At 46.8% G+C, this 122,570-nt stretch overlaps 1 protein-coding gene across 2 annotated transcripts; it reads left to right on the top strand.

The window, feature by feature from the left end:
- Positions 1 to 986: 986 nt before the first annotated feature.
- Positions 987 to 100,922, top strand: LOC144680071 (mitochondrial potassium channel ATP-binding subunit-like). Of its 2 annotated transcripts, XM_078541220.1 has the most exons (16): positions 989 to 1,340; positions 7,738 to 8,080; positions 28,961 to 29,116; positions 30,399 to 30,493; positions 35,567 to 35,672; positions 43,676 to 43,837; positions 59,118 to 59,203; positions 68,470 to 68,567; positions 69,908 to 70,013; positions 73,457 to 73,490; positions 74,190 to 74,326; positions 83,560 to 83,654; positions 84,276 to 84,409; positions 84,811 to 84,958; positions 92,865 to 93,115; positions 99,232 to 100,922. In XM_078541220.1, exons 1-16 carry the CDS (start codon positions 1,231 to 1,233, stop codon positions 99,316 to 99,318), a joined length of 2,148 nt encoding a protein of 715 aa, XP_078397346.1. In that variant the 5' UTR covers positions 989 to 1,230; the 3' UTR covers positions 99,319 to 100,922. The 2 variants fall into 2 exon arrangements, with proteins under 2 accessions (XP_078397347.1, XP_078397346.1); XM_078541221.1 differs by lacking the exons at positions 28,961 to 29,116; positions 30,399 to 30,493; positions 35,567 to 35,672 and having other exon boundaries at positions 987 to 1,340.
- The last annotated feature ends 21,648 nt before the right edge of the window (positions 100,923 to 122,570 follow it).

Below are 122,570 nucleotides of genomic sequence, written 5' to 3'. Positions count from 1 at the left end.
CTGTATCTGCCTCTCTCTCTCTGACACCTGTATCTGCCTCTCTCTCTCTGACACCTGTATCTGCCTCTCTCTCTCACACCTGTATCCCCCCTCTCTCTCTCACACCTGTATCCGCCTCTCTCTCTCACACCTGTATCCGCCCTCTCTCTCACACCTGTATCCACCTCTCTCTCTCCACACCTGTATCCACCTCTCTCTCTCACACCTGTATCCACCTCTCTCTCTCACACCTGTATCCGCCCTCTCTCTCACACCTGTATCCACCTCTCTCTCTCACACCTGTATCCACCTCTCTCTCTCACACCTGTATCCGCCTCTCTCTCTCACACCTGTATCCCCCCTCTCTCTCTCACACCTGTATCCGCCTCTCTCTCACACCTGTATCCGCCTCTCTCTCTCTCTTACACCTGTATCCCCCCTCTCTCTCACACCTGTATCCCCCCTCTCTCTCTCTCTCTCACACCTGTATCTCTCTCTCTCTATTTCTCTCTCACACCTGTATCTCTCTCTCTTTCTATTTCTCTCTCACATCTGTATCTCTCTCTATTTCTCTCTCACACCTGTATCTCTCTCTCTCTATTTCTCTCTCACACCTGTATCTCTCTCTCTTTCTATTTCTCTCTCACATCTGTATCTCTCTCTATTTCTCTCTCACACCTGTATCCCCGCCTCTCTCTCTCTCTCTCACACCTGTATCCCCGCCTCTCTCTCTCTCTCTCACACCTGTATCCCCGCCTCTCTCTCTCACACCTGTATCTCTCTCTCTCTCTCTATTTCTCTCTCACACCTGTATCTCTCTCTCTCTATTTCTCTCTCACACCTGTATCTCTCTCTCTTTCTATTTCTCTCTCACATCTGTATCTCTCTCTATTTCTCTCTCACACCTGTATCCCTCTCTCTCTATAACAGCCCAACACAAATGAAAATTCTCACTACTGACGTCATACAGATACGACCTCTGACCTCCATTTGACCTCACCGTCACAGAAATAAATTAAAACAAAGCACCGTCATCTAGCCTTCTTCCTGGACTTACACCACGTTCACTGGCGTGAACTGGGCTTAAAAACAAACCCCGGCAATAAAAATAATTAAATTAAAAACAAACCGTCCGCGCTGTGGATTGTGGGTGATATTAAAGATGGCGCTTCCCGCGTTGCTGGGGAAACGGAGCTGAGCAGAGTCCAGCGAGAATTGATCCCGGCTCCCCCTCTGTTAATTTTATCTGCGATGCTTCACCTGTGTTTGAGGAGCGGTGTGAAGGCCCGGGGATTTTTCCCCATCCGTTCCGTGTATGCTCGGTCCCGAACCGGCGGGACGGTCAGCGAAGACAGCGGCAGGTAGGCGAAGCCGGGCCCGCGGGCATCGTGGGACTCGTAGTTTTGCCGCCGCGCCGGAAGTGTTCAATTCAATGGAAGGCGCGGTGGGCGGGAACTACAACTCCCAGCCGCCACTGCGGCCAGCCTTTGCTCCCAGGAAGTGGGCATCGGAATCAAATGAGGGGCAGCACCAGATTACAAATCAGATCGGTGCGGGGGCACCAGATTACAAATCAGATCGGTGCGGGGGCACCAGATCACTGTGGGAGTGCCAGATCCGAAATCAGATTACTGTCAGATCCCAAATTAGGTCAATGTTGCAGCACCAGATTCCAAACCTGATCATCACAATAACACCAAATCCCAAAGTAGATCAAAATAGCAGCACCAGATCCTAAACCTGATGAACATGAGAGAAGATCTCAAAGCAAGTCAATGTAGCAGCATCAGTATCAGATCAGGTCAACATGGCAGAACCAGATCCAAAACTAGAAAAACATAGCAAAGTAGGATCCCAAGCTAGGTCAATGTGGCAGAACCAGATCCTAAATCAGATCAATATGTTAACCCCTGATCCTAAGCGATTCCACATCCAACGCATCAAATCTAACCTCTGCAGTCGTGCTACACCCAGTCGTGAATCGTGGAAGAGGAGGCTCCACAAATATCTCCATCCTCGATGGGGGAGCCCAGCACATCAGTGCAAAAGATAAGGCTGAAGCATTTGCTACAATCTTCAGCCAGAAGTGCCAAGTAGCTGATCCACCTCGGCCTCCTCCAGAGGTCCCCAGCATCACAGATACCAGTCTTCAGCCAATTTGAGTCACTCTACATGATATCAAGAAACGGCTGAAGGCACTGGATACTGCAAAGGCAATGGTCCCTGACAATATTCCGGCAATGGTACTGAAGACTTGTGCTCCAGAACTTGCCGCACCCCTAGCCAAGCTGTTCCAGCACAGCTACAATACTGGCATCAACCTGGCAATGTGGAAAATTGCCCAGGTATGTCCTGTACACAAAAAGAAGGACAAATCCAACATGGCCAATTACCACCCCATCAGTCTACTCTCAATCATCAGTAAAACACTGAAGCAGTCATCAACAGTGCTATCAAGCGGCACTTGCTTAGCAATAACCAGCTCACTGACGCTCAGTTTGGGAATCAGGGAAAACTCTCTGGTTAGAGTCATACCTAGCACAAAGGAAGATGGTTGTGGTTGTTGGAGGTCCATCATCTCAGTTCCAGGACATCACTGCAGGAGTTCCTCAAGGCAGTGTCCTTGGCCCAACCATCTTCAGCTGCTTCATCATTGACCTTTCTTCCATCATAAAGTCAGAAGTGGGGATGTTCACTGATGATTGCACGATGTTCAGCACCATTCCCGACTCCTCAGATACTGAAGCAGTCCATGTCCAAATGCAGCAAGACCTGGACAATATCTAGGCTTGGGCTGACAAGTGGCGAGTAACATTCACGCCACACAAGTGCCAGGCAATGACCATCTCCAACAAGAGAGAATCTAACCATTGCCCCTTGACAGTCACTGGCATTACCATCACTGAAACCCCCACTATCAACATCCTGGGGGTTACCATTGACCAGAAACTGAACTGGACTAGCCTTATAAATACTGTGGCTACAAGAGCAGGTCAGAGGCTAGGAATCCTGCGGTGACTAACTCACCTCCTGACTCCCCGAAGCCTGTCCGCCCTCTACAAGGCACAAGTCAGGAGTGTGATGGAATATTCTCCATTTGCCTGGATGAGATCAGCACCACCAACTCAAGAAGCTTGACACCGTCCAGAGCAAAGCAACCCCGCTTGATTGGCACCACATCCACAAACAATTCATTCCCTCCACCACCGACACACGGTGGCAGCAGTGTGTACCATCTACAAGATGCCCACATCCCTGAATGAATAAATTTAAAAAATCTTCGGGTGAAGGTGTGGATATTTGGACCCGGACATGTGGATTTAATTTACTCCTAATAAAGCCATCCTGAATTTCAAATACCCATTACACATTCATATGTTTATATTTATAATGAAAACTGCATTTTTATAAACTCAGCATGCTGGAACAACTCTCTCTCCCTGGTGGTGAGATTATTGTGCTGCATATGGTGAAAGTGTATATTTACAGCATGATGTTTATATTAGCATTTTTCATGGAAATGTTGATGTCCATACCTGGTCTGGCCTATATGTCAGTCTAGACCCACACCCTCATAGTTACTTTTAAATACTCTTGAAGTGGCCTAGCAAATCCACTCAGTTGAATTAAATGGCTGCAAAGGAACAAAAGAATAAGTCCGGACGGACCGCCCAGTATCGACCAAGGCGCTCGATTCGAACACAACAAAGGCGTATCCAATACAGCTAACCCTGTAAAGTCCTCCTTGCTAATATCTGGAGGCTTGTGCCAAAGACCTCTTCAGCTCTGAAGAAGTCATATGGACCCAACGTTAGCTGTTTCTCTCTCCACAAATGCTGCCAAACCTGCTAAGTTTTTCCAGCATTTCCTGTTTTTATTTCAGATTTCCAGCATCTGCAGCGTTTTGCTTTTATCCCATGAAATATCGTCTCAGGTTAAACATGGATAAGGAATCTGGCTGCTGATCATCATCTACTGCAGCTGATGAATCAGTTCTCCATGTTGAACATCACTTGGAGGAAGCACTGAGGGTGGCAAGGGCATAGAATGTACTCTGGGTGGGTGTCATCAATGTCCATCACCGAGAGTGGTTCGGTAGCAGCACCAATGACTGAGCTGGCTGAGTCCTAAACAAGACGTTTTCCAAACTGGGCCTGTGACAGGTAGTGAGAACCGATGAGAGGGAGAAACATGTTTGATCACATTCTCACCAATCTACCTATCACCAGTGCATCAGCTCATGATGGCATTGGCAGGAGTGATCGCTGCAGAGTTCATGTAGAGATGAAATCCTTTCTACACACTAGGAACACTCTCTAACATGTCTTGTAACATTACTGCTGTGTTAAGCAGGATAAATTAAGGACAGATTAGCAGTGATGCTGTGAGTATCCAGTAGCAGCAGAATTCTATTATTACCTCTCACCTTATGCTCTGGCATTTTTTTTAATTCACTCATGGGATGTGGGCATTGTTGGCTGGGCCAGCATTTATTGTCCATTCCTAATTGCCCTTGAGAAGATGTTGGTGAGCTGCCTTCTTGAACTGCTGCAGTCCATGTGGCATAGGTCCACCCACCATGAAGTTAGGGAGGGAGTTCCAGGATTTTTACTCAGCAACAATAAAGGAATGGTGAGTGACTTGAAGGGGAACTTGCAGTTGGTGATTTTTCCTATGTATCTGCTGCTCTTGTCCTTCTAGATGGTAGCAGTCGTGAGTTTGGATGGTGCTGTCTAAGGAGCTTTGGGGAGTTCCTGCAGTGCATCTTGTAGATGGTACATACTGCTACCACTGGTTGCTGGTGGTGGAGGGAGTGAATGTTTGTGGATCTGGCGCTAATCAAGTGGGCTGCTTTGTCCTGGATGGTGTCAAGCTTCTTGAGTGTTGTGGGACCTGCACTCATCCAGGCAAGTGGGGAGTATTCCATCACACTCCTGACTTGTGCCTTGTGCACAGTGGACAGGCTTTGGGGAGTCAGGAGGTGAATTGCTCATCGCACAATTCCTAGCCTCTGTTCTTGTAGCCACAGTATTTATATGGCTAGTCCAGTTCAGTTTCTGGTCAATGGTAACCCTCAGGATGTCGATAGTGGGGGATTCAGCGAAGGTAATGCTATTGAACATCAAGGGGCAATGGTTAGATTCTCTCTTATTGGAGATGGTCATTGCCTGGCACTTGTGTGGCGTGAATGTTACTTGCTATTTGGCATCCCAAGCCTGGGTAATGTCCAGGTCTTGCTGCATTTGGACATTTTTTTTTAAACTATGTATATCATCATGGCTAATTTATTAATTTTTTTTTTAAAAAGCTGGACAAATGCTTTAAAATGACTAAAGCCATGGCTAGCTATGACTCACACAAATGGAACTTCCTGGCACTCAGAACAGCTGCCATCTTGTTATCTCTGAAGAGACACTAATGATCCCTGTGACTTCAGAGATCAAATCCAACGGAGTTGTACAAAGTCCATTTATATTTCTAAAACCAAGACCTGACCAATGGAGACCACCAGTCTCCAAGGACAAAGGACCCTGAAAGCTTGTCTGAAATCAGTAATGGATGAAACATTACCAATCTCAAGAATCCAGACTAAGGAATGTACATCCTTTGTCCAAGCCAAAGTAGAGAGGTGGGAGTCACATGACCCAAACCCCTCCACCAACCATCTCCCCCCAAGCTGATGGAACCTGTAATATTGCCTAGTGGAGCTACAAACCTCAGACTGCCATCTTTCATCTGGCAAACAGCAGTTCAGAACGAAGGCTTGGTCCAGGTGAATGCCTGGCCCCCATCTACACTGTTTCTGCTGTAACATCTGTAACCAGCTCCTACAAGACAAATTCATCTCTACGTGCCCATCTCATCATGGAAGTCATCTCTACTGGAAAAGTGGATTATCCAGTGTTAGTTTCAGCCTGCTGACCTCTGTGAAAGAATCCACTATTGAACTTTTGATTCATGACTGTGGACTCAAATGAAAAAATAATTCTTATTTTCTTTGTGGTCTTTGCCCTGTGTGTCTTTCTTTTCTTTATCCCTCTCTTACTGTATGAATGCAAAAAGTGGCGGGGGGTGGGTGTGGATGCAAATCCTTTAGTTGTGTTTTCAGTGTGTGTAAAATAAACTCACCCTCTGATTTTACCCTATCTCGAATTCGCTGTGGAGTTGTTAAAGTTGGAGTTGGAGTGTTGGATCACACCAAAACTGGGGGACTGGGGAAAATACCCCACCGTGTATGAAGGGGGAAATCAAAATCAAAACACCTTTCTGTTTATGGATGGGTGGTGAGAGGAGAAATCAGGACTGTTTAAATTAACCTCCCTCTTGTCCATAACACCACTATGAACATCAACCCTAACAGTCAACCCCGGTTCAATGAAGAGTATGCAAGGAACAGCACCATGCATATCTTAAACTGAGGTGCCAACCTGGTTAAGCTACAACACCAGACTACATGGATGCTAAACAGTGGAAGCAGCATGCTCTAAACAGAACTAAGAGATCCCACAGCCAATGGATCAGTTTAAAGCTCTGCAGTCCCACCACAACAAGTTGCGAATGGTGGTGGACAGTTAAACAGCTAATGGAAGGGGGAACATACTCATCTTTAATGATGGCAGAACCCAACATGTGAGTGCAAAAGACAAAGCTGTGGGCAGCCTGTGGTGTACCTACATCACATGGAGAACATTGTTCAAGAAGGCAGCTCACCACCACTTTCTCCAGGGCAATCAGGGATGAACAACAAATGCTGGCCTTGTCAGCGATGCTCACATCCCAATAACAAATTTTAAAAATGGTCTACAACCATCTTCAGCCAGAAGTTCAGAATGGATGACCCATCCCAGCCTCCTGTTAGATCAAGAAAATGGCTGCGTGCACCCGATATTGATGTGAGTGCACTGGACCCAGTAAAGGCTATGGGTCCCAGTTCCGCAACATCCTGGCTGTCGTGTTGAAGGCCTGTTCTCCAGAACCAGCAATGCCTCTAGCCAAGCTGGTCCAGTACAGCTATGCTACCACCTACCTGAGAGTGTGCAAAATCGCCTAGATATGTCCTCTCCACAAAAAGCAGGAAAAATCCAATACTGCCAATTACTGCCCATCAGCCTACTCTCAACTATCAGCAAAGTGATTGAAGGAGTTGTTAACAGTGCTCTCAAGCAACACTTACTAACCAGTAAGCTGCTCACTGATGCTCAGTTTGGGTTCAGCCAGAACCACTCAGATCCAGACCTTATTACAGCCTTGGTCCAACCTTGGACAAAAGAGCTGAACTGCAGAGGTGAGGTGAGAGTGACTGCCCTTGACATCAAGGCAGCATTTTACTGACTGTGGCATCAGGGAGCCCTAGCAAAACTGGAGTCAATGGGAATCAGGGAAAAAACTCTCCTCTGGTTGGAGCCATACCTAGCACAATGGAAGGTGATTGTGGAAGTTAGTCATCACAGGCCGAAGAAATCGCTGCAGGAGTTGAGGAACTGGGGCTGTGGCGAGGGCCCAGGGAAGCTGGGTTTGAGGGACATGGTGAGGAGGTGGGACTGTGGGAGGGGCACGTTAAGGAGAGGTTTGAGCGGAATGGTGCGGAAATGGAGATGTGAGGGGGGGGGCATGATGTGGAGCTGGGTCTGTTGGGGGGCCACGGTGAGGAGGTGAGGCTGAGATTACTCTCCAAATTGGCAGCGTCGTTCAACCTGCATTGTTTTTTCTTTAACTGAACTTGTTGATGTTTCAGTTGTCAATTCTGTCTCTTTGCAGGCTCTGCCTGAGCTGGGGCCAGCGATGCTGGAGACATCCTATAGGTATGAAGGCCTCAGAATGCAGTTTCTTCTTCCAGCTGTTGAACGAATCAGGAAACTGCATCAGACAGCGAGTGTGTGGCTGGCTGCAGGGCCCAGTGAGGACTCGTAGTGCCTTCCTGTTGGTGGCCACGCCTGGGCTAATAACCCTAGGACTGAGACTCCATAGCAACAAAGCTCATTGTGAAGAGAGCCACAGGTGTAAAGTTCAAAAGCCCAAGAAGGCTACACCCAAATTTAACTGGAAGGAGTTTTGGAAGTTCCTTCGTCCTGAACTCACCGCGTTGATTTGGGCGGTAATCGTAAGTAACTGTACTCCAGGATCAGCTGACCAAATGTGTCTGGGTTGTTTTGAGGTCTAGTTCCTGTGCCCTCTCTGTCATAAAAATATAATAATTTTCATAATGTTATTGGGATTTATTGTAAAGTAGGAATAGTGGGGTCTGGATAGTCTGTGTGTGTCTATGTGTGTGTGTGGGACTTAATTGAATTAAAGACAGCTGGCCTGAAGGCTTTGATGTATCAGAAGAGAAGGTAGGTTTGAAATGCTAAATAAGTAAACATGGCTGAAGTTTTAGAATGTGAGATGTAAAGGAAAATTTGTATTTTTAGATAAACCAGAGAGGGTGAAATGTTACACTTAGCCAGACAAAGCCAAACAGTGTGTTTATTTTTCCAAAAGCCTACTGGTAAAATTGGTACTATGAAAGATTTTTATTATCAGAAAGGTAAAGCCCAAAGACATATTGAAACAATGGGATTTACATTAAAAAAGGAGATGCATGTGTAAAGGAGAGATTGAGCAGTTTAGGCCTGTACTCGCTAGAGTTTAGAAGGATGAGAGGAGATCTAATTGAGGTACAGAAGATGCTAAAGGTGTTAGACAAAGTAGACGTGGAGCGGATGTTTCCTCTTGTGGGGCATTCTAGAACGAGAGGCCATAGTTTTAGGCTAAGGGTTGGTAGATTTAAATCAGAGATGAGGAGGAATCACTTTTCTCAAAGGGTCGTGAATCTGTGGAATTCACTACCTCAGAGTGCAGTGGATGCCGGGACATTGAATAAATTTAAGGAGGAGATAGACAGATTTTAACGGGTTGAAAGGTTATGGGGAGAGGGTGGGAAATTGGAGTTGAGGCCGAAATGAGATCAGCCATGATTGTATTGAATGGCGGGGCAGGCTCGAGGGGCTGAATTGCCTACTCCTGCTCCTAGTTCTTATGTTCTTATGAGGTTATGTGTAAGGAAAGAAGGCATTCTAAGATCTAACAAGTGTGAAAAGCCTCCAGCCTCTATGTACTAAGCTGCTGCCTGTAGGAACTGAAGCTAAGAGAATTCACCATGAATATCCCTGTCTGGGGTATCGTGTGCTTTGCCTGGGTCTGTTAAAATCTTTTTTGTTTTTATTGTTGCCTTAATGGGGGTGTAACTGGGATTTAGATTAATTAGGGGAGCTAGGAGTTATCATAGTAGTAATTTGTAGACCTATGTATGTGCTTAAAATTATTTCTTTCATTAATAAACGTTGAATTTAATTTTGTAAAAAAACTAATAATATTTGGTGGACTTACTACTACTGAATTCAAGGCACGCATCTCTAAATAAAAATACAAATTGCAAAATAGTTGTGGCAGTTGTTTCAAGTTTCCCTTTGGGATTTGAGCAGCTTAGCATTTACCATCTGCTGTGCCATAACACTGCCCCCCACCCCCACTCACACCTCAGTACTATTGATACTGCACCGTGTGCAATGCTGAGCCATGGAGGACAGGAAAATGCCAAGTTCAATTCCCTTTCCCAGTTGTCCAGTTTCAGGCAAGACAAACAGCCACTTGGGAGAGTCATCACCACCTGTACAGAAAAAGATGTGGGGTAGAAATTAAAGAATGGAAAAAGAATTTATAGTGGAGCTCAGCAAGGCACCGAGAGGAAATGTTAGGTATTCTCAGGCTAAAGACTACAGGTGTTTTCAACTTCACCTTGTTCTCAGGATGTGGACAAGGCCAAAATATTTTTCCCACCCCTAATTGCCCTTGAGAAGGTGGTGGTGAGCTGCCTTCTTGAACCGCTGCAGCCCATGTTGGGTAGGTACACCCACAGTTCTGTTAGGGAGGGAGTTCCAGTATTTTGACCCAGCGACAGTGAAGGAACAGCGATATATTTCCAACAGGATGGTGTGTGACTTGGAGGGGAACTTCCAGGTAGTGGTGTTCCCATCTATCTGCTGCCCTTGTCCCTCTAGATGGTAGTGGTTGTGGGTTTAAAAGGTGCTGCCTAAGGATCCTTGGTGAATTTCTGCAGTGCATCTTGTAGATGGTACACACTGCTGCCACTGTGCGATGGTGGTGGAGGGAGTGAATGTTTGTGGATGGGGTGCCAATCAAGTGGGCTGCTTTGTCCTGGACAGTGTCAAGCTTCTTGAGTGTTGTTGGAGTTGCACTCATCCAAGAACAGAAAGCCACAGATTCAGAATCAACTGACATGTTTAAAAAGGAGGGAGATACTTAGGAAGCAAAGATATTACAAAGACATGGAATTAGGGTGAGGAGATACAGAGCTGTCATCATTAACAACTTAACACAGGCGCGGAGGGATATATTTGTGTTCGTTTACAGTCTCAGATAAAGCAATATAGAGATTTTTCTGTTTCTTCGGAGAATGAACTTTTCCTCTGCATATATACTGGTTTAGAGCAAATTGCATTGTGTGTTATCTTAATAACATTGTTATAGACTGAGCATACAGGAATTTCAAGCCTTTTTTGTTAAGGGGAACCAAGCAAGCCAAGAGATGTGGGGAAGTGACTGAGCCCAATGCCATTCTCTCTGTTCATTTCTAGTCATTTGTTATTTGTTTAACCTGGACCAGTGTCTATTTATTATTTTAAAAAGTGATTTATTTGGGACTGCATGTCAGGAACAATCAGGAATCAGACCTGTTTGGGACAAGGCTGCTTGTGGGAACAATGAAGGAATCATAATTCTCAGCTTTGTTTGAGTACATACTCACAATGTAAGTACTAGCTATTTATTTCATTTGGCTGGGAACAGCTTCCAGCTCTGGAACAGATGGGTTTAATCTGCAGCATCATCATCAAGTGAAATCAGTCAGCCTCATGCTGAAAAAAAGCTCAATACTTTTTGCAGATATCAGAGAGTTAGGCGTATTACTAAATCAATTCCTCATAAAATGAAACAGAGAAAAGCTTAAAGTCCTACTGAGTGAGAAGCTACTTGTTTCTGATGGCTTGTCCCTCTCTCGCCTCTACCTCCAATCTTTCTCATTCTTTCTTCACAACCTTCCTTATCTTTTTCTCTATTTTAGCAATATCACTGTAATCTTCCCTATCCCTCTCCACTTTCCAAAAGACCATTCTTTCCAAGATACCTTGGTTCGTTCTTTCTTTCCCCACGCACCTTTGTATGCAAGCACAGGAGATGCAAAACCGGCCCCATCACTATCGGGCCAAATGTTCATGCTGGGTGACACAGAACTTTACATGTACTTCCTACAACCAAGTATAATGTATTCACTGCTCACACCGCAGTTTCCTTTTCAACAGGGAAACCAAATGAATGCTAGCTGAGCACCTCTGTCCCTTCAGTAAGTGCAATCACAAGCTCCATGTCAATTCACACTTCAATTCTGTGTCCCACACCCACTCTGACCTCTCTGTCTTTGGTCTTCTCCATTATTCAAAATAATCTCAATCCAAAATCAAGGAATAGCACCCTATCATTACAGTGGACAATTTGCAGAAGTTCCTCAGGGCAGTGACATCGGCCCAACATCTTCAGCTGCTTCGTTAATGATGTTCCCTCTAAGGTCATCACCCCCATTCCCTACTTTAACTACTTCATTCCAGGAATGCAGAATTCCTCATCCCATCAGTGTTCCCTTCCTCCTACAATCTGAAGGTGCTCAGACCTCAAACATTATAACCCTAACTGCCAAACCTTGATTGCCCTTGAGAAGGTGGTGGTGAGCCGCTGCTGTCCACTTGGTGCAGGTGCACCCTCAGTGCTGTTAGGGAGGGTGTTCCAGGATTTTGACTCAATGATAGTGAAGGAACGGCGATATATTTCCAAGTCAGGATAGTGTGTGGCTTGGAGGGGAACTTTCAGATGATGGTATTCCCATGCATCTGCTGCCCTTGTCCTTCTAGGTGGTAGAAATAATTTGATGGCATGGATTAAGGATTGGCTAACAGGCAGAAAACAGAGAGCAGGAATAAATGGGTCATTCTCGTGTTGGCAGGCTGTGACTAGTGGGGTACCGCAAGGATCAGTACTTGGGCTCCAGCTGTTCACAATATATATCAATGATTTGGATGTGGGGACCAAATGTAATATTTCCAAGTTCACAGATGATACAAAGCTAGGTGGGAATGTGTTGTGAGGAAGATGTAAAGCGGCTACAGGAGGATTTGGACAGACTTAGTGAGTGGGCAAGAACATGGCAGATGGAATATAATGTGGAAAAATGTGAGGTTATCCACTTGGTAGAAGGAACAAATGTGCAGAGTATTTCCTAAATGGCAAGAGATTAGAAAGTGTAGATGTACAAAGGGACCTGGGTGTCCTTGTCCATAAGTCACTGAAAGCTAACATGCCGGTGCAGCAGGCAATTAGGAAGCTAATGGAATGTTAGCCTTTATCGCAAGAGGAATTGAGTACAGGAGTAGTGAAGTCTTGCTTCAATTGTATAGAAGCTTAGTTAGACCGCACCTGGAGTACTGTGTGAAATTTTGGTCCCCTTACCACAGAAAGGATATTACTACCTTTAGAGGGAGTGCAATGAAAGTTCACCAGACTTGTTCCGGGGATAGTGGGAATGTCTTATGAAGAGAGATTGGGGAAACTGGGCCTGCATTCCCTAGAGTTTCAAAAATGAGAGGTGATCTCATTGTAATCTATCAAATACTTAAAGGAATAGACAGGGTAGATGCAGGTGGTTCCTCTGGTTAGGGAATCTAGAACCAGGGGACACAATTTCAAAACAAGGGGGAAGCCACTTAGGACCGAGATGAGGAGAAATTTCTTTACTCAGAGATTGTGAATCTTGGGAATTCTATACCCGAGGGGGCCGTGGAAGCTGAGTCATTGAGTATGTTTAAGGTAGAGATCGATAGATTTCTGATTAACATTAAGGTAAAGGGTTATGGGGATAGTGTGGGTAAAAGGCATTGAAGTGTTCAATCAGCCATGATCGCATTGAATGGCAGAGCAGGCTCGATGGGCTGAATGGCCTTCTCCTGTTCCTATGTTCCGAAGTGAATGTTTAAGTTTGATTTGTATTTCTGTATCTGTGTGTTCAGAAATGACCTATTGAGTTTTAGTTTCACTTTAAAAGCTGCCTCCATTTCTAATGAACAACTGTTGCAGCTAAGTTAAACAAACAAGAGTTGAGAAACTGGGCAGTTGCCTAGCCACAGGCTCCCAGAGAGGCAGGCCCCTCCCACAGACACACGTCGAAAATCTAAAGAAACAGCAGTTTTCAGTTCAGTTTAAAGACAGCTGCCAAACAGGAGCCACCTAGAAGGGACAGATAACCAGTCCCAAGTTGAAATTGGTTGGAAGTAGCTGTAGTGAGAGACTGAATCACAGAATCACGCAGTGCAGAAGAGGCCCTTCGGCCCATTGACTCTGCACCGACACGTGAGAAACACCTGACCTACCTACCTAATCCCATTTACCAGCACTTGGCCCATAGCCTTGAATGTTATGACGTGCCAAGTGCTCATCCAGGTACTTTTTAAAGGATGTGAGGCAGCCCACCTCCGCCACCCTCCCAGGCAGCACATTCCAGACCGTCACCACCCTCTGGGTAAAAATGTTTTTCCTTACATCCCCCCCAAAAACTCCTGCCCCTCACCTTGAACTTATGTCCCCTCGTGATGACCCTTCAACTAAGGGAAACAGCTGCGCCCTATCCACCCAGTCCATGCCCCTCAAATCTTGTACATCTCGATCAGGTCGCACCTCAGTCTTCTCTGCTCCAACGAAAACAACCCAAGTCTATCCAACCTCTCTTCATAGCTTAAATGTTTCATCCCAGGCAACATCCTGGTGAATCTCCTCTGCACCCCCTCCAGTGCAATCACATCCTTCCTATAATGTGGCGACCAGAACTGCACACAGTACTCCAGCTGTGGCCTCACCAAGGTTCTATCCAACTCCAACATGACCTCCATACTTTTATAATCTATGCCTTGATTGATAAAGGCAAGTGTCCCATGTGCCTTTTTCACCACCCCACTAACATGCCCCTCTGCCTTCAGAGATCTATGGACACACACGCCAAGGTCCCTTTGTTCCTCAGAACTTCCTAGTGCCATGCCATTCATTGAATATTTCCTTCTCAAATTACTCCTTCCAAAGTGTATCACCTCACACTTTTCAGGTTTAAATTTCACCTGCCACTTATCTGCCCATTTAACCATCCTGTCTATATCTTCCTGTAGCCCAAGTCACTTAACCTCACTGTTAACCAGTCAGCCAATCTTTGTGTCATCCGCAAACTTACTAATCCTACTCCCTACATAGTCATCTATGTCGTTTACATAAATGACAAATAATAGGGGACCCAGCACAGATCCCTTTGGGACGCCACTGGACACTGGCTTCCGGTCACTGAAGCATCCTTCTGTCATCACCCTCTGCCTCCTACAACTAAGCCAATTTTGAATCCACCTTATCAAATTACTCTGTATCCGATATGCATTTGCCTTCTTTATAAGTCTCCCATTTGGGACCTTGTCAAAGGCTTTACTGAAATCCATATAAACTACATGAACTGCACTACCCTCATCTACACACCTGGTCACCTCCTCAAAAAATTCAATCAAATTTGTTAGGCATGACCCAGCACAGATCCCTGTGGGACATCACTGGACACTGGCTTCCGGTCACTAAAGCATCCTTCTGTCATCACCCTCTGCCTCCTACAACTAAGCCAATTTTGAATCCACCTTATCAAATTACTCTGTATCCGATATGCATTTGCCTTCTTTATAAGTCTCCCATGTGGGACCTTGTCAAAGGCTTTACTGAAATCCATATAAACTACATGAACTGCACTACCCTCATCTACACACCTGGTCACCTCCTCAAAAAATTCAATCAAATTTGTTAGGCACGACCTCCCTCTGACAAAGCCATGCTGACTATCCCTGATCAAACCTTGCCTCTCCAAGTGGAGATGGATTCTCTCCAGAATTTTCTCCAATAGTTTCCCTACCACTGACGTGAGACTCACTGGCCTGTAGTTCCCTGGCTTAACTCTACAGCCCTTCTTAAATAGTGGAACCACATTAGCTGTTCTCTAGTCCTCTGGCACCTCCCCCGTGGCTAGAGAGGAATTAAAAATTTGGGTCAGAGCCCCTGCGATCTCCTCCCTTCCCTCCCTCAGCAGTCTGGGACACAAATCATCCAGACCTGGAGATTTGTCCACTTTTAAGCCTGCCAACATCTCCAATACCTTGTCACTCCCTATATTAATTTGCTCAAGAACCTCGCAGTCTTTCTCCCTGAGTTCGATACCTTCATCCTCATTCTCTTGGGTGAAGACAGATGTGAAATATTCGTTCAGCGCTTTAGTGACGTCCTCTGGCTCCACCCATAGATTGCCCCCTTGGTCTCTAATGGGCTCTACTCTTTCCCTGGCTATCCTCTTCCCATTGATATACTTATAGAATATCTTGGCATTTTCCCTACTTTTACCAGCCAGAGCTTTCTCATATCCCCTCTTTGCTCTCCTAATTGCTTTCTTAAGCTCCACCCTGCACTTTCTGTACTCCACTAATGTCTCCGCTGATTTGCTTCCCTTGTACCTACTAAAAGCCTCTCTTTTCCTTCTCATCGTAACCTGAATATCTCTGGTCATCCATGGTTCTCTGGGCTTGTTACTCCTTCCTATCACCCTAGAGGGAACATGTTGAACCTGTACCCTCCCCGTTTCCTTTTTGAACACCCCCCACTGCTCCTCTGTAGATTTCCCCACAAGTAGCTGTTCCCAGTCTACCTTGGCCAGATCCTGCCTTATTTTACTAAAATCCACTCTCCCGCAATCCAACACATTTGTTTGCAACTTGTCTATTTCTTTGTCCATAACAAGCTTAATTGGAGCATAGGACAGCTGCCTGGAGAGACTGGAGCAAAGGGGACAGATAGCCAGTCCCAAGCTAAAGAAAAGACCCCAAAATCCAGGGGAGTTGGACAGGAGAAAGTCCCAAGAAAACCTTCTCATCAAAGGGAGGGATAAGAACCTGGAAAAGGTCCTGTTAAGTGAAGTCAAGAGTGAGGGGCAGAGAGAAAGGCCCCAAGCTTTAAATTTAAAGAGACAATAGCTGTAGAAAGCCAAATTAAAGCGAGAACAGCTGGCTAGAGGCAAGAACTTCCAAAGAGATGGCTGAAGGTCTGCAACTCTTTGCTACGTGAAGCCGTGGTGTATTGTTGGCAGCTGAGTTGCTGAAAGAAAGCACGAATGCATGTGGTGACCTAGGGACGAGAAACATCGGAAGGAGACCTCAAAACCCTGGAGGTGAACCCTTGTGGAAGACGTCTGAGAGAAAACATCAGTTTGGGAGAAGATTCCAAAGCAAGTTCTTGGAGAGTGGAGATTGGAAACCCTCGTGTGAAAGATGGAGTTCAGTGAAATCGTTTGGCTCACGGTGGGACAAGCGTCTGGGGGGAGTTGATGAGAGATCCATAGCATCTGGCTGAGGTAGCATCTGTCAGTTGGTTTTAGAGTGTGGTGTGTCTGACCACAGGTCACTTACTGTGTACGTACAGTGGACATTAGGGTATAAGATAGCTTTTGTAACCTGTGTTATCCTTACAAATCTGTGATATAAAGGTATAGTTGTGGGTGAAGGTGTATTGTAATATAGTTAATCTTTTCTTGTTTAATAACTGTTTTGTGCTTTTGTTAAAAGTTTGTTAGCTGACTCCAGTGACCCTCTCCACATATCTAAACAAACAAATAAAAGTTAGGATCTATCAAGCTGGGTTCCAACCTGGGATCAGGCTTGTCCAGTGGTGACCTCAACTGGGGATCATAATACCAGTCCAAGCCTGAATGTTGTCCTGGTCTTGCTGCATATGGACACAGATTGCTTTAGTATCTCAGGATTTGTGAATAGTGCTGACCATTTTGCAATCAACGAACTGACCTTATGATGGAGGGAAGGTCATTGATGAAGCAGCTGAAGATGGCTGGTCGAAGGACACTAAACAAAGGAACTCCTGCAGTGATGTCCTGGAGCTGAGATGACTGACCTCCAACTACCACAACCATCTTCCTTTGTGCTAGGTGTGATTCCAGCCAGTGGAGTATTTTCCTCCTAATTACCATTGACTTCAGTTTTGCTAGGACTCCTTGACGCCACACTCAGTCAAATCTTGCCTTGACATCAACAGCAGGCCTGCCACATCCAGTTCTCATGGCGGTGGACAATTTAAAAACTAACTGGAGGAGGAGGCTCCACGAACATCTCCATCTTCAGTGTGGGTGAGGTTCAGAAGAGATGTGTTGCGGACAGGGAGGGGAGGCTAATTTCTCCTCTCACCATCTGTCCGTAAAAAAAGGTATTTTGATTTGTTTCCCTATTTATAAGCAGTGGCTTATTTCCCACCCCCTCACAGAAAACTCTAGATAGGATGAACTCAAAGAGCTAGGCCAGAATTTTTCCTTCGGCGGGAGTGGGCGGGGGCGGTTGGGAAGCCGACTGCCACCCACAATCGGTTCTGCTCTGCGATTTCACACGTGAATCACGAGCGGCAGCGCTCAGCGCTACCTGTGTGGGCAGGGGAGAGGAGGGAGAGAGGGCCTGGTGCGCAGTTCGCGCATGCGCAGGAAAGAGCGCTTCAATCTCCCTGAGGCAGCTCCGTGCCTCAGGGCGATTAAAGCACTTTTTTAAAAAAAATTAATAGAGTAAAAAATTTAATAAAACATGTCCCCTCAGGTTGGACGGGCAGCGTTAATTTGATTTTAATGAGTTTGTTAATGGCCTTAGTAGACCTTTCAATTATCGGCAGGCACGCAGTCGACTCCGGCATGCGCCCGCTGAACGAAATATCAAGCGAGTGCGCGATGACATCGGGACGCACGCCTGACGTCATCGTGCGTCATATTAAACTCGGCCGTGTCAGGCACACATCCGCATGCCAAACGTAAAATTCTGCCCTTAGTTTGAGGGTGTACAAATAAACTGCGAAAAGAGGATTTGCAACAATCCCTCCTCCTCAGATAGTAAAGAGAGGGATAGTAAAAAAGAAAGATTTACAGTACAGAGACCACAGAGGCAAGAAATATTGTTTCATATGGGTTCCAGAGCCTGGAATCAAAGCCGAATGAGGTATTTCTTCACAGAGGTCGGTGGGCTGGAAACCAATGCTGTATAATTCACTTTCCCAGTGGTGTTGACTTCACACAATGAGATAGGCATACGCTGAGATGAATCAGCCTTGTAGGCAATGGTACAGAATTTCTAGCAGAAGCAGTGTAGTTGAGGCCAGGTGTTCAACCTGGGAAGAGCTCCTTTTCTGGGAGGCCGTTCGTCAGAGGGTAAACAGCAGACTAAGCTATGCCGTTAGCAAGGTAATATTACTTGTTCCACAAGCCAGAAGCCCATGTCACATGACTCCCACCTCTCCACCATCTTTGACAAAGGATGTCTATCCAGGGTCAGGAATTCGGCTTGGTTTGTCAGGTCTGCCATTATGGGTTGAAGGACTGTTTGAGAGGACATTGCCTTAGTAAACATTCTTTTCATCCAGAGATTGGTAGGGTCTGGAACTCACTGCTCAAAAGGGTGGTAGAGACAGAAACCATCAGCGCATTTAAACAACACTTGGATATGTACTTGAAGTTCCGTAACCCAAAGGCTACAGATTAAGAGCTTGAAAGTGGGATTAGGCATCCAACCTCGAGAAAAGCTTTGCTTCTGTGAATTTGGGATTCAATTCTTCTAATGTTGGAATCTTGTGTGGATACCTCTTTAGAGCAAGATTTAGATGTCTCGGGTCCAAGCTTCTCCGATTTTGCCATCATTTTTAAGCATGCACATAGCTGAACTGCATCAGTTGGTGTGCTGAGCACATGATGAATAATGCTGTTACGCTCCATTTCGTCCCAACTCGCTCTGAAGCTTCTCCTGTTTGTGGCACACTTCGCTTTCTAAAAGGGTAGATCGACAGTACTGCATCTTCTTTGAGATGTAGTACAGAATCACCAATGAATCATAGAATAATAGAATCATTACAACACAGAAGAAGGCCATTCGATCCATTGTGCTGGCTCTCCTAAGGAGCAGTTCACATATTGCCACCCCCCTCACCCTCTCCTCACATCCTTGCACATTCCTCCTTTTCAGAGATTTAAAAATTTTTTTAAATTTATGGCACAGCAGGAGGCCACTCTGCCCATCGTGCCTGTGCTGCCCTGAAATCAAACCACCCAGCCTAATTGCACTTTCCATTACTTGGTCTGTAGCCCTGGAGATTACATGACTTCAGGTGCTTATCACCCTCTAGGAGAAAAAAAATCGTTCCTCATCTCCCCTCTAATCTTTCTACCAACTACTTTAAACTGATGCCCTCGAGGAATTGACCTCTCTGCTGAGGGAAATTGTGTCCTTCCCCTTCACTTTATCCAGGCCCCTCGTAACCTTGTACAGCTAAATAAAATCTCCCCTCAGCCTCCACTGTTCCAAGGAGAACAACGCCATCCTATCCAATCTTCCCTCATAGCTGCAATTTTCCAATCTTGGCAGAGTTCTCGTAAATCTCCTCTGTACCCTCTCTAATGCAATTACATCCTTTCTATAATTTTTTTTATTCATCCATGGATGTGGGCGTTGCTGGCTAGGCCAGCATTTATTTCCTATCCCTAAATGCCCTTGAGAAGGTGATGGTGAGCTGCCTTCTTGAACCGCTACAGTCCATGTGGTGTAGGTACATCCACAGTGCTGTTAGGAAGGGAGTTCCAGGATTTTGACCCAGCGGCAGTGAAGCAACGGCGAGATATTTCCAAGTCAGGATGGTGAGTGACTTGGAGGGGAACTTCCAGGTGGTGTTATTCCCAAGAGTCTGCTGACCTTGTCCTTTTAGATGGTAGCGGTCCTGGGTTCGGAAGGTGCTGAATAAGGAGCTTTGGTGAATTCCTGCAGTGCATCTTGTAGATGGTACACACTGCTGCTACTGTGCGTCGGTGGTGGAGGAAGTGAAGTACTTTGTACTTCTGTTTATAAAGTCAAGGATATTATTATATCACTTAGGGTCAATATATCATAAAGGGTCAAAGGGGGAAAAAATGGTAAAAAGGCAAAATTAATGGCTCTTTACTTAAATGCACATAGTATTCGGAACAAAATAAATGAATTAATGGCACAAATAGAGATTAATGGGTATGATCTTATAGCCATTACAGGGACATGGTTACAAGGAAATCAAAGCTGGGGACTAAATATTCAGGGGTATGTGACTTTTCGAAAGGACAGGCAGGATGGAAAGGTTGATGGGGTAGCTTTGTTAGTACGAGATGGAATAAGTATGATAACAAGAAATGATCTTGGATCGGAAGATGTGGAATCCTTATGGGTAGAGGTAAGAAATAACAAGGGGGAGAAGACACTGGTGGGAGTAGCCTATAGGACCCCTAACAGTAGCTATGCTGTTGGATAGAGAATAAATCAGAAAATAATGAGGGCATGTAAAAAAGGTGGTATATTAATCATGCGTGACTTTAATCTCCATGTAGATTGGGAAAATCAAATTGGCAGAGGTAGCCATGAGAAATTCATAAAGTGTATTTGGGACAGTTTCCTAGAACAATATGTTGTAGATTCAAACAGGAATCAGGCTATTTTGGATCTGGTAATGTGTAATGAGGTAGGTTTAATAAATGATCTCAGAGTAAAAGATCCCCAAGGAAACAGTGACCATAACATGGTGGAATTTAGCATTCAATTTGAGAGTGAGAAACTTAGTTCGGAAACGTCTGTGCTAAACTTAAATAAGGGTAATTACAAAGGAATGAAGGCAGAGTTGGCTGGAGTGGACTGGGAAAGGAGTTTAGCAGAAGAGACTGTTGATGAACAATAGCAGACGCTTAAGAAAATAGTTCATGACTCACGACAAAGATATATCCCAGTGAGGAGGAAGGATTGTAGGAAGGGGATAAAGCAACCTTGGTTAACCAAGGAATTTAAGGATAGTATCAAAGTGAAAGAAAAAACATACAATGTGGCAAAGATTCGTGGTAAGCCAGAGGATTGGGAAATTTTTAAAAACCAACAAAAGATGACCAAAAAATAATGGAGAAAATAAATTCTGAAGGTAAACTAGCAAGTAATGTAAAAACAGACAGTAAGAGCCTCTTTAAATATATAAAAAGGAAGAGAGAGGCCAAAGTCAATATAGGCCCCTTAGAGAATGAGGCTAGGTAAATAATAATGGGGAACCAGGAAATGGCAGAGGGGTTGAATACATACTTTACATCAGTCTTCACGATAAAAGACATTAATTACATACTAAAAATACTAAATAATCATGGGGCAAAAGGGGGTTAGGAAATAAATACAATAACTATCTCTAGAGAAAAAGTACTCGGGAAACTAATGGGGCTGATAAGTCACCTGGACTTGATGGGTTGCATACTAGAATATTGAAGGAAATAACTGCAGAGATAGTGGATGCACTGGTAGTAATCTTCCAAAACTCCTTAGATTCTGGAAAAGTCCCAGAGGATTGGAAAACTGCCAATGTAACACCCTTATTCAAAAAGGAGGGAGACAAAAAACAGGTAACTATAGGCCAGTTTGCTTAACATCTGTCATTGGGAAGATGTTAGAGTCTATTATAAAGGGTATAATAGCAGAGCATTTAGAAATACATAATCTAATCAAGCAGAGTCAGCTGTTTCATTAAGGGGAAATCATGCCTTCTTTGAGGAGGTAACAAGCAGGATAGATAAAGGGGAACCAGTAGATGTAATATATTTAAATTTCCAAAAGGCATTCGATAAGGTACCACACATAAGGCTACTTAATAAGATAAGAGCCCATGGCGTTGAGGGTAGTATATTAGCATGGAGAGAGGATTGGCTAACGAATAGAAGACAGGGAGTTGCGATATGGGGGGCATTTTCAGGATGGTAACCTGTAACTAGTGGCGTGCCACAGGGATCAGTGCTGGGGCCACAATTATTTACAATATATATTAATGACTTGGATGAGGGAAATGAATGTACTATCGCCAAGTTTGCAGATGACACAAAAATTGATGGGAAGGCAAGTGGTGAGGATGACACAGTCTACAGAGGGATGTAGACAGGTTAAGTGAATGGGCAAAAACATGTCAGATGGAATATAATGTGGGAAAGTGTGAGGTTATGCACTTGGGCAGGAAGGAAAGAGGAGCTGAATATTATTTAAATGGAGAAAGACTGTAGAAAGCTGCAGCACAGAGGGATTTAGGGGTCCTCGTGCATGAATCCCACAAAGCTAGCATACAAGTTCAGCAGGTAATAGGTAAGGCAAAAGGGAATGTTGGCCTTTATTTCAAATAGGAATGGAGTATAAAAACAGGCAAGTCTTGCTAAAGCTATACAAGGCGCTAGTTAGACCACACCATAAGACCATAAGACATAGGAGCAGAAATTAGGCCATTCGGCCCATCGAGTCTGCTCCGCCATTCAATCATGGCTGATAAGTTTCTCAACCCCATTCTCCCGCCTTCTCCCCGTAACCTTTGATCCCCTTACCAATCAAGAACCTATCTATCTCGGTCTTAAATACACTCAATGACCTGGCCTCCACAGCCTTCTGTGGCAATGAATTCCATAGATTCACCACTCTCTGGCTAAAGAAGTTTCTCCTCATCTCTGTTCTAAAAGGTCTTCCCTTTACTCTGAGGCTGTGCCCTCGGGTCCTAGTCTCTCCTACTAATGGAAGCATCTTTCCCACGTCCACTCTATCCAGGCCTTTCAGTATTCTGTAAGTTTCAATCAGATCCCCCCTCATCCTTCTAAACTCCATTGAGTATAGACCCAGAGTCCTCAAATGTTCCTCATATGTTAAGCCTTTCATTCCTGGGATTGTTCTCGTGAACCTCCTCTGGACCCTCTCCAGGGCCGGAACATCCTTCCTGAGATACGGGGCCCAAAATTGCTCACAATATTCTAAATGTGGTCTGACCAGAGCCTTATAAAGCCTCAGCAGCACATCCCTGCTTTTATATTCTAGTCCTCTCGAAATAAATGCCAACATTGCATTTGCCTTCCTAACTACCGCGTCAACCTGCAAGTTAACCTTAAGAGAAAAAAACAAAAAACTACTGCGGATGCTGGAAATCCAAAACAAAAACAGAATTACCTGGAAAAACTCAGCAGGTCTGGCAGCATCGGCGGAGAAGAAAAGAGTTGACGTTTCGAGTCCCCATGACCCTTCAGCAGAACTGAGTATAGTTAGGAGAGGGGTGAAATATAAGCTGGTTTAAGGTGACGGGGCGGGGGGGGGGGGAGAGAAGTTGAGGGGGGGGTGGTTGTAGGGACAAGCAAGCAGTGATAGGAGCAGATAATCAAAAGATGTCACAGACAAAAGGATCAAAGAGGTGTTGAAGGTGGTGATATTATCTAAGAAAATGTGCTAATTAAGAATGGATGGCAGGACACTCAAGGTACAGCTCTAGTGGGGGTGGGGTGGAAAGACTGACAAGGTATTAGTTGTAGATTTAAAAATAATGGAAATAGGTGGGAAAAGAAAAATCTATATAAATTATTGAAAAAAACAAAAGGGAGGGGGAAGAAATGGGGTGGGGATGGGAGGAGGGAGTTTAAGATCTAAAGTTGTTGAATTCAATATTCAGCCCGGAAGGCTGTAAAGTGCCTAGTCGGAAGATGAGGTGTTGTTCCTCCAGTTTGCGTTGGGCTTCACTGGAACAATGCAGCAAGCCAAGGACAGACATGTGGGCAAGAGAGCAGGGTGGAGTGTTAAAATGGCAAGCGACAGGGAGGTTTGGGTCTTTCTTGCAAAGCGGTCGCCCAGTTTGCGTTTGGTCTCTCCAATGTAGAGGAGACCGCATTGGGAGCAACGAATGCAGTAGACTAAGTTAGGGGAAATGCAAGTGAAATGCTGCTTCACTTGAAAGGAGTGTTTGGGCCTTTGGACGGTGAGGAGAGAGGAAGTGAAGGGGCAGGTGTTGCATCTTCTGCGTGGGCATGGGGAGGAGCCATAGGTGGGGGTTGAGGAGTAGGGGGTGATGGAGGAGTGGACCAGGGTGTCCCGGAGGGAACGATCCCTACGGAATGCCACCAGGGGGGGTGAAGGGAAGATGTGTTTGGTGGTGGCATCATGCTGGAGTTGGCGGAAATGGCGGAGGATGATCCTTTGAATGCGGAGGTTAGTGGGGTGATAAGTGAGGACAAGGGGGACCCTATCATGTTTCTGGGAGGGAGGAGAAGGCGTGAGGGCGGATGCGCGGGAGATGGGCCGGACACGGTTGAGGGCCCTGTCAACGACCGTGGGTGGAAAACCTCGGTTAAGGAAGAAGGAGGACATGTCAGAGGAACTGTTTTTGAAGGTAGCGTCATCAGAACAGATGCGACGGAGGCGAAGGAACTGAGAGAATGGGATGGAGTCCTTACAGAAAGCGGGGTGTGAGGAGCTGTAGTCGAGGTAGCTGTGGGAGTCGGTAGGCTTGAAATGGATATTGGTGGACAGTCAATCATCAGAAATTGAGACAGAGAGGTCAAGGAAGGGAAGAGAAGTGTCAGAGATGGACCATGTGAAGATGATGGAGGGGTGGAGATTGGAAGCAAAATTAATAAATTTTTCCAGGTCCCGACGAGAGCATGAAGCAGCACCTTGTTCCAGTCCTACTCCGGCCCCCTCCTACAACTCTTTTTCCGGTACATCAATGATTACTTCAGTGCGGCTTCATGCTCTCGTCTGGACCTGGAAAAATTTATTGCGCCGAAGTAATCATCGATGTACCGGAGAAAGAGTTGTGGGTAGCTCGGATGTAGAGCAGCAGGTGACCATCAGCTAGCAGTGTCTGTGTCGGAATGGCAGCTGTGCTGTCCTTGTGAATAATAGTTGCCGAATCCATAAAGTAGACCAGTCTGCTGAGCCATCCTGTAACCAAACCTACGTATAGTTTCTCAGTCCTGGTGTGAGATTGGTAAACTTGTGTATAGCAGACATAGAAAACCAACATGGTGGCAGTGATGTGAGTTTGAAGTCCACAGGCTGAGCCACAGACAAGATTTGGTAAAATTTGGTAAAATGCAGAGGCTGTAGGTGGATTGAAATCCCAGCAAACACAAGCTCAGAGCCAAAGTCGACATGCGAGCAAGAGCGAATATCTTGCCAGTCAGAATCCTGAAGGATATGTATCTGAGTCATTGGAAGTCAATGATACAAATGACAAACAAACTAACTGGGCACAATGGATCACCCATTCATTGCATAGGTACGTTGACATTGAAATGCAGCTATGGCAAGTCTGTGTGGAAACCACAAGTATTTTACCTGGTGAATATAAGTGGACCAGCAATAGCAGGGTTACCGGTGTGCATGGAACTCAACATTGTGAGCACAAGTTCACCAATATACCAGTCACAGCAAAAGAGACCAACAATAATCACATTGAGTCAGTCAAAGACCTAAAACAGATGTACCCAGAGAGAAATAAAAACAGAAAATGATGGGAAGACTCAGCAGATCTGACAGCACCTGTGGAGAGAGAAACAGAGTTAATGTATTGAGTCTGTATTACCCTTCTTCAGAGCTACGTCTCTTTAGCTCTGAAGAAGGGTCATACAGACTCGAAATGTTAACTCTGTTTCTCTCTCCACAGTTGCTGTCAGACCTGCTGAGTTTTTCCAACATTCTCTGTTTTTCTTTCAGATTTCCAGCATCCGCAGTATTTTGCTTGTGCCCAGACAGATTTGGCGCCACAGGAAACTTGAGTGAATGTCCACAGAACCCTGAAGGTAGCAGGACAGATCAATAGAGTGGTTAAGAAGGCACGCCCTTGACATTCAATGGCATTACCATCGCTGAATCCCCCACTATCAACACCCTGGTGGTCACCAATGACCAGAAATTTAACTGCACCAGCCATATCAGTACTGTGGCTACAAGAGCAGGTCAGAGGCTCGGAATTCTTCGGAGAGTTACTCACCTCCTGCCTCCCTAAAGCCTGTCCACCATCTACAAGGCATAAACCACTTGCCTGGATGAGTGCAGCTTCAACAACACTCAAGAAACTTAACACCATCATAGACAAAATAGCTCACTTGATTGGCACTCCATCCACCACCTTAAACATTTACTTTGTCCATAACCGACGCACAGTGGCAGCAGTGTGTACCATCTACAAGATACATTGCAGGAGCTCACCAAGTCTCTTTAGACAGCACCTTCCAAACCCAGGACCGCCACTATCTAAAAGGACAAGGTCAGCAGACTCTTGGGAATAACACCACCTGAAGCTCCCCTCCAAGCCACTCACCATCTTGACTTGGAAATATACCGTTGTTGCTTCACTGTCGCTGGGTCAAAATTCTGGAACTCTTTCCCTAACAGCGCTATGGGTGTATCTACACCACATGGACAGCACGTGGTAGACAGGCAGCTCACCACCACCTTCTCAAGGGCAATTAGGGGTGGGCAATAAGTGGCTTAGCCAACGCTCATATCTCACGGATGAATAAAAAAGCTTAATAGATAATTTAATAGATTTGTTCAAAGCATGAAAGGTTTTGATGGAGTAGTTCAGGAGAAATTGCAGTGGCAGGAGTGTCAATAACCAGAGGACACAGATTTAAGGCAATTGACAAAAGAACAGAGGGAGAGGAGGAGAATTGTTTTCACACAGCAAGTTGTTGTGATCTGGAATGTTATCTGGAAGGGCAGTGGAAGTAAATTCAAAGTAACTGTGAATTGGATAAATAATTGTAGGGGGAAAGTTGGTAGCGCCATTGGAAAAAGCATGGGGAGTGGGACTAATTGGTTAGGTCTTTCAATTAACCTGCGCAAGCACTATGGGCTGAACAGCCTCATTCCATGCTGTATGATTAGATGATACTATGAATCTGTGATGCATTCATTCCTTTCCTCTGTTCATTCGACTTCACTCATTCCTGGGATGAAGGGCTTATCTTATGAAGAAAGGTGAACAGGCTGAGCCTATACCCATTGGAGTTTAGAAGATAGTGTAGGTACTGGGAGGATGTTTTCTCTTATTGGGAGACTAGAGCCAGAGGACATAGTTTAAAAATAAGAGCCCCTTTTAAGTCCGAGGTGAGGAGAATTTTTTTTTTGAGGGTCATTCGCAGAATCACAGAGCAGAAGAGGCCCTTCGGCCCATCGAGTCTGTGCCGACACATCAGCAACACCTGACCTACCTACCTAATCCCATTTACCAGCACTTGGCCCATACCCTTGAATGTTATGACGTGCCAAGTGCTCATCCAGATACTTTTTAAAGGATGTGAGGCAACCCGCCTCCACCACCCTCCCAGGCAGCGCATTCCAGACTGTCACCACCCTCTGGGTAAAAAGGTTTTTCCTCACATCCCCCCTAAAACTCCTGCCCCTCACCTTGAACTTATGCCCCCTTGTGACTGACCCTTCAACTAAGGGGAACAGCTGCTCCCTATCCACCCTGTCCATGCCCCTCATAATCTTGTACACCTCGATCAGGTCACCCCTCAGTCTTCTCTGCTCCAACGAAAACAACCCAAGTCTATCCGACCTCTCTTCATAACTTAAATGTTTCATCCCAGACAACATCCTGGTGAATCTCCTCTGCACCCCCTCCAGTGCAATCACATCCTTCCTATAATGTGGTGACCAGAACTGCACACAGTACTCCAGCTGTGGCCTCACCAAGGTTCTATACAACTCCAACATGACCTCCCTACTTTTGTAATCTATGCCTCAATTAATAAAGGCAAGTGTCCCATATGCCTTTTTCACTACCCCACTAACGTGCCCATCCGCCTTCAGAGATCTATGGACACACAAGCCAAGGTCCCTTTGTTCCTCAGAACTTCCTAGTGCCGTGCTGTTCGTTGAATACTTCCTTGTCAAATTACTCCTTCCAAAGTGTATCACCTCACGCTTTTCAGGGTTGAATTCCATCTGCCACTTATCTGCCCATTTGACCATCCCGTCTATATCTTCCTGTAGCCCAAGACACTCAACGTAACTGTTAACCACCCGGCCAATCTTTGTGTCATCTGCAAACTTACTAATCCTACCCCCCACATAGTGAACTATGTCGTTTATATAAATGACAAATAATAGGGGACCCAGCACAGATCCCTGTGGTACGCCACTGGGCACTGGCTTCCAGTCACTAAAGCATCCTTCTGTCATCACCCTCTGTCTCCTACAACTAAGCCAATTTTGAATCCACCTTATCAAATTACCCTGTATCCCATGTGCATTTGCCTTCTTTATAAGTCTCCCATGTGGGACCTTGTCAAAGGCTTTACTGAAATCCATATAAACTACATCAACTGCACTACCCTCATCTACACACCTGGTCACCTCCTCAAAAAATTCGATCAAATTTGTTAGGCATGATCTCCCTCTGACAAAGCCATGCTGACTATCCCTGATCAAACCTTGCCTCTCCAACTGTAGATAAATACTCTCCTTCAGATTTTTCTCCAATAGTTTCCCTACCACTGACGTGAGACTCACTGGCCTGTAGTTCCCTGGCTTATCTCTACAACCCATCTTGAATAGCAGAACCACATTAGCTGTTCTCCAGTCCTCTGGTACCTCCCCCGTGGCCAGAGAGGAATTAAAAATTTGGGTCAGAGCCCCTGCGATCTCCTCCCTTGCCTCCCTCAGCAGCCCGGGACGTAAATCACCCGGAGCTGGAGATTTGTCCACTTTTAGTATGTGAAAGAAAGTAATGGAGGCTAGGTCTTTAAATTTATTCAAGCTGAGTTAGATAGATTTTTGATAAACAAGCGAGTCAAGGATTATGGGTGCAGTCAGGAAAGTGGAACTGAGGCCACAACCAGATCAGCCACAGTCGTATTGAATGGTGGAGCAGATTTGAAGGGCCAAATGGCTCACCCCTGCTCCTAATACCTATTTCCCTCTTTCTCTCTCTATCTTGAGCCTGTTGCTGATGCTCCCATTCCTTCCCTCTGTTCCAGTTTGCCTGTGGTGCAGCGTTGCTGAATACTCAGATCCCGCTGTTGCTGGGAGACCTGATGAACGCTGTTGTCCAATGCTTGCAGACGAACCCGGACTGCTACTTCAGCGCCATGCAGGTGCCAGGTGTAAAATTACTGGTTACCTACACTCTGCAGGTAAGATCCAGTGAGCCACCATGGAGCTTGTGCATTGGGTTTGCAATCTCTGCTGAATTTTTTGATCAGGGATAGAGGAAAGCTCAATCTGTTTCAAGTACCTGTGCTGGTAGTGTTTGATGGGGACAGTGTAGAGGGAGCTTTACTCTGTACCTAACCCCGTGCTGTACCTGTCCTGGGAGTGTTTAATGGGGACAGTGTAGAGGGAGCTTTACTCTGTATCTAACCCCGTGCTGTACCTGCCCTGGGAGTGTTTGATGGGGACAGTGTAGAGGGAGCTTTACTCTGTATCTAACTCCATGCTGTACCTGTCCTGGGAGTGTTTGATGGGAACAGTGTAGAGGGAGCTTTACTCTGTATCTAACCCCGTGCTGTACCTGTCCTGGGAGTGTTTGATGGAGACAGTGTAGAGGGAGCTTTACTCTGTATCTAACCCTGTGCTGTATCTGCCCTGGGAGTGTTTGATGGGGACAGTGTAGAGGGAGCTTTACTCTGTATCTAACCCCGTGCTGTACCTGTCCTGGGAGTGTTTGATGGGGACAGTGTAGAGGGAGCTTTACTCTGTATCTAACCCCATGCTGTACCTGCCCTGGGAGTGTTTGATGGGGACAGTGTAGAGGGAGCTTTACTCTGTATCTAACCCCGTGCTGTACCTGTCCTGGGAGTGTTTGATGGGGACAGTGTAGAGGGAGCTTTACTCTGTATCTAACCCTGTGTTGTATCTGCCCTGGGAGTGTTTGATGGGAACAGTGTAGAGGGAGCTTTACTCTGTATCTAACCCCGTGCTGTACCTGTCCTGGGAGTGTTTGATGGGGACAGTGTAGAGGGAGCTTTACTCTGTATCTAACCCCGTGCTGTACCTGTCCTGGGAGTGTTTGATGGGGACAGTGTAGAGGTAGCTTTACTCTGTATCTAACCCCGTGCTGTACCTGTCCTGGGAGTGTTTGATGGGAACAGTGTAGAGGGAGCTTTACTCTGTATCTAACCCCGTGCTGTACCTGCCCTGGGAGTGTTTGATGGGGACAGTGTAGAGGGAGCTTTACTCTGTACCTAACCCCGCACTGTACCTGTCCTGGAAGTGTTTGATGGGACAGTGTAGAGGGAGCTTTACTTTGAATTTGGGATTATGTGGCACTGCCCTGGAATTTCAAAATGCAAACTGTGTTGTTCCTCCGCCCAAACATTTCTGTTTTCATCGAGTATGAAATTCTTAAATGTAATAAATGTTTGCGGTTCTGCCTTGAATCTGTCTTTAACACGATTTCTGCCTTCTGCTTATTAGGGTGTCCTGACTTGCTGTTACATCACTCTCCTGTCCAGAATCGGCGAGAGAGTTGCTGCCAACCTGAGGAAAGAATTGTTTGCAACCCTGCTCAGGTTTGTCTTTGCTGAGGTGGTGAAGAGATTCCCTGTGTTGTTTGATATTAAAAATAAAATTGTAACATACCCTCTGTGAATCCAGATCCATGGTCAGCTGCCAGTGGCCGTGCCTGGCGTTGCCAGGTCTCCCTGCTGACTAAGATGTAAACTTAAAGAGATGAGGGCCATAGAAATGTGTCAGAGTTTCACAGGGTGAAATAAATACCAGAGATTAGGAGAAGATTTAATGAGTTAGTGCATTTGTTGATTTTCAGACTTCCCACACCTGAACAAGTGGTTTTCACAATGGTGATACATAGCTTAGTGATTTATTGATGGTGAGTCGAAGAATTAAGAAGACAATGGCATGTGGTCCTTTATTGCAAGAGGATTGGAGTACAAGAATAAAGATGTCTTGCTACAATTTGGTGAGACCACATCTGGAATACTGTCGTGACATCAGTCGTCTCAATTTCTCTGCTCCTCTCACCCAATCTAACCTGTCTCTCTCTGAACTTGCTGCACTCCGTTCTCTCAGGTCCAACCCTGACATTGTCATTAAACCTGCTGACAAGGGTGGTGCTGTTGTTGTCTGGCGCACTGACCTCTACCTCGCAGAGGCTGAGCGTCAACTCGTAGACACTTCCTCCTACCTCCCCCTGGACCATGACCCCACCACTGAACATCAAGCCATTGTTTCCAGGACTGTTACTGACCTCATCTCCTCTGGAGATCTTCCTTCCACAGCTTCCAACCCAATAGTCTCCCAACCTCGCTTCTACCTCCTACCCAAAGTCCACAAACAGGACTGTCCCGGCAGACCGATCGTGTCAGCCTGTTCCTGCCCCACGGAACTCATTTCTTGTTATCTTGATTCCATTCTCTCTCCCCTTGTCCAGTCCCTACCCACCTACATCCGTGATTCCTCTGACACCCTACATCATATCAACAATTTCCAGTTCCCTGGCCCCAACCGCCTCCTCTTCATCATGGACGTCCAATCCCTCTACACCTCCATCCCCCACCAGGATGGTCTGATGGCTCTCCGCTTCCTTGAACAGAGGCCCGAACAATCCCCATCCACCACTACTCTCCTCTGTCTGGCTGAACTTGTTCTCTCACTGAACAATTTCTCCTTTAACTCCTCTCACTTCCCCCAAATAAAAGGTGTGGCTATGGGTACCCGCATGGGTCCCAGTTATGCCTGTCTCTTTATGGGGTATGTGGAACATTCCTTGTTCCAGTCCTACTCCGGCCCCCTCCCACAACTCTTTCTCCGGTACATCGATGATTGCTTCGGTGCTGCTTCATGCCCTCGTCTGGACCTGGAAAGATTTATTAATTTTGCTTCCAATTTCTACCCCTCCATCATTTTCACATGGTCCATCTCTGGCACTTCCCTTCCTTGACCTCTCTGTCTCAATTTCTGGTGATAGACTGTCCACCAATATTCATTACAAGCCTACCGACTCCCACAGATACCTCGACTACAGCTGCTCACACCCCGCTTCCTGTAATAGGACTCCATCCCATTCTCTCAGTTCCTTCACCTCCGTCGCATCTGTTCCGATGATGCCACTTTTTCAAAAACAGTTTCTCTGACATGTCTTCCTTCTTCCTTAGCTGAAGCTTTCCACCCATGGTGGTTGACAGGGCCCTCAACCGTGTCCCGCCCATCTTCCGCGCATCTGCCCTCACGCCTTCTCCTCGCTCCCAGAATCATGATAGGGTCCCCCTTGTCCTCACTTATCACCCCACCAGCCTCCGCATTCAAAGGATCATCCTCCGCCATTTCTGCCAACTCCAGCATGATGCCACCACCAAACACATCGTCCCTTCACCCCCCCCGGTGGCATTCCGCAGGGATCGTTCCCTCCAGGACACCCTGGTCCACTCCTCCATCACCCCCTACTCCTCAACCCCGTCCCACGGCACCTTCCCATGCAACCGCAGAAGGTGCAACACCTGCCCCTTTACTTCCCCTCTCCTCACCGTCCAAGGGCCCAAACACTCCTTTCAAGTGAAGCAGCATTTCACTTGCACTTCCCTCAATTTAGTCTATTGCATTTGCTGCTCGCAATGCGGTTTCCTCTACATTGGAGAGACCAAACGCAGACTGGGTGACCGCTTTGCAGAACAGCTTCGGTCTGTCCGCAAGCATCACCCAGACCCCCCTGTCGGTTGCCATTTCAACACTCCACCCTGCTCTCATGCCCACATGTCCATCCTTGGCTTGCTGCATTGTTCCAGTGAAGCTCAACGCAAACAGGAGGAACAGCACCTCATCTTCCGACTAGGCACTTTACAGCCTTCCGGACTGAATATTGAGTTCAACAATTTTAGATCATGAACTCTCTCCTCCATCCCCACCCACTTTCCGAACCCCTTTTTTCCAATAATTTATATAGATTTTTCTTTTCCCACCTATTTCCATTATTTTAAAATGTATTTCCATCCATTGTTTTATCTCTACCTTTTAGCCTATTTCGATCCCTTCCCCCCCACCTCACCCCCACTAGGGCTATCTGTACCTTGCTGGTCCTGCTTTCTACCCTTTAATCTCACCTATTATCACATTCCTTAGATAATATCACCACCTTCAACACCTCTTTGCTCTTTTGTCTGTGACATCTTTTGGTTATGTCCACCTATCACTGGCCCTCTATCCAGCTCTACTTGTCCCACCCCCCCTTAAACCAGCTTATATTTCACCTCTTTTCTATTTTTCCTTAGTTCTGTTGAAGAGTCATACGGACTCGAAACGTTAACTGTGTTCCTCTCCGCAGATGCTGCCAGACTTGCTGAGTTTTTCCAGGTATTTTTGTTTTTGTCCTAGAATACTGTCTGTGGTTTGAGTCTACTTATTTAAGGAAGGATATACTTGCATTGGAGGCAGTACAGCGAAGGCTTACTATATTGCGTCCTTGGGAGATAGGGTTGTGCTATGAGAGGCTGAATAAATTGGTACTATAGCCTCTGCAGTTTAGAAGAATGAGGGATGACTTTATTGAAACATACAAGATTCTCAGGGACTTGACAGGGACGACACTCGGAGCTTTCCCCTGGCTGGGGAACCTCTAACACCGGGGCACTGTCTCAGGATGAGGGGACAATCATTTAGAATCGAGATGAGATATTTCTTCACTCAAAGTGTTATGAATGTTTGGAATTCTGTCCCCCAGAGGGTTGTGGATGCTCCATCATTGAATATATTTAAGGCTGGATTAGACAGATTTTTGGCCTCTCAGTAATTCAAAGGACATGGGGAGCTGGTGGGAAAGTGGCATTGAGGCAGATCAGCCATGATGGTATTGAATGGCAGAGCAGAGTCAAGGGGCCATGTGGTCAACTCCTGCTCCTATTTCCTATGTTCTTGTGTATTGCATGATGAGCTAGGTTCAAGGGGCTGAATGGCATCCTTCTGTTCTTATGTTTTGGTCTGTAATACTATTTCACTGACTAAACCCAGTTAGTATCCTGTCAGCCCAACTTGTACTGTCCAATCAATAAGGGATATGAGAGATAATCCAACATTGAATTTCTTAAGTGCAAGTCATGTTTGACAGATTTCATAGAACTTTTTCAATTGAGTGATTGATTGAATGGATGGAGGGAATGCATTAGCTGAAAATGCAAAAAGGTGACAGTTGAAGCTTTAAAAACTTTTTCCAGCATTTTCTGTTTTTATGTTGATAGATTTTTGTTGGGTAAGGTTAGCAAGGGACATGGAACAAATGTGGGTAAATCGAGTTGAGGTACAGATCTGTCATGATCTAATTGAATGGTGGAACAGGCTTAAGAGGCTGAATGCCACCTGGTGGCACCTAATGTTCCTGCATATGGATAGAGGTATTCAAAGTCATGAGGGGATTGGACAGAGTTGATCGGGAGAAACTGATCCCACTCGTTAGATGATCGAGAACGTGAGGACACAGATTTAAAGTAATTGGCAATAGAAGCAAAAGCGATATGAGAAAGTACTTTTTCACACAGCGAGTGGTTAAGGTCTGGAATCCATTGTCAGAGTCTGGTCGAGGCAGGTTCACCTGAAGCATTCAAAAGGGAATTAGACTGTTATCTGAAAAGGAAGAATGTACAGGGTTATGAGGAGAAGGCGGGAGAATGGCACTAGGTGAATTGCTCATTCGGAGAGCTGGTGTAGACATGATGGACTGGATGGCTTGCCTCTGTGCTGGAACAATTCTGGGTGATTGTGTTCTTGTTTTGAAAAATCAGACACTTTTGTTTATCCTTTCATGGGAAGTTAGCATCGCTGGCTAGGCTAGCATTTGTTGCCTATCCCTAACTGTCCTTTGAAAGGTGGTGGTGAGCCACATGTTGTAAGTGGAAATGCAGATGCATGGATAGAAACTTGGTTGACAGTTAGGAGGCCAGGGTAAATGGGCGTTGCTTGCACTGGAGAAGGAGTTAGACGTGGAGTTCCCCTGACTGCCAGCGTGAGGACTGCCCCCGACCTCCAGCACGGGGACTCCCCCCGCTGACCCCCCCAGCACAGGGATTCCCCGCTGACCCCCCAGCATGAGGAATCCCCCCCTGGCACCCAGGGTGGGGAATCCCCCCCCCCACCCAGCGCGGGGACTCCCCCCTGACCCCCCCCAGCGTAGGGACTCCCCCTGACCCCCCAGCGTGAGGAATCCCCCCCCCCCGATCCCCAGCATGAGGAACCTCCCAGCCCCCAGCACGGGGATTCCCCGCTGACCCCCCCAGCATGAAGAATCCCCCCCCTGTCCCCCAGCGTGAGGAATCCCCCCTGGTCCCCAGCATTGAGAATCCCTGCTGGCCCCAGCATGGGGAATCCCTCTGGGGGCAAGGGGGGGATTCCCCATGCTGGGGGGGGCTCCTATGCTGGGGGTAGGAAGTACCCTTGACCTGAGGTAGGGAGTGGTGTATTGCTGCCCCTGGTGTCGGGAGTGGAGTACCCGTGCCCCCCTGGAATGGGGAGTGGTGTACCTCTGCCCTTGCAGTCAGTGCTGAGGCTCATTCTGCACTGTGAGTGTCTCTGGCTCTATAAATGAATTTATTTGAAGAATTGCTTCAGTTAAACCCTGTTCCTTCCCTGTTGTGTGACAGGCAGGATGTGGCATTTTTCGATGCCACTCGGACGGGCCACATGGTGAGCCGCTTAACTAACGACATCCAGGAGTTTAAATCCTCTTTCAAGCTGGTGGTGTCTCAGGTGAGCCTGCTGGGATCGCATATAAGGTTAACCAACAAATAGCAAAAGAGGCCGTTTTTGTTCACCCCATATTTTTGCTTCCCCCACACTGACTGTCTCTTATCTTGAGCCCTGATTTGTACCTTGTAGATGGTGGACAGGCTTTGGGCAGTCAGGAGGTGAGTTACTTCTAGTAGGATTCCCAGCCTCTAATTTGCTCTTGTAACCACAGTATTTATATGGCTGGTCCAGCTCAGTTTCTGGTCAATGGTAACCCCCCTCAGGATGTTGATAGTGGAGGTTTCAGCGATGGTAATGCCATTGAATGTCAAGGGGCGATGGTTGGATTCTCTCTTGTTGGAGATGGTCATTGCCTGGCATTTGTGTGGCATGAATGTTACTTGCCACTTGTCAGCCCAAGCCTAGATATTGTCCAGGTCTTGCTGCATTTGGACATGGACTGGGGGTGCACCGCACTGTTGGAGGCTCACTACTGAAGGAGCATTGCACTGTCAAAGGATCAGTATTGAGGGAACACTGCACTGTCGGAGGGTCAGTACTGAGGGAGTACTGCACTGTCAGAGGGTCAGTACTGAGGGAGTGCTGCAATGTCGGAGGGTCAGTATTGAGGGAGTATTGCGCTGTCGGAGGGTCAGTATTGAGGGAGTGCTGTCAGTGAGTCTTTCAATGAGACTTTAAACTGAGGTCCACTTTGCCTTGTATAGATGTAAATAATAACACATCCACTATTTCAAAGAGTAGTGACGCTCTCCTGCTTCCTTGGCGAATATTTATCCCTCAAGCAACATCGCAAAAACAGATTATCTGGTTATTTATCACATTGCTGTTTGTGAGATCTTGCTGTGTGTATGTTGACTTCCATATTTCAATCATTAAAACAGTGCCAGCATCTCAAAATTTTCTGCGTTACCTATGAGATGTGGTGAATGCATGTACCTTCTTTCTTTTTTCCACCCCTCCCATTATGAATCCAAACCCCGCACTCCTCCCACCATCCCCATAAGCTGAGACAGCAAGCAGTGGACACACGTCTTTGCTTTTTCTGCTTCAGCTTGCTCCCCCTACCCTCCCAAAGCCTTTATTCACATTGTGATCAGAATTAGGAGCAGTGAAATATATACCCCTCCCTAGTCCCGTCGCGGTGGAGGGGAGTTGGCAATAGCTACAAATGTTAGGGTCCCCAGTTGAAGCCTGAGATTAATCTGCACAGACCAGGGGTGGAATCTTTGCTATTTGTGAATTACTTTCAAGTTTGTGCATCTTAAATGGTTTCAATTTTGAGAGAATTTTCCCACCAATTTATTCTCAATAATTGGTGTGCTCTCCTCAGCCTGGAGTTAAGAAGCGTTGTGGGACAGTGTAGGGGGAGCTTTACTCTGTATCTAACCCTGTGCTGTACCTGGCCTGGGAGTGTTTGTTGGGGACAGTGTAGAGAGTACTTTTCTCTGTATCTAATGCCGTGTCGTACCTGTCCTGGGAGTGTTTGATGGGGACAGTGTAGAGAGAACTTTTCTCTGTATCTAACACCGTGCTGTACCTGCCTTGGGAGTGTTTGATGGGAACATAGGAGCAGGCGTAGTTCATTCAGCTCATCGAGCCTGCTCTGCCATTCAATACGATGATGGCTGATCATCCACTTGAATGCTTTTTTCCCACACAATCTCCATATCCCTTTTTATGTCATTGGTATTTAGAAATCTGTTGTTCTTTGCTTTAAAATACTCAATGACTGAGCTTCCACAGCCCTTTGGGCTAGATAATTCCAAAGATTCACAACCCTCTGTCCAAAAAACTTTCTCCTCATCTTTGTCCTAAGTGGCTTCCCTCTTATTTTGAAATTGTGGTCCTCTGGTTCTAGACTCCCCAACCAAGGGAAACATCTTACCTGCATCTACCCTGTCTATTCCTTTAAGTATTTTGTAGGTTTCAATGAGATCGCCTCTCATTCTTCAAAACTCTAGAGAATACAGGCCCAGTTTCCCCAATCTCTCGCCATAGGACAGTCCCGCACTCCCTCTACGGCAATAATATCCTTCCTAAGGTAGAGGGACCAAAACTGCACTCGGTATTCCAGGTGCGGTCTAACCAAGGTGCTATACAATTGAGTACAAAAGAGGATTTTGTACTCAAATCCTCTTGTGATAAGGGCTAACATACCATTATGTTATCATCCCAGCTGATGTTATTACTGGACAAGTCCGATCCCATTGTGGAAGCTGGCTTGATAAGAAACATTAACTACATTTCATTAGACAACAAAAAAGTTGGAAAGATTCAGCACAGATACAAAAGAAAAAATGATTCAAACTCACTCTGTCCCTTTTGTCCCAGTAATACCCTTACAGCCCCAACACTCCAGTGAAGAGATACCACTATTTCCACACCAAGACTAGAGGTTGCTCAGTTGCAAAGAGGCTCCTCTTCCAGTAGACTTCTGAACATTGTTCGGAACTAGAGTTGGTTTTAAGTAAGTTATATATGTATTTGTGTGTGTTATGATTAAGCTATAACTTTAAGTTTAAGTTTCGGATTTAAGTTTAATGTATATGTTGTATGGGTGTGGTAAGAAAAGGGAAACCTGCGTTGATTTCACTTTTGAATGTTGCCTGCAAGTATGTGGGTTTGTCTGTATAACGTGCATTTTTAATGAGGTTTTATGACACTTGAAGTGAAGAGATGGGTTATCAAAGGGGTTAGTGGTTTAGGGAAGTTAAAACAAAGTAGGAAAAAACTGTGCTGTTGCCTAGCAACAGGGAGCTCACAGAGAAAAACAGAAAAGCAGTTTGATTTCAGTTGGTAGGGGAATTCCACAGAAACTACCAGATCAGGCAGGACAGGAGCGACAGAGAGCAGGACAGGAGCGACAGAGAGCGGGACAGGAGCGACAGAGAGCGGGACAGGAGCGACAGAGAGCGGGACAGGAGCGACAGAGAGCGGGACAGGAGCGACAGAGAGCGGGACAGGAGCGACAGAGAGCGGGACAGGAGCGACAGAGAGCGGGACAGGAGCGACAGAGAGCGGGACAGGAGCGACAGAGAGCGGGACAGGAGCGACAGAGAGCGGGACAGGAGCGACAGAGAGCGGGACAGGAGCGACAGAGAGCGGGACAGGAGCGACAGAGAGCGGGACAGGAGCGACAGAGAGCGGGACAGGAGCGACAGAGAGCGGGACAGGAGCGACAGAGAGCGGGACAGGAGCGACAGAGAGCGGGACAGGAGCGACAGAGAGCGGGACAGGAGCGACAGAGAGCGGGACAGGAGCGACAGAGAGCGGGACAGGAGCGACAGAGAGCGGGACAGGAGCGACAGAGAGCGGGACAGGAGCGACAGAGAGCAGGTCCCAAAGAAAAAAAAAAGTCCCAAAAAAACCAGGGAGTGGGACAGCTAAGTCAAGGAACGAGGACAGGAATCGGAAACAGGTCCTGTTCAATGGAATTGAAAGGAAGGAGCAGAGGGAAAGTCTCCAAATTAAAGAGACAGAACTGCAGAGAGCAGACTTGGAACAAAGTGGGCTTGCGAGAAGCCTTTGGAGGTGCAGTGTCCTGCTTGGCAAAGCTGAATATCGGAGAGTGTGTGGAGGGTGAAGCCTGAATGCATATAGACATCCAGGGGAGGAGAACATTGGAAGGAGAGGTCAAACCCTTGGAGGTGGATCCCTGTTGGAGACGTTCAAGTTAAAGCTTTGTTGGGGAGAGAATTCCAAAGTGAGTTCTTTGAACGTAAAGATTGGAAGCCCACTGAAGGGAGACAGAAGGCGGAATCATCCCAGATTTTCACTTAAGTGTGGTAGCGGGCGGGAAAAACGATGTTTTCCCACCAGCCATAATGGCGGCTTTTCACACCGTATCATCCCAAACCCACCGCATCAATTACGCATTCCCCGATACGCACTGTTTGAATGGCGGGTGGGCTCTGATTGGCCCCGCCACACTGTCACCTCGCTGCTTCACCACGCCAGGCACCACATTTAAAGTACAGCCGTGCTCAGTGCTTCCAGCCTAGGACTGCAGCAAAGAAGGCATGGCCCCGAAAGGCAAGCAAACAGCAGCTCTTGAGCACCTTTTGGATGCTGTGGAGGCCGGCTGTGATGTCCTCTATCCCCACTCTGGCAGCAGGAGGAGCAGCAACATTACCACTCCAGCCTGGTAGGTGATGGCAGTGGTGATCAGTGCCAATGCTGCACGAAAGAGGTTGGCCATCCAATGCAAAAAGAGGACAAATGATCTCATTCTTACAGCCAGGGTATGGCAACCACCTCATCAATCAAAACTCACACACTCAAGCCCATCATACTTTCACTGGCATCTCACTTAATGCCAGCTCAAGGGACATCACCACCCATTCTCACGCACATATCCTCCCATGTCCATCTGGCCTCAACTCCTCTGGAGACTGCCTCCTCAGCCCTCACCATCTTGAGGTCACTTGCACAGATCAACATCATCACACACACCCTGGGATACCTTCCATCCCCAGTACAGCCCTCACCCTGCAGCCTCTTCCCTTGCTTGAGGCCACTTCTCCCCCTTCTCTAAGCAAGCCCTAGCCCTGCAGCCATTGAAAAGCCACCCACATATGGTTGATCTGGTAGGTAGAGACCTAGTCTTGAGCCTAGTGATGCGGTGCTGTCTGTGAAGCCTGGCACTGATGACTGAGTGCTGACCGAAGCAAGGTAGGCAAACAAACCTCAAAGTCTCCAGCAAAGTGCAGCCCGCCAACTGCGCGCCTTATATATGCTGTTGCCGATCCAGCGGCGAGTGGGGGGTGGTGGGGAAGAGGGGATGAGTCTGGTGGGCTGGCCCTATGATGACATTGTGAAACCGATTTTTGGCTTTCTCGCCATATTATCCGCTCACACGACTGAACATGACCAACGCCTGCAGGTATGGAAAATCCCAGCCAGAGTATCCATGAGACTGGTTGGCCCACGGTATGACAAGCATCTGGAGCAGTTGATGAGAAATCCATAGACACTGCCTTGGGTGGCATCTGCCATTTGGTTCCAGAGCATGTGGTGTCCGACCATAAGTCACCTATTAGTTTACATGAACTGTATACTTACTGTGAACATTAGAGTATAAGACTGATTTTGTAACTTGTGCTTTCCTTATGAATCTGTATATATCTGTAAAGGTATAGTTGGAGTGAAGGAGTAATGTAATATAGTTCATCTTTTCTTGTTTAATAAATGTTTTATTCTTTTGTTAAAAGTTCATTAGCAGTCTCCTGCGACTCTGTTCAGTAGCCACTCTGCACGTTTCTAAACAAAAATTAAAAATTAGGGTCTATCAAGCCAGGTCCCACACTGGGGTCTGACCTGTCTGGTAGTAACGTTAGCTGGGATCATAACAACATTCACCAGAAGTCCTTCCACAATTAGTATTTCCCTTGAAATATCCAGAAAATTCACTCTGAATTCACTATTACTCCAACTTTAGAGCAAAACGTATGAGTCTTAGATATTTTCTGTCTTCACCCTGTGGTAGACACATACCAACTGAATTAAAATCTGCCTTTCTGTCTCTGTGGGTCCCTCTCTGATCCCCGGCTAGGCAACCGCGCAGTTTAATGTTTATTTTAACTTCCCTAAACCACTAATCCCTTGATAACCCATCTCTTCACTTCAAGAGTTGTACAACCTCATTAAAAATGCATCCATACAAACAGGGCCTGGAGACTTCCTGGCTCCATCTCCAAAAAAAATCTCTAAAATGAAACCAAAGCCAGGTTTCACCTTTCTTAACAGACAAATAACAAAAATATAAATTAAACTTAAAGTATATCTTGTTCCTGACACCCACAAGTACCGATATAACTTGCTTAAAACTGTATCTAGCTCCTAACAATTAGCCTTCCTAATTGCTTGCTGGACCTGCATGTTAGCTTTCAGTGACTTATTGACAAGGGTACCCAGGACCCTTTGTACATCTACACTCTTACCATTTAAGAAATACCCTGCATAGGCAATGGCGTAGTGGTATTGTCGCTGGACTAGTAAGCCAGAGACCCAGGGTAATGCCCCGGGGACCCGGATTCAAATTGTGCCACGGCAGATGGTGGAATTTGAATTCATTAAAAGAAAATCTAGAATTCAAAGCCTAATGATGACCATGAAACCATTGCCGATTGTTGTAAAAACCCATCTGGTTCATTAATGTCCTTTAGGGAAGGAAACCTGCCATCTTTACCTGGTCTGGCCTACGTGTGACTCCAGACCCACAGCAATGTGGTTGACTCTTAAATCACAGAATAACAGAGTGCACAAGAGGCCCTTTGGCCCATCGAGTCTGCACCGACATGTGAGAAACACCTGACCTACCTACCTAATCCCATTTACTAGCACTTGGCCCATAGCCTTGAATGTTATGACGTGCCAAGTGCTCACCCAGGTACTTTTTAAAGGATGTGAGGCAACCCGCCTCCACCACCCTCCCAGGCAGCGCATTCCAGACCGTCACCACCCTCTGGGTAAAAAAGGTTTTCCTCACATCCCCCCCTAAACCTCTTGCCCCTCACCTTGAACTTGTGCCCCCTCGTGACTGACCCTTCAACGAAGGGGAACAGCTGCTCCCTATCCACCCTGTCCATGTCCCTCATAATCTTGTAGACCTCGATCAGGTCGCCCCTCAGTCTTCTCTGCTCTAACGAAAACAACCCAAGTCTATCCAACCTCTCTTCATAGCTTAAATGTTTCATCCCAGTTAACATCCTGGTGAATCTCCTCTGCACCCCCTCCAGTGCAATCACATCCTTCCTATAATGTGACGACCAGAACTGCACACAGTACTCTGGCTGTGGCCTCACCAAGGTTCTATACAACTCCAACATGACCTCCCTACTTTTGTAATCTATGCCTCGATTGATAAAGGCAAGTGTCCCATATGCCTTTTTCACCACCCCACTAACATGCCCCTCCGCCTTCAGAGATCTATGGACACACACGCCAGGGTCCCTTTGTTCCTCAGAACTTCCTAGTGTCATGCCGTTCATTGAATGCTTCCTTGTCAAATTACTCCTTCCAATCCTTTTCAGGATTAAATTCCATCTGCCACTTATCTGCCCATTTGAGCATCCCGTCTATATCTTCCTGTAGCCCAAGACACTCAACCTCACTGTTAACCACCCGGCCAATCTTTGTGTCATCTGCAACTTACTAAATGCTCTCTGAACAAGGGCAGTTAGAGATGGGCAATAAATGCTGGCCTAGCCAGCGATGCCCACATCCCATGAATGAATTTTTAAAATCTGTTCCTCCTACCAAAGTGGATAACCTTACGTTTTCCACATTAGATTCCATCTGCCATGCTCCTTACCCTCACTAAGTCTGTCCAACTCCCCTTGAAGCTGCTTTGCATCTTCCTCACAACACACATTCCCACCTAGTTTTGTGTTACCCGCAAACCTATGAAAATTACATTTAGTCCCCACATCCAAATCATGGATATATATTGTGAACAGCTGGAGCCCAAGTTCTGAGCCTTGCGGTATCCCACTAGTCACAGCTGGCCAATGTGAGAATGAGCCGTTTATTCTTGCTCACTTTTTGTGTCTGTTAACCAATCCTTAATCCATGTTTGATGGGGACAGTCTGTAGGGATCTTTACTTTGTATCTAACCCTCTGCTGTTGTTCACAGAATCACAGAATCTTTATAGTATAGAAGGAGGCCATCCAGCCCCTTGAGTCTGCACTGGCTCTCTGAAAGCCTGCCCTGGGAGTGTATGATGGGGACAGTGTAGAGGGAACTTTACTCTGTATTTAACCCTTTGCTGTACCTGTCCTGGGAGTGTTTGATGGGGTCAGTGTTGAAGGAACTTTACTCTGTATCTAACCCCGTGCTGTACCTGCCCTGGGAGTGCTTGATGAGACAGTGGAGCGGGAACTTTCCTCTGCATCTATGCCCTGGTGTAACTGCCATGGAAATATTTGATTGAACATTACAGGGGGAGCTTTAATTTGAACTTAATTTGAACCTAACCTTGCTTGTGTTTGATTTGAACTCTAGGGCCTGAAGAGTGCCGCACAGACAATTGGCTGCCTGGTGTCCCTCTACTTTGTTTCGCCAAAGCTAACGAATCTGATGTGCTTGGTAATGCCAGTCCTGATTGGAACTGGAGCATATTTGGGCTCATACCTTCGGGAATTATCCCAAAAGGCACAGGAACAGGTATGGGGAAGGGAGTGGGCAGTGAATGTTTGTGTTGGTGTTTGCATAGAACTGATGGGGCTGTGGGTGAGGAGAGTCTGAAGAGGCAACCAAGGGCCTAGACAATGAGTCAGATGGAATGTATAGGTGGGTAGCTGTAGCTTACTCAGAACCAGTGTCTGGATATAAAGGAGAATTATAGGAGAGATCCCAGGATTTGTTCAGGGGGCGAATAAAGATTGGTCTAGGTTGGGGAGATAATATTGAAGCCAGGTTCATTGAAGAAGCACCAATATTCTGGAATGGGGAGATGGCAATGTTGAAATTCTGGGAGGTTGAGATTGAAGTTCACTGGAATGAATATGGTTAGCGAGTTAAGTCCAGGGTCAGAGGGACAAAGATTCTTTCAGCTCCTCACATCTGTAAAAGGGAAAACGCTTGGATCTATTATTAAGGAGGTTATAGCAGCGCACATGGAAAATCTTAATGCAGTCTGGGAAGGTCAACATGGTTTTGTGAAAGGGAAATCATATTTGATTAATTTATTAGTCCTTTGAGGAAGTGGGATGCAACGTGGATAAAGGGAAACCTGTAGATGTGGTATGCTTGTATTTCCAAAAGGCATTTGACAAGGTGCCACACAAAATAAGAGCTCGTGGTATAGGGGTAACATATTAGCATGGATAGAGAATTGGTTAGCTAATAGGAAGCAGAGAGTAGTAATAAGTAGATCATTTTCGGGTTGGCAAGTGGAGTATCACAGGGACGAGTTCTGGGGCCTCAACTATTTACAATCCATATCAATGACTTGGATGAAGGGACCGAAGGTATGGTTGCTAAATTTGCCGTTGACGCAAAGACAGGTAGGAAAGTAAGTTGTGAAGTGGGCTTGAGCCTGTACAAGGATATATATATATATATATATATATATATATAGTAGGCATATATATAGTATCAGTGAGTAGGCAAAAATTTGGCAGATGGAATATAATGTGGGAAAATGTGAACTCGTCCACTTTAGCAGGAAGAATAGAAAAGCAGTATATTATTTAAATGGAGAGAGATTACAGAATTCTGTAATACAGAGGGATCTGGGTGTCCTGTTACATGAATTGCAAAAATTTAGTATATAAGCAAGTGATTAAGAAGGCAAATGGATGTTGGTGTTCATCATAAGGGGAATGGAATATAAAAGTAGGGAAGTTTCACTGCTGCTGTACAGGGCCTTGGTGAGACCACATCTGGAATACTGTGTACAGTTTTGGTCCCCTTATTTGGAAAAGGACATAATTGCTTTGGAATTAGAGTCAGAGAAGGTTCACTTGACTCATTCCTTGGATTAAGTTGGTCTCTTCTGAAGAAAGGTTAGACAGGTTGGGCCTATATTCTTTGGAGTTTATAAGATCAAGAGGTGAACTTTTTGAATCATATAAGGATCCTGAGGGGATTTCGCAGGATGGATGCTGAAAGGATGTTTCCCCTTGTGGGAGAGAGTAGAACTAAGGGACGCAGATTAAAAATAGGAGATCTTCCATTTAAGATGAAGATGAGGAGAATATTTTTCTGTCAGTGTGTTATTAGTTTGTGAAATTCTTCTCCTCAGACAGCAGTGGAGACAGGGCCATTGAATATTTTTAGGGTTGAGTTCAATAGATTCTTGACTGACAAGGGAGTCAAAGATATAGGGGGTAGATAGGAAAGTAGAGGCCAAAATTATTACAGCCATGATCTTGGCATCATTTATCTTCATTTATTGAAATAACAAGAATATAAGCAGAGGCAGGACTATAGATTTAATTAGTAAAATTTAATTAGTAAAATAATTAATTAAACACTGTAATGATAGCAGGGGAGGCAATGTGTTGCAGAATGTGGGAGCTCTTAGACACCTGATGCACTGGTAGTAATCTTCCAAGAATCCTTAATTCTGGAAAAGTCCCAGAAGATTGGAAAACTGCCAATGTAATGCCCTTATTCAAATAGGGAGGGAGACAAAAAACAGATAACTATAGGACAGTTAGCTTAACATCCGCCATTGGGAAAATGTTAGAATCTATTATAAAGGATGTAATAGCAAAGCATTTAGAAATGCATAATATAATCAAACAGAGTCAGCATGGCTTCATGAAGGGGAAATAATGCCTGACAAATTTATTAGAATTCTTTGAGGAGGTAACAAGCAGGATGGATAAAGGGGAACCAGTAGATGTAATATATTTGGATTTCCAAAAGGCGTTTAATAAGGTACCGCACATAAGGCTACTTAATAAGATAAGATCCCATGGTGTTGGGGGTAGTATATTAGCATGGAGAGAGGATTAGTTAACTAATAGAAGACAGAGAGTTGGGACAAGAAGGGCATTTTCAGAATGGCAACCTGTAACTAGTGGAGTGCCACAAGGATCAGTGCTGGGGCCTCAATTATTTACAATATATGTTAATGACTTAGATGAGGGAAGTGAATGTATTATTGTCAAGTTTGCGGATGACACAAAACTAGGTGGGAAGGCTAGTTGTGAGGATGACACAAAGAGTCTACAGAGGGATATAAACAGGTTAAGTGAGTGGACAAAAACTTGTTAGATGGAATATAATGTGAGAAAATGTGTGGTTATGCATTTTGGCAGGAAGAATAGAGGAGCTGAATATTATTTAAATGAAGAAAGACTGCAGAAAGTTGCAGCACAGAGGGATTTGGGGGTCCTCGTGCATGAATCCCAAAAAGCTAACATACAAGTTCAACAGGTAATAGGAAAGGCAAATGGAATGTTGGCCTTTATTTCAAAGGGAATGGAGTATAAAAATAGGCAAGTCTTGCTAAAACTCTACAAGGCACGTGTTAGACCACGCCTATAATACTGTGAATAATTTTGGTCCGCTTATCTAAGGAAAGATATGCAGGCATTGGAGGCAGTCCAGAGAAGGTTCATTAGGCTGATCCCAGGTATGAAGGGGTTTTCTTATGGGGAGAGGTTGAGTAGGTTGGGCCTGTACTCATTGGAGTTTAGAAGAATGAGAGGCGACCTTATTGAAAGATATAAGATTCTTAGGGGGCTTGACAGGGTAGATGTTGAGAGGTTGTTTCCCCTTGTGGGAGAGTCTAGGACCAGAGGACATAATCTTAGAGTAAGGGATATCCCATTTAAGACAGAGATGAGGAACAATTTCTTCTCTTAGAGGGTAGTCAATCTGTGGAATTCTTTACCACAGAGGGCTGTAGAGGCTGGGTCGTTAAGTATATTCACGGCTGAGATGGAGAGATTTTTAATCAGTAAGGGAACCAAAGGTTATGGGGAAAAGGCAGGAAAATGGAGTTGAGGATTATCAGATCACCCATAATCTCATTGAATTGCAGAGCAGACTCGATGGGCCTACTGGTCCACTTCTGCTCCAATGTCTTATGGTCAATGTGATTCAAGGCAAACACATCTGCCTGTAAATGCCTGTGGCTGGAGGAACTTTGGTTCAGAGTCATTGAGCTGCAGGCACTACAATACATCAGGGGAGGGGGAAACTTACCTGGATGAGCGAACTGACCATGGCACCGTGGTACAGGAAGCCATTCAAGCAGGTGGAGAGTTAATGGGAATGTAGTGGTAGTAGGGGACAGTCAGGGGGATAGACACAGTTCTCTGTAACTGAGAAGCTGAATTCAGGCGGCTGTGATGCCCGTCCAGTGCCAGGATTCAGGGCATCTGCTCAGGGCTGGAGAGGAACTTGCAGTGGGAGGGAGAGGATCCAGTTTTTGTGATCCATGTAGGCACCAATGACATAGGTAGAGCTGTGGAAGAGGCTTTGCTTAAGGAGAATGAGCAGCTAGGGGATAAACTGCAAAGCAGGTCCTGAAAGTTAATAATTTCTGGATTATTACTTGAGCCACTAGCAAATTGGCGTAGTGTAAATAAGATTAGAGGGTTAAATGCATAACTCAATGACTGGTGTGGGAGATAAAAACAGAAAATGCTGGTAAAACTCAGCAGGTCTGACAACATCTGTGGAGGGAGAAACAGCGTTAATATTTCGAGTCCATATGATTCTTTTGAAGAAGAATCATATGGACTCTGTTTTTATTTTGGGGGAGGCAATGGCGTAGTGGTATTGTCGCTGGACTAGTAATCCAGAGACCCCAGGGTAATGCTCTGGGGACCTGGGTTCAAATACTGCCATAGCAGATGGTGGAATTTGAATTCAATGAAAAAAAATCATGGAATTAAAAAGCCTAATGATGACCATGAAACCATTGTCGATTGTTGTAAAAACCCATCTGGTTCACTAATGTCCTTTAGAGAAGGAAATCGAATCTGCCGTCCTTACCTGGTCTGGCCCACATGTGACTCCAGATCCACAGCAATGTAATTGACTCTTAAATGCCCCCTGAACTAGGGCAATTAGGGATGGGTGATAAATGCTGGCCTGACCAATGACACCCACATCCCATGAATGAATTTAAAAAAATGTCAGATTTCCAGCATCCGCAGTATTTTGCATTTATTGTTGGTGTGGGAGAAACAGGTTTCGATTCATGGGGCACTGGTACACCTATTGGGGAAAATGGGAGCTGTACTCTTGAGATGGTCTTCATCTGAGCCGTACTGGGACCAGTGTTCTAGAGAGTCATATAACTAGGGTGGTAGAGAGGTCTTTAAACTGAATAGTGGGGTGAGAGATCAGGTGAAGGAAGATGTGATAAATTAAAGAGAGAAGACAAGACAAGAGAGCAAGGTAGTGTTAAGACACAACAGATGGTAAATGCTGAGCTGTTCAAATCCCAGAGGGAAACTTGAAACAACTGTCACAACTAATTTTCAATTTGTATAAATTTCAAGATGTGTTCCTTGTAGTAGTAATAAGACCACCAAGTCTTATAGGTTTTTATAAAACTAGATTAAACATTTAGCAATAAGAGAAATGATTTTAAATACATACATTGATCTACAAATTACTACTATGATAACTTCTAAATCCCCGACTCAATCCAACTCCCAGTTACACTTTCGTTAAGGCAACAGTAAGACGCATAGATTTTAAAAGACCCAGGAAAAGAAATACCCTGAACATGTCGAATTCAAAGTGAGTTTTCTTAACTTCGGTCCTTTGGAGATGGCAGCTTAAGGCATAGATGCTGAAGGCTTTTCACACTTGTTAGATCTTAAAAATGCCTACCCTTACACACAGCCCTTGCTCCTTCTTTATACATATCTCCCTCTTTGAATGTAAATACCCATTGTTTCACTGTGTGTGTCTTTGGATTTTATCTCCCTGATAATAAAACCCTCTCATAGCACTAAGTTTTACCAGTAATCTTTGGACAAAATAAACACACTGTTTCACTGCTTCACCTGGCTAGGTGACACATTTCACCCCTCCTTTGAAAACAATCTAATCTGGTTTATTTCAAAATGTAAATGTTCCCTTGACACCAATGTTTCTAAACTTACCCATGTTTATCTAATTAACATTTCAAATCTACCCTCTCTTAGATCAAAGCACCCAGACTAGCTGCCTCTAATTCAATTAAATCTCACACACACACACACACACACATACATACATACATACATACACACACACACACACACACACACACACATACATATCGACACATAGACACATCCCACTATTACTCTATTTTACAATAAATTCCAATAACATTATGAGAGTTATTGTATCTTCTTGACAGTTAGCAATAGTGGAATTAATAATCTGAGTGTGGCAGGAAGGGACAGAACATACAAGCTTAAGAATGTGTAAGCAGATAAGACATGAGATTGTGAAAAATAATAAAAAGACAGAATTAAAGGCATTTTATCTGAATGCACACAGCATTCACATCAAGGTAGGTGAAATTGACAACATAACTGGAAGCAAATGGGTATGATCTAATTGCCAATATAGAGACGTGGCTGCAGGGGGACCAAGGCTGGCAACTGAATATTCAAGGTTATTCGACATTTAGGAAGGATAAGCAAAAAGGAGATATGAAGAAGGGATGAGATCGGTAAATTAGTGAGAGGGATCTTCAGGAAATTAGAAGTTCATGTAACAAGGTTAATACTGTCATCTTGGGGGACCTGAATTGACATATAGACCAGGTAAACCTAATTAGCACTAATGTTGTAGCGGACCAATTCCTAGAATGTATACGAGATGGTTTTCTAGAACAATATATTTAGGAACCAACTAGAGAACAGGCTATTTTAGATTGAGTATCATGCGGTGAAATTTCATTCTAATGAAGCCTTTAGGAAAGAGTGACCATAATATGATAGAATTTAACATGAAGTTTGAAAGTGATGTAGTTCAATCTGAAGCTAGTATCTTAATTCTAAACAAAGGAACCTGCAAATGTATGAGGGGCAAGTTGACTGTCGTAGATTGGGAAACTGCATTCAGAGGTATGATAATAGACAGGCAATGGCTAGCATTTAAAGAATTAATGCATGGTTTACAACAAATTTACATTCCTTTGAGGCACAAAAACCTGGCAGGAAAGATAATCCAACTGTGCATAACAACTGAAGTTAAAGATTGTTTTAGATGTTTAAAACATTTCTTTATTTTCTTATTCATTCACGAGATGAGGGCTTCACTGGCTGGGCCAGCATTTATTGCCCATCCCTCGTTGCCCTTGAGAAGGTGGTGGTGAGCTGCCTTCTTGAACCGCTGCAGTCCATGTGGTGTAGGTCCACCCATGATGCTGTTAGGGAGGGATTTCCAGGATTTTGACCCAGCGACAGTGAAGGAACGGCGATATATTCCTAAATCAGGATGGTGAGCGACTTGAAGGGGAACTTCCAGGTGGTGGTGTTCCCATCTATCTGCTGCCCTTGTCCTTCTAGAAGGTAGTGGTTGTGGGTTTGGAAGTTGCCTGTCGAAGGAGCCTTGGTGAATTCCTGCAGTGCATCTTGTAGATGGTACACACTGCTGCCACTGTGCATCGGTGGTGGAGGGAGTGAATGTTTGTGGATGTGGCACCAATCAAGTGGGCTCCTTTGTCCTGGACGTTGTGGGAGCTGCACTCATCCAGGCAAGTGGGGAGTATTCCATCACAATCCTTATTTGTGCCTTGTAAATGGTGGACAGGCTTTGGGGAGTCAGGAGGTGAGTTAGTCATCGCACGATTCCCAGCCTCTGACCTGCTCTTGTAGCCTCAGTATTTATATGGCTAGTCCAATTCAGTTTCTGGTCAATGGTAACCCCAGGATGTTGATCGTGGGGGATTCAGTGATGGTAATGCCATTGAATATCAAGGGGCGAAGGTTGGATTCTCTCTTGTTGGAGAGAATCTTGGGTGGCGCGAATGTTACTTGCCACCTGTCAGTCCAAGCCTGGATATTGCCCACGTCTTGCTGCATTTGGACATGGACTGCTTCAGTATCTGAGAAGTCGTGAATGGTGCTGAATATTGTGCAATCATCAGTGAACATCCCCACTTCTGACCTTATGATGGAAGGAAGGCCATTGATGAAGCAGCTGAAGATGGTTGGGCCGAGGACACTACCCTGAGGATCTCCTGCAGTGATGTCCTGGAACTGAGATGACTGACCTCCAACAACCACAACCATTTTCCTTTGTACTCGGTATGACTCCAACCAGCGAAGAGTTTTCGCCCTGATTCCCATTGACTCCGGTTTTGCTAGGGCTCCTTGGTGCCACACTCTGTCAAATGCGGCCTTGATGTCAAATGCAGTCACTCTTACCTCACCTCGGGAATTCAGCTCTTTTGTTCATGTTTGAATCAAGCCTGTAATGAGGTCAGGAGCTGAGTGGCCCTGGCGGAACCCAAACTGAGCGTCAGTCAGCAGGTTATTGCTAAGCAAGTGCCGCTTGATAGCACTATTGATGATTTCTTCCATTACTTTACTGATGATCAAGAGCAGACTGATGGGAGGGTAATTCGCCAGGTTGGATTTATCCTGCTTTTTGTGTACAGGACATACCTGGGCAATTTTCCACATAGCCGGGTAGATGTCAGTAGTGTAACTGTATTGGAACAGCTTGGCTAGGGGCACGGCAAGTTCTGGAGCATAAGTCTTCAGTACTATTGCTGGAATATTGTCAGGGCCCATAGCCTTCGCAGTATCCAGTGCCTTCAGCCATTTCCTGATATCATGTGGAGTGAATCGAATTGGCTGAAGACTGGCATCTGTGATGCTGGGGACCTCCGGAGGAGGCCGAGATGGATCATCCACTCGGCACTTCTGGCTGAAGAATGTTGCAAATACTTCAGCCTTATCTTTTGCACTGATGTTCTGGGCTCCTCCATCATTGAGAATGGGGATAATTGAGGAGCCTCCTCCTCCAGTGAGTTGTTTAATTGTCCACCACCATTCACATCTGGGTGTGGCAGGACTGCAGAGCTTAGATATAATCCGTTGGTTGTGCGACCGCTTAGCCCTGACTATCAATCGCTGCTTATGCTGCTTGGCATGCAAGTAGTCCTGTGTTATAGCTTCATCAGGTTGACACCTCATTTTTAGGTATGCCTGGTGCTGCTCCTGGCATGCCCTCCTGCACTCTTCATTGAACCAGGGTTGATCCCCTGGCTTGATGGTAATGGTAGAATGGGGGATATGCTGGGCCATGAGGTTATATATTGTATTCGAGTACAATTCTGCTGCTACTGATGGCCCACAGTGCCTCATGGGAAAGCCAGTCTTGAGTTGTTAGATCTGTTCGAAATCTATCCCATTTAGCATGGTGATAGTGCCATCCAACACGATGGAGGGTATCCTCATTGTGAAGGCGGGATTGTGCACTGGTCACTCCTACCGATGCTGTCTTTGACAGATGCATCTGCGGCAGGCAGGTTGGTGAGGATGAGGTCAAGTATGTTTTTCCCTCTTGTTGACTCCCTCACCACCTGCCGCAGACTCGTTTAGGACTTGGCCAGCTCGGTCAGTAGTGGTGCTACCGAGCAACTCTTGGTGATGGACTTTGATGTCCCCCACCTGGAGTACATTCTGTGCCCTTGCCACCCTCAGCTTCCTCCAAGGGGTGTTCAACATGGAGGTGCACTGATTCATCAGCTGAGGGAGGGCGGTACAGGGTAATCAGCAGGAGGTTTCCTTCCCATGTTTGACCTGATGCCATGAGACTTCATGGGGTCCGGAGTTGATGTTGAGGACTCCCAGGGCAACTCCCTCCCGACTGTATCCCACTGTGCTGCCACCTCTGCTGGATCTGTCCTGCTGGTGGGACAGGACATACCCAGGGATGGTGATGGTGGTGTCTGGGACATTATCTGTAAGATATGATTCCGTGAGGATGACTATGTCAGGCTGTTGCTTGACTAGTCTGTGAGACAGCTCTCCCAATTTTGGCACAAGCCCCCAGATGTTAGTAAGGACGACTTTGCAGAGTCGACAGGGCTGAGATTTTTTGTTACTTTGTAGCGGTTTGTTACAACTGAGTGACCTGCTCGGCCATTTCAGAGGGAACCACATTGCTGTGGGTCTGGAGTCACGTGTAGGCCAGACCTGCTTTTTAATTTCCTTCCTAACTCCCTGAAATTCAATAAAAATCTGGAATTAAAAGTCTAATGATGACCATGAAAGCATTGTCAATTGCCGTAAAAATCCATCTGGGTCACTGTTGTCCTTTAGGGAATGAAATCTGTCGCCCTCATCTGGTCTGGTCTACATGTGACTCCAAATCTGCTGAAATGTGGTTTACTCTTAAGTGCCCTCTGAAATGGCCTAGCAAGCTCCCCAGATATATCAAACCGCTACAAAGTCAAAAAAAGAAAAGAAACTGGACGGACCACCCGGCATCAACCGAGGCACCGGAAATGACAACAGACCTTTGGACCCTGCAAAGCCCTCCTTACTTACATCTGGAGGCTTGTGCCAAAATTGGGAGAGTTGTTTCACAGACTAGTCAAGCAACAGCCTGACACAATCATACTCATGGAGTCAGAAAATACTCGTGGTGGGAAATTTATTTTTCTTCATGCACGGGATGTGGGCTTCGCTGGCTGGGCCAGCATTTATTTCCCATCTCTAGTTGCCCTTGAGAAGGTGGTGGTGAGTTGCCTTCTTGAACTGCTGCAGTCCATGTGGTGTCGGTACACCCACAGTGCTGTTAGGAAGGCATTCCAGGGTTTTCACTCAACGAAGTGAAGGAACAGTGATATATTTCCAAGTCAGGATGGTGAGTTGCAATGCCCATCACCAAGAGTGGCTCGGTAGCACCACTACTGACCGAGCTGGCCGAGTCCTAAAGGACATAGCTGCTAGACTGGGTCTGAGGCAGATGGTGAGGGAACCAACAAGAGAGAACAACATACTTGATCTCATCCTCACCAACCTGCCTGCCGCAGATGCATCTGTCCATGACAGTATCGGTAGGAGTGATCACCGCAGTCATTGTGGAGAAGAAGTCCCATCTTCACATTGAGAATACCCTCCATCATGTTGTGTGGCACAACCACCGTCCTAAATGGGATAGATTTTGAACAGATCTAGCAACTCAAGTCTGGGCAACCATGAGGCGCTGTGGGCCATCAGCAGCAGCAGAATTGTACTCGAACATGATCTGTAACCTCATAGACTGGCATAACTCCCGCTCTACTGTCACCACCAAACCAGGAGATCACCCTGGTTCAATGAAGAGTGCAGGAAGGCATGCCAGGAGCAGCACTAGGCATACCTAAAAATGAGGTGTCAACCTGGTGAAGCTACAACACAGAACTAAATTGTGTGTCAAACAGCATAATCAGCGAGTGATAGACAGAGCCAGGCAATTCCACAACCAATGGATCAATCCTAAGCTCTGCAGTTCTGCCACATCCAGTCGTGAATGGTGGTGAAAAATTAAACAACTCACTGCAGGAGGAGTCTCCACAAATATCCCCATCCCCAATGATGGGGTGTCCATCATCTCAGTGCAAAAGATAAGGCTGAAGCATTTGCTACAATCTTCAGCCAGAAATGCCGAGTGGATGATCCACCTTGGCCTCCTCCAGATGTCCCCAGCATCACAGATGCCAGTCTTCAACCAATTCGATTTACTCCACATGATATCAAGAAATAGCTGAAGGCACTGGATACTGCAAAGGCTATGGGTCCTGTCAATGTTCCGGCAATAGTACTGAAGATTTGTGCTCCAGAACTTGCCACGCCCCTAGCCAAGCTGTTGCAGTCTAACTACAACACTGGCATTTACCCAGCAATGTGGAAAATTGCCCAGGTATTTCCTGTACATGAAAAGTAGGACAAATCCAACCTGGCTAACTACACCCCGTCAGTCTACTCTCGATCATCAGTAAAGCGATGGAAGGGGTCATCAACAGTGCTATCAAGCGGCACTTGCTTAGCTATAACCTGCTCATTGACGCTCATTTTGGGGTCCACCAGGGCCACTCAGCTCCTGACCTCATTACAGCCTTGGACAAAAGAGCTGAACTCCTGAGGTGAGGTGAGAGTGACTGCCCTTGACATCAAGGTAGCATTTGACCGAGTGTGGCATCAAGAAGCCCTAGCAAAACTGGAGTCAAGGGGAATCAGGGGGGAAACTCTCTGTTGGTTGGAGTCATACCTAGCACAGGTGGTTGTTGGAGGTCAGTCATCTCAGCTCCAGGACATCACTGCAGGAGTTCCTCAGGGTAGTGTCCTCAGCCCAACCATCTTCAGCTGCTTTATCAATGACCTTCCTTCCATCATAAGGTCCGAAGTGGGGATGTTCGCTGATGATTGCACAATGTTCAGCGCCGTTCACAACTCCTCAGGTACTGAAGCAGTCCATGTCCAAATGCAATGAAACCTGGACAACATCCAGCCTTGGGCTGACAGGTGGTAAGTAACAATCACGCCACACAAGTGCCAGGCAATGACCATCTCCAACAAGAGAGAATGTAATCATCACCCCTTGACATTCAATGGCATTAGCATCACTGAATCCCCCACCATCAACATCCTGGGGGGTTACCATTGACCAGAAACTGAACTGGACTTGCCATATAAATACTGTGGCTACAAGAGCAGGTCAGAGGCTAGGGATCCTGTAGCAAGTAACTCACCTCCTGACTCCCCAAAGCCATCATCTACAAGGCACAAGTCAGGAGTGTGATGGAATACTGTCTACTTACAGGTGCAGACACGATGAGTCAAACTGCCTCCTTCTGTTAAGATCCTGTGATTCTGTCTTTCTGAGCGTAGCTCTAACACACTCAAGAACCTTGACACCATACAGGACAAAGCATCCCACTTGATTGGCACCCCAGCCACAAACGTCCTTTCCCTCCACCACCAATGCACAGTAGCAGCAGTGTGTGCCATCTACAAGATGCACTGCAAAAATTCACCAAGGCTCCTTAGACAGCACCTTCCAAACCCACGACCACCACCATCTAGAAGGTCAAGGGCAGCAGATACATGGGAACACCACCACCTGGAATTTCCCCTTCAAGCCAGTCAGCGTTCTGACTTGGAAAAATATCACCATTCCTGTCACTGGGTCAAAATCTTGGAACTTCCTCCCTAACAGCACTGTGAGTGTACCTATACCACATGCACTACTGCAGTTCAAGAAGGCAGCTCACCACTACCTTCTCAAGGGCAATTATGGATGGGCAAGAGATGCTGGCCCAGCCAGCGAAGCCCACATTCCTTGAAGGAATATAACAAAAAATCAGCTGCTTCATTAATGACCTTCTATCATTGGTCAGAAGCGGGGATATTCGCAAATGATTGCACAATGTTCACCATTTGCAACTCCTCAGCTACTGAAGCAATCCGTGTCCATAATCAGTGAGATCTGGATAATATTCAGGCTTGTGTTGATAAGTGGCTAGCAACATCCGTGCCACACAAGTGTCAGGCAATGACCATCAAAACGCAGTTGATAAAGTGCCGTACAACTGATTTGTGAGCAAAGCGAGAGCTCATGGAATAAAAGGGTCAACAGCAACCTGGATATGAAATTGGCTGTGGACATGAAACAGAGTGTCATCATGAACTAATGTTTTTTTGGCTGGAGGAAGGTTTGTAGTGGAGTTCCCCAGGGGTCAGTGTTAGCAGCTTTGCTCTTCCTGATATTTATTAATGACCTAGATGTTGGTGTATAGGGCACAATTTCTAAATTTGCAGATGAAACGAAATTTGGAAACATTGTAAACCGTGAGGAGGATAATGTAGAACTTCAAAAGGACATAGACAATTTGGTGGAATGGGCAGATAGGTGGCAGATGAAGTCCAATGCAGGGAAATGAGAGGTGATTCATTTTGATGGGAAGAACATGGAGAGATCATATTAAGGGCTCAATTCTAAAGGGGCTGCAGGAGCAGAGGGACCTGGATGTATATGTACATAAGTCATTGAAGGTGACAGGACAGGTTGAGAGCGCGGTTAATAAAGTATACAGTATCCTGGGTTTTATTAATAGGGGCATAGAGTACAAGAGCAAGGAGGTTAAGTTGAACATGAATAGGACATTAGTTCAGCCTCAGCTGGAGTATTGCGTCCAGTTCTGGGCACCGCACTTTAGGAAGGATGTGAAGGCAGTGGGGAGAATGCAGTATAGATTCATGAGACTGGTTCCAGGGATGAGAAACTTTGGTTATGAAGATTGATTGGAGAAGTTAGGACTGTTTTCCTTGGAGAAGAGAAGGCTGAGAAGAGATGTGATAGGGGAATTCAAAATAATGAGGGGTCTGGACAGAGTAGATAGAGAGAAACTATTCCCACTCATGAAAGGATCGAGAACAAAGGAGGACAGATGTAAAATATTTGGTAAAAGAAACAGAAATGAGACGAGGAGAAACTTTCACCCAGCGAGTGGTTGGGGTTTGAATACACTGCCAGAGAGTGTGGTGGAGGCAGGTTCAATCGAGGCATTCAAAAGGAAATTAGACTGTTATCTGAAAAGGAAGAATGTGCAGGGTTACGGGGAGAAAGCAGGGGAATGACATGAATTGCTCATTTGGAGAGCTGGTGCAGACACGGTGGGTCCAATGGCCTCCTTCTGTGCTGTAACAATTCTGTGATTCTGTGACCTTGGAGTGCATGTCCAAATTTCCCTGAAGGTGGTTGGATGGGTAGATTAGGTGGTCAAGGAGGCATACAGGATACTTGTCTTTATTAGCTGAGGCACAGAACATAGGAGCTGGGTGGGGCGTTATGTTAGAATTGTATAAAATGACAGATTGGCCACAGCTCGAGTGCTTTTGTGCAGCTCTGGTCACCGCGCTGTAGGAAAGGGGTGACTGCACTAGAGAGGGTATGGAGGAGATTTACACGGACGTTGCCTGGACTGGAGAATTTTAGAGATGAGGAAAGATTGACTCGGCTGGAGTTGTTTTGTTTGGAACAGAGGAGGCTGAGGGGAGATTTAATTGAAGTATATAATAATATGAGGGGTCGAAATAAAGCAATGGGAAGGCCCTAAAGCCTTTGGTTGAGGGGTTTATAAGATGGGAAATGTAGATTTAGGGTAAGTGTAGGGGGAGATTTGAGGGGAAAATTTTTTTCATCCAGAGGGTGGTGGGGTCTGGAACTCACTGCTCAAAAGGGTGGTAGAGACAGAAACCATCAGTGCATTTAAACAACACTTGGATATGTACTTGAAGTTCCGTAACCCAAAAGCTACAGATCAAGAGCTTGAAAGTGGGATTAGGCTGAATGGCTGGCTACATGTCGGCCTGCGCAGATAGGATGGGCTGAATGGCCTCCTTCTGTGCTGTAAATTTCTACGATTCAGATGCAGTTCAGGTTCTTCAATAGTCATTCCAAAACTTACAACCTTTACCATTAATGAGGAGGGCAGTGTGTGCACGGGAACACCACCACTTGCAAGGTTCCCTCCTGACTTGAAAATATATTGTAGTTCGTTCATTGTCACTGTGTCAAAATCCTGAAACCCCTGAACTAACTGCACTATCAAAGCATTTTCATCACAAGGACTCCAGTGGTTGAAGCGGATGCCATCTCAAGGGAATAAATGCCGATCTCACTTGAGACATCCACATTCTAGAATGAATGAATAAATAAAATTTGAATGCAGGTTAGATAGGGGATGAAGCTTCCTGTAAATTATTGCTAATGTGTCTCAGCCTCAGAAGGTTTACTCTTATTGCAGCAGAGTTGAACTTTCTCATTTCCCTGTGGTCTCTCTGCCAGCCTGTAGCAGGTTAAGGAGCAGTTTTGTGCTCATTAGGAACTGTATTGAGATGGCAAAAAATCAGAGCTTAATTATTTATTCAATTTCAAAGCACAGGACACTGGCTGGGTCAGGAGTTCCTGAGTAGGGTTTCCGATTTTACTGAATGTCAGTGTGAAATCTGTTTTAACAAACTATTCCCAGATTGCCAAGGCAACATGTGTGGCGGATGAAGCACTGGGAAACATACGGACAGTGAAGGCATTTGCAATGGAAGACCTGGAAATTCAGTAAGTAAGATGGTCCCCAATGGAGTCCTGCCAGGGGCTGACTTATTGACGGTTATTATGCTAACCTAAAGCTGGTCAGAAGTTCAGCTGTTCAGTCATACGCATTGTAAGAGTGAAGGGGAAGGATTAATTCCCATCAGTACATTCCTGCATGCCTCCTTGCTTACTATCCACTCTGCACATCATCCCCTTTCACTGGTGTGTACATTCATAGTACAGGAACTGACACTGAGACATACGAGTCATACGGTGGGAGTATCGTCAGTGAGAGTGTATGCTGTGCATAGTAGAACACCTGATAGAACATAAGAAATAGGAGCAGGAGTAGACCACACGGCCCAATGAGCCTGCTCCGCCATTCAATATGATCATGGCTGATCTTTAGCTTCAACTCCACTTTCCCACCCCCTCCCCATATCCCTTAATTCCCTGAGAGACCAAAAATCTGTCTATCCTAGTCTTAAATATGTTCAATGATGGAGCATCCACATGGGGCAGAGAATTCCAAAAATACACAGTCCTTTGAGTGAAGAAATCTCTCCTCATCTCAGTCAGAAACGATTGGGACCTTATCCTAAGACTGTGTCCCCGTGTGTTAGATTCCCTGACCAGTCTTTCAGCGTCACCCTCTCAAGTCCTTGCAGAAATTTGTAGGTTTCAATGAGAACGTCTTTCACTCTTCTAAACTCCAGAGAATATAAACCCAATTTATGCAGCTTCTCATCATAGGACAAACCCCTCATATGAACGTACGAAATAGGAGCATATGTAGGCCATTCAGCCCCTCGAGCTTGCTGCACCATTCCATAAGACCATGGCTGACCTGTTTGTGTTTGAATTCCACATCCCCATCTACACCGATAACCTTTAATTCCCTTGTCTAACAAGAATCTATCTACCTCCACCTTAAAAATATTTAATGACTCCGCCTCCACCACCTTCTGAGGCAGAGAATTCCAAAGTCACACAACCCTCAGAGAAAAAAATTCTCCTCATCTCTGTTCTAAAATGGCAACCCTTAATTTTAAAAGAGCGCCCCCTAGTTCTAGACTCACCCACTAGACGAAACATCCTTTCCACGTCCACCTTGACCAGACTGATCAGGATCCAATATGCTTCAATCAAGTCACCCCTCACCCTTCTAAACTCCAGTGGAAACAAGCCTATGATCTGATGGAATGGTGGAGCAGGTTCGAGGGGCCGAATGGCCTACTTGTGCTCCTATTTCATATGTTTGTGTGAGGAGGTTGCCCTATGATGACAGGCTGCATAAATTGGGCCTATATTCTCTGGAGTTTAGAAGAATGAGAGGCGATCTCATTGAAACCTACAAAATTCTGAAGGGGCATCATCGGGTGAATGCTGAGAGATGGCTTCCACTGGTCGGGGAATCTAAGACAGGATAAGGGGCCAATCAGTTAAGACTGAGATGAGGAGAAATTTCTGTCTAGCCTTTCCTCTTAAGACAACCCGCTCATTCCTGATATCAATCCAGTAAACCTCCTCTGAACTGCCTCCAACGCATTTATATCCTCCCTTAGATAAGGAGACCAAAACTGCACACAGTGTTCGAGATGTGAACTCACGAATACCCTGTATAACTGAAGCATAACATCCTTACTTTTATGTTCAATTCCTCTCATAATGAAGGCTAGCGTTCCATTAGCCTTCTTGATTACTTGCTGTACCTGGATACTAACTTTTTGTGACTGAGAACATCTAGATCCCTCTGCACCTCGGAATTCTGCAGCCGTTCTCCGTTTAGGTAATACTCTGCTTTTTTATTCTTCCTGCCAAAGTGAACAACTTCACATTTTCCCACATTATACTCCATCTGCCAGACTTTTGCCCACTCACTCAACCTATCTATATCCATCTGTAATCTCCTTATGTCCTCTTCATAACATACTTTCCTACCTATCTTGTGTCATCTGCAAATTTAGCTACCATGCCTTCACTCCCCTCATCTAAATCATTGATATAAATTGTAAAAAGTAGAGGCCCCAGTACAGACCCCTGCAGGACTCCACTTATCACATCCTGCCAATTAGAAAAAGACCCATTTATGAATCTTTTCTGCTTTCTGCCAGCCAGCCAGCCAATCTTCTATCCATGCTAATATGTTACCCACTTCACCATGAGCTATTATGTTCTGCAATGATCATTGATGTACTTTATCAAGTGCCTTCTGGAAATCCAAGTATAGTACGTCTACAGGCTCCCCTTATCGACGGCGCAAGTTACTCCTTCAAAGAATTCCAGAAAATTGGTTAAACATGATTTCACTTTCACAAAACCATGTTTACTCTTCCCGATTACCTTGAGCTTTTCTAAGTGCCCAGCTATAACCCCCTGAATGATCAATTCTAACACCTTCCCCACGACAGACGTCAAGCTAATAGTTCCTTGTTTTCTGTCTTCCTCCCTTCTTGAATAGAGGGGCAATCCAGAGACCCAGGGTAATGCTCTGTGGGCCCGGGTTCGAATCCCGCCACGGCAGATGGTGAAATTTGAATTCAATAAAATTCTGGAATTAAAAATCTAATGATGACCATGAAACTATTGTTGATTGTCGTAAAAACCCACCTGGTTCACTGATGTCCTTTAGGGAAGAAACTCTGCCATCCTTGCCTGGTCTGGCCTACATGGGACTCCAAACCCACAGCAATGTCATTGACTCTTAAATGCCCTCTAAAATGTCCTAGCAAGACACTCAGTTGTATCAAACAGCTACAAAAACACAAAAAAGAGGAATGAAACCAGACGGACAACCCTACATCAACCTAGGCACCAGAAACGACAATGGCAAACTCAGCCCTGTCGACCCTGCAAAGTCCTCCTTACTAATATCTGGGACCTTGTGCCAAATTTGGGAGAGCGTCTCACAGACTAGTCAAGCAACAGTCTGACATAGTCATCCTCATGGAATCATATCTTACAGATAATGTCCCAGACACCACCATCACCATCCCTGGGTATGACCTGTCCCACCGGCAGGACAGACCCAGCAGAGGTGGCGGCACAGTGATATACAGTCGGGAAGGTGTTGCCCTGGGAGTCCTCAGCATTGACTCCATAGCCCGTGAAATCTCATGGCATCAGGTCAAACATGGGCAAGGACACCGCCTGCTGATTACCACATACTACCCTCCCTCAGCTGATGAATCAGTGCTCCTCCATGTTGAACACCACTTGGAGGAAGCACTGAGGGTGGCGAGAGTGCAAAATGTACTCTGGGTGGGGGACTTCAATGCCCATCACCAAGAGTGGCTCGGTAGCACCAGTACTGACCGAGCTGGCTGAGACTGGGTCTGTGGCAGGCGCTGAGGGAATCAACAAGAGGGAAAAACATACTTGACCTCATCCTCACCAACCTGCCTGCCGCAGATGCATCTGTCCATGACAGTATTGGTAGGAGTGACCACTGCACAGTCCTTGTGGTGACGAAGTCCCGTCTTCACAGTGAGGATACCTTCCATCGTGCTAAATGGGACAGACTTCGAACAGATCTAGAAACTTAAGACTGGGCAACCATGAGGTGCTGTGGGCCATCAGCAGCAGCAGAATTGTACTCAACCACAATCTGTAACCTCATGGCCCGGCATATCCCCCACTCTATCATTACCATCAAGCCAGGGGATCAATCCTGGTTCAATGAAGAGTGCAGGAGGGCATGCCAGGAGCAGCACCAGGCATACCTAAAAATGAGGTGTCAACCTGGTGAAGCTATAACACAGGACTACTTGTGTGCCAAACAGTATAAGCAGCAAGTGATAGAGCTAAGTGTTTCCACAACAAACGGATCAGATCTAAGCTGTGCAGTCATGCCACATCCAGTTGCAAGTGGCAGTGGACAATTAAACAACTCGATGGAGGAGGAGGCTCCTCCACAAATATCCCCATCCTCAATGAGCACATCAGTGCAAAAGATAAGGCTGAACCTCTACCTGGAAGTTCCCTTCCACGTCATTCACCATCCTGAATTGGAAATATATCGCCGTTCCTTCACTGTCGCTGGGTCAAAATCCTGGAACTCCCTTCCTAACAGCACGGTGGGTATACCTACACCACATGGACTGCAGTGATTCAAGAAGGCAGCTCACCACCACCTTCTCAAAGGCAACTAGGGATGGGCAATAAATGCTGGCCTAGCCAGCGACACCCACATCCCATGAATGAATAATAAAAAAAGATGAGTTTGTAGAATATGTTCATAACAATATCATGGAGCAGCACGTAGTGGAACCGACTAAGGATAAAGCTGTCTAAGATCTAGTATTATGTAATGAAGCAGGGTTAATTAGTAATGTCCGTGCCAAAAGCTTCACAGGGAAATAATGGCCAGAATACCATTCAATTCCATGTCAAGTTTGAAAGTGGCATATTCCAATGGCAAACAAAAATCTTGAACTGAAATAAAGCCAATTACAAAGTTATGAGAGGAGAACTGGCTAAGGTTAATTGGGTAAATAGACAATAAGGTATGGTGGGAAATGAACAATGGGAAACAATTCAAAATGTTCAACAAAAATGCATTGCATTGAAGAACAAAAACTCAGCAAGAAATACCCACCCGTGGTTCAGTCAGGAAGTTAGTGATAGTATTAGATTGAAAACAGAGGCTGTTTACATTGTAAAAAAAACAGTACAAGGCCTGAGGATTGGGATTGCTTTAGAAACAAGCACTAAAAAGTTGATAAAAATGGAAAAAAATTGAACATGTGAGTAAACTAGCCAGAAATATAAAAACAGATTGCAAATGGGTTTTTTTCACGTTGGCAGGCTGTGCACTATCACAAGGATCAGTGCCGGGGCCTCAGCTATTTACAATCTAGTTGAGTGGGGCATCAAGATGGCAGATGGAGTATAATATATGGATATGAAGTTATTCATTTTTGCCATGAGAATAAAAAAGCAAAATATTTTTTAAAAGGTGAGAAACTTGGAAGTATTGATGCTCGAAGAGACTTAGATGTGCTCGTACAAAGAACGCAGTAAGTTAACATGCAGGTGCAGCAAGCAATGGCATGTAGGCCTTTATTGTGAGGGGGTTGGGGTACAAGAATAAAGAAGTCTTGTTACGGTTGTACAGGGTTTTGCTGAGACCGCATCTGGAGTACTGTGTGCAGTTTTGGCCTCCACATGTAAGAAAGGATATACTTGCATTGGAGATGGTACAGCAAAGGTTCATGGATGATTTTAATCTACATGTAAACTGGAAAAATAAAATTGGCAGTAGTAGCCTGGATGAGGAGCTCATAGACTGCTTTGAGAAAGTTTCTTACAGCAGCTTGTTCTGAAACCAACCAGAGAGTAGGCTATATTAGATTTTAGGTATTGTGTCATGTGACAGGATTAATTAATGACCTCAGAGCAAAGGCACCCCTAGGTAGCAGTGACCATAATATGTTTGAATTTTACATCCAGTTTTAAAGGGGGAAGAGTGGGTCCAAGACTAGTATTTTAAACTTAAATAAGGGTAACTATGTGGGCATGAAAGCTGAGCTAGCTGAAGTGACCTGGGATACCAGGCTAGAGGATAGATCAATGGAGAAGCAATGGCAGACGTTTAAGTGGATACTTCAGAATACTTCGAATAAGTACATTCCTTCTATAAAGAAAATTTCTTAGGGGAAGACCCACCATCCGTGCTTAACTAAAGAGGTTAAGGAAAGCATCAAACTTAAGGAAAAAGCATACAACTGCGCAAAGATAAGTGGCAGGTCAGATCGGTCAGAATAAAAAGAATGGCAGAGAATGACTAAAAGGTTAATCAGGAGAAAGAAATTAGAGAATGAGAGGAAGCTAGCTAGAAATGTAAAAACGGTTAGCAAGAGTTTTTATAGGCATTTAAAAAGAGAAAGAATGAGTGAGTGTCAGTCCCCCAGAGAGTGAGACTGGGGAGTTAATAGTAGATAATAAGGAAATGGGGGATGAAATGGACAAATATTTTGCTTCTGTCTTCACTATAGAAGATACAAAAAGAATTCCAGTAATAGCTGTAAATCAGGAGCTGGAGGGGAGAGAGGAATTTGGGTGAAATCACAATCACTAGGGAAGTGGTACTGAGCAAATTGATGGAGCTGCGGGCTGACAAATCTCCAAGTCCTGATGGTCTTCATCCTAGGGTCTTAAAAGAGGAGGCGAATGAGGTAGTGGATGCTTGGTGTTAATTTTCCAAAATTTGCTAGATTCTAGAAAGATTCCATCGGACTGGAAAGTAGCAAATGCTTTTTTTTATTCATTTAAGGGATGTGGATGTCGCTTGCTAGGCCAGCATGTTTTGCCCATCCCTAATTGCCTTTGAGAAGATGGTGGTGAGCTGCAGTCCATGTGGCATAGATACATCCACTTTGCTGTTAGGGAGGGACTTCCAGGATTTTGACCCAGTGACAGTGAAGGAATGGCAATATATTCCCAAGTCAGGATGGTGAGTGGCTTGGAGGGGAACTTCCAGGTGGTGGTCTTTCCATGTGTCTGCTGCCCTTGTCCTTCTAGATGGTAGTGGTCGTAGGTTTGGAAGGTGTTATCTAAGGAGCCTTGGTGAGTTTCTGCACTGCATCTTGCAGATGGTACACACTGCTGCTACTGTGCGTTGGTGGTGGAGGGACTGAATGTTTGTGGATGTGGTGCCAATCAAGCAGGCTGCTTTATGCTGGATGATGTCAAGCTTCTTGAGTGTTTTTTGGAGCTGCACTCATCCAGGCGAGTGGGGAGTATTCCATCACACTCCTGACTAGTGCCTGGAAGACTGTGGACAGGCTTTGAGGAGTCAGGTGAGTTACTCGCTGCAGAATTCCTAGCCCCTGACCATTTCTTGTAGCCACAGTATTTATATGGCTAGTCCAGTTCAGTTTCTGGTCAATGGTAACCCCCAGGATGTTGATAGTGGGGGAGTCAGTGATGGTAATGCCATTGAATGTCACGGGGCAATGGTTAGATTTTCTCTTGTTGCAGATGGCCATTGCCTGGCACTTGTGTGGCGTGAATGTTACTTGCCACTTGTCAGCCCAAGCCTGGATATTGTCCAGGTCTTGCTGCATTTGGACATAGACTGTTTCAGTATCTGAGGAGTCGTGAATGGTGCTGAACATTGTGCAATCATCAGTGAACATTCCCACTTCTGACCTTATGATGGAAAGAAGGTCATTGATGAAGTAGCTGAAGATGGTTGGGCCGAGGACTCGGACTAAGCAGATTCCTTGCCTCCAGCAGTCCTCCGAGTGCCGATGACCTTGGATGTCCCTGCCTCCGCCTGCTGTGGTACAGATTGTGTGCTGTGCTCACCAGATTTTGATCCCGAGGTTGCTCTCTATCTAGGTCCCACCGAGGTGTGTGTCGCTGTGCTGTTGGAAGGCGTGGGTGAATGCTGTGACAGGTCTTCAACAGCACTGCCTTCAGGGTCCTTATCCGAGATGCTCTCGGTTCTGGAGTCAGGGTCAAGGTTGCCTGAGAGAAACATGGAAGACGTGTATCGGATAGAAAGTGGAGATTATTGGTGCTTGCAGCCGAGTTACACACTGAACAGTGGACTCAGAGTAACGTTGAGAGAGGGATGATGAGGTGCAGGAACTTCATGGGATGCTTCTTGCCGACCTCCCCGTCGCTGTAGGAATGGTCCATGTCCTCTCCAGCCAGCTCCAACACAAGAGTCTTGAACGGAGAATGTCAGGCACTCCAGCCCCCGGTCTGGGACCTCTCCCGGTCATTGTGCGCGATCTTATCCTGCATAAAGTCAGATGGAGAGAGTGTGAGCAAGGCGCATGCCAGGCCAAATGAGAAGATACCAGGTGTGTGTATGTGTGTGCTGAGTGGAGCCATGGACGGGATGAGGAGGCAGTCTCCAGAGGAGATGAGGCCAGATTGAGATGTGAGGGTGTGGTTGAGAGAGCGAGTGGTGATATTCCTTGAGCTGGTAGTGACTGAGATGCCAATGAATGTATGATGGGCTTGTGAGTGGGTGAGTTGAGAGTGACGAGATGGTTGCCTTACCCTGGTGGCATGGATGAGATCATTCATCTTTTTTCTGCACTGGATAGCTGACCTCTTGTGTGCAGCTTTGTCACTGACCACCTCTGCCACCGCCTCCGAAGCCAGAGTGCTGAGACTGATGGGCCCCCTGTGGCCAGAGCGGGCGCAGAGGACATCACAGTGTTCAGAAGGCCTCCACGTTGTTCAGAAGGCATTCCAGGGATGCGTCACTGAATTGGGGGGCTGCACTCTTCTTGGCTTTTGGGGCCATGTCTTCTCTGGAGCAATCTTAGGCTGCAAGCGTTGAGAACTGTACGTGTGGCAACAGTTTAAATATGGCACCCGGGGTGAGGAAACAGTGAGGTAACAGCTTGGCAGGCATATCAGAGGCCGCCTGCCAATGAGGCAGCGTGTTTCCCATGACTGCATAGGTTATGAGGCGGGAAGGGGACAATACGGTGCCCAAATCCACCATCGCTCCCAGTGGGTAAAGCGTTCTTTTTCACACCCGCCACTGCACTCAGTACAATTCTGCCCTGAGACTAGCTTTTTATTCCAGCTTTATTAAATTAACAGAATTTAAATTCCCCAACTACCATGGTGGGAATTTGAACTCATGTATCCAAGTCAGTGATCCCTGTCTCGGGATTGGTGAGGCCACAGCTGGAGTACTGTGTGCAGTTCTGGTCGCCACATTATAGGAAAGATGTGATTGCACCGGAGGGGGTGCAGAGGAGATTCATCAGGATGTTGCCTGGGATGAAACATTTAAGTTATGAAGAGAGGTTGGATAGACTTGGGTTGTTTTCGTTGGAGCAGAGAAGACTGAGGGGCGACTTGATCGAGATGTACAAGATTATGAGGGGCATGGACAGGGTGGATAGGGAGCAGCTGTTCCCCTTAGTTGAAGGGGACACAAGTTCAAGGTGAGAGGCAGGAGGTTTAGGGGGGGATGTGAGGAATAACTTTTTTACCCAGAGGGTGGTGACGGTCTGGAATGCGCTGCCTGGGAGGGTGGTGGAGGCGGACTGCCTCACATCCTTTAAAAAGTACCTGGATGAGCACTTGGCACGTCAGAACATTCAAGGCTATGGGTCAAGTGCTGGTAAATGGGATTAGGTAGCTAGGTCAGGTGTTTCTCATGTGTCGGTGCAGACTCGATGGGCCGAAGGGCCTCTTCTGAGCTCTGTAATTCTGTGATTATTAGTCCAGTAACATAACCAATATACTACCTTTGAGTATTTTTTGACTTGTAGCTGATGTTCAGACTGCTGATATTATTTTTGTGTTGGGAGGTTTTTCTCAAGGGAGGTGGATAAATCCAGCAACATGAGCCAGATCCTGGGGCTCGGAATCGGCATCTTCCAGGGATTATCCAACTTTACATTGAACTGTAAGTAACTGTGGCATTTTATTCACAGGTAAATCTTCAACAACTGGAGAGAAAGAGCAAGCCAGAAAGAGAGAGAAAGGGCAGTGAGAGATAGAAAAACATACAGAAAGAGAAAGACTGAGTCCCTCAGTGTGGCAGAAACAGATAGGTGGCTGAGAGAATCAGAGAATGGACATAGAGAGTGAGAAATAGGGACACAGAGAACGACAGGCAGCTGATCAATAAATATGAAAAGAAATTGTAAAGAATTCTACAGACACATAAATAACACAATAAAAATCAGTGTAGAATAAACTTGCAGATATGCTAATGATATGGCTGAATTGTGAATAGAAAGATTTGCATTTATAAAGTGCTTTTTATGATCGCAGACATCTCCAAGCGCTTTACAGCCAATGAAGTAAATTTGAAGTGTAGTCCCTGTTGTAATGTAGGAAATGTGGCAGCTAACATGTGCACAGCAAACGCCCACTAACAGAAAGGTGATAATGACCAGATAGCCTGCTTTTCTTTGAAGACTGAGTCTGAAGAAGAGTCATATGGACTTGAAATGTTGACTCTATTTCCCTCTCCACAAATGCTGCCAGACCTGCTGAGTTTCTCCAGCATTTTCTGTTTTTATTTCAGATTTCCAGCATCTGCAGTATTTTGCTTTTATCTTAGTATTTTTCTGTGATGTTGATCAAGAGTTAAATATTGGCCAGCACTCTGAAGATAACTTCCCTGCTCTTCTTCCAAATAGTGCCATGAGATCTTTTGCATCTGTTTGAGCAGGCAGATGGGCCTCAATTTTTCGCCTCATCCAAAAGATGGTACCTCTGACAGTGCAGCACTCCCTCAGTAATGCACTGGAGTGTCACCCTTGTTTTTTGTGCTCAATCTCTGGAATGAAACTCAAACCTAGATCCTTGTGACTCAGAGGCGAGACCCCAACCAACTGAGCCAACATGAACAATTAATTACCAGGGAAATTAACAAAGTGGTCATGACATTAGGAGAAAAGATCAAAAAAGATATTCGGACATTTAAGATAGAATGTTGCGGGGGGAGTGGGTAATAATTGATAAACTAGTTAAACTTCAAAAGTGTAAAAGCCCAGGTCTGGATGGATTACATTCGCAGATATTCAAAGCAGCTATGGAAGAGATAGCAGATAGAATACAAAATGCTGGCAATACACAACAGATCTGGCAGCATCTGTGGAGAGAGAAACAGTTAACGTTTCAGTTTGTCACATTTCGTATTAAAGGCACCCTATAAATGTAAGTTGTTGATGTTTGTTGTTGAAGATGCAGGTTTATTGATTACAATAACAGGATAAATATTCCTACCTTTTGCAGGTATAGTTCTGGGCACCATCTGTGTCAGTGGATTGTTGCTGGCAAAGGAACAGCTCCGCGCTGGTGATATGATGTCCTTCCTCGTGGCCACACAGACTGTGCAGAGGTTAGTTGGTTAGGATTCACTGTATCGATATAGTGGGCCTTACTGGTACCTGCTCTCCACAGAATGGGCAGACCGAGTGCCACCGCCAATGGACAGTAACTTTGGGACATTGGATAAAGTACTGCACCATCACCTCCTGGGGCCTAAATTCCAAAACAGTTCAGACAGAAGGGGACAAAGGCCAGCTTTCTCAGATGGGACACTGATACTGACTGGGATAGTAATATTGTAAAGGGCAGAGAGGCGAAAGAGTTTCTGAAGTATATTCAAAACATTCCCTAATTGCCCTTGAACATAACATAAGAAATAGGAACAGGAGTGGACCATTCGGCCCCTCGAGCCTGCTCTGTCATTCAATAAGATCATGGCTGATCTTCTTGTGCTGCAATTTCCACGTTCCCATCTAACCCCAATAATCTTTGATTCCCCTGTCTAACAAGAATCTTATCTTCAACACCTCTTTGGTCTTTTGTCTGTGACATCTTTTGGTTATCTGCTCCTATCACTGCTTGCTTGTCCCTACAACCACCCCCACCCCCCTCCCCACTTCTCCCCCCACGCCCCCACCTTAAACCAGCTTATATTTCACCCCTCTCCTATTTTTACTTAGTTCTGTTGAAGGGTCATGAGGACTTGAAACGTCAACTTTGTTCTTCTCCGCCGATGCTGCCAGATCTGCTGAGTTTTTCCAGGTATTTCTGTTTTTGTTTTGGATTTCCAGCATCCGCAGTTTTTTGTTTTTATTTTTAAGAATTTTATCCACCTCTGCCTTAAAAATATTCAATGACCCCGCCTCCACCGCCTTCTGAGGCAGAGAGTTCTAAAGTTGCACAACCCTCAAAAAAAATTTCTCGTCATCTCTGTCCTAAAAAGGCGGCCCCTAATTTTAAAACAGGGACCCCTAGTTCTGGACTCACCCACAAGAGGAAACATCCTTTCCACGTCCACTTTGTCAAGGCCGTTCAGGATCTTGTAAACTTCAATTAAATCACCCCTCACTCTTCTAAACTCCAGTGGAAACAAGCCCAGTCTGTCCAACCTGTCCTCATAAGACAACCCACTCATTCCAGGTATCAATCTAGTAAACCTCCTCTGTACCGCCTCCTATGCATTTACATCCTTCCTTAAATAAGGAGACCAAAACTGCACACAGTATTCGAGATGCAGTCTCACCAATGCCCTGTATAACTGAAGCATAACATAAATAAAAATACCTGGAAAAACTCAGCAGGTCTGGCAGCATCTGCGGAGAGGAACACAGTTAACGTTTCGAGTCCGTATGACTCTTCAACAGAACATACGGAGTCATACGGACTCGAAACATTAACTGTGTTCCTCTCCGCAGATGCTGCCAGACCCGCTGAGTTTTTCCAGGTATTTTTATTTTTGTTTTGGATTTCCAGCATCCGCAGTTTTTTGCTTTTATCTGAAGCATAACATCCTTACTTTTATGTTCAACCCCTCTCTTAATTCAATTAGCCTTCTTAATTACTTGCTGTACCTGCATACTAACTTTGTGCTACTCATGTACTAGAACACCTAGATCCCTCTGCACCTCGTAATTCTGCAGCTGTTCTCCATTTAAGAAATACTCTGCTTTTTTGTTCTTCCTGCCAAAGTGAACAACTTCACATTTTCCCACATCAAACTCCATTTGCCAGATCTTTGCCCACTCACTCAACCTATCTACATCCATCTGCAAGCTTCTCATGTCCTCTTCACAACATACTTTCCTAGCTATCTTTGTGTCACCTGCAAATTTAGCTACCATGTCTTTACTCCCCTCATCTAAGTCATTGATGTAAATCGTAAAAGGTTGAGTCCCCAGTACAGTACTTATCAATTCTGTTAGTAACACCCTCAAAAAACTCCAACAGCTGCATTAAACAAGATTTCCCATTCATAAATCCATGCTGGCTATGCTCAATCAGATCATTATTAGATCCTTAGCCAAGGATCCATTTATCACATCCTTTACAATGGATTCCAGCCTTTTCCCTGCCACTGATGTGTGTCTAACAGGTCTGTAGTTCCCTGTTTTCTCTCTCTCTCCCTTCTTAAATAGTGGAGTGACATTTTCTACCTTCCAATCTGCAGAAACCATTCCAGAATCTGTAAAATTTTGGAAGGTGATCACCAATGCATCCACTATCTCCATAGCTACTTCTTTCAACACTCTGGGATGTAGATCATCAGGTCCTAGAGACTTAGCAACCTTCAGTCCCATTAATTTCTCCAATTCAACCTTCTTACTAATACTAATTTCCTTCAATTCATCATTCTCTCTGGTCCCTTAGATCTCTAATTCTGGGAGATTTCTTGTAACTTCCTCAGTGAAGACAGACACAAAGGAATCATTTAGCTTCTCTGCCATTTCTCTATTCCCCATTATAAATTCTCCTGACTCTGTCTGTTTTGGATCCACATTTGTCTTAACTAAACATTTCCTTTTTAGATACCTATAGAAGCTGTTGCAATCCATTTTTATGTTTTTTGCTGGTTTACGTTCATTTTCAATTCTCCCTTTCTTTATCAGTTTTTTGGTCCTCCTTTGCTTTATTCTAAAATCCTCCCAATCTTCAGGTTTACTACTATTTCTGACAACTTTATAGGCCTTTTCTTTTAGTCTTATACAATCCTTAACTTCCTTTGTTAGCCACAGTTGACTGGTTGAAAATGAGAGGGCATTGGAGAGAGTGCAGAAAAGATTCATGAGAATGGTTCCAGGAATGAGGAACTTCAGTTATGAAGATAGATTGAAGAAATTAGGATTGTTTTTCTTGGAGAAGAGAAGGCTGAGAGGAGATCAGAAAGCGGTATTCAAAATCATGGGGGATCTGGACAGATAGGGAGAAACTGTTCCCATCCATGAGAGGATCGAGAATGAGAGGCACAGATTTAAAGTAATTGACAAAAGGAGTGAAAGCGATACGATGGGAAAGTTTTTCACACAGTTGTTAAGGTCTGGAATGCGCTGCCTGAGACTGTGGGAGAGGCAGGTTCAATTGAGGCATTCAAAAGGGAATTTAGCCTGTTATGTGGAAAGGAAAAATGTGCAGGGTTATGAGGTGAAGTTGGGTAATTGGCACCAGGTGAATTGCTCATTGGGAGGGCTAGTGCAGGCATGATGGACTGAATGGACTCCTGCATTGTAACAATTCTGTGACATTTACATGAAACAACTTGGCCCTGGTTATGGTCTGTATCTAATGTGCTCCTAAATGTTTGACAGGAAGTGACAGGCAGAGCTGTGCTCGTGCACCTGTCACTGTCCCGTGGAGATATAGATGAGACTTCAGTATCTGCACCATGCCCAGGCTCCAGATCTATAGCTGTTTAGCACTGGCACCAGTATATTCAATATACATGGATGAATCTCTGCACTAATAGCTGTTTATGTAGCTGACATGCTCAAGTAACTATTTCTTTGTCCATTGCTGCAGGTCTTTGGCGAATATCTCCACCACCTTTGGACAGGTGAGTCTTTTTATCCATGTTGATCACCTGCCCAATAAACTGTTTCCACCAGCTCCCCATTTCCAATGCACCAGACTCACAGCACATCCTCCCACAACACCTTCACTATCCAGCACCACCACCTCAGCCCACTCCCCCACCCCCTCCAGCACGCCAGCATTTATTGCCCATCCCTAATTGCCCTTGAGAAGGTGGTCGTGAGCTGCCTTCTTGAACTGCTGCAGTCCATGTAGGAACACTCACAGTGCTGTTAGGAAGGGAGTTCCAGGATTTTGGAACGGTAATATAGTTCCAAATAAGGACAGTGTGTGACCTGGAGCAGAACTTGCATCTGCTGCCCTTCTCTAACTAGGTGGTAGAGGTTGCAGGTTTGAAAGATACTGTCGACGGAGCTTTGGTGAGTGCTACAGTACGTCCACGTGCGTCGGCGGTGGAGGGATTGAATGTTGAAGGTAGTGGCTTGGGTGTCAATGAAGCAGGCAGCTTTGTTCTGGATGGTGTCGAGGTTCTTGATTGTGGTTGGATCTACACTCATCCAGGCAAGTGGAGGGTATGTGAGTGTGTGTGTGTCTGCGTGTGCGTGCGTCTGCATGTGCATGCGTCTGCGTGTGCGTGCGTCTGCGTGTGCGTGCATGCGCGAACTCACCTGGTGTCTGCAAACACCCTGACTGAACAGCCCTATCTCTCTTTCTTTGCCAGGTTATTCGTGGGATGAGCTCTGGAAGCCGAGTATTTGAGTTCATGACGCTGGAACCAGTAATTCCAGTAAAAGGGGGCCTCCAGATCCCATTGCAAGCCCTGGCTGGGTTGGTGCAGTTCAACAATATTACCTTCAGGTCTGTAAGGGAGCCAGATAAGTCCAACTGTCTAAAAACAAAAAGCTACTGCGGATGCTGGAAATCCAAAACAAAAACAGAATTACCTGGATAAACTCAGCAGGTCTGGCAGCATTGGTGGAGAAGAAAAGAGTCGACGTTTCGAGTCCACATGACCCTCCAACAGAAAGTTCTGTTGAATGGTCATGTGGACTCGAAACGTCGACTCCAACTGTCTATGTGTATTGTGATGAGACATTGTTCCTCCAGGCTATGGAAGGGGTAAAACCAGCTATGTGTTCTCACTTGATTAATTACAAAGGAAGTCCTTGCTTAAAGTTATTAATTTGTTTGTGGAAATACGACATTATGCGGAACAGTCTGGCTGAGGCTCATAAATACCGCTCAGCGTTGCTTGCTCCCCACCTTGCCCGAGACCAGCTCTCGCAGGCTCAACGTGGGAGTTGCGAAGCAACATCCAGGTGTACAGTGACCTTAACTCAATAAAAATGCCGGGTTCTAATTGGAGAGTGACATTAATGTGAGATGACATTGTGCAGCTCCCTCTACACTGTCCCCATCAAACACTCCCAGGACAGGAACAGCATGGGGTTAGATACAGAGTAAATCTCCCTCTACACTGACCCCATCAAACACTCTCAGGACAGGAACAGCATGGGGTTAGATACAGAGTAAATCTCCCTCTACACCGTCCCCATCAAACACTCCCAGGACAGGAACAGCATGGGGTTAGATACAGAGTAAAGCTCCCTCTACACCGTTCCCATCAAACACTCCTAGGGCAGGTACAGCACGGGATTAGATACAGAGTAAATCTCCCTCTACACTGTCCCCACCAAATCTCTCAGAGCAGGTGAAGCAGGGGTTTAGATACAGAGTAAATTTCCCTCTACACTGTCCCCACCAAATCTCTCAGAGCAGGTGAAGCAGGGGTTTAGATACAGAGTAAATCTCCCTCTACACTGTCCCCACCAAATCTCTCAGAGCAGGTGAAGCAGGGGTTTAGATACAGAGTAAATTTCCCTCTACACTGTCCCATCAAACACTCCCAGGGCAGGTACAGCACGGGGTTAGATACAGAGTAAAGCTCCCTCTACACTGTCCCCATCAAACATTCCCAGGGCAGGTACAGCACGGGGTTAGATACAGAGTAAAGCTCCCTCACACTGTCTCATCAAACACTCCCAGGGCAGGTACAGTGTTCTCCAACCTCCAATGTTCCGCCACCAACCCCCTTCCCCTGTCCCTGTCCTGTGCCATTTTTCATTCCAAAGCCAGCCGCTTCATACCCTGTCTCTGTCAGATTGCTACTTTATGTCATATTTACGCCAGCTTATTTATAATTGTCGCGGAAAAAACAGAGTGAACACTCAGACCCTGGAGGCTTGTCTAGGAAGTCTTTATTAAAGTCGTGATATCACGGAGAGCCTAGTCGCATACAACGGAGTGAACCAGTCTCTGACTAACACCTCTTTACACACATAGATATAGCAAAAGGTTCGTGACAGAAACTTGGGCAATTACAATAGTTTCAAATGGCTTCAAAGGATAGCGATCAGTGTTAATGGTTTAACGATTAGACAGGACAATGTCAATGGTTTAGCAAATAGATAGGACAATGTCAATGGTTTAGCAAATAGACAGGACAATGTCGATGGTTCAGCAAATAGACAGGACAATGTCGATGGTTCAGCAAATAGACCGGACAATGTCAATGGTTTAGCAAATAGACAGGACAATGTCAATGATTTAGCAAATAGACAGGACAATGTCAATGGTTTAGCAATTAGACAGGACAATGTCGATGGTTCAGCAAATAGACAGGACAATGTCAATGGTTTAGCAATTAGACAGGACAATGTCAATGGTTTAGCAAATAGACAGGACAATGTCAATGGTTTAGCAAATAGACAGGACAGTGTCGATGGTTCAGCAAATAGATAGTGCTAATTGGTAACATATCCTGGGCAATGCACACACACAATAGTTTTTTTTAGGTTTTGCCACCGTATCTGACATCCGGAGCCCCTTAGTCTGGGAAGGTAGCTCTGGCCCTTTGATTTGCTAATTTACGTGCTGGCTGTGTGACTGTTTGGGGACATTCTACAGTAATTTCATTATACATGTATTTTAAGTTTATTTCTCTCACAAGTATAGGTGTATTTTATTTATTTCACAATTGTACGTGTTTTTTATTTCATTCACAATTATACACGTATTTTATTCCTCCACAATAATTCATTTCAGAGATGACGGTGTCATTGTTGATGCTGGCATTTATTGGCCGTGCCTTATTGCCCCTGAGGATGTGTTGGGCTTGTTTCTTGATTCACTGCAGTCCATGTGCTGTTAGGGATGGAGTTCCAGTAATTTGACCCAGTGACATTGGAGTAGCACCGATATAGTTCCAAGTCAGGATAATGTGCAGCTTGGAGGTTCCCATGCGTCTGCTGCCCTTGTCCTTTTGGGTGGTGGAGGTTGTAGGTTTGATTGCCAGAAGGCAATTGATAAGGTGCTAAATAAAAGATTAATGCAGAAGATAAAAGCTCATAGTGTAGGGGGTAACATTGGCATGGACTGGAGCTTGGCTAGCTAACAGGAACAGAGTGTAGGCATGAATGGATCTTTTTGTGATTGGCAGGATGTAATGAGTGGTGTGCAACAGGGATCAGTGCTGGGGCCTCAACTTTTTACACTTTAAGTAAATGACTTGGATGATGGGACCAAAGGTACGCTTGTGAAATTTGCTGATGACAAAGATTGGTAGGAAAGTATGTTGTGAAGAGGACCTAAGGAGGCTACAAAGTGACAGACAGGTTAAGTGAGTGGCCGAAGATCTGACAAATGGAGTATAACATTTTGGCAGGGAGAATAAAAAAAACTGCATGTTATCTAAATGATTGCAGAGCTTTGACATGCAGAGGGATCTGGGTGTCCTAATGCATGAATCACAAAAAGGCTAGTATGCAGGTACAGCAGGTATGCAGGTAATTAGGAAAGCTAATAATAGAATTTTATTGTTTATTGTGAGGGGAATTGAATACAAAAGTAGGGAGGTTACATTTCAGTTGTACAGAGCACGAGTCGGACCACACCTGGAGTACTGTGTACAGTATTGGTCTCCTTATTTAAGGAAGGATGTAAATGCATTAGAAGCAGTTCAGAGATATACTAGACTAATACCAGGAATGGGCAGGTTGTCTTATGAGGAAAGGTTGGACAGGCTAGGCTTGTAGCTGCTCGAGTTTAGAAGAGTAAGAGGCGACTTGTCGAAACCTTTAAGATGCTAAGGGGTCTTGACAGGGTGGATGTCTCAGAAACATAGAAAATAGGAGGAGGAGGTCATTCGGCCCTTCGAGCCTGCTCGGCCATTCAATATGATCATGGCTAATCCTCTATCTCAAAGCCGTACTCCTGCGCTCTCCCCATACCCCTAGACACCTTTGAGTCCAGAAATCTATTTCCTTCTTAAATATATTCAGTGACTTGGCCTCCACAGCTTCTGTGGTAGAGAATTCCACAGGTTCACCACCCTCTGAGTGAAGAAGTTTCTCCTCACCTCAGTCCTAAATGGCCTACCCCGTATCCTGAGATTGTGACCCCTTGTTCTTGACCCCGCCCCACAGCCAGAGGAAACATCATCCCTGCATCCAGTCTGTCCATCCCTGTCAGAAGTTTATATGTTTCAATGGGATCTCCTCTCATTCTGTCTAAACTCCAGTGAATACAGGTCTAGTCGGCCCAATCTCTCCTCATACAACAGTCCTGCCATCCCAGGAATCAGTCTGGTGAACCTTCGCTGCACTCCCTCTATAGCAAATATATCCTTTCTTAGGTAAGGAGACCAAAACTGCACACCATACTCCCGGTGTGGTCTCACCAAGGCCCTGTACAGCTGCAGTAAAACATCCTTGCTCCTGTATCCAAGCCCTCTTGCAATGAAGGCCAACATACCATTTGCCTTCTTAACTGCTTGCTGCATGCTTGCTTTCAGTGATTGGTGTACAAGGACACCCAGGTTCCTTTGTACATCAACGTTTCCCAATCTATCACCATTTAATAATACTCTGCCATTCTGTTTTTCCTACCGGAGTGGATAACTTCACACTTACCCACGTTTTACTGCATCTGCCATGTATTTACCCACTCCGTCAATCTGCCTAAATTGCCTTGAAGCCTCTAAACACCCTCCTCGTTGCTCACATTCCCACCAAGTTTCGTGTCGTCAGCAAACTTGGAAATATTACATTTGGTTCCCTCATGCAAATTATTGATATATATTGTCAATATCTGGGGCCCAAGCACTGATCCCTGCGGCACTCACTATTCACTGTCTGCTGCTCTGAAAAAGAGCTATTTATTCCTACCCTCTGTTTCCTCTCTGCTTGCCAATTCTCAATTCATGCCAATATATTATCCCCAATCCCATGTGCTTTAATTTAACCTCATTTGTGGGAGTTTATCAAAAGTTTTCTGAAAATCCAAATGCACCACATCCACTGGTTCTCCCTTATCTATTCTGCTAGATATGTCCTCAAAGAACTCCAGTAGGTTTGTCGCACATGATTTCCCTTCATAAATCCATGTTGACTTTGTCTAATCCCATTGATATTTTCTAGGTATTGTGTTAACACATCCTTTATAATAGACTGTAGCATTTTCCCTACTACTTAGGTTAGGCTGACTGGCCTGTAATTCACTGCTTACTCTTCCCTTCTTTTTGAAATAGTGGGGTTACATTTGCCACCCTCCCATCTGCCGGGACTGCTCCAGAATCTACAGAAGTTTGGAAGATGACAACCAATGTATCCACTATTTCAATGGACACCTCCTTTAGTACGCTGGGATGTAGATTATCAGTCCCTGGGGATTTATCGGCTTTCAGTCCCAATAATTTCTCCAGCGCTATTGTTTTAGTAATACTAATTTCCTCACTAGACTCTTGGTTCCCTAGTATTTCTGGGAAGTTATTTGTGTCTTCCTCTGTTAAGACAGAACTAAAGTAGTTGTTTAATTGCTCTGTCATTTCCTTGTTCTCCATTATAAATTCTCCTGTTTCAGACTGTACGGGACCTACACTTGTCTTCACTAATCTTTTTCTCTTTACATACTTATAGAAGCTTTTACAGTCTGCTTTTATGTTCCTTGCAAGTTTATTGTCTTACTCTATTTTTCCTCTTAATCAATCCCTTGGTCCTCCTTTGCTGAATTCTAAACTGCTCCCAATCCTCAGGTTTGCTACTTTTTCTAGCAACTTTATATGACTCCTCTTCGGATCCAATACTGTCCTTACTTTCTTTTGTTAGCCATGGTTGGGATGCTTTTCCTGTTGTGTTTTTGTACCAGACAGGAATGTATAACTGTTGCAATGCATACATTCGTTCCTTAAATGTTAGCCATTATCTATCCACCATCATGCCTTTTAATGACGTTCCCCAATCTATCTTAGCCAACTCATGCCTCATACCTTCATAGTTTCCTTTGTTAAGATTTAGGACCCTAGTTTCAGGTTGGACTACTTCACTTTCCATCCTAATCATGTTATGGTAATTGTTCCTTAAAAGACCCCACTCAGCAAGATTATTAATTAAACCCTTCTCATTGCGCAATACCAAATCTAGGATAGCCTGTTCACTTGTCAGTTCCTCAACATACTGGTCTTAAAAAGCCAACTTGTACACATGCCAGGAATTCATTCGCCACAGTATTATTGCTAATTTGGTTTCCCCGGTCCATATGTGGATTAAAGTTACCCATGGTTACTGTAGCACCCTTGTTACATGCATCTCTAATTTCCTGTTTAATGTCATCCCTACTTTATCACTACTGTTTGGAGGCCTATAGACAACTCCCACTAATGTTTTACATAAGAAATAGGAACAGGAGTAGACTATTCGGCCCCTCGAGCCTCCTCCGCCATTCAATAAGATCATAGCTCATCTTCTTGTGTTTCGTTTTCCACATTTCTATTTAACCTCAATAACCTTTAATTCCCTTGCCTAACAAGAATCTATCTACCTCTGCCTTAAAAATATTCAAATACACCACCTCCACCACCTTCTGAGGCAGAGAGTTCCAAAGTCGCACAATCCTCAGAGAAAAAATTTCTCCTTATCTCTTTCATAAAAGGGTGCCCCCTAGTTCTGGACTCACCCACAAGAGGAAACATCCTTTCGATGTCCACCTTGTCAAGGCCGTTCAGGATCTTGTATAACTTCAATCAAATCACCCCTCACTCTTCTAAACTCCAGTGGAAACAAGCCCAGTCTGTCTAACCTTTCCTCATAAGACAATCCACTCATTCCAGGTTTCAACTTAGTAAACCTTCTTTGAACCACCTCCAGTGCATTTACCTTCCTTAAATAAGAAGACCAAAACTGCACACAGTATTCGAGGTGTGGTCTCACCAACGCACTGTATAACTGAAGCATAACATTCTTACTTTTATGTTCAATCCTTCTCATAATAAAGGATAGCATTCCATTAGCCTTCTTAATTACTTGCTGTGCCTGCATACTAACTTTGTGACTCATGTACTAAAACACCTAGATCCCTCTGCACCTCAGAATTATGCGGCCGTTCTCCATTTAAGTAGTACTCTGCTTTTTTGTTCTTCCTGCCAAAGTGAACAGTTTTAGATTTTCCCACATTAAACTTAATTTTCCTCCCCTTGTTGCTTCTTAGCTCCACCGAGACTGATTCTACATCTAGATTTTCTGAGCCAATATCCTCTCTCACTATCGCACTGATTTCATCCTTAACTAACAACGCTACTCTACCTCCTTTGCCTTTCCCTTTTTCCTGTCCGTCTTAAATATCGAGTACCCTCGGATATTCAGTTCCCATCCTTGGTCACCCTGCAGCCATGTCTCCATAATCGCAATCATATCGTACCTGTTTACTTCTATTTGCGCTATGAATTCATCTACCTTATTGTGAATGCTCCGAGCGTTCAGATATAGTGCCTTTAGACTAGTCTTTTTAACAGTTTTACACATTTTTTTTGTACTATGGTCCCATTTGCTGCTAGCCTTTGTTTCCTCTGCCTTCCATTTTTGTTTTCTAATTTTCTGTCTTTCATTCCTATATTTGTTTCCTTCTCTTGTGTCTTCCCCCTCACGTTTCCATCCCCCTGCCAGTCTAGTTTAAACTCTTCCCCACAGTACTAGCAAATGCCCCTGCGAGGATATTGGTCCCGGTCCTGCTGGGGTGCAACCCGTCCAACTTGTACAGGTCCCATCTCCCCCAGAATCAGTCCCAATGCCTCAGGAATCTAAATCCCTCCCTCCGACACCATCTCTCCAGCCACACATTCATCAGGTCTATTCTCCTATTCCTGATCTCACTAGCACATGGCACTGGGAGTAATCCTGAGATTACTACCTTTGAGGTCCCGCTTTTTAATTTATTTCCTAGCTCCCTATATTCTGCTTTCAGGACCTCATCCCTCTTTTTTACCTATGTCATTGGTACTGATATGGACCACAACCTCTGGCTGTTCACCCTACCCCTTCAGAATGTCCTGCACCCACTTAGTGACATTCTTGACCCCGGCACCAGGGAGGCAACATACCATCCTGGTGTCACATCTGCAGCCGTAGGAACGTCTATTTGTTTCCCTTAGATAGAATCTCCTATCACTATTGCTCTCCCACTTTCTCCCACCCCCTCTGTGGAGTTGAGCCACTCGTGGTGCAGGGACTTGGCTCTTGCTGCATTCCCCTGAGAAACCATCTCCCCCAGCAGTATCCAAAACGGAAAATCTGTTGGAGAGGGAGATCGACCCAGGGGACTCCTGCACTACCTGCCTAGTGCTTTTACTCTGTCTGGTGGTCACCCATTCCCTTTCTGCCTGTGTACTCTTTACCTGCTGTGTTACCACCTCACTGTACGTGCTATCCACGAAGACCTGATCCTTGTGGATGCTCCACAGTGGGTCCAGATGCAGCTCCAGATCTGAAACACTGATTTCGAGTAGCTGCAGCTGGAGACACTCCCTGCACCTCTTTGACCTTTTGTCTGTGACATCTTTTGGTTATCTCCACCTATCACTGGCCCTCTACCTAGCACTTCTTGTCCCAACACCCCGCCCCCCCCTTAAACCAGCTTATATTTCACCCCTTCTCTATTTTTAATTAGTTCTGTTGAAGAGTCATACGGACTCGAAACATTAACTGTATCCCTCTCCACCGATGCTGCCAGACCTGCTGAGTTTTTCCAGGTATTTTTGTTCTTGTTTTTGTTTCAGCCATGACCTTATTGAATGGGGAACAGGTTCGAGGGGTCTAGTGGCCTACTCCTGCTCCTCATTCGTATGTTCATATGTATGTTTTGAAGGTGCTGTTAAAGGAGCCTTGGTGAGTTGCTGCAGTGCATTTTGTGGATGATACACACTGTTGTCCCTTTGGATCAGCGGTGGAGGGAGTGAATGTTTAAAGTGCTGGATGGGGTGCCAATCAAGCAGGCTGCTTTATCCTGGATGATGTCGAGCTTGAGTGTTGTGGGAACTGCACTCACCCAGGCAAGTGGGGAGTATTCCATCACACTCCTGACTTGTGCCTTGTAGATGGTGGACAGGCTTTGGGGAGTCAGGAGGTGAGTTACTCGCTGCAGCATACCGAGCTTCTGACCTGCTCTTCTATAGCCACAGTGTGTATATGACTAGTCCTGTTGAGTTTCTGGTTAGTAGTGAATTCTGGGATGCTGACGGAATTTGACAATGGTACTGTTGTTGAATGTCAAGGGGAGATGGTTGATTTCTCTCCTGATGGAGATGACCATTGCCTGGCACTTGTGTGGCCACTTCTTAATCTAAACTGGATGTTGTCTGGGTCCTGCTGCACTTGGGCACAGACCGCTTCATTATATGCAGAATTGCAAACGCAGCTGGGCACTGTGTAATCATCTTCGAATCTGTGCAAAGCAAGGTCCTAGAAACAGAACGGAATGATAATAATCAGTTTGAGGAATACATTTTGTCCAGGGCATAAGGGAGACACCCTACTCTTCTTCATAATTGTCCAGTGCAATCTTTTACATCTACCTGAGAGGGGAGTTGGGTCCTTAGTGCTGTGCTCAAGTGTCAACCTGGAATATGGACTCAGCTCCCTGGAGAGGGATTTAACCCCAAATCTGCTGCCTCAGAGGTGAGAGTGCTAGCAACTGACAACATAAATGACATTTACATGGTCTTTTTGTAAAAGAAATCCCACCATTTCTCTTTCTTCATTTAGCTACCCCACCAGACCTGGTCATATTGTACTGCACAACTTCAATCTCACCCTGCCGGCCTCTAAAATGGTGGCTATTGTGGGACAATCCGGAACAGGTGAGTACAGTTTGATGGGTCGCTGATCATGATATATGTGGAATAGTGCAGGAGAGTTTGATGGGTCTTTGATAGCAATGTTTGTTGGGACAGTGCAGGACAGTTTGATGGGTCTCTGTTAATGATATACGCAGGACAGTACAGGACAGATGAAAAGGCAGAGTTATGAAAAGATATGAAAAAGTCAGACAGAAAAAGACAAGCTGGTTGATCTAGCCTGCCCTGTATAGTTGTGGTTCTTTGTAAATCATGATTCAGATACTCCCATCCACCAGCTGCCGTGTAATACGAATTAGGAGCAGGAGTAAAAGCCATTCAGCCTTTCAAGCCTGCTCTGCCAGTCAACAAGATCATGACCCCCTGGATGAGGTGAAGGAATGCTAAAAAGCTGTCTAAATAAAATGTAGGAAAGTTTCCCTGAAGTGCTGCTAGGCAATTGAAACAATTCCAAGAGGTTAGATTGACCAGGAGCTGTGTTACTTGGCAGACTCCTTTTGCATGTGATCTCTGCCAGGATAGGAATGGGTGCATCTCTTCTTTGAATGTGTACAGTGATCATATTGCGGAAGACAGAGATCTGCTTGTAAGCTTTTTCTAACGTGTGATTAAAATGCTTTGAAGGCAAGTCAACAGTAGCATCTCTGCTGGAAAGGTTTTATGACCCAGACGGCGGAGTTATCACTTTAGACGGATACAACATCAGGACCCTGGATCCACATTGGCTACGCAGTCACATCATCGGATACATTAGCCAGGTTAGCACTTCCCCATTACTCTCTCCACTCCTTTTCATCTACTCTTCTCCTCTCCTCTCCTCTACACCGACCTCTTTTCTCCCACAGCCCTCCTCTAATCCCTCTCTTCCTCCTTCCCACTCTTCTTTCACCTCACCCCACTCCTTCAACCTCTCCTCTTCCCTCCCTTGAGGTAACTGTCCCCTCTCCTCCGCTCCCTACTTCTGTAACTCTCCCCTGTCCTGCATCTTCTCCTTCCCATCTATTCCCTTGGTGGTATGTTACAGTTCATCAGGGAGTCCGAGTCGCTGTCTCTGTCCCCTTATGGTGTTGTTCATGTTCCTCGCCTCACCCAAAGGTGGGGCTGTTGTTCATGTTCCCCATGAGGTTGATGTTCCCTCAGCCATGCCTATGAATTGCAGGAACCTGTGCTTTTTGGCACTACCATCAAGGAAAATATTCGATTTGGAAAGCCAGATGCCTCGGATGAGGAGATTTATGAGGCAGCCCGGCAGGCAAATGCAGACGGCTTCATCCAGAGCTTTCCGAATGGATACATGACCATTGTGGGTATGTTTGGTGGTGCATCTTAAACTTGTTGTCGATCGTTTACTCACAGAAAACACAAAGAATGCACCTCAAATCATCAAACACAAACAGAGAACAGACTTCAAATCATCACATACACACACACACACACACACACCTCAAATCATTTCTCTCTCTCTCTCACACACACACACACACACACACCTCAAATCATTTCTCTCACACACACACCTCAAATCATTTCTCTCACACACACACACACCTCAAATCATTTCTCACACACACATACACACACACCTCAAATCATTTCTCACACACACACACACACCTCAAATCATTTCTCACACACACACACACCTCAAATCATTTCTCACACACACATACACACCTCAAATCATTTCTCACACACACACACACACACCTCAAATCATTTCTCTCTCTCTCTCACACACACACACACACACACACCTCAAATCATTTCTCTCACACACACACACACCTCAAATCATTTCTCTCACACACACACACACCTCAAATCATTTCTCACACACACATACACACACACCTCAAATCATTTCTCACACACACACACACACCTCAAATCATTTCTCACACACACACACACCTCAAATCATTTCTCACACACACATACACACCTCAAATCATTTCTCACACACACACACACACACCTCAAATCATTTCTCTCACACACACGCACCTCAAATGATTTCTCACACACACACCTCAAATCATTTCTCTCTCTCTCACACACACACACACCTCAAATCATTTCTCTCTCTCACACACACACACACCACAAATCATTTCTCTCTCTCACACACACACCACAAATCATTTCTCTCTCTCTCACACACTCACACACCTCAAATCATTTCTCTCTCTCACACACACACACACACCTCAAATCATTTCTCTCTCTCTCTCACACACACACACACACACCTCAAATCATTTCTCTCACACACACACACACCTCAAATCATTTCTCTCACACACACACACACCTCAAATCATTTCTCACACACACATACACACACACCTCAAATCATTTCTCACACACACACACACCTCAAATCATTTCTCACACACACATACACACACACCTCAAATCATTTCTCACACACACACACAAACCTCAAATCATTTCTCACACACACACCTCAAATCATTTCTCACACACACATACACACCTCAAATCATTTCTCACACACACACACACCTCAAATCATTTCTCTCACACACACGCACCTCAAATGATTTCTCACACACACACCTCAAATCATTTCTCTCTCTCTCACACACACACACACCTCAAATCATTTCTCTCTCTCACACACACACACACCACAAATCATTTCTCTCTCACACACACACACCACAAATCATTTCTCTCTCTCTCACACACACACACACCTCAAATCATTTCTCTCTCTCACACACACACACACCTCAAATCATTTCTCTCTCTCTCACACACACACACACACACCTCAAATCATTTCTCTCTCTCTCGCGCACACACACACACACCTCAAATCATTTCTCACACACACACACACACCTCAAATCATTTCTCACACACACACACACACACCTCAAATCATTTCTCACACACACACACACCTCAAATCATTTCTCTCTCTCTCACACACACACACCCCTCAAATCATTTCTCTCTCTCACACACACACACACCTCAAGTCATTTCTCTCTCTCACACACACACACACACACCCCTCAAATCATTTCTCTCTCTCACACACACACACACACCTCAAATCATTTCTCTCTCTCACACACACACACCTCAAATCATTTCTCACACACACACACCTCAAATCATTTCTCACACGCACATACACACACACACACACCTCAAATCATTTCTCTCTCTCTCTCACACACACACACACACACACACACACATACACCTCAAATCATTTCTCTCTCTCACACACACAACCTCAAATCATTTCTCTCTCTCACACACACACACACCTCAAATCATTTCTCTCTCTCTCACACACACACACCTCAAATCATTTCTCTCTCTCTCACACACGCACACCTCAAATCATTTCTCATACACACACACAGACACACCTCAAATCATTTCTCTCTCACACGCACAGACACACACACACACACCTCAAATCATTTCTTTCTCTCTCACACACACACACCTCAAATCATTTCTCTCTCTCTCACACACACATACATACACCTCAAATCATTTCTCTCTCTCACACACACACACACCTCAAATCATTTCTCTCTCTCACACACACACACACCACAAATCATTTCTCTCTCACACACACACACCACAAATCATTTCTCTCTCTCACACACACACACACACACCTCAAATCATTTCTCTCTCTCACACACACACACACCTCAAATCATTTCTCTCTCTCTCTCTCTCTCACACACACACACACACCTCAAATCATTTCTCTCTCTCTCGCGCACACACACACACACACACCTCAAATCATTTCTCACACACACACACACCTCAAATCATTTCTCACACACACACACACCTCAAATCATTTCTCACACACACACACACCTCAAATCATTTCTCTCTCTCTCACACACACACACACACACACACCTCAAATCATTTCTCTCTCTCACACACACACACACACACCTCAAATCATTTCTCTCTCTCACACACACACACACACCTCAAATCATTTCTCTCTCTCACACACACACACCTCAAATCATTTCTCACACACACAGACCTCAAATCATTTCTCACACGCACATACACACACACACACCTCAAATCATTTCTCTCTCTCTCTCACACACACACACACACACACACACACATACACCTCAAATCATTTCTCTCTCTCACACACACAACCTCAAATCATTTCTCTCTCTCACACACACACACACCTCAAATCATTTCTCTCTCTCTCACACACACACCTCAAATCATTTCTCTCTCTCTCACACACGCACACCTCAAATCATTTCTCACACACACACACAGACACACCTCAAATCATTTCTCTCTCACACGCACACACACACACACACACCTCAAATCATTTCTTTCTCTCTCACACACACACACCTCAAATCATTTCTCTCTCTCTCACACACACACACACACACACACACACACCTCAAATCATTTCTCTCTCTCTCGCGCACACACACACACACACCTCAAATCATTTCTCACACACACACACACACCTCAAATCATTTCTCACACACACACACACACACCTCAAATCATTTCTCACACACACACACACCTCAAATCATTTCTCTCTCTCTCACACACACACACACACACACCTCAAATCATTTCTCTCTCTCACACACACACACACACACACACCTCAAGTCATTTCTCTCTCTCACACACACACACACACACACACACACCCCTCAAATCATTTCTCTCTCTCACACACACACACACACCTCAAATCATTTCTCTCTCTCACACACACACACCTCAAATCATTTCTCACACACACACACCTCAAATCATTTCTCACACGCACATACACACACACACACCTCAAATCATTTCTCTCTCTCTCTCACACACACACACACACACATACACCTCAAATCATTTCTCTCTCTCTCTCACACACACACACACACACACACACACATACACCTCAAATCATTTCTCTCTCTCACACACACAACCTCAAATCATTTCTCTCTCTCACACACACACACACCTCAAATCATTTCTCTCTCTCTCACACACACACACCTCAAATCATTTCTCTCTCTCTCACACACGCACACCTCAAATCATTTCTCATACACACACACAGACACACCTCAAATCATTTCTCTCTCACACGCACAGACACACACACACACACCTCAAATCATTTCTTTCTCTCTCACACACACACACCTCAAATCATTTCTCTCTCTCTCACACACACATACATACACCTCAAATCATTTCTCTCTCTCACACACACACACACCACAAATCATTTCTCTCTCACACACACACACCACAAATCATTTCTCTCTCTCTCACACACACACACACACACACACACACCTCAAATCATTTCTCTCTCTCTCGCGCACACACACACACACACACCTCAAATTATTTCTCTCACACACACACACCTCAAATCATTTCTCACACACACACACACACACACACCTCAAATCATTTCTCACACACACACACACCTCAAATCATTTCTCTCTCTCTCACACACACACACACACACACACCTCAAATCATTTCTCTCTCTCACACACACACACACACACCTCAAATCATTTCTCTCTCTCACACACACACACACACCTCAAATCATTTCTCTCTCTCACACACACACACCTCAAATCATTTCTCACACACACACAGACCTCAAATCATTTCTCACACGCACATACACACACACACACCTCAAATCATTTCTCTCTCTCTCTCACACACACACACACATACACCTCAAATCATTTCTCTCACACACACAACCTCAAATCATTTCTCTCTCTCACACACACACACACCTCAAATCATTTCTCTCTCTCTCACACACACACCTCAAATCATTTCTCTCTCTCTCACACACGCACACCTCAAATCATTTCTCACACACACACACAGACACACCTCAAATCATTTCTCTCTCACACGCACACACACACCTCAAATCATTTCTTTCTCTCTCACACACACACACCTCAAATCATTTCTCTCTCTCTCACACACACATACATACACCTCAAATCATTTCTCTCTCTCACACACACACCTCAAATCATTTCTCTCTCACACGCACACACACACACCTCAAATCATTTCTCTCTCTCACACACACGCAACTCAAATCATTTCTCTCTCTCTCACACACACACACACACACAAACACACACACCTCAAATCATTTCTCACACAAGCACATACACCTCAAATCATTTCTCTCTCTCTCACACACACACCTCAAATCATTTCTCTCTCTCACACACACACACACCTCAAATCATTTCTCTCTCTCTCTCTTACACACACACATACACACCCCTACATAGGGAAAATAACTCAAATCAATTTCTCTCTCTCACACACACACACACACATACACCTCAAATCATTTCTCACACACACACACACACATACACCTCAAATCATTTCTCACACACACACACACACACACACCTCAAATCATTTCTCTCTCACACACACACACACACACACACACACACATACACCTCAAATCATTTCTCTCTCTCACACACACACACACCTCAAATCATTGCTCTCTCTCTCACACACACACCTCAAATCATTTCTCTCTCTCTCACTCACACACCTCAAATCATTTCTCTCTCTCTCACACACGCACACCTCAAATCATTTCTCTCACACACACACACCTCAAATCATTTCTCTCTCACACGCACACACACACACTCACACCTCAAATCATTTCTTTCTCTCTCTCACACACACACACACACCTCAAATCATTTCTCTCTCTCTCACACACACACACATACACCTCAAATCATTTCTCTCTCTCACACACACACCTCAAATCATTTCTCTCTCACACGCACACACACACACCTCAAATCATTTCTCTCTCTCTCACACACACACACACACACATACACCTCAAATCATTTCTCTCACACACACACACATACACCTCAAATCATTTCTCTCTCTCTCACACACACACCTCAAATCATTTCTCTCTCTCACACACACACACACCTCAAATCATTTCTCTCTCTCTCTCTTACACACACACATACACACCCCTACATAGGGAAAATAACTCAAATCATTTCTCTCACACACACACACACACACATACACCTCAAATCATTTCTCTCTCTCCCTTACACACACACACATACACACCCCTGCATAGGGAACATAACTCAAATCATCTCTCCCACACACACACACTCCCTACATAGGGAACATAAATAAAATCATCTCTCTCTCTCTCTCTCACATAAACACACACACATCCCCCCCTTCATAGGGAACATAAATCAAATCATCTCTCTCTCTCTCATACACACACACACACACACCCCCCTACATAGGGAACATAAATCAAATCATTTCTCTCCCTTACATACATACACACACACACACACACACACACACCTCAAATCATTTCTCTCCCTCTCTCACACACACACACAACTCAAATCTGACAGCATTCTACTTACGACACAATCAAGCAACATCATTTATGAGTTTCAGTGCTGGTGTGATGCTAGGTGGGTAGGCCGTACACCAAAAGATTGGCTGATCGAATCAAGTAACGTGTTCCTTCCATTGTCTGTATTAGGCAGAGTACAGACCGTATTCAACCAGCCCGCTCTTGCAAAGCCTAAAACAAAATGTCTACTGTTAAATGTAATTTCACAATTGAGCAGCACTTGTTGAACAATCCTGACTGTGCTATCAGCTGTACTAGCTGCCAATTTAATATAGTCAGTTGAGCTTGTAATGTGGTTTTTTTACTCTTGCTAGAAGTGACATACATTCATACGCAGTGATCCATTCTCTGCAAAGGAATGGAATGTGATTAATTCTTTGTCTTTAGTGAATTATAAGATTGCTTGGGGAACCTATAGTTCCCTGTTGCTTCCTCCATGGCAACATCTCAGCCAATTAGAGTCAACTTGCCAACCAATCAGCACCCATTTCTCCTGGGTACAAAATATTGTGATCATATGTGTTACAGACTGAGATGGGAGGGGTGCACATTTAATTCTAGCCCCCCTTCTCCACAAGTCGCAACAATAGTTTAAATGTTTAATTCACTCACAAAACTGGCCAATTTGATACTGTTATTCTCAGCATAAAAAGACTCTAATCAGGCTTCTTTCAGTAAACACAAAAAATTGATTTATTATAAAACAAGCTTTTTTAAAACAAGTTATAAACCTGGTTAATATACAAGCTGTAATTTAGAAGTATAACGATTTTTTCCCCCTTTTTTATAAAAAAAGATATTCGAGCCCCCATACACTCGCACGCACACGCAAAACAAGACAAAACAAACACAGTCTCCTGCATCGGTTGGAGTATGGCAACGTTTCTTTCAAAAAGATAAAATTTGAAAAGACCTCGACAATTTTGATATAACAGAGGTTTGGTCACAATAGATCTGGAAGTTCTTTCAGACTGATTTTTGGTGAAACTGTCCTTGACGACTCTTACTTATCACAACTTTGGGGACTTTCCAAAACAAGAAGAGTTATTCTGATGAAACTTTCCTGATGAAAGTTTAACTCACTCTAGCCAGCACGTAACACAAAGGTGGGACAGAGAGCGAGTCTTCTTTTGGTAGTACAGAACTTGAGTATTGCTGAAAAAGGAGACATGTCTAAGCTTTTCATCTTGCACTCATCAGAACACTCACAAGAATACCAATATAAGGGGAAAACAACAATTTATACTGTACATGAAGAGAGTGCTGATTGGTTGGCAAATGGCATTGCCATGGAGAATGCAACAGTGATAGTGTCGGCCACCATTATATTCATTGCCCTGAATTAATCTTGCAGACTTTTAAAAATAACTCAGATGGGAGAAAGTCCAAAATTCAGTGCCCCTCAAATTTTCCAAAAACGCATTCCTCATATATGAAATTTGGCATTCTTGTGTTTGTCCTGATGAGTGCAAGACAAAAAGCTTCGTTGACATGTCTCTCTTTTCAACAATACACCTCAAGTCATCAAACGCACAGGGAACACTCCTCAAATCATCAAAACTGACAGTTTACTTGGAATGTATGTGAAAGAATTAAGTCGGCACCTTCAAGGGAGAGCAATTACAGAATCATCATTACATTAAGAAGTTGGTAAATGTCTTTATTTCTGGCCCTCATTTATTGACCAGGTGAGCGGGGAATTGCTCTCTCCGGGGGACAGAAGCAGCGAATCGCTATTGCCCGTGCTCTGATTAAAAATCCCTGCATCCTGGTCCTGGATGAGGCCACAAGTGCACTGGATGCAGAATCGGAGAGGGTGGTACAGGATGCACTAGACCATATACAGAAAGGGCGTACGGTGCTGGTCATTGCGCACAGGCTGAGCACAATCAAGGCAGCCGATGTCATCTGTGTCCTCGCTAACGGCCACGTGAAGGAGGTTAGTAAAGGTCGCTACCATTGAGATGTAGCTGTAGCTCCCACTATCAGTCCCTAACCAGCAGCACACTACACAGCACCTGGAATTGACAAAACCAGTCCTGGTAAGCTGTGTATATTGTAGCGAAGTGCTTGAGCTCTGGGGAAACTACATTAAAGATGTAGAAAAAAAAAGCAGAACATGTTGGAAAAACTCAGCAGGTCTGGCGGCATCTGTGGAGAGAGAGAGAGAGACACACACAGAGTTAACGTTTTGAGCCTGTATGATTCTTCTTTCGAGCTCTGGCATGCGGGTGTCACTGGCAAGACCAGCATTTGTAGCCCATCCCGAATTGCCCTTGATTTGCTAGGCCATTTCAGAGGGAAGTTAAGTGTCAACCACATTGCTATGGATCTGGATTCACATGGAGGCCAGACGAGATGAGGATGGCAGATTTCCTTCCCTAAAGGATAGTAGTGCACCAGATAGGCTTTTACAACAATTGACGATAGTTGTCTTGGTTACCATTACTAAGACTGACTTTCAATTCCAGATTTTATAAATTGCTTTTTTAAAAATTCCACGAGTTGCCATGGTGTAATTTGAGCATTAGCCTGGTCTCTGAATTTCAGGTCCAGTGGCATTACCACTATGTTACCATCTCTCTGATCTCACCAAGACTCTATACAATTGTAGCAAGAATTCTTTACTCCTGTGCCCAAATCCTTTTGCAATAAAGGCCAACATACCATTTGTGTTCCTAATTGCTTGCTGCACCTGCATGCTAGCTTTCAGAGACTCATGAACAAGAACATGCAGGTCCCTTTGGACATGAACACTTCCCAATCTCTCCCCATTTAAGAAATATTTAGCATTTCTGTATTTCCTACCAAAGTGGATAACTTTGCATTTTCCACATTATATTCCATCTGCCATGTTCTTACCCACTCACTTATCTGTCTAAATCTCCTTGAAGCCTTATTGCATCCTCCTCACAACTCACATTTTCACCTAGTTTTGTGTCATCAGCAAACTTGAAAATATTACATTTGGTTCCCACATCCAAATCATTGATGTAGTTTGTGAATAGCCGGGGCCCAATCACTGATCCTTGCAGTGCTTCATCAGTCACAGCCTGCCAACCTGAGAATGACCTGATTATTCCTACTCTGTTTTCTGTCCATTAACCAATTCTTAATCTATGCCAGTACATTTCCTCCAATCCCATGTGTTCTAATTTTGCTTACTAACCTCCAGTTTGGGACCTTATCGAAAGCCTTCTGAAAATCCAAATACACCACATCCACTGATTCCCCCTTGTCAATTCTGCCAGTTACATCCTCAAAAACAAATTTTGTCAAGCAAATTTCCCTTTCAAAAATCTATGCTCAATCCAATCATTATTTTGTAAATGTCCAGTTATCCATAAGACCATAAGACGTAGGAGCAGAAGCAGGCCATTCGTCCCATCGAGCCTGCTCTGCCATTCAATGAGATCATGGCTGATCTGATAATCCTCAACTCCACTTTTCCATAAGAAAATCCTTCCATACCTGGGATCAGACTTCTCTAGACTCCCTCCAATGCCAGTATATCTTTCCTTAGCTAAGGGGACCAAAACTGTTCACAGTATTCTAGGTGTGGTCTAAATAGCGCCTTGTATAGTTTTAGCAAGACTTCCCCATTTTTATACTCCATTCCCTTTGAAATAAAGGCCAACGTTCCATTTGCCTTCCCTATTACCTGCTGAACTTGTATGCTAGCTTTTTGAGATTCATGCACAAGGACCGCCAAACCCCTCTGTGCTGCAGCTTTCTGCAGTCATTTCCCATTTAAATAATATTCAGCTCCTCTATTCTTCCCTCCAAAGTGCATAACCTCACATTTTCCCACATGCTTTATTACAGATTCTAACATTTTCCCTACTACTGAGGTCAGGTTAACAGGTCTGCAGTTCCCGTTTTCTCTCTCCCTCCTTTCTTAAACAGCGGGGTTACATTTGCTGCCTTCCAATCTGCAGGAAGCATTCCTGAATCAGTAAAATTTTGGATGATGACCACCAATGCATCCATGATCTCTACAGCCATCTCTTTCAACACTCTGGGATGTAAATCATCAAGGCCAGGGGATTTATCAATGTTCAGTCCCATTAATTTCTGCAGTGTTACTTTTTTGCTAATACTAATTTCTTTCAGCTCTTCACTCCCGCTAGTCCCTTGGTTCTTTAGTATCCCTGGGAGGTTTTCTTGTATCTTCCCCAATGTAACACCCTTATTCAAAAAGGGAGAGAAACAAAAACAGGTAACCATAGGCCAGTTAGCTTAACGTCCGTCATTGGGAAAATGTTAGAGTCTATTATAAAGGATGTAATAGCAGAGCATTTAGAAATGCATAATCTAATCAAGCAGAGTCGGCATGGCTTCATGAAGGGGAAATCATGCCTGACAAATGTATTAGAATTCTTTGAGGAGGTAACAAGTAGGATAGAGAAAGGGGAAGCAGTAGGTGTAAAGATGTTCGATAAGATACCGCACATAAGGCTACTTAATAAGGTAAGAGCTCATGGTGTTGGGGGTAGTATATTAGCATGGATAGAGGATTGGCTAACTAATAGAGAACAGAGAGTTGGGATATAACAAGCAGAGTTAATAAAGGGGAACCAGTAGATGTAGTGTATTTGGATTTCCAGAAGGCACTCAATAAGGTGCCACATAAAAGGTTATTGCACAAGATAGGAGCTCATGGTATTGGGGGTAATGTGTTAGCATGGATTGAGGGTTGGTTAACACACAGAAGACAGGGAGTAGGGATTAATAGGTCTTTTTCAGGTTGGAAAGACGTAACTAGTGGAGTGCCACAAGGATCAGTTAATAAGGCCTCAAATTATTTACGATCTATATTAATGACTTGGAGGAGGGAGCAGAGTGTAATATATCCGAATTTGCTGACAAAACAAAAATAGGTGGGAGGGCATGTTGTGATGGGGACATAAGGAATCTGCAAGGGGATATAGATAGGTTGAGTGAGAGGGCAAAAACTTGGCAGATGGAGTTTAATGTAGGAAAGTGTGAGGTCATGCACTTTGGTAGGAAAAATCAAAAGGCAGACTATTATTTAAATGGAGAGAGACTCCAAAAAAGTGCAGCACAGAGGGATCTGGATGTTCTTGTGCATGAAACACAGAAAGTTAGCATGCAGGTGCAGCAAGTAATTAAGAAGGCAAATGGAATTTTTGGTCTGTATTGCTAGGGGGTTGGAGTTTAAAAATAGGAAAGTCTTGTTACAACTGTACAGGGTGTTGGTGAGGCTGCACCTGGAGTACTGTGTACAGTTTTGGTTCCCGGATGAAGGGGTTGACTTATGAAGAACGGCTAAACAGGTTCATTAGAGTTTAGAAGAATGAGGGGTGATCTTATTGAAACGTACAAGATTCTGAGGGGGCTTGACAGGGTAGATGTTGAGAAGATGTTTCCACAAGTGGGGGAAATCTTGAATTAGGGGGCATAGTTACAGAATAAGGGGGCACTCATTTAAAACTGAAATGTGAAGGAATTTCTTCTCTCAGAGGGTAGTGAATGTCTGGAATTCTCTACCACAGTGAGTTGTGGAGGCTAGATCACTGAAAGTATTTAAAGAGGAGGTAGATAGATTTTTGAAATATCAGGGAGTTGAGAGTAATGAGGAGCTGGCACGAAAGAGGAGTTGAGGACTGGGGCAAATCAGCCATGATCTTATTGAATGGCGGGGTAGGCTTGAGGGGCCGAATGGCCTACTCCTATTTCTTATGTTCTTAAGCAGGTCATTTTCAGGATGGCAACCTGTGACTGGTGGAGTGCCACAGGGATCAGTGCTGGGGCCACAATTATTCACAATATATATTAATGAGTTGGATGAGAGAAATTAATGTACTATCGCCAAGTTTGTGGATGATATAACAATCAGTGGGAAGACAAGTGGTGAGGATGACACAAAGAGTCTCTCAAGGGATATAGTCAGGTTAAGTGATTGGGCAAAAACTTGGCAGATGGAATCTAGTGTGGGAAAATGTGAAGTTATGCACTTTGGCAGGAAGAATAGAGGAGCTGAATATTATTTAAATGGAGAAAGGCTGCAGAAAGCTGCAACACAGAGGGATTTGCAGGTCCTTGTGCATGAATCACAAAAAGCTAGCATACAAGTTCAACAGGTAATAGGGAAGGCAAATGGAATGTTGGCCTTTATTTCAAAGAGAATGGAGTATAAAAATAGGGAAGTCTTGCTAAAACTATACAAGGCACTAGTTAGACCACACTACTGTGAACAGCTTTGGTCACCTTATCTAAGGAAAGATATACTGGCATTGGAGGCAGTCCAGAGAAGGTTCACTAGGTTGATCCCGGGTATGGAAGGATTTTCTGATGAGGAGAGGTTGAGTAGGTTGGGTCTGTACTCATTGGAGTTTAGAAGAATGAGAGGCGACCTTATTGAAACATATAAGATTCTTAGGGGGTTTGACAGGGTAGATGCTGAGAGTTTGCTTCCCCTTGTGGGAGAGTCTAGGACCAGTGGGCATAATCTCAGATTAAGGGGTCACACATTTAAGACAGAGATGAGTAATTTCTTCTCTCAAGAGGGTAATCAATCTGTGGAATTCTTTACCACAGAGAACTGTAGAGGCTGGGTCGTTAAGTATATTCAAGGCTGAGATAGACAGACTTTTAATCGGTAAGAAAATCAAAGGTTATGGGGAAAAGGCAGGAAAATGGAGCTGAAGATTATCAGATCAGCCATGATCTCATTGAATGGCGAAGCAGACTCGATGGGCCAAATGGCCTACTTCTTATGGTCTAAAGACAGGCACAAAGTATTTGTTTAGTTTCTCTCCTACTTCCTTATTCCCTATGATAAATTCTCCTGTTTCTGCCTGTAGTGAGCCCATACTTGTCTTTACTAACCTTTTTGCTTTTCACATACCTACAGAAGCTTTTGCAAGTCGTTTTTATGTTCCTCACTACTTTACTTTCATATTCTGTTTTCCCTTTCTTAATTAGCTTTTGGTCCTCCTTTGCTGAATTCTAAAAAGTTCCTAATCCTCTGACTTACTAATTGTTTTGGCAACTTTATAAGCCTCTTGTTTTGATCTATTGCAATCTTTAACTTCTCTTGTATACCACAGTTGGATCACCTTTCCTACTGGGTTTTTGTGCCTCAAAGGAATGTATATTTATTGTAAACCATGTATTAATTCTTTAAATGCTAGCTATTGCTTGTCTACTGTCATACCTTTTATTGTAGTTTCCCAATTTACCGCAGCCAACTTGCCCCTCATACCTTCATAAATTCCTTTGTTTAGATAAAAGACACTAGCTTTGGATTGAACTACATCACTTTCAAACTTCATGTAAAATTCTAACATGTTATGGTGACTCTTCCCTAAAGGCTTCATTACAATGAAATTATTAATGAGTCTCTTCTCATTGCACAATACTAGATTTAAAATAGCCCAATCTCTGGCTGGTTCTTCCATATATTGTTCTAGAAAACCATCGTGTATACATTCCAGGAATTTGTCCTCTTCAGCATTAGTGCTAATAAGGTTTACCCAATCTGTATGTAGATTGTAGTCCCCCATGATTACTGTGTAACCCTTGTTATATGCACCTCTAATTTCCCGATTTATACCGTGCCCTACATCATCACCACTGTTTGGTGGCCTATAAGTAGCTCTTGCTTAGGAGAAACCCTTTCCCACAGGGTTCCGAGACTCTGGAATTCACTCCCGGAGTGAGTGATTGAAGCAGAGGCCATGTCAGCAGGTGAGATGGGGAGGGTGAGGGAAAGGAGGGTAAAGGGATATGGGAACAGGGGAGGTCCCATGGGATTAAGACACTGCTCAGGTGGAGGACAAAAACTGACATGACTGATGGGGGTTGTTTCCGTGTTTATAATTTTGATGTAATTCTAAACCAAGTTTCCAAGTGGGACTTTGCTGTTTTCAAAATGGCTGCTGTGTTTGCCAAATGAAGAGCTGTGACTACACTTTAAATTAGTTGATTCCATATGAGATGCTCTGGGACTTTGCTGAGAGGTGTTTTGCAGCAATATAAAATGCAGCTCTTCCCTTGTACCTTTCTGATGAACACATCTGATTGCCACAGGTGGGGACCCATGCCGAACTGTTGAAAAGAGGAGGACTGTATGCAGAACTGGTGCGCAGACAAACCAGTGAGGAGCCCACCATGTGAGGGAGCGGGAAAGTAAGCGATGGAGAGTGAGCAGATTAGATTCCAGGCATTTATGCACCTTTGAAGACCTTCATTCAAACATAAGATGGAAAGACTCAACTAATAAGGAAGAAAGCTTTGGGTTCAATGATTCCTCCACCTCCTGTAGTTCTGACAGCCGGGCATTGGGCACTGAGATTTCTTCAGGTTGGAATGGGTGTGGAGAGGGACGGATTCCTTCATACTATCCATTGAAACTGTGAAAGACGTACAATTCTAGATTCTGTACCTGCCCAATGGGGGCTGTTCCTGTAGAGAACTTGGTCTGTCACTGTATAACACTGGGGTACAGTACTGGCGGGGACAGGTCTGTCACTGTATAACACTGAGGCACAGTACTGGTGGGGACAGGTCTGTCACTGTATAACACTGGGGTACAGTCCTGGTGGGGACAGGTCTGTCACTGTATAACACTGGGGTTCAGTACTGGTGGGGACAGGTCTGTCACTGTATAACACTGGGGTACAATACTGGTGGGGACAGGTCTGTCACTGTATAACACTGGGGTACAGTCCTGGTGGGGACAGGTCTGTCACTGTATAACACTGGTGTACAGTACCAGTGGGGACAGGTCTGTCATTGTATAACACTGGGGTACAATACTGGTGGGGACAGGTCTGTCACTGTATAACACTGGGGTACAGTACAGGTGGGGACAGGTCTGTCACTGTATAACACTGGGGTACAGTCCTGGTGGGGACAGGTCTGTCACTGTATAACACTGGGGTACAGTACAGGTGGGGACAGGTCTGTCACTGCATAACATTGGGGTACAATACTGGTGGGGATAGGTCTGTCACTGTATAACACTGGGGTACAATACTGGTGGGGACAGGTCTGTCACTGTATAACACTGGGGTACAGTACTGGTGGGGACAGGTCTGTCACTGTATAACACTGGGGTACAGTGCTGGTGGGGACAGGTCTGTCACTGTATAACACTGGGGTACAGTACTGGTGGGGACAGGTCTGTCACTGTATAACACTGGTGTACAGTACCAGTGGGGACAGGTCTGTCACTGTATAACACGGGTACAGTACTGATGGGGACAGGTCTGTCACTGTATAACACTGGGGTACAGTACCAGTGGGGACAGATCTGTCACTGTATAACACTGGGGTACAGTACTGGTGGGGACGGGTCTGTCACTGTATAACACTGGTGTACAGTACTGGTGGGGACGGGTCTGTCACTGTATAACACTGGTGTACAGTACTGCTGGGGACAGGTCTGTCACTGTATAACACTGGGGTACAGTACTATTGGGGGACAGGTCTGTCACTGTATAACACTAGTGTACAGTACTGCTGGGGACGGGTCTGTCACTGTATAACACTGGGGTACAGTACTATTGGGGGACGGGTCTGTCACTGTATAACACTGGGGTACAGTACTATTGGGGGACAGGTCTGTCACTATATAACCCTCGGCTAGAAGGCCTGCAGAGCTGCTCATGGCCTTCCATTAATGATTACTTGTCTGCATGCTAAGAAGTTGTTGAGTTGTATGAGGCCTGTTATTTGAATGTTGAACTTTCTTTGTAAATTATACTTTCATCCATTGAGCCTTTGTTGTGTTTTTGTGTACATACTGGAGTACAGATTCAAACAGCTGCATGCGCTCTCACACGCACATTCTGTCACTCATGCGGACACTTTTTGGAGAAACTGTTTGCGCTGGTAGAAGGGTTGTTATCCAGAGGACTTATATTTAAGTTAATTGATTAAGTTAAGTAATTTGAGTACAGAGCAGGTAAATGGGATCAGGATTATCTGTTTCAGGGTAAACACTGAAATGGACTGATTGGGCCAAATGGCCTGTTGCTGTGTGCGAACTGTCATTGAAATCCCTTCCCAGAACAATGAGAGTAGAACAGGAGAATGCAGGTTTAGATTACTAAAAGGTGACTTTTGGACTCTGCGCACAGAGATTGACATGTGGAGTAAGATAGAGGAGGGGAGGCAAACCCTGGAGTCATGTATTAGATAATTCAGGGTATTGTATTCTCTCTGTACAGATGGGGGAAGTTGGGTCAAATGGCCTTCCCCATCTATAATTATGCTGACAGAAAGCTCTCCATATGAGCTGCTTACGTTACAAGAATCCAGGTCACACTGCTTGTCAGTACAATGGCAGGTTTTATGTGTTTAAACTCAACTCTTTCCGAGTTGCCAGCACATTTTATTTTGTGGACGGACCAGTTTTCTCATTCACATGTTTGAACAGGTGCTGTGAAAACTTTTCCTGAGGTGCTCAGCATCAGCCCATCCATCAAGAAAACAGGCCATTCCACCCACCAGGTTTACGTTGTTTTTCTTTATCCTTCCTTCCTCATGTACAAATGTAGCTTCTCCTTGAAAGCAGCTTTACTGCTGGCCTCAATTACTCCTTGTGATAGCGAGTTCCACATTCTCACCACTCTGGGTAAAGAAGTTTTTTTTTATTCATTCACGGGATGTGGGCTTCGCTGGCTGGTCCAGCATTTATTGCCCATCCCTAGTTGCCCTTGAGAAGGTGGTGGTGAGCTGCCTTCTTGAACCGCTGCAGTCCCTGTGGCGTAGGTACACCCACAGTGCTGTTAGGAAGGGAGTTCCAGGATATTGACCCAGCGACAGTGAAGGAACGGCCGATATATTTCCAAGTCAGAATGGTGAGTGACTTGGAGGGGAACTTCCAGGTGGTGGTGTTCCCATCTATCTGCTGCCCTTGTCCTTTTAGGTGGGTCAAAATCCTGGAACTCCCTCTCTGACAGCACTGTAGATGTACTGTAGTTTTGTCTGAATGCCTGTGGAGCTGGGTTCAAGAAGTGCACTAGCGTTTGTTCAAAGATCCTCCCATTCAATCCAATGTATGTGGTGCAGTCATTGCTGATGTAGTTTCTCTAGTTCTCTAATGTATCCCTGATACCCTAATGGAAAAAATGCCTTCCTATCCGCCCTATCCATGTCCCTCATAATCTTATACACCTCTATCAGGTCCCTTCTCAACCTTCACAGCTCCAAGGAAAACAACCCCGGCCTATCCAATCTTTCCTCATAGCTCAGACCCTCCAGCCCAGGCAGCTTCCTGGTAAATCTCCTCTGCACCCTCTCCAGTGCAATCACATCCTTCCTATAATGTGGTGACCAGAATTTCACGCAGTACTCCATTTGTGGCCTAACCAGCATTTTATACAGTTCCAGCATAACCTCCCTGCTCTTGTATTCTACGCCTCGGCTAATAAAGGCAAGTATCCCATATGCCTTCTTAACCACCTTATCTACCTGTCCTGCTACCTTCAGGAATCTGGATATGCACACCAAGGTCCCTCTGATCTTCAGCACTTTCCAGGGCCCTACCATTCATAGTGTAATCCTTCGCCTTGTTAGCCCTCTTCAAGCGCATTACCTCACACTTTTCTGGGTTGAATTCCATTTGCCACTGCTCTGCCCACCTGACCAGTCCATTGATATCCTCCTGCAGTTTATGGCTATACTCCTCACTATTTACCACCCTCCCAATTTTCGTGTCATCCACGAACTTCTTGATCCTACCCCCTACATTTAAGTCCAAATCATTTATGTACATCACAGGTTTGGAAACTGTAACTAGTGGGGTGTGCTTGCACACAAACATGGGAGAGGCCTCATCCTGAGTGAGACACTGCCAGTGTGAGTGTGGGTATTGGCTATTTGGTGCACAGTGGGAATTCGGTTCAGGGGGATGAGGTGCTCTTTGCATTTTTTTCTTTGCTATCCAACTTCTTGAATCTCCAGAGAATGGTCTTGCCCTGCTGCAGCAGTAGAGGCTACAAGGGAAAGGAATGACTGGTAAGTAGTGGGTAAGGTTGGGTAAGTATTTACTACTTTCATCGCTTACAGTTTAAGGTATTTTTGTGGTTTACAGTTTGTATATTCTACAGTAACGAGGATCAGGAAAGAAGGTCCCTGGAGCATTTGATTTAAAAGGTTTAATTTCAAGGGATAAGTCATGGCAGGAGAGCTCAAAGCCGTGCCCCAGGTGGGAAGCCGGGAACGTTTCCAGTGCCCGGGACCAGCAGGTGTGCAGGAAGTGTGTCCAGCTGCAGCTCCTGGAAGCTCGGGTTTCAGAGCTGGAACGGCGGCTGGGGACACTGTGGAGCATCTGCGAGTCTGAGAGCATCGTGGATAGCACGTTTAGAGAGGTGGTCACACCGCAGATGAAGGGACTTGAGGAAGGAAGGGAATGGGTGACCACCAGGCAGTCCAAGAGAAACAGGTAGGTAGTTCGGGAGTTCCCTGGGGTCCCGCTCGTAAATCGGTATTCCATTTTGGAGGCTGATGAGGGCACTGGTTCCTCCAGGGAGTGCAGACAGAGCCAAGCTTCTGGCATCACAAGCAGCCTGTCTGTACAGGAGGGGAGGAAGGGAGGAAGAGCAATATTAATAGGGGATTCCATAGTCAGGGGAACAGATAGGCGCTACTGTGGCCATCAACCTGACTCCAGGATGGTGTGTTTCCTCCCTGGTGCCAGGGCCCGAGATGTTACTTAACGGCTGCAGGGCATCCTGAAGGGGGAGGGTAATAAGGCAGAGGTCATGGTACATGTTGGTACCAATGACATAGGTAGAAAGAGGGATGAGGTCTTGCATTAAGAATTCAGGGAGTTAGGCAGTTGACTAAAAAGCAAGACTTCTCAGGTTGTAATCTCTGGATTACTCCCAGTGCCACGTGCTAGCGAGCTCAGAAATAGGAGAATAGCACAGATGAATATGTGGCTTAAGTGTTGGTGCAGGAGGGAATGTTTTAAATTCCTGGATCACTGGGACCGTTTCTGGGGAAGGTGGGACCTGTACAAGTGGGACGGTCTACATCTGAACCTGAGCAGGACTAACATCCTTGCGGGCGGGTTTACTAGTGCTGTTGGGAGAAGTTTAAACTAATTCGGCAGGGGGAGGGGACACAATGTTAGTAGAATAAGGACACGTCATAATACAGTAAAACAATCAAGTCAGAGGGAGTACAGCTGCGTAAAGTTTCATGGGACTGAGGCAAGGCTGGATGGCCTCTACTTTAACGCCAGGAGTATTACAGGTAAAACGGATGAGTTAAGGGTGAGGATTGACACGTGGAATTGTGATATAGTAGTCAACACTGAGACATGGTTGAGGGAGGGGCAGGATTGGCAGCTCAACATTCCGGGATGCAGAATCTTCAGGCGAGACAGGGGAGGGGGTAAAAGAGGAGGGGGCGTTGCATTGTTAGTTGAGGAGTCAGTTACTGCAGTAAGGAGAGATGATATCTTGGAGGGGTCATCGAATGAAGCTTTGTGGGTAGAGCTTAGGAATAAAAAAGGGGCAGCCACATTGTTAGGTGTTTATTATAGACCCTCAGATAGTCAGCAGGAAATTAAGGAGCAAATATGTGCACAATTTGTGGAGGTGTGTAAAAACAATAACAATAGGGTAATTATATTAGGTGATTTCAACTTTCCCAACATTAATTAGGATAGACATAGTTTTAAGGGCTTGGATGGAATGGAGTTCTTAAAATGTGTACAGGAGAACTTTTTAGGTCAATATGTAGAGGATCCCACAAGGGACAGTGCATTGCTGGACCTAATTCTGGGGAATGAAGCCGGACAGGTGGCTGAGGTGGTGGTGGGCGAGCATTTTAGTGATAGTGACCACAACATGGTACAGTTTAAGTTTGTGATGGACAAAGAAATAGACAAGTTGCAAAAAATTGTTTTGGATTGGGGGAGAGTGGATTTTAGTAAAATAAGGCAGGATCTGGCCCAGGTAGACTGGGAACAGCTACTTGTGGGGAAATTGACAGAGGAACAGTTGGGGCTGTTCAAAAAGGAAATGGGGAGGGTACAGGTTCAACATGTTCCCTCTAGGGCGATAGGAAAGAGTAACAAGCCCAGAGAACCATGGATGACCAGAGATATTCAGGTTATGATGAGAAGGAAAAGAGAGGCTTTTAGCACGTACAAGGGGAACAAATCAGCGGAGGCATTAGTGGAGTACAGAAAGTGCAGGGTGGAGCTTAAGAAAGCAATTAGGAGAGCAAAGAGGGGATATGAGAAAGCTGTGGCTGGTAAAAGTAGGGAAAATCGCAAAATATTCTCTAAGTATATCAATAGGAAGAGGATAACCAGGGAAAGAGTAGGGACCAAGGGGGTAATCTATGGGTGGAGCCAGAGGACATCGGTAGAGTGTTGAATGAATACTTCACATCCGTCTTCACCCAAGAGAATGAGAATGAAGGTATCGAACTCGGGGAGAGAGACTGCGAGGTTCTTGAGCAAATTGATATAGGGAGTGACAAGGTATTGGAGGTGTTGACAGGCTTAAAAGTGGACAAATCTCCAGGTCTGGATGATTTGTGTCCCAGACTGCTGAGGGAGGCAAGGGAGGAGATCGCAAGGGCTCTGACCCAAATTTTTAATTCCTCTCTGGTCACGGGGGAGGTGTCAGAGGACTGGAGAACAGCTAATGTGGTTCCGCTATTTAAGAAGGGTTGTAGAGAGAAGCCAGGGAACTACAGGCCAGTGAGTCTCACGTCAGTGGTAGGGAAACTATTGGAGAAAATTCTGAAGGAGAAAATCTATCTCCATTTGGAGAGGCAAGGTTTGATCAGGGATAGTCAGCATGGCTTTGTCAGAGGGAGGTCATGCCTAACAAATTTGATTGAATTTTTTGAGGAGGTGACCAGGTGTGCAGATGAGGGTAGTTGATGTAGTTTATATGGATTTCAGCAAAGCCTTTGACAAGGTCCCACATGGGAGACTTATAAAGAAGGCAAATGCACATGGGATACAGGGTAATTTGATTAGGTGGATTCAAAATTGGCTTAGTTGTAGGAGACAGAGGGTGATGACAGAAGGATGCTTTAGTGACTGGAAGCCTGGCACTGACTAACTGAGGTCAATGCCGCTGTGAGGGCTGCAGGTCCGTGCACAACCCCAGGAAGCCCTGATTGTTCTCCTGGAGGAGCCTCTCCACGAGAGTCGCCACTCTCTCCATGGAGAAAGCATGGCATCGGTGATGCTCCGCGTGGACTCCTCCAACATGGAGACCATGCCACACATTGCCTCATGTATCTCTGCCAGATCATCCTGCACACCCTGCTGCACTTCCAGCATTTCATCGATGACTCCAGAGGCACATTATCACCGAGCATGTCCTGGTCCCCTGCGGTCCTCCGACTGCCGGCGCCCCAGGCTCTCTCTGTCTCTGCCTGCACCTCAACAGAGTGTGAAGTGCCCTCAGCGCTGTGCCCCGGGACACTAGCCGATGATCTAATTCCCACCGAGGTGCTAGTATCTGCGCTGGTGCCTGCCTGACAGAGATGGTGTGACGCTGGTGAGTCAAATGTTCAGGACCCTCAGGTGCCTCTCTGCCTCCTCCTCCTGGCCCTGCTCCAGTGATGCTGAAAGGAAGAATAAGGACATTTGAGTGGAGACCATGTCAATGTGCATGCCTGTCTCCTGGATCATTATGCGCTCATCCTTCCATAATCAATGGTCAACCCATGTTGCAAACTTCAATCACTGAGCATTCAGCAGTGCCATGGCTGCTGGGACACACATGGTGACCTCAGTGCTCGGCAAACTTACCTCCCCGTGGCACCCCAGCCTCACCACCACTGGTGGACCTGGGTGCATGGCGCCTCTCCAGATCCATGGCCTCCTGCTCCAATCTAGTCACGATGGCCAACTGGGCCTGTCCTCCACCAGCCCATATCCGCTCGGCGGCATTGTCCGCAGTCTTCTCCTGAAAAGGGGAGAAAAGCATTGATTAGTCCAGCCTGTACCTGAATTCCCATCGCATCCCTGCCAACCCAGCCAGAGTGGGATATTGCAGGGCTCCAGTGTTTCCTCACCCAGCAGCTGCCGCACACTCACACCAAGAAGCCAGGTCTGACCCCCCCCCACCCTTGGCCAAATGCTGTCTCCATCACATTTGACAGCACATGGTCTAACCTTGCAAAACAAGGAGGCACAAGCACATGGAACGCCAAGGCCAGCAGAGGGGTTAGTGTCCCACCACCTGGAAACTCCCCTCCCAGTCAGTCAGCGGCCTGACTTTGACATGTTTTACAGTTCCAGCACTGCGCCTAGGTGCAGATCCTTGAATCTATACTCTGGGTGTCAGTGTCACACATGCTGCAGGTGCAGAACCCATCTCAATCTCAGCACACCCCTCTTAGGGTGAACTAGGCATGGGCAATATCTGCTGGCCCACCCAGTGGGGGAAACACGCCGTGAGGGATTCAATGCTGTTACTGTACTCAGAGTTGTTGGGGGGTTGGTCGGGGGGGGCGCCTTGGGGGGAAAGGCTGCTGGCTGTATTAAGTGACCTCAGGCAACATGGTACTCACCCTTCCCGAGCGCAGGAGGTTGTTGAATCACTTGCGGCACTGGACACACGTGCGTCAGACCCCGTCATGGGAGCTGACTATCTCAGCCACCTCCTCCCAGGCACATTTGGTCAGGCAGGGAGGGCCTCCACCCCACCCCGTCCCTCAGAAGCAGGACCTCCCACCGTGCTGCCAAGTCCTCCAGGAAGGCAGCCAGGCACTCATCTGAAAACCGAGGGGTACACTGCCCCACTGGCCTACCCTCCGGCCTGGCCTGCCCCACTCCACTGCCCTACCCTCCGGCCTGGCCTGCTCCACTGGCCTACCCTCCGGCCCGGCCTGTCCCACTGCCCTACCCTCTGGCCTGGCCTTCTCCACTGCCCTACCCACCGGCCTGGCCTGCTCCACTGGCCTACCCTCCGGCCCGGCCTGTCCCACTCCACTGCCCTACCCTCCGGCCCGGCCTGTCCCACTGCCCTACCCTCTGGCCTGGCCTTCTCCACTGCCCTACCCTCTGGCCTGGCCTGTCCCACTGCCCTACCCTCCGGCCTGGCCTTCTCCACTGCCCTACCCTCCGGCCTGGCCTGTCCCACTGCCCTACCCTCTGGCCTGGCCTTCTCCACTGCCCTACCCTCTGGCCTGGCCTTCTCCACTGCCCTACCCTCTGGCCTGGCCTGTCCCACTGCCCTACCCTCCGGCCTGGCCTGTCCCACTGCCCTACCCTCCGGCCTGGCCTTCTCCACTGCCCTACCCTCCGGCCTGGCCTGTCCCACTGCCCTACCCACTGGCCTGGCCTGTCCCACTGCCCTACCCTCCGGCCTGGCCTGTCCCACTGCCCTACCCTCCGGCCTGGCCTTCTCCACTGCCCTACCCTCCGGCCTGGCCTGTCCCACTGCCCTACCCACCGGCCTGGCCTGTCCCACTGCCCTACCCTCCGGCCTGGCCTGTCCCACTGCCCTACCCTCCGGCCTGGCCTGTCCCACTGCCCTACCCACCGGCCTGGCCTGTCCCACTGCCCTACCCACCGGCCTGGCCTGCTCCACTGCCCTACCCTCCGGCCTGGCCTGTCCCACTGCCCTACCCTCCGGCCTGGCCTGTCCCACTGCCCTACCCTCCGGCCTGGCCTGCTCCACTGCCCTACCCTCCGGCCTGGCCTGTCCCACTGCCCTACCCTCCGGCCTGGCCTTCTCCACTGCCCTACCCTCCGGCCTGGCCTGTCCCACTGCCCTACCCACCGGCCTGGCCTGTCCCACTGCCCTACCCTCCGGCCTGGCCTGTCCCACTGCCCTACCCACCGGCCTGGCCTGTCCCACTGCCCTACCCACCGGCCTGGCCTGCTCCACTGCCCTACCCTCCGGCCTGGCCTGTCCCACTGCCCTACCCTCCGGCCTGGCCTGTCCCACTGCCCTACCCTCTGGCCTGGCCTGTCCCACTGCCCTACCCTCCGGCCTGGCCTGTCCCACTGCCCTACCCACCGGCCTGGCCTGTCCCACTGCCCTACCCACCGGCCTGGCCTGCTCCACTGCCCTACCCTCCGGCCTGGCCTGTCCCACTGCCCTACCCTCCGGCCTGGCCTGTCCCACTGCCCTACCCTCCGGCCTGGCCTGCTCCACTGCCTTACTCTCCGGCCTGGCCTGCTCTTCAGCATCCCTCTGGTGAGCCCTTCTACTTGCCATTGTGATCAGCCTTTCCAAGGCTGCCAGCGCTTCATTTAAACCGGCCGCCGGGTCGCCATTGGACACGGTGGTCATTGCACTCCTGCTGCTGCTCGCCCACTCCCACTATCCTAGGGAGTCGCACATTATGCTGGGCGGGCCTTAATTGGCCCACCCGCATAAAATGACAGTGCAGACCCATTCGCGGGCAGCGATCGGGTCCGCACCCGCCCGCTCGGCCCACCCAACATGGGGAAAATTCTACCCCAAGTTTCTGAATAGCCTTACATGGGGCTGGACTCTTTGACCAGTTACTCCAATGTCCCTTCCTCCATAGCCACAGCCCTCCTCTCCACCAGCCACTGAAAAGGACGGAGGGGCGGATTCCTGAGCAGCGGCTCTCTGACGATAGCCGCTACTCCTGATGTGGGAGAGCCGCTTCGCGAGGCGACCATGGTCCAGACTTTGATCAGGTCCTGGTAAAAGACGGGCAACACCTGCAAGGAGCCACGAAGGCCTCTCTGCTCTATAAACAGGAGCTGCACGTCATAATTCAGGCCGTGCACCTGGCGGAAGAAATACGTCACCAGGGTACACCAGCTCAGAGGGGGCTCGACATAAAGGTATCGCTGCAGGTCCTGAAGGCGGAAGCTTGCCACCTGTGTGCGTAGGCACACCAGCACCTGACCACCCTCCCTAAGCGGGAGACTCAGAACCTCAGCAGCGACCCAGTGCAGCCTTTTGTCCCAGAAGTCGACAAGCATTCTCTGGATTTTTGTGACAAAGTCCGGGGGAGGGGACAAAGTGACCAGCTGGTTCCACAACATGGCGGCGATCAGCTGGTTTATGACCAGAACTTGACCCCGGTAAGACAGCACTCGGAGCAGTCCTGTCCAGCGCCGCAGGCGAGCGGTGACTTTGGTCTCCAGTTCCTGCTAGTTCACCGGCCAGGATTCCTCGGCAGGGCAGAGATGGACCCCCAGGTAGAGGAGGCTGGTCCCGCTCCAGGAGAAAGGCCTGAGCACCTCAGGTAGGGGATCCATCTTCCACGGGCCGACCAGGAGTCCAGAACCTTTGCCCCAGTTGATCCTAGCAGAGGACACGGCAGAGTAGACCTCCTGGCACTCGCGCATCCTCCGCAGGTCAGCCGGGTCAGTGAACATGAGGAGTACGTCATCGGTGTAAGCGGAGAGGACCACCCCAATGCCCGGCCCGCGCAGAACCAATCCCGACAACCTCCTCCGCAAGAGGCGCAGGAAAGGCTCCACGCAAATAGAATACAACTGGCCAGACAGGGGGCAGCCCTGACGTACCCCTCTCCCAAAGCGAAGGGGCGCCGTCAGGGTCCCGTTAACCTTCACTAGACACTCCGCGGCCGTGTACAGAAGTCGGATCCGGGCCACAAAATGCGTCCCGAACCCGAATGCTCGCAGAGTTCCGAGTAAATATTCGTGATCCACCCTGTCGAACGCCTTCTCCTGGTCAAGAGACAGGAAGGCGCTCGACAGACCAGCCCTCTGGGAATGGTGGATAATGCCTTGGACCAGATGGATATTATCAAAAATGGTACAGCCCGGGATGGTGTAGGGGTGGTCAGGGTGGATTATGTGGTCCAGCACGGTGCCAAGGCGAGAAGACGGGGCCCTGGCAAAGATTTTATAGTCCGTGCTGAGGAGGGAGACTGGGCACCAGTTTTTAAGTAGGCGGAGATCCCTCTTCTTAGGGAGCAGGGCAATGACTGCCCTGCGCCACGAAAGGGGCAACTCCTTGGTAGCAATACTCTCCCCCAGGACCCCCGCGTTGTCGCTCCCCAGGATGTCCCAGAACGCCCTGAAGAACTCCCCGGTCAGCCCGTCCAGACCCGGGGATTTGCCCCTGGAGAGGCTGTCGAGGGCGCCGGTCACTCCCCCAGACTTATAGGGGAGTCAAGCTTTCCGGCACCTTCCGGGCCGACCTGCGGCAGGTCCTCCCACAAAACTCTGCAAGCATCCTCGCTGGACGGGTCCGGAGAGAACAGGGCAGTGTAATAGTCTCGGGCGATGGCCCTGATGCTGTCCGGACCCGAGACGAGGGATCCATCGTCGGCCCAGCAGCGTGAGGAGCTGCTGACGGACCCCGTGCCTTTTTTCCAGCGAGTGGAAGAAGGGGGAGCCACGGTCCACCTCGGGCTGACGGAGACGTGTCTCCAGGTCCCGCAGCGCGCCCTTCCTCACATCGTACACTGACCGCAGGGCCGGGTCCACATCGTACGCTGACCGCAGGGCCGGGTCCACATCGTACGCTGACCGCAGGGCCGGGTCCACATCGTACGCTGACCGCAGGGCCGGGTCCACATCGTACGCTGACCGCAGGGCCGGGTCCACATCGTACGCTGACCGCAGGGCCGGGTCCACATCGTACGCTGACCGCAGGGCCGGGTCCACATCGTACGCTGACCGCAGGGCCGGGTCCACATCGTACGCTGACCGCAGGGCCGGGTCCACATCGTACGCTGACCGCAGGGCCGGGTCCACATCGTACGCTGACCGCAGGGCCGGGTCCACATCGTACGCTGACCGCAGGGCCGGGTCCGTGTCGGGCTGACGGAGACGTGTCTCCAGGTTGAGCACCTCCTTCTCCAACTCCTCGACCCTGGATTTCCACCTCTTTGTCGACCCCTTCGCGAACTCCTGACGGAAAACTCGGATGTGAGTCTTGCCCACGTCTCACCTGAGCCTCAAGGAGGGGAAGCCTCCCCGCTTCCTTCTCCAGCCGGTCCAGGAATGACGAAACGAGTCCAGGAACTGCTCGTCCTCCAGCAACAGGTTGTTAAAGGGCCAGTACGCGGACCCCACCCACACCAGACGGTGGTCCGTGCACGGTGCCCACCGCACAGAAACCGACGGAACACAAGACACGTATGCCTTCGAAACGAAAAGACGGTAGAGTCTGGACGCTCCGACTCCAGGTGACACGAAACTGAAAACGCTGGAGTCGGGATGGAGATGTCACCAGACGTCTGTCAAGTCGAAGGACCCGACCAGGTCCCTCAACCCACCCACACCTAGCGAGCGGTGCTGGGCACCGTGACGGTTCCGGGACTCGAGGGTACTGTTGAAATCCCCCCCCGAGGACGATGCACTCGCCCGGGTCGATGGAGCCCAGTTGAGTGGACACTTTCTCAAAGAGTCTCGCTTGCTGCTGCGCGCCCAGGGGAGTGACACACTCACACAGTGAAGCGCCGCCCCCCCCAGTCGCACAGTCAGGTGCAGCAACCGGCCTGGCACCGGCTTCTTGACCCCCAAGATCTCCGGCTGAAAATGTGGGGTCAACAAGATAGCCACCCCACCAGAATTGGAGGCCTAGGTGACTCATGTAGACCCCCCCTCCTTCGCCTCTCCAGGAGCCACGTAGCTTTGTCTCCTGGAACGGTCCGGGTTTCCTGCAGGAAGTACACCACATTCTGGAACCCAGGCTCTGCGTCTCTGCTGCTGCTGTGGATGTTGAGGCTGGCTATGGTTGTCTTCATTGTCAGAAGCATGTGCTACCTTCACCCTTTGTTAAGGACTTTGTTAAGTCTTCCTCTCCTTCAGGAGCCCAGCGAGAAACGTAGGGACCCTCCGCCGGGCGTTCCTGTCCAACTCGGGGGCCTTTCTGGCCTTGTGGGTGGACCAGGACACCAGCGGAAACGAATGCCACCGGTTCATGGCCAACTGGACCCTGTCTCGGTGACCACGATTACTCGCTAAGAAGTCCTGCAGTTCCCGCACAGGGATGAGGGGAGAGTCAATGGGAATCCAGGGAATCCACCACCTCACCTGACAACGACTCTAAGTCGTCCCCAGTGCTCACCACCGAATCTCCGTCCTCCTCCAGGTCGTCACCTCCAGCTTCCAACCCCTCCCCCGTATTGAGTACGGGGGCCGGTCCGGAGCTGCCAGTCAGCTCCACCTCCACCTCGATCCCACCCCCCAGGATCAAGGGCAGGTGGGTCCTCTCTGGTCTCTTTATGGATCTCTGGGTCTGAGGGCAGGGGCAGCTCAGAGCCCAGCACCCCCTCAGGCACCGGGTCACACGGCGAGTCTGGAAAAAGTTCCGGGCCTAAGACAGTGGCGCCCGGTGCTGAAGACTGGAGGGAGCAGAGAGGCCTCTTCACCACCGCCACCCAGTGACCCAGTTATAGGGGCCATAAAGGGACTGCTGCAGTCCCCTGGCTGGCCAGATTGCATCGTGTCGGTAGAAGGTGGGTCGGGGTGGGGCACCTCCACAAGGGTGATACCCTCACAGACCCCCGAGGGGCCCTGCTCAGGGAACTGCAGTGAGGAGCAGGGGTAACAAGAGTTAGGGTCCCCCCACCCCACCTCCTCAGAGGGCCGAGCGAGGAATTATGGGGTGGAGAGGCCACCAGCTCTTCACTGGCGGAGGGGACACATCCAACCTCGCCCTTTGGAATGTCCTCCTCCTCCGAGGGGAGACGGCTCTTCTGGGGTCGGCTGGGGACTGGGGGGCGACCTCCGTCTGGGGGGCCCCCTCTGCCTCATCCAGCCCTCCCGGACCCTCCGCCCTCTGGGGTTTGGGCAGGTCCACCCTTCATAATAAGAGCACCGGCTCGGGGTGGCTGCCGGACCCGGGAACCCGCACGGGGACGACGCCGGGCCCAGCACATGGCGCTGAGGCACACACGGGCCCGGGAGCACACACGGGGACGTCACTGGGGCCGGATGTTATTGTTCCCCCCCAGGCCGGTGTCTCCGGGGGGAATTGTTTGGTGGTCTCGGAGTGTCTGGGAAGTCTCGGGGGCCACCCCCAGGTGGCAGGTCTTCCTCCGCACCTTCTTACCCCGTGGGGTCTCTCCTCCCGTCTCGCCGAGAGCCGTGCTGGCAGCACCACCCCTTGTAGGGAGGGAGATGGAGTGGTGGCGGAGGGAGGAGGGGTAGGGGGGAGGGAGATGGAGTGGTGGCGGAGGGAGGAGGGGTGGTGCCAGCCGCGGCCACCTGGATGTTGTTGGTGGCCTGGGAGACGGGGGCAGTTCCTCCGCACATGCCCCACCTCCTCACCGACCTGGCACCGCACACCATCCACCAACCAATAGATGCGGCAAGCGGCCCCCTCGAGGCTGATATCAAAGCCCCCCCCTCGGTGCACTCCTCCCGGGCCAGGTGCACAAAAACCTGGTGCCGGACGGAGTACACGTGGTGAAGGCTCGGGTCCTTTATACCGAGCGAGATCGACGCCACCCCCGACCTCGCCACCCCCGACCTCGCCACCCCCGAACTCACCACCCCCGACCTCACCCCTCTCCCCGACCTCACAACCCCCGACCTCACCACCCCCGACCTCGCCACCCCCGACCTCGCCACCCCCGACCTCGCCACCCCCGACCTCGCCACCCCCGACCTCGCCACCCCCGACCTCGCCACCCCCGACCTCGCCACCCCCGACCTCGCCACCCCCGACCTCGCCACCCCCGACCTCGCCCCTCCCCCCGACCTCACCCCTCCCCCCGACCTCACCACCCCCGGCCTCGCCCCTCCCCCCGACCTCACCACCCCCGGCCTCGCCCCTCCCCCCGACCCCACCACCCCCGACCTCACCACCCCCGAACTCACCACCCCCGACCTCACCCCTCTCCCCGACCTCACAACCCCCGACCTCGCCACCCTCGACCTCGCCACCCCCGACCTCGCCACCCCCGACCTCGCCACCCCCGACCTCGCCACCCCCGACCTCGCCACACCCGACCTCGCCACCCCCGACCTCGCCACACCCGACCTCACCACCCCCGACCTCGCCCCTCCCCCCGACCTCACCCCTCCCCCCGACCTCACCACCCCCGGCCTCGCCCCTCCCCCCGACCTCACCACCCCCGGCTTTGCCCCTCCCCCCGACCTCACCACCCCCGACCTCACCACCCCCGACCTCGCCACCCCCGACCTCGCCATCCCCGACCTCGCCACCCCCGACCTCGCCACCCCCGACCTCGCCACCCCCGACCTCGCCACCCCCGACCTCGCCACCCCCGACCTCGCCACCCCCGACCTCGCCACCCCCGACATCGCCACCCCCAATCTCGCCACCCCCGGCCTCGCCACCCCTGACCTCACCCCTCCCCCTGACCTCGCCACCCCGACAGGTGACAAAGGTGAGGGAGGAGGAGCCGATCGGGGATGAAGGACGGGACATTAGATAAGATGAGCCTCCGGGCGGTGGCCTCCAGAGGGTCCACCGCTAGGAAGGTCCCGCCCACCGTGAGCCCCTTTTCGAGGGTGAGGTGCACCGCCCGCTTGGCCTTTAGTAAGAACATGGCCTTCCGGTACATTCTCGAGGCCGCGACGAGGGCCGGAGGGCTGACAGCCCCAGCTGCAGCCTTAACGCAGGCCTCGATGGTCATTGTGGACTGGGTGTAGCACATCAACCCCCCAAGCCGACACGTCACCAATTTAAACAGCGACAGGGCCACAGGAGGTGCAGGGGCCGAAGAGACCACCTAGATGGCCCGGGCAGGGCCCACCACTGGCCAAGATGGTGCCGCCATTAGGGAATTCTACACCCACCCTGATACAGGTAAAATAGGACAGTCTGGAGCAAAGGGAAGTGGGAGCAAGGGAGAGCGAGAGGGAGAGAGGACAGATTGGCAAATGCTTTGATTTTTCCAGAGGTGGGGGTTGGTGGTGGTGGTTTATTCCGATCTCCTGCTGCAGGGGAGGAGTTTTCCCCTGGGCAGCTAGCACTGCCCAGGCACAGTTCAGGAACAAATGACCAAAGTCCTTGGACACAGCTGGCTCTGGGCAGCGCTAGCCAACCCAGGCAAGGAAAGGGAGGGCAGAGTGGAGTTTCGCAGCCCTCCCTCCTTCCATCTTCCTTCCTCCCCCTTCAGGCAACCAAGCTGTTAAATTCAGGTCTATGACGCTATGTGAAGATCTATGGAATGTTCTTACTGCATGTCATCATCATCCCCCTGCAATCGAGCCACCAACAGAACCTCCACTGTGTCTCCATGACTGGAGCATTATCACAGAGGGTAATAACCAAGGAATTCACCGAGGCTCCTTCGACAGCACCTTCCAAACCCATGACCACTACCATCTAGAAGGACAAGGGCAGCAGATAGATGGGAACGCCACAATCTGGAAGTTCCCCTCCAAGTCACTCACCATCCTGATTTGGAATTATATCGCCGTTCCTTCACTGTCGCTGGGCCAAAAACCTGGAACTCCCTCCCTAACAGCACTGTGGGTGTACCTACACCACATGGACTGCAGCAGTTCAAGAAGGCAGCTCACCACCACCTTCTCAAGGGCAACTAGGGATGGGCAGTAAATGCTGGTCCAGCCAGTGAAACCCACATCCCGTGAATGAATAAAGAAAAAGTTTGCGCTGCCATAAGCCAGACTCGAGTGAAACATTCACAGATGTGATGTGAGGATCTATGGGTTCACTGCATGTCGTCATCATTCTCCACAAATCTAGCAGATGTGGGGACTCCCGAGCATGCCTGCCTCATCTGACCAGTGCGAGGGTCTCATTCGCGTCATCGCTGCCTTCGAGGACCCCCTCACCCTCATCCCCGTTGGTGTCCTCCTCATTGGAGGAGACCTCCAGCTCCTCCATCTCCTCCTCAGTCAGCTCCTCTCCCCGTTGCAGTGCCAGGTTGTAAAGGGTGCAGCAGACGGTGATGATGTGTGACACCCTCTGTGGACGATATTGCAGGGCCCCACCAGACCGGTCCAGGCACCGGAACCACATCTTCAGCATCCTGATGGTCTGCTCCACCAAGTTGCAGGTTGCAGTATGAGCTTCATTATAGCGTCGCTCTGCTGCAGTCTGAGGCCGCTGCACGGGTGTCATCAGCCACGGCCTCTGTGGGTAGTTCTTGTCCCCGAGGAGCCAAACCTGCAGCCTCTGTGGACACTGGAAGACTGCAGAGATCTGTGACCGACTGAGAATGTAGGAGTCGTGGACACTCCCTGGAAACCATGCACATACCTGCAGGATGTGTTTCTGGTGGTCGCACACCAGCTGCACATTCAGTGAATGGAATCCCTTGTGGGTGATGTAGTCACCGTGTGTAGCGACGGAGATCTGAGCACCACCTGAGTGCAGTCGATCGCACCCTGAACCTGTGGGAAACTCGAGATCTGGATGAAATCAATCGATCTTGTACCCTGGCTGTCCCGGTCCCGGGCGAAATGCACAAAGTTGTGTTGCCCTCACCAAGGTGGCACCCGTGACCTCATGGATGCATTTGTGGGTGGAGGATTGTGGGATCCGACAGAGATCACTTGTGGAGCCCTGAAAGGAGCCACTGGCGTAGAAATTGAGCACCACAGTCACTTTCACAGCCACTGGCAGTGGATGCCCTCCATGTTCCCCTGGTGCCAAACCCTGCAGTAGCTGGTAGATGTGACCAACCAGTTCCCTAGACAAGTGCAGTCTTTGGCGACACTGCAGGAATGAAAGGTAGAGTCTACAGACCCTGAGTCTAACTTGGTGCCGACCAGCAATGGCTCACCGTAGCTCTTCGGCAGCGTGTGTGGGAGTCCCAGCCACCCTTTCTTCCTGAGGATGCTGCTACTCTGCCTCAGTTGCTCTCTTCTTAGTCATCTCCGCTCCGTGTAAGCCATCAGGCATACAGCCAGGATACCAGGCTCCATGATCCTGATGTTCTCCTCCTGCAGGATGAAAGAGAGAGACGCATGAGTTAGCATGGGTGTACTAAGAACCTGTCCTGGTTAAGTCTGAAGGCCCCTTAATGCGTCCCGGAGATTGCTGGCCACCACTTGGATGCCCAGAGTTCAGTGCGCTGCATGGCTGCCCAAAACCCCACCCACCTCCACCCCACTCCACCTGACCGATTGGCGGTAGCTTTGCCCATTGGACTGCAGGCTGTGCTCTCAGCTCAGGCACAGGCATTCTCCTAACCCGCACTGCAAGGCTGCACTGTTAGCTTGAACCATGGGGCAGACTGGTCCAAACCGGGATGATGACATTGCACAGGGGCTGTGAGCGTCTCCACCAGTGACTGATCCATGGCCCAGATTTAGCGAGGAGACTGTACAACGTGCCCAGTCATCCAACTGTTCTGCAGTCCAATAAAACGCTCATTAGTTTGCAGGGGTGAAAAGTCCTGCAGCATTTGGTGACGCTTTGATGTCTCTGCGTTGCTTGAATGGGCAGAGAAGCTAGAGGCTCAACCCCAATCATATCAGTGTGGCTGTGCCTGAACTGTCTCAGCTGCAGAGGAATGGCCACCTTATATAAGGTGTCCCTAATGCATGGCCGCCTCCCTCATCCACTCTACCTCCCACCCCAAATGGCCGTGTGCTGCATTCAACCACAGGGCAGCCCTCGTGTCTCCCCAACACGCCTCAACCTTGAAGTCTGACAGGTGACCTGTGCGAGCGCTCTGCAACTTTACTGTGTATTTACCTCCGAGTTCCCCTCAAAGAGCAGCCCGCCGTGTGTACGCCTTATACGCTGCTGTAAAACACATTGGCATGCAATCATGCTGAGGTGGACGGACACTCCAGTGTGGGGAGGGGGTCGATTCCAGCGGGCTGGCCATATAATGATAAGCTGATGTATTACAACGAGGCCCCTGACGTCCATTGGCAGGAAACACGGCCCACAGACGATCGCAAACTGGTTTCACAACGTGGTGAAACCGATTTTTGGCCTTCTCGCCATACTGTCCGCTCATGCCACTGAACACACCCGATGCCAGTGGGCACGGAAACTCCCGGCAATGAGGAGGTTGCAGATGGATATAGATAGGTTGAGTGAGTGGGCAAAGATCAGGCAGATGGAGTTTAATGTGGGAAAATGTGAAGTTGTTCACTTAAGCAGGAAAAATAAAAAAAGTAGAGTATTACTTAAACAGAGAATGGCTGCAGAGTTCTGAGGTGCAGAGGGATCTGGGTATTTTAGTGCATGACTCACAAAAAGTTAATACGCAGGTACAGCAAGTAATTAATAAGGCTAATGGAATGCTATCCTTTATTACGAGAGGGATTGAACATAAAAGTAAGGATGTTATGCTTCAGTTATACAGGGCGTTGGTGAGAGCGCATCTCGAATACTGTGTGCAGTTTTGGTCTCCTTATTTAAGGAAGGATGTAAATGCATTGGAGGTGGTTCAGAGGAGGTTTACTAGATTGATACCTGGAGTCAGTGGGTTGTCTTATGAGGAAAGGTTGGACAGACTGGGCTTGTTTCCACTGGAGTTTAGAAGAGTGAGGGGTGACTTGATTGAAGTTTACAAGATCCTGAACGGCCTTGACAAGGTGGACGTGGAAAGGATGTTTCCTCTTGTGGGTGGGTCCAGAACTAGGGGGCACTGGTTTAAAATTAGGGGCCCCCCTTTTAGGACAGAGATGACGAGAATTTTTTTCTCCCTCAGGATTGTGCGACTTTGGAACTCTCTGCCTCAGAAGATGGTGGAGGCGGGGTCATTGAATATTTTTAAGACAGAGGTAGATAGATTCTTGTTAGGCAAGGGAATCAAAGGGGGTAGATGGGAATGTGGAACTCAAAACACAAACAGATCAGCCATGATCTTATTGAATGGTCGAGCAGGCTTGAGAGGCTGAATGGTCCACTCCTGCTCCTATTTTATATGTTCGTATTGCGATGACTGTCACTTTAAGATCAGTTCGACTGATTAGGGGTCTTGTGATCCACTCTAGCAATGTGTAGCTAGCACAGATGAATAAATTCTAGAGGAGGAGTTTCCTAGGACATGGTTGTATGAGGGGCTGGCTAGGTACAAGCAGCCACAGAAGCTCTCATGTAAATAAAATGTGTTTTGTTTGCCTAAGAAGCTGCCCAGAGCATGTTTCTACACGTATGTAACTCAATGCAGCATTTGGCTGAGTGTGGTATCAAGGAGGCCAAATAAAGCTGAAGTAATTGGAGATCAGGGTGTAAAATCTCCAGCAACTGCAATCATACCTATGAATTAGATACCACAGTGAAGGAACTGTAGTCTCTCTGGGTGGATGAATGAAGATGGGTCAAATGGCCTTCCACCTCCATAATAATCTCTGCTGTCAGAAAGTTCGTCATATGACTGGAGTGTGCCACATAAGAATCCAGGTCATACTGCAGCACAATGGCAGCTTTCATTCAGCGCTTTGTGTTGTCAGCACTTTTTAGTTGGCAGGTGGACCTGTTTGAAGCAAGAAACAAAAACAGAATTACCTGGAAAAACTCAGCAGGTCTGGCAGCATCGGTGGAGAAGAAAAGAGTTGACGTTTCGAGTCCTCAACAGAAGGGTCATGAGGACTCGAAACGTCAGCTCTTTTCTTCTCCACCGATGCTGCCAGACCTGCTGAGTTTTTCCAGGTAATTCTGTTTTTGTTTTGGATTTCCAGCATCCGCAGTAGCTTTTAGCTTTTTGTTTTTATCTGTGTTTGAAGCAAGTGCTGTTCAAGTTTTCCCTGAGGCGCTCAGCAATGTGTGAAACCGCTGATGGGCCACAGCTTTAGTTTGAACTGACAAAACCGACATCAGTCAAAACTGTGTAAACAAGTTGGAGAGGCAGGGACAGTCAGCATGGTTTTGTTAAGGGGAGGTCATGTCTGACCAATTTGATTGAATTTTTCAAAGAGGTGACCAGTTATGTAGATGTGGGCAATGCATTCGTCACAGTCTACTTGGACTTCAGCAAGGCTTTTGATAAGGTCCAGCATGAGAGACTGATAACGAAGGTAAGAGCTCATGGGATCCAAGGCAATTTGGTAAATTGGATCCAGAATTGGCTGAGTGGCAGGAAGCAGAGGGTGATGGTCGAGGGGTGTTTTTGTGACTGGATGCCTGTATCCAGTGAGGTTCCACAGGGATCGGTGTTGGGCCCCTTGCTGTTTGTGGTATATATAAACGATTTAGACTTGAATGTAGGAGGCTTGATCAGTAAGTTCACGGATGACACGAAAATTGGTGGGGTGGTAAATAGTGAGGAGGAAAGCCTTAGATTAAAAGGAGGAAATAGACGGGTTGGTCAGATGGGCTGATCAGTGGCAAATGGAATTTAATCCAGATAAGTGTGAGGTGATGCACTTGGGCAGGACAAACAAGGCACGGGAATACACGATGAATGGGAGGACCCTGGGAAGTACGGAGGATCAGAAGGACCTTGGTGTGCATGTCCACCAGTCCCTTAAGGTAGCGGGACAGGTAGATAAGGTGGTTAAGAAGGCATATGGGATACTTGCCTTTATTAGCCGAGGCATAGGATATAAGAGCAGGGAGGTTATGCTGGAACTGTACAAAACGCTGGTTAGGCCACTGCTAGAGTATTGCATGCAGTTCTGGAATCCGCATTATAGGAAGGATGTGATTCCACCAAAGAGAGTGCAGAGGAGATTTACCAGGATGTTGCCTGGGCTGGAGAGTTTTAGTTCTGAGGAGACATTGGATAGGCTGGGGTTATTTTCCCTGGAGCAGAGGAGATTGAGGTGGGACATGATTGAGGTGTATAAAATTATGAGGGGCATAGATAGGGTAGACAGGAAGGAACTTTTCCCCTTGGTGGAGGGATCAATAACCAGGGGGCACAGATTTAAGGTAAGGGGCAGGAGGCAGGATCTGCAAGAGGGGATGTGAGGAAGAATTTTTTCACCCAGAGGGTGGTGGGAATCTGGAACTCTGCCTGAAAGGGTGGTAGAGGCAGAAACCCTCATAACATTTAAGAAGTATTTGGATGTGCACTTGCGATGCCATGCCATACAAGGCTATGGGCCTAGTGATGGAAAATGGGATTAGGATAGTTAGGTACTTGTTTGACCAGTGCAGTGTCGATGGGCCGAAGGGCCTTTTTCTGTGCTGTAGACCTCTCTGACTCTATCACTCTAAGGGTCTAGGAAGCACAGCTCCTGCACATGCACCAGATCATCAATGAAAGCCGGTAATGTGCTTCATCCAATTGGCATGGATGACGGGCCAAAGGACATCCGGTCATTGTTGAAGCGCAAGTTAAGGTTGATTAGACTACATGATAATATATGCAGGAATTCCTTTGGTAAAGTCACACATTTCATGATGTGTCCAAAGCTCTTTGAAGGTCTGTGCGATCGAGATGTAAAGTATCAGTAGCATTGAGGGCACCTAGATATGTGGGTGTATGCTCAGCTGCAAGGCTGCATCAGTGAGAAGCTATTAGCACAGACAGAGCTCTCGGGTATGACATTGTATTTCTGTGTGTGAGTGGGGAGCCTATTGTATCTGCCCAGTGTTCATTAATCTCTTGCATCTATC

This window comes from Cetorhinus maximus, chromosome 4 (assembly GCF_964194155.1).
Source record: "Cetorhinus maximus chromosome 4, sCetMax3.hap1.1, whole genome shotgun sequence".
Lineage (NCBI taxonomy): Eukaryota > Metazoa > Chordata > Chondrichthyes > Lamniformes > Cetorhinidae > Cetorhinus > Cetorhinus maximus.
This window is presented reverse-complemented; position numbering and strand designations above follow the sequence as displayed.

What these genes read in the sequence shown, in the direction of transcription:
- LOC144680071 (XM_078541220.1), top strand. Translation starts at nt 1,231, where the DNA reads ATGCTTCACCTGTGTTTGAGGAGCGGTGTGAAGGCCCGGGGATTTTTC. An exon ending in GTCAGCGAAGACAGCGGCAG is followed by an intron (nt 1,341 to 7,737) that starts GTAGGCGAAGCC and finishes GTCTCTTTGCAG; the next exon opens with GCTCTGCCTGAGCTGGGGCC. An exon ending in GCCACACAGACTGTGCAGAG is followed by an intron (nt 70,014 to 73,456) that starts GTTAGTTGGTTA and finishes CCATTGCTGCAG; the next exon opens with GTCTTTGGCGAATATCTCCA.